Raw genomic sequence first — 144,179 nt, forward strand, 5'->3', positions numbered from 1 at the left:
AGGGATGATGGGAGTTGTAGTCCAGGAACATCTGGAGGGGCGTAGATTCCCCATACCTGGAACAGGGCGACCTGGTATCCAAATCTTGACCCAAATCTCTTTTCTGATGAGAGCAGCTTTTGCATCTCATTTGGAAACCAAGGACCCAGTGTCTGGAGGAAGAATGGGGAGGCACACAATGCCAGATGCTTGAAGTCCAGTGTGAAGTTTCCACAGTCTGTGTTGATTTGGGGAGCCATGGCATCAGCTGGTGTTGGTCCACTGTGCTTCATTAAGTCCAGGGTCAACACAGCCATCTTCCAGATTTTGGAGCACTTCATGCTTCCTTCCGCAGATGAGCTTTATGGGGATGTTGACTTCATTTTCCAGCAGGACTTTGGCACCTGCCCACACTGCCAAAAGTTCCAAAATGCCCATGGGATTACTGTGCTTGATTGGCCAGCAAACTCGCCTGACCTGAACCCCATAGAGAATCTATGGGGCATTGCCAAGAGAAAGATGAGAGACATGAGACCAAGCAATGCAGAAGAGCTGAAGGCTGCTATTGAAGCATCCTGGTCTTCCATAACACCTCAGCAGTGCCACAGGCTGATAGCATCCATGCCATGCCGCATTGAGGCAGTAATTGATGCAAAATGGGCCCAAACCAAGTACTGAGTACATATGCATGTTTCTACTTCTCAGAGGTGCAATATTGCTCTATTTGCAGCCCTTGTTTTACTGATTTCATTTAATATTCTAATTTTCTGAGATTGTTAATTTGGGGTTCAGCTGTACGCCATGATCATCACAATTATAACAAATAAAGGCTTGACATATCTTGCTTTGCATGTCATGAGTCTATCTCATATATTAGTTTTACCTTTTAAGTTGAATTACTGAAATAAATGAACATTTCCACGATAGTCTAATTTTCCAAGTTTCACCTGTAGGTTCATCCTTACCCAGTCACCATAGAAGAGAGCTAAAAGGCTTGCAAACCAATCCACACGTATTTTTGTTGGTTCAGCCTCAAAATTAGACATAAAGAGGTAATGATGGTATCTCAAAATCGCCCTTATCCATTGCACTTGTTCCCTCCACCAGAACATGGAGTTAACTGCTGTGCCCTGTGCTCTTGTAAACCAAACTATTGCAATGTACTTTGATTGGGGTTGACCTTGAAGAGTGCTTGAAAGTACCAGCTGCTGCAGGATTTGGCAGCTCACTGCTAGATGGGCATGGGCTGCCAGACTTATTTAAGATTTATTTTTAAACTGCATTATTTCACTTCTGGACACTCTTCAAGGGGCTGGCTTTGACCTGTAATGTTCTGGGACATGTAAATTGTAGGGAATTTCTCTCCCTGTGCAAACTGTCCTGAAACCAATTTAAATTCACTGAGGAAGCTTTGCTTTGGGTTCATGTTTGCACCATCTCACATCTCTGAAACTTGTCAGTCTTGAGATTTTAACGAGTGAACATTTCAAGACAGGCATTTAGTGACCTGATTTGATGGTTTCCCCCTATTATTATTTCATGGTATTGAAGCCTTCCTCATTTTGTTGCATTTTTAATTTTATGTAATTATAAGCTCAACTGATTTTGTTTTAAGAAGGGCAAGTGGGGTGTGGGGGAGAAAGGAGCAGTGTTTTTTTTGTTTTGTTTTCAGAGGATCTTGCTGTAGTGGATTGGCTTAGACAAGATCACTTACAGGTCATTTTCAACACTCTGATCCCAAGGCATAAATATACCACCCATTTCTTCTTTTTAAATAATGGTGAAAAAGTATTCAAAATTTTCTAAACAATTTATAACTAAGTGTTCTTTATATGAACTTTTAAGCATATGTTGTAGTGGCATTTGCCAGAGAGATGTCGTTTTCCAAGGGCCCCAAGCCTAGTATGCATGGCATTCTGAATTTAATCTACTCGATGACTCATCGACAGTACAGGGCACAGGCAGGAACTCTGCTGCAGTGGAAATGCTCATTTCCTCAATTACTCATAAGTAAAATATGTTGCGAGCACAGCCTAGTAAACATATTAGGAATGTGAAGTTTACTCTGCCAGAATTATTTTAAAGAGGCACTGAACGTTTTATACTGAATGGGAAAAAGGAAAGAGCCAGTTGTTATAGTAAGGATGCACACAGAAGCAGTGTGAGGAACTGATGGAAATGCAGTCTGATGGAGGCTGCTTGCGTGAGGTGCCTCTTGGTGTGCTTTCTAAAATTCTCACCTTGCTCTTGCAACGGCTTCAAGGCAGGGGGAGAAATTCAAGTGGCCATTTTCACAACTGCTAGCAAATAAAAAACAACCCTAAATAATCTTTTTTTAAATATACAGCTTGTATAGACTAATGCATGCTCTCCTACATGACTAAAATTAAAATGGGCCGAACTCTTTGGAAACCCAATTCTGTAATCTGAACACACTGTTAATGGTGCACGTGTAAATATTGTCATCATAAATTCAGTTCACCAGATTTCAATGAGTTTGCATTTTAGTGTGCATTGCTGCAGAAAGTCTGCAGAAAGTTCTGAGAGTCACTGGTTGTAATATTCTCTTTCTGTTAGGCCAGGCATGCCCTGTTTCTAGCCCTTGACTCCTGCAGTGGAGGCCTGTTTTGTTGTCCAAGCCACATCTACTGTTTAATTAGATCAGCACATTTTTATACTTGTCAGCATTTTTTCTTCTGTGGAAGGTGAAACCCTGTACTCCTTCACCTAATGGATCAGCAAAACTGTCAGCTAAAAAGCCAAAATTCCAGAATCCTTTTGTTGACAGTACATGAAGCCGATTGGGAAAATACACACAACATTCTTGTTTATACAAAATGCAGGAACAGTAGCTAGTCAGTCATGTAGATATGAACTGTGTTTTTCCACTTCAAAGCTGTTTTTAAGAGACCTCCTGATTTATTCCATCTGTGGTTCAAGCCCATACAGCAATAACAATAAGAGAGAGAGAGTGGTGAGGGCTGTCCCACACAGGATGAATTTCTTCTCTCATTAATACCTGAAATCAGGAAGTGCTTCAAATGCTCCTGTTACGAGCTGGGCAACAGCAAAGCTTCACTTGAACTTTATGAAATCACACCTACCTCTGAAACTCTGAAAGCACAGGAACCGACTATCTACATCCAGTTTGCTTCAGTGCCCCCTGTATTCAATCCAAAAAATTCATTGTACACAGGAACCTGAATCCTCTACCTTTTGATCATTTTCTCCATACACATCCAGCTCCTACCCACAAATCTTAAAACACTGCACAAGAGATGTACACATACACATATCTGCAAAACTAATGCATGGGTTCAGCTTTAATACTGACAGTGACATCTTTCTGTATCTTGGCATCCCTTTTAAGGCATGTGAATAATCACTATCCATTACAAGTACAAATTTATTTAATCCAAAACAGCAGTTTTCAAGTACACAATATGAAAGAAAGATTCTACACATGAATATTTACAAAGTACTGCAAGCAAATCCTTTGTGTATGTGTGTCATTTTAAAGCCGTAATTAGTTCCCAGAAAGTCTTTTCATATAAGAAATCTTTCATCCACCAAAGTTTTAGATGCCAAATTCTTCTGTCCAACTGTATTACGAATGAACCTAAAAATCTGCAAAGATAAAACCAACTTCAGATGTTATGGCATAAATTGTACAAAATACTCCATGTGTAGCAGCAAATCCTTATTTGACAGGATGTTAAGCTAATGCTAGATGCTCTTTAATCTCATCTAAGGTTACTGTCTTAGATTTGTCAAGTATGATCAATCCAAGTTAAGCACCTCACATAATAAACAGTAACTGGAAAAGGCTGAAAATAAGACTTGTTTGGTCACTCCAACAGTAATCTGAAAGCAAGCTGCTCTTCATAATGAGGGGGCTGTTTACAATTTATTTCCAGACCACTCTTATAAAAAAGAAACCACAAATTTAGTATAACAGAGCTTGTTATCAATTTCAAAACTGTGCTGTCAACTTCAAACATCTTTATTATGGGAAGATCAATTTCAAAACTGTGCTGTCAACTTCAAACATCTTTATTATGGGAAGATCTTCATAATCGTCCAGTTAATGTTACAATAGAGATGTGCGACAAAAACCAACCAACCAACCAACCAACCAACCAGTGTTTCTATGGTTTTATTGTTACTTTGGTGTTCGTCGTCAAGGGAGCCTAGAAGAGATGCATCAAAGTGGGGCTACTCTTTGGCCTGGTCTGAGGCTCCAGCTGGTGCAAAACATTGCGACTAGACTGTTGATGGGGACAGAATATGGTCAGTGCATAATTCCAGTGCTCAAAAGCTTGCACTTGTTGCCCATAAGCTACTGGCTGAGTTCAAAGTTTGTGCATTAATTCACAAGGCCCTGAACAACCTGGGTCCAGAATACCTAATCCCTTATACAGTGGAACCTCTACTCACGACCACAATCCATTCCAGAGGCCCATCCTTACGGCAAAACGGGTCGCTGGGAGAGGCGCCGATGTGCGCATGCACGGGCAGCGATTGCCCGCTCCTGCTCATGTGCAAACGGTGGCAAACCTGCCGGTTACTCCTGGTTTTGCCCTGGTTGCAACTTGGAACGTCTGCAAGTGGAGGTGGTTGAAAGTAGAGGTTCTAGTATATCCATATTTAATCACAGGGGTCTTCAGGGGAGTCACTGTTAGTGGTTCCTCCACAGCTCAGATGCATGGTTCGTATTCAAGAGGAATGGTGTGTTCAGTATTGGTGGCCCAATTTTGTGGAAGTCCCTTCTGGTTGAGGTCAGACAGCCCCCCCCCCATGAACTTCTTAAGGTTTTTGTTTTTAAATTCCAGGAGGCATTTTAATTGAAACCTGATTTTATAGTTTTATTGATTTTTACATTTTCTGTACTGTATTGCTTATACACACCATTTTGAGTTTGTCATAGCTAAACAGTATAAATGAAGGAAAAAAACCCCAGCTTTATGACTGACCATTATGCAGTATGTACTGTATGCCCCAATGGTAGATGATGGCGGCCTCAGCATGATCTCATCACCAGAAATGAAGAGAAACAGCCACCAATCATAGCAAATGCTCCCTTTCATTTGAGTCTGCCTGTAGGCAGTATGCAAGAGGCCTGCCAAGGCTAGAACTGGTTGCAGTGCCAGCACTGAATTGTGTTCTCGTACTGAGATTGGGGCTCAGTTTTATAAACTGTTTTGTCTAGGTCAGGCTAATGGGCCTGATACCCTTTCGAAATTTGTAAACTAACAAGTTTAGGAATCCTAGTTTTGAAAATCCTGGAGGCCATGTGGTAAAGCATTTTAAGAGTTGGTAGGAACTACAGCAGTCGTGCACCTTTGTTGTTTGAACAATGCAGATTTTATTGGAAAGTGGGGCAGTACTAGACAGTTCTGCACTAATTGCCAGTTTGCACTAATTGACGAGCAGAGGGTGATGTTTGCAAAAGCCCAACTGAACTTACAATATCTGCTAGCACAGTACTTGAAGCAAGAAGTGGAATGACAAGATTCTAAAAATATCCTTCCTTGGGAGAGATAAATTAGCCGGGATGATAGGCCTGATACACACATACATTCTATCTGGCATATATTAGTCTTCAATGGGAAAAGTCATTAAATTTTACCATAGACCCTTTCCCTTTCTTTTCCAATGTATTTTGGGTTGGATGCAGGTTTGCAGTGAGTAGAGTTCTGCTGACGTGACATTCCACTGGAGGAAGGGAGGGGGAGAGATGGTTTTTGCTCATTTCTCCTTTCCCCTATATGCCCCTAAAAGCAGCTCTGGAGGGTTGGAAGATCTTTGGGAGCAGCTTGGGAGGTGATGCTAGTGTGTGTGTGTGGGGGGGGAGAACAGTAAAAAAACATCTCTCCTACACTGCTTCCAGTAGAAACTTCCATAGCATTGGAGTCCTGTTTTGTTCCAACATGCAGTGTTTACTCTTAGAAGAATAAGAAGAAGAAGAGTTTGGATTTGATATCCCGCTTTATCACTACCCTAAGGAGTATCAAAGCGGCTAACAATCTTCTTTCCCTTCCTCCCCCACAACAAACACACTGAGGTGAGTGGGGCTGAGAGGCTTCAGAGAGAAAGAGCGAAGTGTGACTAGCCGAAGCTCACCCAGCAGCTGCATGTGGAGGAGCGGAGACGCAAACCTGGTTCACCAGATTACGAGTCCACTGCTCATAACCACTACACCACACTGGCTCTTAGGACTTCAAGTTTGCAGACATGTTTTGCTTTTTTAACAGTGCCTAGCAATCTTAGGAACAAACAAACAAACAATTATCTGTGATGTCTAATAATACATTTTGTAGATAACTGAGAAAACAAACTACTATATGCTATCATTTTAAAAAAACCCAACATTCTCTACTCCATTCCAATAAAGAGGCTTACCTCTTGTTGCAAATACGTCAGGACAGCTGCTAAAACAAAACTTTGGCTGGCCATATCCACGATGGTGAAAAACAGCATGTCAAAGATGAGAAGTGTGGCTTCATTGCCATAATATAGCACATCACTGAAAGAATGTCCTTCATCTGCAAATAAGGAAACAACCTGTTGAAAAACATGTATAATATCTGCATCAAAAAAGCGGTACAATGGGAGAAAAGCTTCTAGAGAATGGATAAAAACAACAAAGGTAAAACAAGTAAACTGAAACAAAAAGTTAGAAAGATAATAGTCTGCAATAGATACAGTTATTTCATTTCTTTACCGTGAAAGCTGTAAAAACTTACTTTTATAAAATGGCTTTGTATTGCATGACATCCCATTGTGCACAGATGTCCATTAAGTGCTTACTGTTTAAAAATCAGAAGCAGATTACCAAGACTCATTCTGAACATTCTTACTGATCTCTCTGAGTATATTTTATTATATAACTTAGAACAACAAAAAAACAACTCCACCTCAGAATCATATGTTTTAAAGATACCAAATCCAGCATAACTAAATCATGAGCTATGCACATAAATTTCAAAATTATAGGACTAAGAATTTAGCAACCAATAAATGCCATCTAAACTTTATGGTGTCATTATCAGCTACTGTTATCTGGTAACCCTTAGTTATCTGGCCAGTGTAACTGTCTCAGGAACTTCTACCAGAACACTGCAGAGATTCAAGACCTTTCTGAAAATCAGTATCTATAAAAATACAGTTTGGAGCATCTGGTTTCCATTGTTTAGATAGACTTTATGGAAGAAAGTATAGTAGTCCAACTACTCTGGACATCAGCTTTAGCTGCAGCAGAACAAGTACTGAAACTAATGGCTAACACTACGACAGGTGAAGCTTCTTTTGTTATGCCTGTCAGGTGCAGTGCTGGAAGGACTACAAAGTTCAAGAAGAAACAGGTTCTGTCTGAACAAACACTGTGGGATAAGACACCGTTGACATCTAAGAGGAAGTTTCAAGTCCTGACATCAAGTTGAGAGAGAAGGCTGGGAATGCTGTGGACATAGTGTATTTTGATCTCAGCCATCTTGATCTTAATCCCAACCAAGGTTCTGACAAAGTCCTCCATTATATTCTTGCAGAAAAGCTGGTAGAATGTGGGCTGAGCGAGGTTACCGTTAGGTGGATTTGTAGCTGGTTGACTGATTGAGCCCAAAGATTGCTTATTAATAGTTCCTCAAAAGTGACAAGTGGGCTGCTGCAGGATTCTGTCCTGGGCCCATTGTTGTTCAATGTCTTTATAAATGACTTGGATGAAGGAATTGAGGGGATGTGCATCAAATTTGCAGAGGACACCAATTGGGACTAGATGAGCCACTGACCAACAGACTCATATATTCTTAGTGAAGCTTTTCTTACATGGATGAATAACAATGTTTTTTCCTATTTCAGATATACCTTCGCTTCTCCTACTATTATGCGATTCATTTATTTGTAGGCAAATTTCATTTCTCCTAGGTACTGGAGAATTTAAACTCCATACTGCTTGATGCATTTCTGGCATGCTCCAGTAGCATTCAAGTGCTTGGTCAAAAAATAAACCACAGAAATTGCTGGGACTCATGTAGGCACAAGCCATTAGGATTCATCTGCTCACCTAACATAAAAATTTAACATCTAGATTGACAATACCATTGTAAAAGATGCTCTTTTCCATTGGTTCCATGAACTCCATTCCAAGGATTTTCTCCAGCAACAATTTGTCCTTTACAATGTAATCCATCTCCTTATGAACCTATAAGTGGAAAACAAAACAAACTTTTCATTATAAAAGCACTTCTAAGAAACAAACAAAGAAAAGCACTATTTTATTTATTTAGGGGTTTATAACCCACCTTTGCATTTCGGAACAAAGAACTAAAGATGGCTAATGTAACAAATTAAAAGCAAACAACAAGAATTTAGCAACTTTAGAAACACAACACACATTGAAAGCAGCAGAATAGAATACAAAAAGAAAAAACATTTCAGGGAGGGAGTAAAAAATAAAAATAAAATAAAAAGGATCAGGCCAAAGACTTTCCAAAAGCAAAGAAACAAAAGTTATCAAAAGGCACTGGAAAATCAACAGAGAGGAAGTAAGGTGATCTTGAATCAACTTGTTATACAAGTGATCAACTTCTGTGGTGTTGACTGGAGGGCAGTGAACCAGCATCTGCACAGCACAATCTCTACTCTACAGGATCACATGTAAACAGAGGCCAAATCACAACCCCTTAATATCAAAAACATTATTCAATCTGTTTATTAAATGTTAATTGTAATACTTACATGATCGATAAATGAGCCTAGAAATTTATTCATGGTATGATATGCTTTAGTACTCTGCTCAAATGTAGTCGCAGATGAATTCAAAAGTCTAACAGGACCCTGTTTCTGGGGAGAAAAAGAAACACAAATGATTTTAAAATGCACACAGGGTCTCATTTGACGTAATGGACGTGTAAAATAGCTGGAAATATCCGACTGCATTCACGCTCAGAGACACTTATGGCTTGCAGCAAAATACTTGATTGAAAGATACCCTTAAGGTTATAGCCCTCTTCAGGTGCTTGATATTTGTGTTAATTTAAAACCCAAGACATACTAGTTCCAGCTGCCATCATGATCAGCCTGCACAAGTTTATGGACAATCTTTGGAAGCAGTGAGCTTCCTGTTCTTCTAGAGGTTTCCCATGTGTTTTGGAATCCTAGAAAATCCAGGCTCTAAAACTCACAAGAGGCCTCTGTGAATTCAGGAGGCTCCCTGCTTCAGAAGATAGCCTTTAACATCATGTAAGAGTGCACAAAATTCTAAACCACTCACTGTACCCAATAATCCACTGCACCAGAAGATGGTCCTAGTAGAAGAAATTCACAGAAACACACTGCTGAAAATACAGGAAGTTCTATCAAAGTCCAGTTGTGATCTCATTTTTTAATGACTGGTGGTATGAATACTTATTGACTGATTTAAAACATTTCTGTACAACGTTTCATCAAAACTGATACCAGGATAGAATATAGATAATAATTTTTAAAAAACCTAAACAAAGGTAAAGGTAAAGGGACCCCTGACCATTAGGTCCAGTCATGGCTGACTCTGGGGTTGCGGCGCTCATCTCACTTTATTGGCTGAGGGCGCCGGCGTACAGCTTCTGGGTCATGTGGCCATCATGACTAAGCCGCTTCTGGCGAACCAGAGCAGCACACGGAAACGCCGTTTACCTTCCTGCCACTTGCACTCTGACGTGCTTTCGAACTGCTAGGTTGGCAGGAGCAGGGACCGAGCAACGGGAGCTCACCCCGTTGCGGGGATTCGAACCGCCAATCTTCTGATTGGCAAGTCCTAGGATCTGTGATTTAACCCACAGCGCCACCCGCGTCCCTATAAAACCTAATACAATATAATAAAACATTCACACTAGAAATAAAAGACAGCAGATACAATTATAACACAGGCTAAGGGGTTGTACAAATTAAAATGCATGGGTAAATAAACTGTACTTCTGAGGACAACACTTAAGACCAGGAACTTAGCAGAAAATGTTAAGACATAGGCAGGCTGGTATGTGAAGAGATGATCCCTAAGGTAGTTGGGGCACAAGCCAAGTAAGGCTTTAAAGGTATGTATCAGCACTTGAACATCATTCTACACCCTGTGTCATAGCTTCAATTTCAGTTTTTGGACATCAAGGTTCTGCCACACGGATACTTAAAGGAGCCAGACACGAAACAATACTCATAGACAAAAGGCATTGCTGTCCTGGGAGGCCACAGTTCACATGCAAGCATTCCACACACAGATGCACAATGTAAACTTCACTCATATCTGTTTTTGTCTGTGTGTGAATGATCCATATGCACAATGGTCAAAAGAATGAAGATGCCCTTGCGGTAAAGGGTATATAAGATTAAGGAAAATAGATGTGGAAGATTCTATGTCTTCTTGGACTAGAATCCATCTGGACAAGGACATTTTAAACACAGAGGACAGCACAGCAAGCCTGCCAATAATATACATACCCTTGTTAATGTTTCATGGATCCTGTCATACTGCTGCCTCATCTTGCTTGAAATGGAAATCTGAAAAGTCTGACCATCTGTGTTTGGTAACAAGCCTCTTTGACTACACAGATTTTCCTAAGGAAATGACATAAAGCAGAATTGCTGGAACAACTTGAACAAGGAATGAACTCAAGAATTTATTATCCATTCCGCTGAACCTGAGCAACACCTGTTTTTACCCTTTTGCACTGACAGTTAAGTTATAATAATAATTAATAATAATTATTAATGCACTGCTGTTCTGCACTAGAAATCCTAATTACAAGCCAGAGAAAAAAGAAAAGAAAAAAGTGAACAAATACAAGCTTTAAAAAATTAGGGCAAGGATACAAAGGACAAATAAGTTGGGTGTGTAAAAGGGTGGTTTCTATTTGTTTCTCTGAAACATCAATACCCCATTCTGGTGTGATGGATTGTTTACGAAAAAAAGAGGAGTTTCAGATGCAGTTGTTGATAAAGCATGGGAGTCAGTTCAAAATTATAAGCAAGAAAAAATATTTGAGGGTGTAAAAAGGATTCTAGAAAATGCAACCGATTTTACTGCTTGACCTACTCTTAAATCTCTCTCACCCCCCCCCCCAAGAGTGGCAACAGTTAAGCACATACTGAAGTACAATGAAATACAAAATAACTAAAGTTCTTGTGCATGGATTCTTGATACATAAGTGAGTTTTGGGATTCCCCTTCCCTAGCTGTTTTACATACCGCTTCCCTCTTTAGGTTCATATTCATCTCTTCCATATTGGTATCTGAATGCCCATGCACAGACCGACCATGAATATAATACCCAAAGCATCTGTGTGACAACAGAAAGACTGAAATCTACAATGTAAGAAAAATAAAATTCAGCATCTTAAAAGATACAGATTCAAATAGTAATATAACTTTACAGCGTTTCTTTTCAATGGATATGAAGATTCTTTGCACAAGAAAGCAAAATTCTGGACAACTATTTTGCAGTTATTTATGAGTTACGTTCCACCATGATGCAGTTAGTGAGATACAATATATTTTGAAACTGGGCATATCTTTCTTCCAGGCATCTATAAACCTGTGTGTGTACATCTGTGAGAAAGAGGATGTGATTGTAGATAGTTCACCCCCCCTTCCCCACTTGACTCGTAGAGTGAGGATGAGAGGTCTGGGTTGATTCTCAAATTACTGTTGAGGGTCCTGAGTCTACTAAACTATATATAGTATTGTCTTCTCCTTGTTACACAAGTGAGCAAGACATCAAACGCTGTTGAGATTTTGGCAAAGAACTGGTGGAATAAAGAGCAGCAACTCTGGTTTATTAATTACTATACTATGCTAACTGTTAGAACAAAACTAACTACATCTTTATAGCATTCTAAAGCATTAACATACTTCACAGAGAAAGGCACTAATTGGAAGCATAAAATGATCAGATACTTACATTGCTCATACAGCACAAGTCAACAAACTGCCTTATCTTATCTTCTATAAATCTTTCATAGAAGACAGAAAAGTATATCACCTGTAACAAATCAGATTTACTAATGAGTTAAGGATGTGCACTTTCAATTTCTCTGCTTTAGGAGCCAGTTTTAAACAGAAACAGTCATAAGAGTATAAGCCACGAGCTCCCTGTTATGCCATTCTGCCTCCTCCAAAGAAGATGGGGGTAATCTCAAATTACTTCAGTCTAGGATGCTGGGCAGTTGTATATGTTTTGTCTGCCCCTATGTTGTTGACCAGGCATAGGCAAACTCGGCCCGCCAGATGTTTTGGGACTACAACTCCCATCATCCCAACTAACAGGGTCAGTGGTCAGGGATGATGGGAACTGTAGTCTCAAAACATTTGGAGGGCAGAGTTTGCCTATGCCTGTTGTTGACTAATGACCTAGAGGTGACTTAGCAATTCTGTTTTTTTGTGTGTTTTTTCCTTTCTTGAGAAATCTGGAAACTGCACTCTCAGTTGAGCATTCCTGCTGCTGCTGCTGCTCGCCTCCTTTGTTTTTATTCTCTTTCAACTATGTGTGAAGACTGCAAGGAGAGGCCCATTCTTTGTTTTGTCTTCAATAATCTTCCCTTATCTGCAGATTCTGTATGAACTATTTCTAATAGCACATGTATTTCAAATTGCAATTAGATATTTTAAACCACTTTTTTCAAGTACCTTTTGAATTTTCCAAAGTTCAAACCCACCAACAGAATTCCAGCGGAAAGTTGATTTTCCACTGTATATTCACAGGTATGTCACACAGCAGGTTTGTCACACAGCAGGTATACACACACGTGTACAAACAAGTTTTGTTAGAGCAGATCACTAACACCAATTGAGGCCTTTTATGCTAATAACTGATGGATGTCAACTTCTACGTTCTTCCCAATGAAAACAGATCTCCAAATAATCACCTCTAAAGAAAAATATAGAAACACACAAATACTTAGTTTGTGCCTTTCCAAGGACATCCAATACAACCAGAATTATAATCTTTTAACAACAACAAAATCAACAAAGGCAAATCTGTGTAACTTGAAGTGAAGACAGTTAAATATATAGTGGTAATGGAAAGGTCTACCTGTATTATGGCAATCACTAGCCAAAGGACAGCAGACACGCCAAATCTCAGAATACGACTCCAGGGAGCTATATAACTTTCTGGGCTCCTTTTAAGACTGGAAGAAGAATCCATTAAGGCCAGATTTGAAAACCCCACAACCTGAAAGCGTAATTTTGAAAATACCAAAAGGTATCTCATTAGTAATCTGCATTAACAAAGATCTTCTAAATTGCTGGACTTACTGTTGTTCTGTTATTTTAGTGTATATCTTTGACCATGAGGTAATATTTTATTGATCTATACTTTTATTCAGATAAAAATAATAATTCTACACATGGTACAGAAAGACTTGCAATGATGATGCAGATGTAGTGGATTATGCTAGATAAAACCGGAAGAGGATTCTATAAAATCAAAATATAACAATTTCATGAGCTGTACTTTCAGCTCCCTTCCAAAGCCAGCTGAGCCATTTTTAGTTAAGACTTAGCAAAAATTAACACTAGAACAGGATAATTTTAGCTCCGGAACTTAAAGATTTGACCATTCCGATGAATGAACATTGATTGTAATTCTGCTTTATGATGTCAAGTATTTAGCTGAGCAGCTTGCTTCACTTCCTGCATCATAAATATCACTTGGCAGCCAAGAATCGAATCTGCAAAGTATTGTTATGGAAAAGCAAGTCTAAAATGAAGGCAATACTAGTAATAGCTCTGCAGGTTGCACAGAAACAGCAATAACAGAGCTCTTGTCCTGTTCACTAATAATATATGCACAAGACAATTAGTCTTCACCTGCCTTCTCATTATGTGTGCAGGAGAAAGCATTTGCTAATCATTTAATTCAGCTAGAACAAGTATTTCAGCTGATGCTGCATGATGAATAGATTATAACTGATGTCTAGTTGCGTCATGCTATTTGTTTTTAAGATACAACTTCTGTGGCTCACATATACACTAAGTACATAGATAACAGAACTAAAACTGAACTATGGGAGCTCATAATAAAAAAAGAAGCAGCACACCAGCACACAATATAACCATTGGGTTGTATCCGACCAAGTTGCCCTGTTAATGCACATACTTCCTACAAATCTGCTTGGGAAAGGCTGGGGAACCCCCAGAACAGTTGAGGGATTGTACAGAAGGAGCAGAGGGGAAGTCCTGTTGTGCAGGCAGAAGTCCCTGCACGAATGGGATGACTTCATTGGTTACATCCCATCAGCTTACCCAACTTCTTTAGAAAGATCAATAATCAAATGAATGATAATGAAATCTGAAAGTCACCTCTAAGAAGAAGAGAATAGCAAGCACTTGGAAGAGAGGATTTATTTTCCTGATGGTTTGAATTTCATTCCACTCATTTGCTATGAAATACGTTCTCCATATGCTGACAGGTGCAGAAATACTTCTTACGCCATTTTCTCCTGTGGAGAAGCATAGTTCAAACTGTAAAGATCTTAAATGTTATTTCTTTATATCCTGCTTTTCCAGCTTAAATAGCTTCCACAAAGCAGTTTGCATCTATTAAAATACATTTTAACACAATATAATAAACAGTAATCTCAAAAAACAAGCTATAATATAAAAAATATAAAATACATTGACAGGAAAACTGAAAACAGAAGAATTAAAAATATCCCAATCCAAATAATGTAAAAGACCAAGAAATAAACCATAAAAAAACTTCAAACCATTATCAGTAATTAAAAGCAGATAGGACTAAAAAGGTATTTAATGCCTGCTTGAAAGCAATTAAAAATAGAAGGCCAAACATATATCCCATGGGAGGGGGACACAATAGTGTGTCTGTGAGCAGGGCTTCTGGAGCCAATCTTAGGGCCCCAGCCAGTTTATATAGGTCGCAAATCATTTAGTGCTTTAAAAGGAAGTCATAAGCACAGGAACATGGCCAGTTATTAGCGGCAGCACAAGGGGTGGTATCCAATGCAAAAGTTCTTTTAGCACAAGGACTTCAGACTCTGCAAGGAAACTCCGCATTTTCTCCATACACCCCCTAAATGTCTTCTGCAGAGGATGCCAGGGGCACACGGGGAGAGGAGGTGGGGGGTGTGTGTTCTGCTGCACAGGTGGAAATCCTTGCGTCAACAGCGCTACTTCGTTAGGTGTTGCCCACATTCAAATAAAACAGTATCTTAACTGACTACAGCTGGGACATATTCCTAATTTCTTGGGGCTGTTCCACACATTCACGTAGAAAAGGGATGGTACACCTGTGGCTATCTGGATATTGCAACTCCCATCATCTCTGGCCACTAACAATGCTGGCAAGGGCTGACAGAAGTTGTAGGAACACATACCTTCAACTGCTTTAAGAACTTTTCCTTTAGGGCGCTCCCAGTCGATGAAAAAGATATCTACCGTAAGTTGGGAAACAAGCAGATGCAAAAACTGCAGTGCCTAAGGAAACCATTTAATGAAACAAAAATAAACCTAAATTAGCATCTAGGACAGGATGACAACTAATTAAAAACAGGAAGTCACCATTCAGAATTGTACAATTTCTGTTGCAATCCAGAAAACCTGGCTGCAGAAATAGGATAAAAACTCAATCCTGATTAATATTTCCACTTCTTATATTCATCAACAGGAGCTAGCTGCATTAGGGTTGGTGGTGGCAACTCAAGATCATGGGTAGTATATTGAAGTGTAGTTTCACTTGAAAAACCTGCTGCTAGTTTGGCAATTTAACTCATCCCTGCTCTGAAACTATTACAAATTTGTAAACAGGGTCAGTTAAAAATTAGGAACGTTTAACTTCCAAAGATTGCTGTGAAAGAACATGTGCTTACACCTGTCCCACTGAAATCTATGGGACTGTCACTGTGCAAATCCTACTCATATGGACATGCAAGTTCCATTGAATTCAATGGGACATAAGAACATTAGAAGACCCCTGCTGGATCAGACCAAAGGCCTCTCTAGTTCAACATACTGATCTCCAAGGGGCTAACCTGATGCCCATAGTTTGTAGCATAGCTGTGGTTGGACAGTGGCAGTTCTCCCTCTGCAAAAACAGACTGGATATTGGGTTGCACCCAATGCTCTTCCTCTACTCTTCATGTGCCCTTAAAACATCTGGAACAGATTTTGAGAGAGCATGGGGTGCTGAAGGGAAGAGGAGAGAAGAGGAGACTTCTATTGCCCAGGTGGAAATCTGCTGCATTAGTGGGACAGCAATGTTGGATACGAAACACTGTACTCCAACTCAAGTTTTATTTCATTTGAAAAAAATATTTTTGTTTAGCTTTAAAACACTGAAAGACAAATGTGCCCTGCCAGTGTCAATAACCCATTATTTCTATATTGCAAGGCAGCAGCTATGGTGGGGGTATGAATGGGAGAGTGTGGCTTGCAACAGTCCTCCAATGTAGTCCATTGTAAATATTACAGTTTGGAGGCAGGGCTGAGTCTGGCTTGGATCTCTAGTCAAAATTCTGCATACAAGTCCCCTCTCAGTTTCTAGCAAAGGCCAGTCTACTTAATTTGCCTGTATCTGCTGTGAGGTCTCTCTCTTTTAAATCTTTTGCTATTGGAAGACAAATCAAGAAGTGATACCTTACCACTGAAACCATTTTTCTTTCTCCAGAAAACAGCAGAACTGGAGCTTGTGCAAAAAAATGCTAAACCTGATACAATTTCTCATTTAGAAGACAAAATTAACCACAGTATCAGATGGGCAATTTAATTATTAGGGCTCTGCACAAGGCTCCCCCTACCCTTGAGATTTAGGTGACCCTACCAGGGCTAACCCGGGAGAGACTCACCCCACCATGGGTCCAGTTCCAACATAGTTTGGGGGGCAAGGCTTATGTTTAATTAGTTTAAAAAACCCTAATAAACCATTCCTCTCCCAACTGACCGGGGGTGGGGTCTGCCGAGAATTCACTTGCAAAAGAGTGCCCTGCGTCAGGAAGTATTGGTACCTCTGCTTAACAGCAAGAGGCTTCTCTGTATCCGACTCATCTGATGCCTGAGTCCCTCTGAACAAGCCAGTTTCTGCTCAGGGCTTAGACAAATCCAGAGCATGGCCCAACTGCTTACCTTAAGAGCAAAAGCACATCCAACGTAAGAAACAAAATTGTCTTCTTGACTTGGTAATGGTAAGAGAACAGAGACATACTGCTGTGCCTGTGGAGTGAAGGGTCTTCATTAAATCCAAGAAGCTGTAACTACATGTATGTTGAATCATATCATACAATTTCTACAACTGAATTTAAAATAGTGGTTGCTTTTGCTGAAGTTACCAGAGCTTGATGAAAATTAGGATTTGGAGCATTTTTTAAAAAACTAGCTCTATTTACTACTGCATGCACATAGAGGAAGAAGTAAAGTATAAAGGACAAATACAGAGAATATTTTACAGGTACAACTTGCCTCAATGGTCTGGTGAGAAAAGCAAAAAGGGAAAACAAAACACACAAACATTTAGATGTCGTATCTAACATTTATATGTGCACAATTGTTTATTCATCTTTAAAGAAACACAATATGATGAAACTTACTTTGAAAAATATAAGCCAATATATCCCCGTTCCCACTGAGATGATGAAGAAAACATTTGCAAGGTCGCCAGAGTAGAAGAGCAAGAACTTCAGAACTGTCTACAACATTAGAATACAAATGTGTTAGGTGCAATGACAGAAAGGTGTCCTAACAGAGACAAACAGAAAAGCTATTCTTATACGGGGTCTCTACACCTGTATCTAGCAGTGATTCAGAAAATGGGGAGGCACCTGACTTGGGAACTGTGTTTAGACAACAGTTACCCACACTTTTTACTGGAGCTTTTGTGCAATGAGCCAATGTGATGCACAGTTATATGCTGCTACACTGGCCATGTGGATTTCATCACCTGCAGTAATCCTTCAGTGAACTGAGTCACACTGGCAACTTGCAGGGACAGGCAGAGGTGCCGCTTCAAAAAAAGTTGTCCAGACGTGTTCTTAGGTAACAGAAGAGCTAACTTAAAGTTGCTGTGCTCTATCAGGGGATAATTAATCTTTAATTGGAAAATGTTGTTAGCTATAGCTGTAAAAAAAAAATCACCTCCTGATATAAAAAAACTCTGTGTAGTCTCTTTTTATAAAGGCAACCATTATCAAATAAAAAGAGCAGCTAAAGAATAATATAATTATTCTTCATTTGTTTTGAATTCCAAGGATGATCTGCAGCCATGACTTCAGAGTTATAAAAACCGTAAGACAAAGAAAGTCAGGATTTTCCCTGTCATCCTGATATGTGTAAGCATCATGAACAAGTACCATGGATCCAGTGCCCAACTATTTATTTCCATAAGCCGCCAATACAGCAGATCTTCATTAGCAGAAGACTCAGCCTTCCCTGACCCACCAGACCTACTTGGTTATCCCTGACTGAACCCTTCTACTATTACTATTATTATTTCAATTTATTGCCTGCACTGCACTCTACAGATCCAGGGCAGATTACAACAATTTAAAATACATTTAAAACAGTTTAGAACAGCTTATACAGTAGTAACGCTTCAGGTTACATATGCTTCAGGTTACACACTCCGCTAACCCCGAAATAGTGCTTCAGGTTAAGAACTTTGCTTCAGGATGAGAACAGAAATCGTGCTCCGGCGGTGTGGCAGCAGCAGGAGGCCCCATTAGCTAAAGTGATGCTTCAGGTTAAGAACAGTTTCAGGTTAAGTATGGACCTCCGGAACGAATTAAGTACTTAACCTGAGGTACCACTGTAATCACAAAAAGACTAGAAGGTAAAAGCTTGAAGGTCAGGTTCAGTGTTTTTGGCTCAGGCTCCCATTTTGTGCTTCTTAGCTTTTCTTTCCTCCTAGCCTACATCTAGCCTGGGAGAGCTCCGGAAGTCAGAGGCAGAGAACAAACTGCATGCAGAATGCCCCAGAATTGATTCCCAGCACTTTCGGGTAAGATTGGGAAAGACTCTGGTCTCAAACCCTGGGAAGCTGATGCCATTTAGAGTAACAATATTGACCAAGAGGGACTGATTTGGCAAAAGGCAGATTTCTGTGGTCCATTACTCCCCACTTGTCAGTCTCTGCTTCCTTAGACTATTTGCAACTTTGGCTTCATTGATCTCTGACTCTCCTTCATACAACTTACTATGATGTGACCATTTTTCTGGCTCACAATCCCGACTTTTCCTGGCAATAAACTGTTTCCTAGTGGGTCTTCTTCCACATTTCACCAAAACCCTCCATGATCATGATCTTGTTCAAACCAGATACTTGGGCCATATAACAGCCATATTCTCCCAACATCTCCCTAGATCTATTTACCCAAGTTAACCCCCAGTATCTACTCTGATGCTTTCCTCAACATGAGGCACAGAAGAAGACCTACGATCAGAAACATATATCCTGCAACAGTTGGTATGGTGTAGTATAGTGGTCAAGTGTGCGTACTACTTAAGTCCTCAGTCATTAACACACTAGGATTTAATTAACCTTTGCCCTCCCCATCCACTATATAGGAATAATAATAATATAATAATAATAATAATGGCCAATTTACAAAAATTGTAAAGATTACTGGGGTTATGTACATGAAGAGCTTTGGATACCTCCAAACTGATATAAAACTGTAAATATTATGTGTAAAAAGTATTGTCTGCTAGGACTCCCAATCGTTCATACCTGTAGGTCAATCATGGGGCTCCCTATACGCCTCTTCCAGCCAGCTGTCTTCAGAAGGGACCACAGAACTGCCAGGCCACCCAAAACACCTAGAGCTATCTGCAGGAAAAGATAAATAAATCAAGAGTTATGGCTCTGCTGCATTTCGTACAGAAATCAGCAAGCATATAGTAAAGGAATTAACATTTGATGAGGAGAGAAAACTTACATCAGTCTGAATGCGAGCTTCCGACTGGTTCATTTCATAGTTGACTGAGAAGGAAACCTGAACAGTGAAACAATTCCATTAACACTCCAATAAATCATTCTATCCTGAATGCCACATTTCATGCTGCATTAAATTACAATACATAAAAAATAAATAAGTAAAACAGAATGTTAAGTTAAGGGTTGCTAATTCAAAGTGTTGAGCACTTTTAAAAGTTTTGGCACAAGAATTTGTTGGCATGAAAGCATGAAAAGAGGGAGAATTACATTAAGAAAAGCTGTGGTTGCATTGACAACAGAAATACTAGTTTTGCATGAAAATTGCCTGCAATTGTATGAAATTATTTTTAACCGAGGAATGAATATAGTGTTGGAAATGCCTGCCAATATCTATGGTCTATATACAGAATTTTATCTGGGATCTGGAAGATACTACAACAGATCACTTATGCCAATACTCAGTAAGTGAACTTTGCAAAATTTGTAGATAGTTTGGTTTGGGAATTATGGAGTTAATTTGCTTCCTAATGCCAACATTGACTGGCAGGTATTCACTTCAGGAGGCATTAAAAGTATGGATTTCAGGCAGTCTGACTTGCAGAGGGAATTAAGACTAAAGTGTACTTTCTTGATGTTTGGTTTGTTTGTGGATTGGGATATAAGAAACAGGGTAGCCTGGAGAGATAGAGAGGTGGCTCCCAGGAAGATCTGAAGAATTTCAAGCTCCCTATCAGAATTTTAGCCAGCAGGAAGCCTTTTAGATAAAATTAGCTAGATGTGTTCATCTTGTTTTAATCATCCTTTTGCTCTTTTGGGATTGATTTGTGTGCTTGCAACCATTCAGAAGATAAATCTTTTACCTAAGAATAACCTCCTTATAAAGTAAGCTTATAAATTAGGTTCATAAAGCCTTGTGGTCTCTGTGTGTCTATGACGCCACGTTACCTAAAGATGATGTCGTCAAGACCCAGGAAAGCTTTGGACTGTTTGGTAGAGGCAGCTACTGGCAGCAGTGAACCAGGGTGCAGCTGGGGACATGCGACACCACTGCTCAAGCCCATCCTGCAATCACTGCTCCTGCAATGAGTAACTGCTGGTTGCAATTATAAGGCTGAGCTTTTATTATTTTTTTGGCAAAGTTAAGTTTCTAAGCTATTTTGGGGGAAATAAAACAAAAAACAAAAATACACAACACTTCTGATATGGGTTGCCATACAACTGGGTTTCCCTGGACATTTCAAGCGGTTTTCGAAAATTCCACCCAGACGCCATTTTTGAAGGATGAATCCCAGCTATGTCCAGGAAATTCCAGATGCAGCCCTATTTAGGAACCAAGACGTAAGAGGAGGAGAGGAGCAGGACCATACACATGAGAATGTAAGTAAAACCTCCTGAATCAGGCCAAATGTAGTCATGCAACCGGTCCTCACAGGCCAATCAGATGCCCATGGGAAGCCCAAATGCAGGCCATGAGCATAACAGCAAGTGGTATTCAGAGACATGTTGCCTCCAACACAGCTACACACATGGGGAAAGCAGAAACTACTACTTGTTCATCAGAACCATTTCTTCCCCTATAAGTTTGAACAAAACTGAAGAATCTTCATAGATGAATTTGCTGCCTTTTGGACAGTCATCAGGCAGGCAGGGTACAAAAAGGAAGGGCTCATTTTTATTTAGTATATTCTGACACTTTTAAAAACATGCCCGATTTTGCTGTTAATTTAAAATGTGAAATCTGTACCGTTATGGCCCTATTATTTTTGCTAGTTCGTAAACAGTGTTCATTATTCGATTCCTTGGCATTATGTACCTCACTATACCATTTTTGATTGATTGATTGATTGATTGATTGAGTTACTGTTGAATGATGCCAGGGAAATTCAAGTAATTGCTGGAGCTACATAGGAACTCACCACCACATTCTCAGCACCGGGATTCTGAACCAGAACATCACTGTACGCAATTGTAATCAGAGGGGGATAAATGGCTCCTCTCTGAGTGCTAGGCACAAGACGAATACTGCAGAAATATACACAACACAATGTTAACAAGGAAATAAAAGGAGATGAGAAATTAGACACTAAACAAAAACCCAGATCTCTGATCAATAAAACTTTATTTTAACAATGGTTATAATAATCAACTGTGATGTGCATACACAAAGTCAAAATTTAAATTAATGTTAATCTGCCTTACTGTAAAAGAACTGTTGATTTTCTGCAATGAACCATATACAGTACAGTGGTACCTCAGGTTACGTACGCTTCAGGATACATATGCTTCAGGTTACAGACTCTACTAACACAGAAATATTACCTCGGGTTAAGAACTTTGCTTCAGGATGAGAACAGAAATCGTGCTCTAGTGGCACGGCAGCAGCAGGAGGCCCCATTAGCTAAAGTGGTGCTTCAGGTTAAGAACAGTTTCAGGTTAAGAATGGACCTCCAGAATGAATTAAGTATTTAACCTGAGGAACCACTGTACACAGAATGGGTTTTTCTTTTAAATTGTCTTCCACTCCCAAAGTGGCAAGATGCCATTAAATTTTAAAAGCACATTAGTTCTGAGCCAACACATGCAGGATTGCATTGTTAGTATGCTAAGTGCCTTGCAAAATTTATTAAATCTTTTCTCACAACAAATAAGGTAAATAATGATAACAAGTAAATTCTAAGTTAATCATGGTAATGTCAAATTTATAATTGGGAAGCTATAGCTGGTAGTATCTTGTCATGTGATCTCACCTTATTGTTATTTCACTAGCAATTCTGATTATTCTTGGCTGGTTTCCTAAGTCATTTTCTTGTCCACTTAAAGTATCCACCAAAAACATTCGACGTGTCAAAAGCCAATTGTTCATATTGCTACCTTTTTTAAAAAATGTAAAATTAAATTTTCAAAGCAAAAAACTTAAATACAGAACAGTAGCAGTGTAATGAAGAAATAATGAAATAAGCTTTTCAAAATATTAGCATGTGAAAATGATAAAAGCTGAAGAAACTAGGGAAAGTAAATTTTCAGAGAAAAATGAACATTTCCTTGTTTTCAGATGCAGGTTTACTATGTCATGCTTGTAATTCAACAGGGATAAGAATGATCTATCAAAATTCTGACTCTCATTTCAAAATCAACAGCCTCTTCATATAAACTACATTTCAAATTCTCCTTGAAGTCAATGAACTTGTTTGGACATAACACTAAACTATGGTGTAGCGTTATGTGAATGAGCCTCAGGATTGTGTGCCTCCCCCCATCCTTCCTCTGCTGAGGCCATGAGAAAATTGGACAAACTGTGGTTAGTTTTAACTATGCTTTGCTGAAACTATCAATTTAAAGCAGTGGTTCATGAAGCTGGCTTCTTTAAAAAAAATAGTTTAGAGTTCACGTGCAACAGTAAATTGCAAATTAACTGAAATCAGAAGTGAAAGCTTATTTTTAGTGCTGCACTGGAAGAGAGAGGAACCTGAGGCTTCTTCATGTAATACTAAAGTTAAGGTTAATGCCACCCAGCAGTCACTCTCTCTTTCGTTAGATCACCACCACCACCCTTTCTTTTGTAACATTATGGGGAGCAACAAAGAATGTTGCTTGGCTCTGGTACCACCAATTGTCAACATGCATTACAATGAACAGCAATCCTCGGGAGAAAAACAGTTTGTGACTTTGCCACATTATGTTCAAACAAGGTGACTGTTTACAAAAGAAGACTTGTGTGATATTACATCACAAATATAATTACAGACACAGTGAAACAATACGTTGACAAAAAACTAGAATTACTGAATGTAACAGAATGTATATCATCTAAACTCACTGAAACTAGAGACTGAATGTTCTTACCTCGGTTCACAAACATTTCATTATACTGAAGATTTAAGTTTAACACTGGCACTGCCCAAAGGTACTGTTGTCCATCTTCTTCATCATAATATTCAAGGAACACATCATAAAATATAGGATTAGAATAATCCTTTAAAATTTTGGAAACCGATATTGTACACTGTAGAAAAAGAGCATAAAGGTAAAATGAACTAGAATAAAATATGTATCTTCACTGTTCCAATAAAATCCCTGAAAAACTCAAAAGCTGCAAATTGGTCCCCTGGAATTCTTAATAAATTCTACCCTTTCACAGAATGAAAAGTATAGACGTGCAATTGCTTTCTAGCGACCGTACAGAGAAATGATTCAATCTGCATCAAAATTTATGTTGCAGAGCAGAGTATCAGACTTGAAAAGTAGCTGCATTTCTCCTCTTGAGAATGCAAGAAGATCACTGCTGGGTTAAACCGATGATTTAACTAGGGCAGTATATTGTTTCCCACAATGGCCAACCAGATTTCCATGAGGTGCCCACAACCTGGGCTTGAGGGTAAATAGCCTTCTGTTGCTTTTATTCCCCAGCAACCAGTATTCACAGAAAAACAGCCTCTGAGCCTGGAGGTATGATATAGCCATCCTAACTAAAAGGTAAAGGTACCCCTGCCCGTACGGGACAGTCTTGACAGACTCTAGGGTTGTGCGCTCATCTCACTCTAGAGGCCGGGAGCCAGCGCTGTCCGCAGACACTTCCGGGTCATGTGGCCAGCGTGACAAAGCTGCTCCGGCGAACCGGCACCAGAGCAGCACATGGAACGCCGTTTACCTTCCCGCTATAAAGCGGTTCCTATTTATCTACTTGCACCCGGGGGTGCTTTTGAACTGCTAGGTTGGCAGGCGCTGGGACCGAGCAACGGTAGCGCACCCCGCCGCGGGGATTCGAACCGCCGACCATGCGATCGGCAAGTCCTAGGCGCTGAGGTTTTACCCACAGCGCCACCCGCGTCCCCTAACTAGTAATCGCTAAAAGCCTAACTAGTAATCCTAACTAGTAATCACTAAAAGCCTTCTTCTCAATGAATTTGCCTAATCCCCTTTTAGAGTCTTCCAGGTTGGGAGCCATCACTATATCTCACAGTAATGCATTTAATACTTTCACTATGGGCTCTGCAAAGTACTTTCTTTTTACCTGACTGGAATTTCCCAACATTCAACTTCAGAGAAAGAGAAAAACTTCTATCTACTTTCTCGACACAGTGCATTCTTTCATGAGCCTTGATCATGTTCCTCCTACCCCTACCTGTACTGTTTTTCATTTAAAGCCCTAGTGCTGGAACTTTTCCTTGCAAGGGAATGGCACCCGCCCCCAATCTTTTTGATTGTCCTTTTCTGCACCTTCTCCAGCTTGCATGAACATACGGTATTTAATATTGTTTTAAATTACTCTTACTTTTTGTTGGTAAGTTGTCCCAAAAATGTAAGCAGCATTCAGTTTAGTTAGCGTATCTGGGCAAAGCTGCAGTTTAAAAAAGATAATAATCAAACATTTTGCATATTTTAGTGCAGTCTTCACATACCTACTACCCCCTCGAAGAAACTCAAAACACAAACTGCTGCATTTATCACTTTCTATTAAAAGGTAAACATAAGCTTTAAAAGAAACAGAATAAATATTGTGACAGTAGCTGGTCCTTTAAAAGCCAACTTTGCTTCTTTCACATTCCACCAAAGCAAATTAAGCTTTCAAACATTTCAGAAATAATCTCTCAGGACAGGCAAGTCAAACTATGCCATATGTAGATGGGAAAAAAGAAATAACCTTAGTCACCTCAACTCCCTTTGCTAACTTAATATGTAAATGATGAATAAAAGCAAACAAGTAGTGTAAAATGTGAACAGAACACTTGCAGAGAATGAAAAAAATGATGATTAATAATCGAAGTGCCCTCTATTCAGTGGCTCTGGGCAGCACATGGGGCTCCAATGCATATTCAAAACTCTGTATGAGCGTGAACTGTCAAAATTCACTTCAATAGCGGAGTCTATGTGCACAAAGTTTCTCTTGACATTGAAGTAACAAGCCAGATCCAGCTTAAGTGGCTCTCTGCATGTTCATTAGAACCATGCACAGCATTGGACTGAGCCATTTCCCCCCTCTTTGCTGACCAACATATTTACAAACTGTGAGGCCATAGAAAAAAGAGATATACTAAATACTAGACACTCTAAAATGATGTGTTCATTCTTTCCCTCATTTGGTTCATGGCTCTAAATTTAATCCATGTATCTTAAATAACAAACACAAGCTTACCTGCAAAACACCACCTTCTAAATACTGCCATTTAAGAAAATTTCCCCCTGCATCATATGAAGCAGCAATAAACTGCAATTTTATATTCTGTCAATGAAGATAAAAGTGCCTTTAAAAACTGATGTTTTATATTATAGACATTTCTTACAGCACACATGAAACAAAACTAAAATATTATTAGCATTTCACTTCCTCTTTTACAATTTTGCGAAAGAAATTTAGATACCAAATGTAAATCTCCTGCTTTACCAGGTAGCTGCATAGCTGCATTATATAATACACACAATACTTGCAAATTTTAAAAGTTAGTTTGTTGTTGTCAAACTATTGTGGGGAACAAAGTCCATATTTTAACAAAAACGTATCAATGAAATGAAAGCTGAATTTTGTATAATAAACTAGACCCCAACATGTTCCTGAAGTGTATAATAAAACTGCTTCAGCAAAACAAATAATATGGAGTCCGTGCTATGTGTTTGGTCTAGAAATTAACAATCCTTTCAGAGTTACATTGCAGTTATATAGTATACAACATATAACCATTGGTTGGTTATTAACCTTTCTGCAAGCCCTGCTTCCTGTTAACTACTAGCTGAGCTGCTGTGCATAAACTCAGTAATAAAGTACTTGAAGAGAATTCAGCTTCTTTGGGTAAAGTAAAAGATCAGTTTGGCTGGGAAGACAGTCAAGGAAATCAAACCTAGCAGGTATGCCAGTGTAACGTAGAATCAAACTCTCCAAAACATTAGAGCTGAAATTATGCACATTTTGGTCGCTTCATGTATATTGCCCCCCCAATCTTTCTGATTTTATGACTGATACTTAAAGTAGTTTATATTGCAAAAGTGCAATCATTTACATGTCTGCTTAGAATTAAGCCTCACTGAACTAAATTGTACTTACTGCCAGATGAATGTAGCACGGGTGGGGAATGTCTCACCCATGAACCAAATTGGGCCCACTAGGCCAGTCATTTGGGGCCATCCATGACCACCTATTACTCACCTGATGCCATGTGCGAGTAGGTAAAGTTGTGGCTGCCAAGGAACAATCAGAAGCATACACATGTGCTTTTTACTGTTGCTTAGCAACTGGACTTGCATTTGCCACTGTTTAAATTTAGTGCTGAATGCTAGCCTCAGTGGAGCAGAACCAATCTCTGTGGGGCTTGCATTTGGCACCAAATGTATATCGTGCCAAATGCAAGTCCTTTTGCTAAGGAATGATCCAGTCATCTAGACCAACGTAGTTAATCACCCCTGAAGTAGAGCAGAGGTGGGGAATATTTTCTAGCCAGAGGCCCAGATCTTTCTTTCTCTGTTTGGTCTGCATGTTACCCACCCCTGGAGTAGAGGACTGCAGCCTCAATTACAAGGAATGCATTAAAATTCTGAGGAAAACTGGCAACCTGTGCAATCCCACCATAACTGAATCACACGAAGAATAAACCTGGACTCAAAGTTTTTTTTATATAAAAAATTGTAACTTACTTTGTTTGTTCCTTTAAAAGTGAAACTAGCAGGAAACTGGGTTGTGTCAAGAACCTGTGATGCTAATCCTGGCTGGTCACCATAGTATAGCCATGGAAGGTTCTGTCTCCTGCAAACAGTTATATGATGTTTGTTACAACTATTAGATACATACATATTCTAGAAATTATCTATCTATCTATCTATCTATCTATCTATGAATAGCAAATGCCACATACCAAAATGATATGGAATGAAGAGTACCAAGTCCAGCAGTATTTGCAAAAACATACTGAAAAAGACCACATGCATCTGTGCTGGCAGAGCTCAAACTATTCATGTTCATCACACACATATTTCCAAGTGTTTGGCAAGATGTAAGGTTGGAGTACAGCTGCAAGGAGATAAGCCAATGACAATTATTACAAGATTGTAAAGATATTTTAAAACTGAAAATATCATCTTAGAATACAATTTCTGGCTCTTTTAAGTTGTTGTTTTTAATGCTTTGAGAAGTTTTAAGTAACTCTGGGAAGAGGCATTCTGCAGCACATTTTACACTTCTACACTGTTTCAATACCTCAAAGCACCAGGGAAAACTGCAACCAGGCTTCAATACACAGATTATCCATGGAATCCCAAAATAATAAACTATGTGTATTAGTAATACTTATCAATAATCCTGTTGAAGGAGAAAAACTTTCAAAGCTTACCCAGCAAGCAGCTGCTGACGCTTGTAGGTTTTTTGAAAACCATGCTGATATCAAGGTGATGCCCTATAAATAAGACCAGAAAGTCAAAATGGTTACAGCAAATTGTTTTGGTTCAAGGTAGAAGAGCAGGCCCTCACCTCATAGAGGCTTGTGCTCTCTTTTTAATGCTACTGTTGTTGTGGGAGGATTGAACGGTCATGGATACCAGAAACTTTATCCTGCTTTTGGAGTAATATGCTGCTAGTGGGCAGTAGGTGCTTCTGTAAATATTTATAGCAGTTGTATTATTTATGTTATTGTATTTATATCTCATTGTTTTCTCCAAAGAGCTCAGTGTTGTAAATGCTTCTCCCCACTGCTTTATTTCTTAGAAAAATAACTGCAGGTACTCACCATGAAGTTGTTACAGTAAGTGCCACACTTTTTAACATCCCCCAACACCCCCCATCCCCCTAGGTGTTGGTACAGCATACCCTTGAGTACCTCCTGAAAAAAAAGCACTGTTTCTTCCCCTCCTCACTTAATCCCACAGTAACCCTGTGTGGTAGGTTAGGCTGAGAGGCAGTGACTGGCCCAATGTCACCCAGTGAGCTTTAGAGAAAATGTGTGCATTTGAACCCTGGTCTTGCAGGTCCTACTCTGACATTCTAACCACTATATCACACTGGCTCTCATATATGTTTTGCAACCACAAAACAGGTATCTGTTAGATAAGGAGCACAATAAAAGGGGGATAAAGAATGAATAAAAAACAATTATTTACTTAATGCAATCAATTATAGTTAGATTAACCAATTTTTGGAATGATATGTAAACACGATTATTTATTTATTTATTTATTTATTTATTATGCATTGCATTGCATATTGCTGTTTTGATATAAATTGTTTTATTGTTCTCCATACTAACATAGTGTGGATACATTTGGCATGCAGTAATGCTTCTGAATATCAGCTGCTGGAAACCACAGGAGGGACAACGCTCTTGTGCACGACTCCTCCATGAGGGTTTAGTTTTATGCTCTTATATCTATGATGTACTTATATTTTAGCATTGATTGATGTATTTCTATTTTTGCTGGATGTGTGTGTGTGTGTACACGCATGCATGTATGTGTGCTCATTTTAAGTGTAAATGTATCACCTTGAATGTCTGCAAACACTCTGTGGCAGCATGCAAACAAAATGATTATTATTATGACTTACTAGCTTTCCAAAGCGTACTGTTGCAGTTCCCTTTGGGGGGTAATTCCCAGTACTCCTGAAGCATAAACCTCCTGTCTGAAAAGATAGTTAAAAAAAAATCAAATTATGTAAATATCTACTTTTAAAGACAGAGGCTTAGAATAGCTTTGTCACAAATGAAAAGAGGCATGAATCCAGTTAGGCGAGCAGAATCCCACTTGCACAATGGGCCTTTTCTGTGTCCTTCCCTTACTGCATTACCGTGACATTGCACCTTTTGAGGGTCAGGGGACCTGGGATGTGATGACAGGGAAGGTAGCTTACATGAGCAAACCTCCCACTGTGGGATATAACTCATACTGCTTCTCCTACATACTGTCCTATTATTTTGTTGGCATCCGTCTCAAGGAACAATGCAGCGCACCTCTGGGGGCAAAGTCAAATCACTGCAGAATCAAAGCGCCCGCTGTAGCTGCAGAGACTGGTAACTCTTAACTGCTGCCTCTTGCATTGTTTTTGCTGCGTTAGCAGCACCGGTGACCTCACCTGGGGTGCACGCCTGAGCAGTGAGGTCCTGGGCTGCCCAGATAACAAGACCCCCGCTTGACCTCGTTTATGAGGTCCAAAGAAAAGCAGAGCAATGCATGTGGCACCAACCTGGCTGCAGGAGTTGCAAGAAGGAGGCATACAAGACACCATCCAACTGTCTTAGGGACTCCACTCCAGATTTGTGTAGGGGTTATTTCCTTAGCCTTTCCTTCTCCCAAAGATGTCCTATTATACTTACTAAAATATTGGGCTCAGAACAGCTACATGACTTGTTTACACTGATGAATGTTGGTTCACATCTTATACACCTAAAAAGATAAAAATAGAATGTGAAGGCATTTCTTGAAGGCATTTCATACCTTATAGTTTAGTAATCCTTTATAATGTAATAACATCACATAGGCAACACCAGAGAACAGACTTGCCGCATTTGTGAAAAGCAGACTGTACCATTTGTTCTATCAGGTGCACATATCTAACAGTTCAGCGTATCCAACTCAGATATGCTTGTGAGAGATAAGTAGAGTTATGGAAGACAAAAATGCTGCAAAAAATGATATCACAGTGTCTTGTTCCTCCCATAATATCTTATGAAACTCACTATGTGATGTAATATGATCACACTATGGATTTTCTCATGCTAGCTTCATAAGCATTGGAGGCTGCTGCTGGGTAAACTAGCAGAATGATGTATTGATTTCCCTCAGTGAGTTTCACCTGATGCTACAGATGAGATGTGGCATAGATGTGGGAATGCTATTTTTGCCTGATACCTAGCATTTTCTGTAATGTCTTGTTCTCCTCATAGAAATATCTTCAAGTGGCAGCTATAGGTTTACACATATTTTTCAGCACTGAAAAAGTAGCAAAAACATACTGAGGTTTTTTCAATGATGCACATGTTTAGGAGGATGTTGAGTTGAACTTTCTCTTCCACCTATACAGAAAAACTACTGCCCTTATATTCCAGAATCAGCTTCCTTTTGCATGCTATCAGTAATTTCTTGAAAATGGATCTTTTTGGACATATCACTGCCAGCTTCCTAAACTACAATATAGAAAGCTAGGAACAAGTGTTGGGTTTGAGCCTCCTTGCTTCAGTTTTCCATTGGTTTCCTCTAGTGCTCCAGATCTGGTATCTTCAAGCCAGTTCCCCATTATTGGGACTTTCCCCCCTCTCCTCCCACTGTGCCCTCTGAAATTGGCTGGTTGGGGGTCCCTCAAGAGAACCCCTGAAATAGTGTATAGGTAAAATGCTTGTGCAGCTAGAACATTTGTCATAGCACAACACTGAATTCTATCAGTTCACTAACCAAGTTTAAATCCTTTTTAGAAACCTGACATAAAACTGAGGTTCCCCATTTCAGCTGTAATGCTTGAAAGCATTGGTCTTCAACCAATGAGTAAGAACCCACTACTGGATTGCAACCCAGCCTAAAGTGGGTAACACCAGCAGGGAAATATATGGTTAAAAAACTAAGAAGCTGCTTGTGTTAAAGGCGGGTCCTAAATCTAAAAATATTGCAGGAAACGGCTATAAGGAGACAAAGACTGGAGCACCAAAGCCAACATATGTTAGAAAGAGGAAGAAGGGCAAACCACACAGACCTGACATTTAGTTAAACTATGACTTATAAAGCTGAAAATGTATCTGATCTGATTCCATTTTTCTTTTAAACATGGGAGCGCTTCAGAAAGTTTGAAATTGTAGGTTGTCTGCAATGCTGTTCAGCTCACAGAGCAGCGTTCTACTTGCACAACAGAACTTCCTCCTCCTCTCCCCTGCAGCCCCCTTCAACGTCTGCTCCAAAAGGGCTGGTGGCCTCTGTGAAATGGATTTTGTGGTGCATGGGGAGATGAGGGTAAGACTGCACGCATGGAATGTTACTTGGGTAATATTGCATACAACCAGCCTTTTTTTCCCCTGGAGGGACGCAGGGGTACGCATTCCCCTAAACATTTTGTGAATTTAAGTTTGGCCTCATTGAGGGGCAGTATTTCAATATGAGTAGGAAAATGAGAGTACCCCTAAACATTTTTTTAGAAAAAAAGCACTGCATACAACCGTATTCCTGCAACTTTTTGCAAATTTGTATCAACTGCACTTCCAGTTTTGTATATTTGTGCATGAATAAAAGAATAAATCAACAACCCCTTCTCCCAAAGCAAGTCTTCAACAAAAAGAATACTTACATGTTATTTAATGCATTTGAAGTAGCAAATGACTTCCCTTTCCCATCACATTGAACACATAATGCATCTGCCAACAGTGCACCATTGGTGTCTCTTTCCACTAAGTAAAAAGAGAATATGAACACATCTAGTAAAATGGCATATAGGTTCATATAATATCTATATGTGAATAACCATGTACAAATGCAATGTTTCAGAAAAAAAGTTAGAACATTCAGTTGCCTAATGCACACGCCACAAATTTAAAACTTTACTGTGATCCAAAGGGCTTTTCAGTGTTCTGCACATACGCTGGGGCCTTCTAGGACTGCTCTTCCTTCCATAGGCTCTGGCGGATACTGAAAAATTATTCCAAAATGTTTTGGAACTCTCTGGAGTGAAACTCCATGTGACATAAGGGATTGATGCAACCAGCTACTTGGAAGTGCTTTTTACACATGGATGGGTCTCTTAATGCTATAGAAACCTGTCAAAATGACCCACAGGCGGGGGAGAGGTCAGGATCTAGCCTACTGACTGGATCCTGTTCCTTACTCCTGAATTAAAGCATCTAAGGTAGCAGGGAAAGACCTTAACTCAAGTCTTGTAAAGCTAGTCAGAGGAGACAATGCCAAGTTAGACAGACAAATCATCTGACAATATAAAGCAAGTTAATAAGTTTATATGTTCGTTTTTTGTCTCTGTTATTATCATTCTGTCTTATTGACCTCTTGATTTTAGTTAAGAAGCCCATAGTAGAATAGCTGCAAAAACTACCTTCCTCAAATGCAGCATAGTATTTGATATTGGGTGGGTGAAAAGACTAATATATTTTTATTACTTTCTTAAGACAGAAATCAAACATATAGTATTGTATCCAATCTTTTCATCCCATGAATAGAAGGACCCTTTCTGAGGCTGTGTATGCATCATACATTTTAAGCATATGACTTTCCGCATCCTGAATCTTGAGAACTATAGTTTGTTAAGGGTGCTGAGAACTGTAACTTGGTGATGGGTAAACTACAGTTCCCATGATTCTTTTGGGGACATAATGTACTTTAAATGTATGGTGTGCAGCTCTCTTAAGTGCGGAACTCTCTTTCCACGAATTGAAGCTCTTTCCATTCATGGACTTAAAATATTAGGTACAACCCACAAAAATATTCAGTACTGCTTCCTCTGCTGGAGAAATCAAATATTTTAACACAATGAACAACTTCATAGAATTCTTACCCAAGATCTCATTAACAGGGCATTTACATTTTCCTTCACTAGTTAAGCCTTTAGGACAAGTAATGCAGTCCCATCCATCTTGGGTAACTCCACTCTAAGAAAACACATATTAAAATATTTTAAATCTCATTGCATTATAACTATATAGTACATCTATACATTGTTTGCATTAAAAACCGTTTAGATTTTATTGCAAGTATAACATTACCATGCTTTCTGGACATTTTTCACAAGTTATAGAAGATCCACCATTATCAGAAACTAACTTGAATCCTGGTAGACAAGTGCATGATGTACCTGAAACAAACACAATAACTTGTTATTTCAGTTGCTACAAACTGAAATCCAATTTGCTCCATCAAGGTTACCTCTCTGAAATATATCCTAAAAGCCCCCATCTCCACTGGCACTTCTGTGTGGTTTGATGGCTAGTAATGGACTCTGCTTGGGGAAACTTGGATTCAAATCCTATTGTCAGCTGTGAAACTTACTGACTGACCCTGGACCTGACACACTTTCAACCTAACCATGCACACTGACAATGCTATATAAATAACAATATACCAGGGAGCGACAGAAGCAGCCATATCTTACAGCAAGGTGTCATATCAGGGTCTACTGGTAGATCACTTGGGGTTTTTTTGTACTCCCAATAGTTTTACAATAGCAACAACAAAATTACTCTCCCCCCATCCTAATTGGACTGATGAAGTGAAGAAAGATTGGAGTCATGATGCGTGGATTTTTCTGTCAAAGGATCGCAAAATCAGCCGTGATTCTCAAAACAAATTCTTGAGCTCAGAGTTCTTTAGCTCTTGCGAAGATGGCAGGAAAGGCCCTCCTTACGTATCCAAAACCAAGACCAAATAGGCATTCATGAAAAAGCTTTCTCTGCAGAGAGGCATCACTTCTCTAAAATGCTTTATCAACTGTCCTGGAATAAATCCCATTACTTCACACGTTGAAGAAAACCCCATAGACCCACTTCATACACAGTTGCCTTCTGTTGTAACTACATAAGATGTTTGGGTATTTTGGGGGTTGGACCCTTGCGGTTTATTTCACTTGGCCTTTAACGATTTCTTCGTTGTACTTGCATTTGAACTGAAACATTAGAGGGAGGGAGACATAGGGCAATACGCAACGTTAGCCATACCCGCAGCAGCAGGCCCATTCAAATCAATGGGAACGCCATGGATTTCAATGGGTCGGCTGACGTACTCGGGAATATGACTGAAGTGGGGATAAATGAGGCTTTGATACAAGCGGGGGAAGGAGCCGTCCCGAGGCGCTGGCTCCTCGCCAGGCGGCCCTTCCTAGGGATTTCGCCTGTAAGTCGCGCTCGCCGCGCTCGCCCAGCTCGCCTCACCCCGAGAGCTTTTCCTCTGCAGGGCCCCGCACTGCCCGCAACTCAGGCTGGCGATGTCAAAGTACTGCGTCCCACCGCAGCCCTGGGGCCGGTGCAGCGGGAGGAAGAAGCCCTGGCCTCCCGACAGTTCCGCGCCGAACGGGAGCAAGAAGAAGGCCGCGCAAACCCAACGCCTCGCCGTCGCCATGGCTACCGAGGCCTCGGCCGCGGCTGCCTGCCTCAGCGGCGCAGCCAATAGGCTCTCGCGTCTCGGAGCGGCCGCTACGGGACGCCAGGCAGACCAAAAATATCAGAGTGCGCAAATCATAACCATTCCCCAGTAGGTGCCCTGAATTCAACGGGGTTTGCTCCCAAGGTACAGTAACTGTGGTTAGGATTACAATAGCCTTAGTTGACCGTATATTCGGATCTGTCTAAAATTTTCTCGACAAATATAAAGGGGGGAAATTGGCCTTTAGCAAGTCAGGTTTTTTTCTGTTTTGCGGTCACTCTTAAAGGTAAAGGGACCCCTGACCATTAGGTCCAGTCATGGCCGACTCTGGGGTTGCGGCGCTCATCTCGCTTTACTGGCCAAGGGAGCCAGCGTACAGCTTCCAGGTCATGTGGCCAGCATGACTAAGCCGCTTCTGGCGAACCAGAGCAGCGCACAAAAACGCCGTTTACATTCCCACTGGAGCAGTACCTATTTATCTACTTGCACTGGTGTGCTTTCAAACTGCTAGGTGAGCAGGAGCAACGAGACCGAGCAACGGGAGCTCACCCCGTTGCGGGGATTCCAACCGCCAGTCTTCTGATCGGCAAACCCTAGGCTCTGTGGTTTAACCCACAGCGCCACCCGCGTCCCTTACATGGTCACTCTTACATCAAGTCAATAAACGGTTTTTCTATGGGGAAAGACTAAGTATGTCTACGCAGAAGAAATCTGTCCCAAATTCAGTAGGTTCCCCCCCCCTCGGTTAAAGCGTAGGGTTGCAAATTCCAAATCAAGGAAGATGGGTGTTTCGTTCATACCAGGGAATAAGTGCATTTATTTGGTAGTGAAGTTGCTTTGAGATTACTGTGTAGGTGCCACATAAAGCAGATTAATTATAAGACTGCTGTTAGGAGCTACTGCCAATGGTGATGATAGAACCAATTTTTTTTTGGACAAACACTAAGAAACCGGAATAGCCAACCCCAACTCCTATTTTCCATTCGATTTCAGACAGGAAAAACTGCGCGAAGTTTTTATCTTAGGTACAGTTAAACGAAAATTGGCAGGAGACAAAAAGGGCACACAGATTGATTTCTGAACTAGAGGTGGAAATGAAGACACGTAAAAAATCAGCTGCTGTATTTCCACACTCGAATTCCTTTTCATCGAAACAACACTGTGCGCAAGAACTTGGATTTCCCCACTTACTTCTTCTGCGCATGTGCCATACTAACAGGAAGAGATACGACAAGGCAAAATGATTGGTGAACCCTCGAGTTTCCCGTACAACAACAGACGCATGCGTACTGGTTGCCGGGCGTTTTCCGGGGGACTCTTTGTGCGCGTGCGCAGCAGAACCATTTCCGCCCCCTCCCTGCGCACGTCCTGGCGGTTCTCTGAGGGAGACGGAGACGAGGGCGGCTGCCATTTTGTCCCTTGCAGTTGGGCCTCTCCCTCTGTGAGGCAGAGCGAGGGGAGAGTAGCGCTGTTGCTGCTGGAGGCGAGCGAGTACCGCGCGTGTTTCAGCTGGTGTAGCCGGGCGGGCCGCGACGAGGCGCGCTTGCGGACGTGGCGAGGCCGTACGGAAGAGGCCGCGCCGTTGGGTCTGGCGAGTTTTCCCGCAGTAGCAAAAGCAAAGCGCTTGCGCTGTTTCCTTCTCTCCGTTGAGGGAAGTCGCGGAGCCTGGGCGCTCTCCGGGTCCATTCGCCCCACACGGGCCTGGTTAGTAGCGCTAAAGGGTGGTCGTGTGTGTGTATATGTGTGTACACGCGTGTTTGTTGGCACGCGGGTAAGCTGCCTGGCTGTTCTCGGTAGTGAGTCTCTTAAGCTGCAGAAACACCTCCTGCCCCGTACTGTGCTTCTCTCCCTTGTGGTAAAAGGGGCCGAGCGATACCCCGGTGGGTGATAACTTCAAGGTATTCAATGGTGCGCGGGCAGCCGGTGACGGGGCGAGCCTGGTGGCTGCTTGTAGGGGGAGGCCGCGCCCATGTCTTCCCCACTCCGGCGTAGTAGATGCGGTGACAAAATAATGCTGCCTTCAAACGAACACAGTTCTTTTTGTGGACGGAAATCATTCCGGCGTGGGGACCAATTACAGCTCTGACTTAGGAGTGGCTGATCCGGTTGGTGATTCCAGTTCATGCACGGTGACGGTCATCATGGCTTTTGGTTTTTCTTTTTTGTCCTCCTAGCCACAGAATTTATTGTTCTCCCACGCGTACTCGGATGGTTGGTTAATAGCAATCCCTTGGAACCCACTGGACCTTTCTGCCGCTGGCATCCCTGGGAGTGCATTGGAATGTACATGAACTGGTATGGGAGAACCACGGAGGACCAAGGAGATGCCGACCGCATTCACAGCTTGTTTTAACAAATGGTTATTGATGGCTGCCCAAGAAATGTTCTGTGGTGGTGTGATTTCTCCTAGCCAGCGTTTACGTGGAGAAAAAGGAAGAATGCTAGTTGCCTTCTCTGCACTTCACATACTCTGTACAAAGTATATTTTTGCTCTGTCAGGATATCCCTGAGTTCTATTGTGCTCCAATCCCTGGGAAGGAATAGCCTAGACACTACAGTACTCCAGTAACATCATTATCATGAACAGTTAAGGATAGGAGTTAGAAGTGCCTGTTTTAGTAGGAATCTGTATTCTTGTTTTGTATTAGCTTCTTTCTCAGCAAGGACTGCATAGGAGTAAAGTACACTTACAGGTTTTTTTAATTGGAATAACTATTTTGTGGATATACAAAACACTTTGCAACTTCTCCATTTTCCCTAGTTGTTTTTTGATCTAAATTCTATTTACTCATCTAAATCTTTATATGCCTTGTCCACACCTGATAACCAAGAGTTGCTACAGTAAATTGTTAATATTTGTTTTTCATTTTTTGTTATTGTTGGGGGATGGGGCTCTAGAAGTAAAAGCTTGCCTTGCGATGAAGACTTGTCTACTTGCTTTGGAGGTCTCTGCTGGGACTGAAAAAGAATTTATAGTTGTCTTTTTTAAAAAAACCGCCAAAACATGGTGGATTTTATCCATGGTGTTGGTGTAAGATCTTGAGTTACCTAGGAGTATTTAGAACAGTTTTAGCTGGTTTTCTAGCATTGTTAGAGTGCTATTACACTGATGCCCTGCTTGCAAGGACATCTGGTTGGCCTCTGTGAGAACAGGATGCTGGACTAGATGGGCCACTGGCCTGATTCAGTAGGCTATTCTTATGTTCTTGTTCTTGCTTCCCAACAATAACAACATATAAGAAGAATGTTTGGTATTAGCCTTTTGAGTAATGAGATGTTATTAATCCCTATTGATTAGAATACTGCCATTGATTTCAGTATGATATTGATAGTGCTTTTAGAGAACTATTCAGACTTCTCAAAAAGCCCTTGTTAGAAACTTCCAGATTGGTGGTCTATGATCTTTGTAGAGGTGGTGAAAGAAAGTAGGTCTTTTCTATGTACTTTACTGAAATCAAGTTTAAAGTAAATAAGATTTCATAGTTTGCTTTGTTGGTCGTGTGGATCAGTTATAGATGAATTGGGTTCTTGCACCGTTCCTATATATGCTAGAGGATATTCTATTTTGACATTGTGGTTGTGATAATCCGGACATTTATTTTTGAGTAGGTTTCATTGAACTCAGTTGGACCTCCGGTTAATCCTGCATAGGATTGGGCTACCCAGTTTCTGTTGCTTCATATTTATGTATTTTATGGAATTTGTGAAAAGATTGGCTTGGAAAGCGCCATGAAAATGTTTTATGAATGTAGTCAGTATATTTGAGTGCCTTAACTTTCGTGATGTTTTAGTGCTCTAAAGAGATATCATAGAATATATTGTATTCTGGATTTGTGGTTGAATGACAAGCATTCATGGTGAAATTGGAATGGGCATGAGCAATATATTTTCCTGAATTTGCTTAATTTTTGGATTTTTCTTCCAATATGGTCATCTTTACAACAACAAATTAAACTACAGGCGAACACCTTGCCACCCTCTTCTGAAAAGAATTTAAGAACAACTGCCGACTCCTATTTTTGTGTGGGACTTCAGTTTTCTATAACTACAGGCAGTGAAATGTTTGGGTTCTTCCACCCAGCTGTCTGTGGATCTTTTGAAGACTGATTTCAAACTATTTTCTTCACTTGTTGCAATCTGTTTTAAATGGATACACTGGCATAAACGTTGTTCACTTGAGATTGGTTATTTTTGATTTTTGTGCCTCTCTGGACTGGGAAATAATTTTAACACAAGAATACCAACCTTGATTTCTTACTAATGTTGACCATGATTATGAATATACCACAGTAACACAGCATAGTATGTAAACCTGCTTCTTGACCATTAATAATGTTTCATTTTCTTTCCACAGTTAAATTGATTTCACAGACTTTATCAGGTCTTCTAAAGGGAAAAAAAAGGTAAGCTTCAAAGCTTAATGCTTCTTTAGTCTGAGATGATGGTTTTTTCTCCCAGGCTTGTGACTGGAAAAGATGTGCAATTCAATATCCTGATCATGGGGCAAGGATGACTGAAATTTGATTCATTATGAGGTGGGCTGTTCTACTTATAGAACATAAATGTCTGAAAATCTAAGATTTCTGTGTAAGTTGCTAGAGAGTTGTGAGACATTTTTGATCACAGATCTTTCTTGGCTTTTGCTGTTGGATGGTAAGAACATGGGACCACAGTTGTCTAGAATATATTCTGTGAAAGGTTTGCTACGTCTTATTATAGATTGTTAGAAGAGTGATGTTTGATGTTGTTGCTTTTAAAATGGGGAATTCTGGTGGAACAGTGCGGAATTTCAGATTGAGTAGTGTATAAACTTTCAAATTAAAATAGGTTTGTTATTCCAGATGAAGGAATTCTTTTTTATTTTATAGCACTTAACTTTCCCAGTGTACTAAAGGCTTGCTATCACATATACCTTTTTGTCCACAGGTGATTATTGCTGTATTGCTGTGGGCTGAGCTCAGAATGGCGGTAGTCATCCGTTTACAGGGGCTTCCTGTTGTTGCGGGTTCTGCAGATATTCGCCGCTTCTTCTCAGGATTGAATATTCCTGATGGAGGTGTACATATCATTGGAGGAGAAAAGGGGGAAGCTTTCATTATATTTGCAACAGATGAAGATGCACGACAAGCAATGAGCTATTCTGGAGGATTTATCAAGGATTCACGTATAGAGTTCTTTCTTAGCAGCAAGACAGAAATGCAGACTATAATAGAAATTAGTAGGAGAAGACGGGCAGGTTCCATTAACTCAGGCGCATCTGGAATTGGCAATTTTTCAAATTTAGTTGCAGCCATTAATAAAGGAATGCATCAATCTAGCTTTAGTTCCATGGATCCGTTGGGGAATGAGTTCCGTTCAAATGGATCTCGAAACAGTGATACAGATATGTTGGATCCAAACTATAATCAGCCTAAGAAAGAGCCATTTCCAAGTGTGTACCTATTTATACGTGGTATGCCTTATTCTGCAACAGAAGATGATGTACGCAATTTCTTCTCTGGATTGCAAGTGGAGGGAATAGCCATGAGAAAAATTAATGGTAAAAATAATGGAGACGCCGTGGTAAAATTTGCTACATTAAGCGATGCCACTGAAGGGCTTCAACGTGATCGAGAGTATATGGGTTCAAGATTTATTATCGTCCGAACCTCTGGTAAAGGAACGTGGATTAAGTTTGGTGGAAAGATTGGCAGTCCTGACAATACCAAACATTTCAGTCATCATTTGAATAAGGAAACATTTTCTTCAAGCAGAGAGCATCCACAAAGAGAGCCAGATTATTTGTCCTCAAGAAAACGCACCTGTTCAAGGTCTCCAGAGAGGGTTATGGCACGCACTCGTTCAAGGTCTCCTGCAGGGAGGATTACATCACGTACCCATTCAAGGTCTCCTGTGGGGAGGGGTTTGTCACGTGCCCATTCCAGGTCTCCAGGGAGGGTTAAGGCACACCATCGGTCAAGGTCACCACGGAGGGTAAGGACACGCACCCGGTCAAGGTCACCACGGAGGGTAAGGACACACACCCGGTCAAGGTCACCACCACGGAGGGTTATGGCACGCACCCGGTCAAGGTCACCACCACGGAGGGTTGTGGCACGCACCCGGTCAAGGTCTCCACAACAGAGGTTTACGACACAGTCTCGTTCTCAACACAGAGAATATTATATACTCATTAAAAATCTCCAACCTACTATTGAGAAGAAAGATTTGATAAAGTTCTTTGGGCATCCAGGTGTGACTGCCAGTCCTATTCTATTTTTGAAGCCAGAAGGTGATGCAAAGACGAAAGATGCAATTCTGCTGTGTGACACATTGAAGGTGTATGAGTTTGTATTGACCTTTCACAAGGATAAACTGCTTGGCCAGCCGATTTTCATCTTTCCCATTTCAAAAGAAAAGCTGCTGTTCTTAACTGGATCTTCTGAAGCAAAAATACCACCAGAAAGACAGCACCATGCAAATGAAAGAAGTGATAGAGATGAATATTCTGGCTTGAAGACCTGCGTATATGTCAGAAACTTTCCATTTGATGTGACAAATGTTGAAGTACAGAAGTTCTTTGCAGGATTTAATATTGATAACAGTGACATTTATTTGCTTTACGATGACAAAGGAATCGGACTTGGGGAAGCATTGGTCAACTTCAGAACTGAAGAACAAGCCCGCAAAGCTGAAAGCTTAAATCGCCGGCGGTTTTTGGGAACAGAGGTACTCCTAAGATGCATTTCTGAGGAACAAATGCAAGAGTTTGGTATTAATATTTCATCAACATCAAATGAAAAGATACAGGATAATCTCCATACATATGAAAGAAGTGAAGAAAGAAGTTTTTACCCAAGTGGTTCACAAGGATCCTCTTTGCATGGGAACTTAAAGCACCTGTCTAATTATAGACACCCGTCTGATGATTTTATCGGCTCATCTGATCTTTTTAGAGGGCCTCCTGGTGACGGCATTCCTGGTAGTTTTCAAGAAGGGCATTTTAGGCCTGACTATAATTCTAGTCATGCCTCAGATCGTGTCACATTGATTAAATTAAAGAATTTACCGTTTCAAGCTTCACCTAATGAAATTCTGGATTTCTTCCACGGTTATAAAATCATACCAGAATCTCTTTCTATTCTGCGCAATGAATATGGAATGTCTTCTGGTGAAGCTATTCTTGCCATGATGAATTATAATGAGGCAGTGGCTGCTATTAATGAATTAAATGACAGGCCAATTGGCAACCGCAAAGTTAGTTTAACTTTTGGCTAGATGCGAAAATGCCTAGGAGGCAAAGTGAAGATGTTTGCAGTATTAATAGAATAAAACTAGGTTTGTGTTTTTGTTATTTGGAAAGTGATGACAAAACATCCATCTATTTGTAAATAGTTAATTGCTTTAAAATGAAAGCTGTTTGATGCAGTGCAGTTGCATCTGTTAGAAAGCATAGGTTGTTAGTTACTCCTGAATATAAATAATAAGTTGAATGCAAGTTTTGGATTCTTGTCTGTAACATTCAATGGCATATTGATTTTTTTTTATTAATTTCAGCTTAGCATTTCTTTTAAAATAAATGTAACTAAATGAAATATGTGGATGGTTAATTTGTATATTGCTTTTTTACACCCATTAGCGTATGACAGCCCTATTAAGAACCAGTCTTGTAGTTTGGCAGTGTCTTCCTCTATAAATTGTACAAATCACAGGCTATACAGGAAATATATTGGTACTACTAGAAGATAGTTGAAACTCTTGAAGTTCTAGGGCTGTTGGTTAAACAACCCAAGATGCATATTTTCATGTCCACTTGGCTTACCAAATTTTTGAATAATGGTACAGTGGTACCTCGGGTTACATACGCTTCAGGTTGCAGATGTTTCAGGTTGCAGACTCCGCTAACCCAGAAATATTACCTCGGGTTAAGAACTTTGCTTCAGGATGAGAACAGAAATCTCGCAGCAGCGGCAGCGGGAGGCCCCATTAGCTAAAGTGGTGCTTCAGGTTAAGAACGGACCTCCGGAACGAATTAAGTTCTTAAGCCGAGGTACCACTGTAATTGGGTGTCCTCATACTACTGATTTACAGAGTTTTTTTTTAAAAAAAATCCAGGGAAGAACAAACGGTCTGTTGAATGAAAAGGCTGCTTGGATGAATATGTAAAAGCAAGAGTTTAAAGGGAAGTTGTATTATCCCCAAACTTCAACTCTCATGATGTTGGTATCAGCGAGCTTCCTGATTGATCTTTTTGAAAAAAGGAAATGTGGCCATTTTCTATTCCATATCTCTCTGCACAACACTTTTGTTTGGGTCTTCTTCAAACTGCAGTCTTTTGTGATATTTAGTGCAGACTACTTTCAACTGCACACCTACAATGAAAATTGAGGAAGCACTACTAGATGGAGTTTTTCAAGGTTATAATGCATTTTCAATATTAAAATTCAGGGGTCATCAATCTTGACATTTGCAAAGGATTTTGTGTGTGTCTCCAGGCAAGTGTCCCCCAGAGTCTTAGCTTTCATTTTCAGAAAAAAGCAGGTCTCTAGCCCTCCCAGAAAGGAAGTTATGTGGCAGAATGTACAGTACCTTCTAAATTACCTTGAGGTAATTTTAGTATTACCTCAAGGTAATTTACCTCTTGTTTTAATATTTAAACATTTTATGTTTTAAAGTATGGTTGTGAATTTTCCTTGATTTCCTCATTTTATATTTTTGTAAACCACTTTGAGATTTGTTTTTTAATCAAGCAGTGTATAAATTTTATGAAATAAATAAGTGATTTCTGTGAGATGAGAGTGAGTGTGGTGTGGCCAGCTGGTATAGTTTTCTTGGTATTGAGCTGTGCTCCCTGTTATTAGACAGCAACAGCTTCAGTGTATATTCAGTATTGTGATCTTCACAATCAGGACCAGCAGGGCATAGCTGACTTCTTGTGGTAAGCCTAAGGTTGATGAGGTTTCTAGTCTAATTTTGTGTTATGCCATGTCCCCAATGGCAGCCATTTTGTGACTGGTTCCCACAGCACACTCTCAAAATTCAAAACGTGCTCACTGGTACGAAAAGCTTGGCAAACCTCTGGCAAATTGCTATTGCGATGGTTTATTCCTCTCCTTGGATATTTGCCAATTTCAGCACCATTTGTGATGTTGTATTGACTAGCTGGTAGCAAATCCCCATTTACTTTGTAAAACCGGCTGGACTCTTAAGTCCTATCAGCCTCAGCCTGTATGGCTAAAGTTCAGGGTTGGTTGTAGTTCAACATCATCTAGAAGGCCAGATTTCCCTTCTTTGCTTTTTTATATTGCATGCCATTGTTTTGGTTTGTTTTTCTTTAGACAACCATTTTCTTCAGACAACCCATCTTATTTCACATTGAAGCCACCATGGGGATGGATGCTTGAAAAACTGGTGAATTGTCCATCACATACAAATTTTGACAGTATTCAGCATTTGGGGGCCAGAGGACACCTTTAAATTTTTACCTAGTAAGAGATTTTTTAAAAACTGTAGTCTAACACACAAACTATTAAAGTATATTGGTTCTGGCTATGTTAATCTAAATTCCCCTTGGGCTATCAGGAACAGTACCCCCAGAATGCCTAGGTGTAACACTGGGCTGCTCCTAATGGAACAGGTATAATCTATAATCTCATAGTTCTAACATGCAGATTCCAATTTCATGCATGTATTAGGTTTGATTACATTACATCTAAGAAAGCAGCGTTTGGAAGTTTGAACTATGAGAGTGTTAGCCTTTCCATCAGGTCAAGGACAATTTGGAGCAGAAGCCTTACTCTTGGGATCCAACTGACCCCTGCAGTGCTTTGTAGATGTGTGTGTGTGTGTGTGTATAAGTAAAACCTGGAAAAGAATGGAACCTAATTAATTTTACTTACCCATTCAGTAAGTGCAAAATAGACTTGATAACTTTACTTAGTGTGGGGTTTTTGTTTTAAATTGAAAGGGGTAGGGGGAAGATAGATCAAGACAACTGAACACATTAACTGTTGAGGATGGAGTATAAATTGCTTTGTTTGTTCAAAAAATATTTCTAATGGTTGTTAAGGGTGTACAGCAACCCCAGTGGCTTTGGAGGGTTAACAATTGTCCCTATGCTCCACTGTAGTACACTACATAACCATAGTACGCTATGAATGAGTGAGGTGAGTATTGCTGCTTGGCTGTCCTGAGTATGACTAAGATGGTTGTAATGTTCACTATGGTTCCTTTACAGGCGAGTTTTACATTTGGCACCTTCAGAAAAGTCTTCCAGCTTTACCCTCTTAATCGTATCATTCCAAGTCCATCTCTGTTCTGCAGGCCATGGTTAAGAATTACTGACAGAGGAAAAATGCTGTTTTGTGAAAAATACAAGTATTTATTTATTGTAATTATTCCCAGTGGCTTAGATAATGCCATAATATAGTTGTATTTAAAGTCAATGACAGAACTGAAATTCATGCAGAAAGACTAGACTTTATAATACTGATAATAAAAAATTAATGTAGAAATGCTGCTATGAAGAAAAATCGGCAGATGTGGGGAAATTTTGGCCTTTGAGACATTGCTGAACTGCAGTTCCCACCAGCCCTAGCAGGCATAGCCAGTAGAAGCAACATTTGGAAGGCCGAGGTTCCTCACATCTGAAATAAAAAGGAAATAAATCACCCCAAATATCAGCTGTCTTGCATTTTGTATCCCTATAGGAATTACAAGGAAAATAAAATTAAATGTAAATTAGAAGTTCTGTAATACTGAAGGCACTTTCACAAAGAATACTTAAGCAGCTTAACTGCTGCATTGATGCAGATTTTATGCCATCATCTGCATTGATGCAGCTATAAGAAAGTTAAAGATTGAGGGGCAGGATGTTAGGAAAGATCTCAAGTAAGAATAGGCACATAAGCCTGTATGCTAGCCACCCAATTTAACACTCCATGAATATGGTAAGTCGAAGAATGAAAATTTTGGAATGTTTTGTGACACCTTTATGAGAACACTAGATTATAAAGTGAACTGAACAAGGCAGTGCTGTCTATTTTTACCAGCTGCTTAATTTGCTTCCATGCTTCGGCATACATTGGGAAACGGAAGATTAACTTGGTTGCTAGGGATTGGGGCTATTTTTTCTATAAAGGTAGTTTATGAAAAGTCAAAATGTATTCTGAAATAGAATCTCAGAATTGAAAGGAACCCTGAGGATCATCTAGTCCAACCCCCGGCAGTACAGGAATATGCAGCTTTCCCATATGGGGATAGAACCTGCAACTTCGGCATTATGAGTACCATGCTCTAACTAATTGAGCTATCCAGGTCTTCCATTATTATGGAACTCTGAATCCCTTGAAACACAACTAAACTCACTGACATAGCTTTAATATTGCTGAATCTACTTTTAGCGGACCATTAAATTTTATACCATTAAAAAATCATAATTGTCAGATAACAGTGATCAGTTCTTTCTTTACTGTAGTTTAAATGAATAGTCTTAATTGTGTCCATCACCGAGCAGCAACACAATGAAAAATAACAATTTGCAGGGGAAACGCTTTCTAGTCTCAAAGGTGCTCTCTTCCTTGGTGGTTTTAATGCTAATCTTCATATTCATCCTCATTGTCATACTCTTCATCTTCCTCCTCCTTTTTCAATGGATTTCTGGAAATCTGCTACACAGAATATGACAAATCAGAATTTTAAAAGAAGCATTAGCCTTAAATGAAGTCAATCTGCATTTAAAAATATATTCAGTATCTTGTTTTTAAAAAAAATAGTTTTGTATACAGTATGGGTGTATGCTTGCCAGGTGATCATATAAGGCTCAAACAGGATCCAGTAGGTGTGGAGTAATATGCAGGTGAGCTTTCCTGTAAAAGTCTAACCGAAGGCAGGCCAACTTTCATACCAAATGGACAGCAAGAGTAATTTGATATAGACCCTGCAGGCCGCACACTGCCTTAGCACACGTGTGGGGTGGGAGCGAGCTTCATATTTGACTTCCCCGTCAGCTTCCATGCTGTTTTCCCAAAGCCAGGTAAGCGAGACACTGGCCTTTGGGAAGGTGGAGTGAGAGGTGGGTGGATGGTGTCAAAAGTTGCTGGTCTAAACAGCTCCTCCCTTGGCTGCCCTGCTTTGTTGCAGTACCATAGACCTTTGGTTGAACAAATGTCAGCACCAGGAATTGCTTGTATAGTGAATAAAAGTAGCAGTGACAAAAGTTCAGGAGGGAGGAGGGAAGGAAGGAAGGTCTTCCTACTCTGAGGAGAAAGGGCCAGAGAAGATGTTGATGGAAATCAGAAAGTGAGGAAATGTAATTCATTAATGTAATAATATTTCATGGAATGTAGCTAAGGAAAGCATTCAAGCTTTCGAACCAACCTGAACTATTCCAGGACAAGATTTGGATGAAGCAGTCCTCTGGAGGGGAGACTCTGAATTTGCACGGACAATATCCAAACGAGACTGATGTTCTGTTTGATAAAGTGAACTCCGAAACATCTGTTAAATAAATGTTGGTGTTCAGAATACACAGGAGACCAGGGGTTTTCAAATCTACCTGCTGTGAACCTTTTCTTTATCAGTTTGTTACCCAAGGAAACACACTGTGCATGTCTGGCCCACAGCCTCAGCACCTTGCAAATGGTTCTGAAGTGTGTTGAGTGTACATAGTTCATATGGGACACTGGCCAGTTCTGTTAAGCTTCACAGTTTGTCCAATTATAAAGCTCCTCAAGAACTAGGTAAGGTGCAGCACGGGTGCCTAGAGCAAGAAAATCTTTCTGCCCTTGGCAAAATACTGATTGTGGCGGCAGCAATGTTTATTTATTTTTTAAAAAGATTCAGCATGTGGGAGGCAGTGGATGGTGCCTAGTGCTCTAATGGGGATGCAGATTACTCCTCGGTCATCCAATCATTTGATGAGCAAAGGGGGTAATAAGCCCCTCTCCTCACCTCATCTGCATGAACTGGTGGCTGTGTGTATGTGCAAGAGGGTGACGGGGCCAAACTCACATGCAGCTTCCAGAGGGTTTGCCAAGGATGACTGCAGCTTGGAGCCAAAAAATGGTTAGCTTGCCCTGCTATATAGAGCTCACAGGATTTTTCTAGCGTACATTCCAACTAGAAAACAGGTGTGCTACTGCCTTGTGGCCAACAGATACTGGCATAAATTCTAGTAGTTCTACTTGCTGGAGTGGATGTCTGAGGCAAGGTTGCGGGGATAAAATACAGCTAAATGTTGTTTGCCTCTACGGCTCCAAACCTGTCTTCTTTTCTTCTTCTTTTTTGAACTATTCCTTACCATGAAGTGAAATGGTAGCCTAAGGGAGAACAGACCAAGCCTTGCAGCTGATCACTACAGGGGCTGGCATGTGAGATTTCCCTTAAGAAATCTTTAGTAATATTCCCATCTTAATAAGTTAAGATCTAAAATTGCTCTTAAATCTTGTCACTAGCCCAGGCTTCATTTTGTTCATTATGGCTGAACACACTGTTAAGGATTTTCAGTTATCTGAAGTTCACTGAAGCGTTGCCAATGGCACAAGGACTAGATATTTTATTTTTTTTAATGAAAGTTATACACTGCTTGATTGTAAAAAAACCTCAAAGCGATTTACAAAAGATAAAATCGTGAAATCAAGAAAAAATTACCCTACTTTAAAACATAAACACCCTGTGGAACACCCTCCATTCAGATGTGAAGGAAATAAGTAGTTATCCTATTTTTAAAAGACATCTGAAGGCTGTTCAGGGAAGTTTTTAATATTTAACGCTGTATTGTTTTTAATACTTGATTGGGAGCCGCCCAGAGTGGCTGGGGAAACTCAGCCAGATGGGCGGGGTATAATTAATTAATTATTATTATTATTATTATTAAAAGTTAAAATAATAAAACATTTAAAAAAATTAAGCCTCTGGTCAAGCTTGTCTAAACAGGAATATTTTTATCAGGCGCTGAAAAGAGTACAGTGAAGGCGCTTGCTTCTCAATAGGCAGGGCGTTCCAAAGTGTGGGTGCTGCCACACTATGTGCCAATTCCACTGATCTAAGGGGTCAAATGGGTGCATATTGGGTAAGGTGCTCGTATTTAAACTGGTCCAAATATATGCCTCAATAACATTAAATATTGTGTAAATTGTGTAGGGAAAACAAAAACCAACAACCCTGCACAGCAGCAGTACATTAGAAGTTCCTCATGTTTCTTACCTCTAGGTCTTCATTCTCATCAATATTTTGTATAGTTTGGTAGGCAGCAGTGTAAATTTCTAAGGCTTTCCCATGGAATAGCATTTCAATTGTTACAAATTCTGAAAAGATATTCTAAAAACAAATGAAGGGAGAAAGTGTTACAGTAACTGCTCTGTGTTTATAATAAAGGCAGACTAACTGGGCTGTCACTGTATGAAGACTGGTAGCTTGATAAACTCTATATAAAAAGAATATAGATCATTACATAGCAGCCCTTACTGGCAGTTTCTCATAGGCTGAGGCTTTTCTTGTATTGGCCTATATGAGGTCAATGAAGCCCCAGCTCACTTCTGCATACAGCCAAGTACTTGGTCTTTCTCTAGATACTTTTACCTCCACCCCTTGCCATTCTGCCTAGAAGCCTGTTTTAACATTGCCCACCTGAACCTAACTGCACTTTCTCTTCTTCAGGGAGCTGCTGCATAGTAAGAATTACTTTCCTGTTTAATCACCCACAAAGTTACTTGTTCCTTACAATTAATAGACAGCATGTTAACGCTAAGAACCTGACCAAATTTTTAACTAAACGAGAAGTCCACTGCTCTGGCACCTCAATTTTTTAAGTGCACAAGACTGAAACAGCTTTACCTATTCTTATAACAAGTAGAAACTAGCTGTGAGTGGGCTGTGATACTACATTGCAACATATATTATCTAAAAATCCTCAATTACAGTTTTTACACTTTCCTTTAGCATTCTAGTACAAGCTGACACCTCATTTTACCCACCAACTGGGGCAAACTGGTACCCCACTGTGAATTCCAGCAGCTGCTCGAAATATTTCTTAAATTTAAAATTAGCCAATATGAACTACTTCATAGTTCTCCACAGTTAAGGAGTCAGTTGTCCTGTGATGTTTCATTATCATTTCCATTTCTGAAACTAAACCATCAGAGGTCTCAATTTATCCCTATTGAAATGAATGGGAAAGTAAATCTGCCAAAGGCCTAAGCTAAACGAGTCCATTCTATCCCCAGCAATGTCTCAAAATTAGGTAGTTGAAAAAAGTTAGCTTTTGCTTTTACTGTAATTCCATTTTTTGTAAGTATACCACTTCAAGAGCAGTGGAGTGGATTTTCTGTTTAGTTTATTTTGTCTGTACATTCCTCCGTGTGCAAGCACACACAGAACCCTTAAAAAGCACCACAGCTGTCTATTGAACCCTGGAGTAAATTTTACCCAAGGGAGTTAATTCTGCTTCAGATTGGCATTATCTTGACACAGGAGTAAATACTCTTATAAGTGAAAACTTTCAACACTAGTTGCTTATTTGTAATGGGTTGTCTTCAACATTGTGCAAGCAAACTTGTGGAACGGGATTTACCCTTCTCTTTCCCCCCCCTGCAGCCCCCAAACCTGCTCCTGAGGATATGCTAGATTCCTTCTGTTTTATACTAAGACCAAACATTTAATCTAGGCATTTTTGGGCTTCTTTTTTGTACTGCTTTCTTCTCTAGTGCTTCCTGATAGCACAAGGAGGATTGTCTACTTGGTGGTTTATAGCTTTGCTCCAGTTGCGTCACAAAAGAAATACATTTTTTTTAAGGGAACAACATGGGGTCCAATGTACCCCAATAGTTTTTGTGCTTTATTGATATACCAATGAAAACTTTAAAAGGAGATATAAAGTAAATTTTATTATGTGAAACTGAAGTCATTTTGAAATTATAATTGTATTTATTTCTAGCTAGGACAAGGGGACCTGTTGGTCCCCAATAGCTTGTTAAAATAAATGGTGAAGGAATATCAAATAGACGATCTAAATGGCTCTTTCCCTGAGCCATTTTTTAGGTTGTTGATTTATAGTAGAGTATATACACACACACCTTTATATCTCTTATTTTTTGTTTTTCAAAGTTGTCAATGGTTTCTTCCAAGTACCGACTTGTCCGCGTGGCATCCAGTGAAGCTCTTTGTAATTCACTTTCAGCCTTTAAATATAAATGATAAATAGATGTTATTCCTATGATTTTGAACAGACACTATTAATTAGAATGCCTTGGAAATATGAACCACTCTAGTGGTAAGCTCTCAGAACGAAGCTATTAATCTGTGTACCACTGTACCATTTCATAAGAAGAGCTCCCTTGGATCAGACCAAAGCCCATCTAGTCCAGTCTCCTGTTCTCTCAGTGACCAACCAATTGCCCATTGAAAGCCTGCAAAGAGGATATGAGCACGACAGCACTCTTTGTACTTGGGCTCCCTAGCAACGTATTCAGAGAAATATTACCTCTGATACTGGACATCACAGCTAGCCTTATCCTCCATGAATTTGTGTAAACCCCTTGTAAAGCTGGCTGGGTTGGTGGTGTTACAACAGCTTGTGATAGCAAATGCCATGGTTTAACTATGCGCTGTACGAAGAAATTCTTCCCCTTGTTTGTCCTTAATCTTCCTCCATTCAGCTTTATTGGATGACCCTGGGTTCTAGTACTGAGAGGAGAAAACCATCTCCATCTTCTTTTTCCACATCATCATCATCATCATATCTATTTATATACCTCATGCATGACTGTATACACATTGGTCATGCCAATTCACTGCCTTAATTTTCTTCATTCTAAAGACGCACATTTGCAACCTTTCCTCATAGGGAGTTATTTCAGCCCAATGACTATTTGGCTTAGCTTTTCTGAACTTTTAAGGCTCTAAAATACCCTATTTGAGAGGAGGTGATCAGAACTGTATACATGATCCCCAAGTGCAATTGCACCATATATTTGTTTAATGTCATTCTGATATTAGCAGTTTTTTTCCCCCAAACCCTTTCCTAATGATCCTTAACAGGAAAGTTGCCCTTTTCACAGTTCTGAGTTATCGAAGATCTCTTTATTGGTCAGTAACTGCCAGTTCAGACCTCCAAAGCAGATAATGCATCACAGCTATCATTTCCACTGTTTGGAAAATAACTGGTCTTATGGTTCACATGCAAAAATGCTAATACCAATAAAGGTTTTTTTTAAAAAATTGCTTTAAGATGATCATAAACTCTGGGTGGAATACAATTTGGGGTTACTGTGCTGATGGAAGACATCCAACAATTGGAACAGTTTGAAATAATTTCTCTTCACAGCCCCTGCAAATCTCCAGAGGCTTGGAGTCTGAAAGAGATTTTGTGGGACAAAAGGGAGAGGAGGAATCTCCAGAAATCGATTCCCTCCCCTTCTGGTGGAAGTATTTCATCAGTGGAATAACAACAACTGAAGTCTGCCCTCTATGTAAGGCAATAGTGTGGGAAATGCTGTAGCGATCAAAGTAATGGTAAAGGTTTCTGTTGAGTGAATGAACAACTTTAAAAAGCACCTAACCAAGTCAGAACTGAATTTCAGGGCACTTTGCCCAGGTACTGTCTCAAAGACCTTTGCTACACTACTGTCTCCTGCACCAGAAAGGAAGTCAAAGTCTCTTATAATTGAATTTCTAGCATTTTTGCCTTTCTCTAATAATTTTTTTGAAGCCAAAACAAGCTGAGCACCACATGCATGTATTTTTTTAATAGAATAATGTAATAAACATTACATTATACTTCTTCATCTACTTTTTCAAGCTGCTGTTTTACCAGAAAAGAACATGATTTGTCAAACTCAGAGCCTTGGAGCAGCTGATGACATCTGGTGTTTATTGGCTTCACCATAATGATTGTAAAAAAGATACAGTAACTTGTACAGCTGGGATGCTGATATACAAATAACTGATGAAACATAATTGACAATAGTAGAATTTAATCTGATATTTCATCCAAAAAAGAAGACCTACCTGTGACTGAAGTTTGCAGTAAATGAAATATTTTAAGTTATGGAAAGTGCTAACACACTCGTATTCTACAGACATAAAAGCATATCTATATACAAATAACTCAGTTGGCACCCAGTGTGTCTTAGGCATTCAAATGAATTTCTGATGGATTTAAAAAAAGAAAATCTAGAACCTATAACAAAACAGAGAGCTAAGAAAGAGGATTATTTTCCTCTCAGGAGCTTCATTGGTAGACAATTCCTTTTTAATAATGTTATCTGCTGATGTTGCTATCAATCAGCCAGAATACTTTAGGGCAGAGGTTTGCAACCTTTTTGAGTCCACGGCTCCCTTAACCAACTACATTCTTTCTGCGGCTCCCCTATGGGGCCCAGGAGCCAAGTTATGTCACCCCTTGCCTGCAGAGCTGGCAGCCTCTCACCCTTTTTCAAACACCCTCCCTTGCGGGGTGTTCCCTCAGCCTCCTCTCCTCTCCCCTCTTATTGAAAGCCCTCCGGGCAGTCAGTGCTGCCCCCCCCCCCCGGTCTCTAAACTGCACTCCCTTGCCACAAAGACAGCTGCCTCCTCACACTGCCTCACAGGGGCTGGGAAAAGGATGTCCCCAATCTTAGTGGCCCAATGGAGACTGGTCAAAGGTGAACATGAGGCCAGCACCTTACCTTAGGAGGCAGCAGTGGATGCTGCTAGGCCTGCATGGCAGAAGGGCTCCTCTTCAGCACCGGTCACTCAGCTCCCAGGCAGGCCATGCACACAGCAAGCACAAGAAAGGCCAGTACCAGCCTGCCCAGTCTTCCACTTGTCTGTCCATTCCCAACAGCAAGGACTGACGGACTGGCTGGCTCAGCTCCCTAGCTTACTCCAAGGCTGCCTCAGCTCCTGGCAACCAGTACCCCTGGCCAGCCCCAGAGACACTATTCACTTGGGGAGCTTGTAGCCAGGGCCACTGCAACAAACAGCTGTGCAAGCCTTTAGGAAGCAGACATGTGAGAGGGCATCAGAAGGAGGAGGGAAGGAAAGAGGGACAGAGGACAGTGTGGCCTGCTGGACCCCTGACCATCATTCAAGGCACACTGGTTGAAAATCACTGCTTTAGGGACATACTAGGTGGAAGAAATTCCACTGGAGAGGCATATCTCACACACATAAATTTTGCAACAGTCGCCTAGTAAAGCATATATTTGAAAACTGCTGAACACTTGTTTGCAAAGGATACAATAATGTGCCGGTCTGATGGATTTCGTTGACGCGTCTTTTCAAGCTGAGAGAGCTGTTTCGCTTCTCGATTCTTTGCTGATAAAGTTGCTTTGAGATCCTCCTGAAATCATATATATGGACACACTCAAAGTCTAAAGATTTTTACAGAAAAGATTTCTGTTCATTTAAGTTCCTGATAACTAGCCTTCAAGGCAAAGCAGTTTTACTACACCAACCATTCATTTTGTGCAATACCAGGTCTTGGAAGTTAAGACTACTAATTGAGACGGGATTATGAACTGGAAACTGCTTTTAATGACAGGGCTGGTGCTGTGCTTTTATTGAAATTATCTGTATGCTACTTGATTACATATATAGTTTTGATTCTATTAATGCTGGTTTTTAAATCATTTCCCCCGTTTTTAGCTTTTCCTATTTTATCTATAAGCTGTCTTGTGCCCCTGTTGGGTAGTAAAGCAGGATACAAATGAATATATAATAAAAATAATCAGAGATGGGATTTTCTAAAGAAAAGGTTCTCTAATCTTCAAGAAATGCTGTGGGTATCCATGTAATCCTAGGATTAATACAAGACAATCTTAATCAGATATCACATGACAAAGTTCAATATACACAGAATATATGCAATTGCCAAATAAAAGATAATAAAGTAAAAGAAAACAAGAAAAAAAACTTGATTCTTCTTATAACAGGCAACAAAAGGTTGAAAACAGAACTCCCATTTCCCCCCCATTCTTAATGGCATAAAATATCATCTTAAATGCATGGGAGGCAATCCTAAACAGGTGGTAATTTCCCACTTTCAGGCCTATAGCTTTTCAATATTTCCTATGGATACACTTCTAATGAGGGATTTGTGTGCTCTTTCCCATGTCTCCATGGTTTCTTCCTGAAATTGCTGCAGCCAATTAGAAAAAGAGATACAAAGCAAAAAACTGATTTGTACGATCTCTCTTGTTCCCTAATTTATCTGCTTTTTCTTGCTCTTTGATTTGTCTGATCTCATTCCCCCTCCCTCTCTCCATGGTTTCTGCCCAAAAATGGGAACTGCTGAGTAGCAAACCCCCAAATACGAGTAAGGAAGTCAGCTGCTGTTCAGATAAGTGAATCTGCCAAGCATATAGCAAGGTTTGGGCATAAGTGTGGATAAGTGAATTTTGGTATAAAGAGCATGCAGATAGCGGGGCCTGTGTGTATTCTGAATTTCAGTCTCATAAGCGCAAGAGCTGCCTCTGTAGTGCTGCATTTTGAATAGGATTCTGAAACTGCATTAGTTCAGAATGTGGTTGCTAGATTACTAACTGATTCACATCATTCTTGTGCTGTCCTAAAAGCATGACATGAGGTCAACAGAACAGCCTTTTCCTGCTGTGGTTTCCAATCAATATTAAGAGGCATACTGTGTTTGATCCTTCGGGTAGCATAGCCACTGACAACCATATCCTCCATGAAGCTGTCTAATTCTACTTCACTGGATGACCTTAGGTTCTAGTGTTATGTTCAGGTATGTAAAGTTTAATTATTGATATGACATTTTCTTGCTGAATTTACCAACAATTGATTACTGAAATACTAATTTATGAGATCAGAAGCATCAGTTGAACTTGCTTAGTTATTTACCTTCCTTGAAAAGAAAATAAACATGCAATGGAAAACAAAATCCATCACCTACTCTCTTAAGTTTTATGATGGTCCCATAACATTTCAGAGGTTCAACAACTTTTGCTTCAAGTCTTTCTACCTGTAAAGAGGAGAAATGAGGTATTATTTTAACTTTTTGTTAAAGTTTTGAGGAAATTCAAACACACAACTAAGGAAGAGGAAAAACATACTACAGTTTTTGTTTTAGTAGCTCACAAATTACACCTGCATTTTTACTTTAAAATACAGTGGATTAATTATCTGCCTTTTAGCTGAAATAATAAATTGAAATACAAATGACATCTCTCAAAACATTCACTACAGTTGTCTTTTCGAAATATTGAAGAAAATAAGCATAGTAGGAAAGAAAACATTTAATACTGTCCCCCTCATTCTTATTTACAGTAATAAAGCAGGACCCAAGTAAACATAGGTAAATAAATGTGTCATTACTTTCAGTACCATCTGGTAAAATTTGCCCCCATCATCTGAAGATTTAGTTATTCAATTTGATTAAAGTTTCTAAACGAGTTTCTTTCAAACACGGGGTATTTCTGCAAGAAAAGGTTTGCTGGATGATATGTAGGGGGGGGGGCAGAAAATGGCATGGCGATTTGTGTAACTATAAAACATGACCATTTTGAGAAATGCAAGACAGCAAGGATGTCTCCATCCACCTTCATAGACTAGCTGCAATTTGGATCTTCTACCACAGTGGCTATTATGTGAAATCCTGATGTGACACATGCTATCTGAACGCTTGTCTCTTCTTTTTGTGTTTAATAAACACAATAATAATAGATCTGAAGCCAATAAGGCAGGCACTTTTGTTGCTCTTTTGCTTAGGAGTGTTTTAAGCACGTTATAATTTACAATGATCAAAAATAAAACAGGAAGAAACGGCTGCCATGAGAGTAGCATTGGATCTATGCAAGATACTAACATTTATTATTTTGATTACTGGAAACATTTCCAAGTCATGTCAGCTTTGCAATCTGCCTTTGCCTTTCCAAGCCTAAGAACCCAACTAGCAACTGTATCATTCTTTAAGGGGAAAATGTGCAGGGTGTGCACTCATCTCAACAGTGTTGAACACAGGTCAGAGTTCAGAAAAGAGCACATAAGAACAGAATAATCATTTTAAAATGGCAAGATGGAAGAGCAGTGTTGTAACTGGGGGAGGAAGTGGCAACGGGAAAAAGAGGAGCAGTATCAGCTTAGTATGCAGAACCTGTTTTTGACCCTACACCTGACAATGCCTTTTTTTCAAAAGTTTTTTACCATCCCGGCAGGAGTTTATTTTATTAAAAATACTTATATACCACAAGTCATGAAAATAGATTCAAGGTGGTCACGAGTACATTGCAGCTACAGTTTAAAAAATGGCCACGGTCATTTGCAAGAGGTAGTACTGCTGCTAATTCCCCAGTACTTATATTGTTAGCTGATCAGTGGATTCTGTGGTTTCCTTGGGCTGCATCAGAGCAAGAAAAGATGCATTGAATCCCCCTGAAATCAATGTGAAAAAGTTAAGACTAACTTGTCTCATAGGACCTTAGCACAACTAACATGCTCTGGATCCAACCTCTTATTCTTAAGTGCATAAAGTCATAAGTGCAAATAAAAGTAATAGCTTATAATTTAAAATACAAACTTTCCACCATGAAGTGCATTGTATACCTCTGCGTGGCGATAATCTTGAAGTTTGGAAAACTCATTTGCAAAGTTTTTCAATCCATTCCTTAAACTTGGTGTTTCTGTAGCTGCATAAGCATGAATCTCATTTACTAGAAGATCTGCTTTGTCTCGCAGTCTGGCAGTTTTTCGTACATATGCTGCAAATATTTGGCACAATTCACCAAAGTGTTTTTCCACTTTTGACACAGATTCTCGTACTTGACGAGTCTGGTTGTCCCTAGACAAAGAAGTTAAAGCATTATGGTCAGGCAACATTGACAACAGCCTAAACAACTCTGGTAATGCAACAACAATTATTTTGATCTCAGTTCATGTGAAGAGAAGAAAAAACAATCCGCTCTATTGGTAAGTGTTTGGGGTGAATATAATTGATTCATAGAATTCTAGAGTTGGAAGTGACCATAAGGGTCATCTAGTTCAGCTGCCTGCAATGAAGGAATCTTTTTCCCAAACGTGGGGCTCATAACTGAGCTATTGCTGCTGTTACTCTTCTGTAGCTTTCTCAAGTACGCTGCCCCCTCCTTCAAGTTTGAACAGCATATAGGAATATAAGTGTTCCAAGGTTCTCCAGCTCCTGTGATCCCCCAAATGCCACATCTGATTATCTGCTGGAAATAATAAAAACATTCCTGGGAGCTCAGTGATGAACAATATATTTAGGGCAAGTCTTCAGTTACCTGTATGAACATGCCCAAGTATTACAGGGTTCAAAAACCTTAATGCCAGCAAGAGCTGTTACGCGGGTGAATACTAGGGGCAGTTTTCTCAGCAGTGGCCCCACACCTTTGGAACTGGCCTCCCCGCATCCCACCAAGTGGTGTATGCCCTTTTCAATGCTGGCTATTAATATATAAAAACACATTTATTCAAGTCTGCATTTGCTAAACCATGCTGCTGCTGGTGTGCGCATGTACTTTGCAAATGTATCTTCAGGCGGTACCAGGGCTGTGTGCCCTGAAAGATGGGTTAAAAACCTTTCCATGGGCGTAGCCAGGATTTTTTTTTGGGGGGGGGGCACACAGCCAAGTTAGTTAAATACAGTATTTCTATTGTTTTACTTGATGGGGAGGGGGAGCTGCCCCCCTGCGCCCCCTTGGCTACAGGCACAAAACTTTCAAATACATATTAGAGCTGCATTGCAAAAACGGTATAGCTCATTTTCTAAAACCCAGAAGGATTACATATTCCTTAGTATCTAAAACGTGTGTGTGGAATGGAGAAAAGAATGAGTCATTACATCTCCCGAGGGCGATTTCGAAGCAGGCGCAACGACTGCGAAGTTGAGGTGGGGTGGGTGCTTCTAGCGACGGGGCGCCTGAGACTGGGGCCGGGCTTCGTTACTCCTCCAAGCTTTCCATTGCGCTCGGATTTGCGCAAGGAAAACTTGCTGCGGGGCTTTGAATCTAGCTCCTCGGCCCCTTAGGCTCAGCGGGACCTCCCAAATATGCGCTCCCAAGGATTTCAGCGCCGAGCTCTAAAATACGCGTAGGGTTCCTGAGCGCGTGCAGAGTGCCTTTCCCCCCCGCGGCCGGGCCACACCAGACGATGAAGACAAGGGGCTGGGCTACTTGCTTGTTAGGACACAAACCCGGGGACCCATTGTATGGGTGTGGTGGGGGGGATCCCCGAGTCAGTCAAACCTACCCCCTCCCCGAAACCCCCAATTAGGGGGAGGGCGCGGCCATCGCGCGTCCCCCCGTCCACCCCAAGGCGAGCATCCTTGTTCGCTGCGCCTCCCCCCACCGACCCCGGTCAGCGAAGATCCCTCGCTTTGCGGCCAACAGCCAAGGCGGAGGGGAGCTTGTCCCTCTGTCTCTCCGCAGAGCCGTTACCTGGCGTCCAGCCCGCGGCCCAGCATCAACATGGCGGCGGCGGCGGCAGGAGCCGCAGCGACGACAACAGCGGCGGTTAGCGGAAGGAGCCCCGGGCGCGCGCGCTCGCTCGCGGCTTCCAGCAGGTTCCCTTGGAAACCGAGGACCGCCCACCCACCCAGCCGGCTGCGCGGCCTAGCCTCGCCCACCCGAAAAAGCCGGCCTGAGGGGAGAGAGGCGGCCCAAGGAGCTCGCCTCCCTTTCGCTCCTCGGGAGGGCAGGGCTCGCGTCTCTTCCCTTCAGAGTCAGTCCGGGGGAAGTGACCGCCGTTATTTTAAAACGGAGCCCTTTCCGGGCAGTACTTTTAGAGCAGGGGGCGTGGGGAGAGCGTTTCAAGATGATGCTGGACTCCAACTCCCATCAGCCCCGGATAAGGTGGCGAGATGTGAGGAATGATGGGAGTTGTAGTCCCAACAGCGCCTGGAGACCACAGACCTCAGTGAACCCTCTGCCTCACTTAGCCTTCATTCCTCGTTCATAGAGTCATAGAATTGTAGAGTTAAAAGGGGCCCTGAGGATCATCTAGTCCAACCCCCTGCAATACAGCTGCCCCATACAGGGAACAAACCTGCAACATTGGCATTGTCAGCACCACGCGCTGCATAACCAATTGAGCTGTCCTGAACGCAGTTGTTTATTTATTTGTGACTTTATGTCGCCCATGGCAATCCAAAGTGACCTGCAAACCCTCCACAGCCAGCTACATGAGCCCCTCACCTCACACAAGACAGACAAGAGGACGAATGAAGGAGGGAAGGGGGCTTTTTGCAATCTCTGCAGCAACTGCTGTGTCTTTGGATAGTGCAGAGCCATCCTCAATTATTTTGCCACCTGGAGCGAGAAGACTGGTGACCCAGAGAGTGGAGGTCACTGTGGCTGTAGGGCTCTTCCTCCTCTCATTTTTTCATCTGGGCTGGTGTAGTGCAGGCATAGGCAAACTGCCCTCCAGATGTTTTGAGACTACAATTCACATCATCCCTGACCACTGGTCCTGTTAGCTAGGGATGAAGGGAGTTGTAGTCCCAAAACATCTGGAGGGCCGAGTTTGCGAATGCCTGGTGTAGTGTTTCAGGCACCCCCAAACTTGCCCCTCCAGAAGTTTTGGGACTACAATTCCCATCATCCCTGATCACTGGTCCTGTTAGCTAGAGAAGATGGGAGTTGTAGTCCCAAAACATCTGGAGGGCCAAGTTTGGGCATGCCTGGAACTTTAGATGGTCTTTGAGTGGCTAGAGAGAGTGATAGCAGCGCAAGACAACTAGTGGTGGTGCGAACAGTTTCTTACTGCTATAGCCACTGATTCCTCTCACTTGCTCACCCTGCCCTTCTCCCCATCCTAATGGCGTGACAGACAGAAGGGGGGGGGGGTAAACAGAGCAGAAACCACCGTATTTTCCAATGTGATCTTATTTCTGTTACCTATTTTTATTTTAACAAAATTCATATACACTGCTTGATTGGGAGAAAAATCTCTAAGCGGCTTAGCTATGCAGTAGAACCTCAGTGTTAATCAGCACAAAGCTGATCTGAACTTCAAGAAAAGAACATGGTGCAGTCTTCATTGGACTCTGAAACTTCAGAATTCAAGTGTGTCTTCACATAAGCAGAAAGCCCCTTCATGCAAAATACTTCCAACACTTGAATCCTTCTCACTCTTTTGATCGTTTTTCATGTGCAGTGACTTTCAGGGGGACCCTAGAAAGGCTTTAAAAGGAGATAAGACCACGCAGGAGATGGTTATTTGCCCATAATAGCTGAATGGGACCTTCTTATTCAGAGGTGATGTGTTGCTGAATACTATTTGTTGGAGAGCAACAGCAGGAGAAGACTATTGCCTTCATCCCTTACTGTGGACTTTCTTAGAGCATCTGGTTGGGCACTGTGAGGAAACAGGACGCAGAAGTAGATGGACCTTTGGTCTGTGGCAACAAGCTTCTTATGCTGTTAGGGAGGCAGTAAGAGAATTGACCCCCTTCATGGATTACTGCCTTGTCATGGCGAAGGGGCTTGAATAACTCAGAGAAGCTATGAGCTATGCTGTGCAGGGCCACCCAAGATGGACAAGTCATAGCCGAGAGTTTAGACTAAATGTGATCCACCTGGAGAAGGAACTGGCAAACCACTCCAGTATTTTGCCAAGAAAACTCCATGGACATAAAAAAGGACAAGCTTTGAGAAGAAAGTGAGAGTTTCCAAGGCATGCTCTGGTTCATGGGGTCACAGAGAGTTGAACACGACTAAGACGACTAAACAGCAACAACAAGAGAATTGACAGATATAAGGATTTCAAAGCAAACTAATGCTTGTTTTGTTAGTGAAGTTCAGTCTATGGAGGCTGCCATTTTTTTTGGAGCAGTAGTGGAAGAGGGAACATTTAACCTTTCCCCTCACAATCCTTTCCCGATCAGAAGTGCCCTCTCCCTATTTGCTCTGCGTCTCCCTTCCCGTGGGAGAAACAGAGGTCTTGATTGGGAGAATAACCCTTCTGCACCACTGCTCCAAAGAAACAGTTTGCTTCCCAAAGCTGCTTTTCAGAAAACATTGGGAGGTACAGTCATCACAAATCTCCCAAAGAATATGTACTTTGTTTCTTAGTGTCCTTGAACTGAAATTTGGACAGGCACACCTGCTACCAAACACAGGACGCAGTTTGCAACATAGTACTACAAATGTTGCATTTTGAGCATTTGTGGCAGCATTCAAACCTTGAATGGTGGCAAACATGCATGTCCAACTCACATGGGTTGGGAGCCACCATACACAGGGTTTGCAATCTCTTTTCCTGCTGTTCCAGATTCCCAGTGCTTGTATGAATAGGGCTACTGTGGGCCCTACAGTAACAGAACTCTCTTCCTCTAAAAACCTGGCAAAAGTTGAACCTGAACATTTCCTTGAAGTCTTGGAAGGCAGTTTTGTTTGGATTAGTTGCTTATTGCTGTGGATAAGCAAACAGTAGGTGGTTTTTAATTTGGTAGAATTTGCATTTTTACAGTATGGCTTTCTTTACAATAACTTTAATTTGTTTTATGATGTTTTTAATAATCTTGATTGCTTGGGGCTGAGTGAGCATAAAATCTACACGGGGGAAGAAATGAGCAGAAATCACGGTAAGAGAAATTACATCACTTTCTGCCCGCTCTAAACTCAAATGGGAATCAGACCCAAGAGTTTTCAGTGCCTAGTCCCAAGCCCAGATGGCAAGTGCTTTGCTCACAAATTCTTGAGATATTGCTTTTAATTTCCTGACCCGAGTATTTTCTTTTTCAAAAATGCATATTAGCTTTAAAAATATAGTCTTAATTTTATTTTTAATTATCAGAATAAATCATTTCAGTATCTAAAATTGTAGAGATGAAAATGTTCGCTTTTAGCAAGTGACTCAGTTTGAAAGTTGTGAATAAATTGGAACCATTAAATGATAACTCACATTTTAGGTAGGGGTGTGTGTGTGTGTGTGTGTGTGTATTCATTCCAGGTATTCTGTACAGGAATTCCATTTTGCTATCATTCATGGTTACTGTTATTTCACCTGCCTTCTGAAAAGGCAAGGCTTCACATCAAGATTTTCATCAGTGAGTCCTTGCTTAAGATGACAGGCTGCATGTGAAGGTGGTGTTTCCCCTTCGCATTAATACTCCAGCACAGTCAGCATTGGTATTTGCTGTCTTTATTTCATATACAGTGGTTCCTCGGGTTACAGACGCTTCAGGTTTACAGATACTTCAGGTTACAGACTCCGCTAACACAGAAATAGTACCTCGGGTTAAGAACCTTGCTTCAGGATGAGAACAGAAATTGCACGGCGACGGGGTGGCAGCAGCAGGAGGCCCTATTAGCTAAAGTGGTGCTTCAGGTTAAGAACAGTTTCAGGTTAAGAAAGGACCTCCAGAACAAATTATGGTAAGTCCTTAACCCGAGGTACCACTGTATACAAAAAACAGCTACAGTTCAGAATTACGTCTCCAAGCCTGTTGAGTCAGATTCGGGGAGTGGCTTCCTACGATTCCCGCGCCAACGAAGTAGGCATGGGAATCACACGAGATGTCTTTGATCCTTACATTTCATTTCCCTCCTTGTCTGTGCTGATTTGAAAGCCCCCTCCCTTCCTGAGTCTGAGCTTCCTTCCCAAGCCTCTGGGTGGTTGCAGGGCTCTTCAACATCCCCGAGCCCCTGTTCCGCCTCTTCTGTCCATTGCTCCTCCGAATCCTTCTTGACACTGCATAATTGCATCCTATAAAATCTGGGACATTTGAGAGGTTTGCAGTAGCAGATGAACTTGCTACTATTGTTTATTAGGTAAGGCCAAGGGACAAAACCTGATGGTTTTATTTTGGAGACCTTTCAAAACTTGAGTGGTTGAAACTGGTCATTCTCTGTAGCAATAATTGGCATGCATTGAGTTGAGATGTACCAATCCATAGTTTATTAACAATACTTTTGAGTTTGCACTATTACCACAACACACCCCTGCCCGTCCTGGAAAAGCCATGCCTACTGAATCCAAAAATGGCATTTGTCTTCTTTGGCAGTTGTATCGCAAAGACATATTGTGATTGGCCAAAAGTTTCAAGCCTCCCTTTCCTAAAATATGAGTTGCCACAGGTGGAGGAAGAATGCTGGAAGACAGTGGTAATGTTGCATGGTAGCATTGCATATTTTCATATAAAGGTAAAGGGACCCCTGACCATTAGGTCCAGTCGTGCCGGACTCTGGGGTTGCAGTGCTCATCTCTCTTTATTGGCCGAGGGAGCCGGCGTACAGTTTCCGGGTCATGTGGCCAGCAGGACTAAGCCGCTTCTGGAGAACCAGAGCAGCCACACGGAAGCACCGTTTACCTTCCCGCTGGAGCGGTACCTATTTATCTACTTGCACTTTGTGCTTTCAAACTGCTAGGTTGGCAGGAGCAGGGACCGAGCAATGGGAGCTCACCCCGTCGCGGGGATTCAAACCGCCAGTCTTCTGATCGGCAAGTCCTAGGCTCTGTGGTTTAACCCACAGCGCCACCCGCATCTCACATTTCATATATGAGACTTAAATTATGCTGAAACTTCCCTTGCGCTATATGGGAAGGGGAACCTGTGACTCTCTAGATGTTCTTAGACTGTAAGTTCCATCAGCCTCAACCAGCCTGATCAGTGATAAGGGATAATGGGAGGTGTAGTCCAAGAGCAATTGGAAAAAAATTGAGGGTGGGCATTGTAATTCAAATGAGCTTTCTGGGCAGTGTAGGTTTTCCTTTCACTTACCCGCTCTGAAATGTACAAATTCACAAGGATGGCCACTAATCTCAGTCTTACCCCTGTATGTGCAAGATGAGAATGGTAACTCTGGTCCACCTTGACTATAAGGTGCCCTAAGGATTGCTGACATAATATATGAGCAGCAGTTTTGAACATCTGAAATGTGCTACACAAATGCTAGCTCTTAATTTCATATCAACGTTTTAAATCACAGGAACAGTACCAAAGTCAAAGAGCAACAGGAGAAGCTTTTATTTCCACAAAATGTAGACAGTTGGCAGGCTAGGGCATATTATGCTACAATATTTGACACAGTACCAGATAAGCAATTAAATAACAATTTCAATTTTGTTTAACAGTGTTCTAGCCGATGGGTCTCCATGGCAGGAAAATATTATTGATTGGACCATTTTGGTCATAGTAAACAGAGTTGTCTTGAAGGTGATGGATTTACCCTGGTCAGTCAATAAATAATATATCTTTTCACAGTCTGGTCTATTATCTAGACTGTTATTATCTAGATCTATTATTGCTCTAGTCTTTTACATCAATGTTGGGCAGATAGGATATTTTGGGAATTGGCTTTTTTATATTAGAACCTCAAACTTTATCACCAAGGTTCAATTTCAAATCTAGGTGAAAAGATTATTGTCAGGCCATGAAGCAATGTTATTTATTTTTTCTAGATGTAGTGAATTCTTTTTTAACCCTCAGATCAAATCTGAGGCCGTGTACACATTTTACCTTTCCAGCACATTCAAAGCACATTCTTTCCCCCAAATAATTCTGTGTACCATAGTTTGTTAAGGGTTGCCACGTACTGTGAGTGCCCAGAATTATTTGAGGGAAAGAATGGGCTTTAAAGGCATGGTATGCATGCAGCCTGCTTTTCAAGTATGTACATAGAATCATAGAACTGTAGAGTTGGAACAAAACCTTTAGAAACAGCAGGAGTTGTGTAGCTGTGCATGTATGTAGAAACTTGTCCCACAATCTATCCTCTTGTTCACTTGTAAGGAAAACTGCAGTTTTATCAAGTTTTAGAAGCTCAAGTAGGCTCATCTGTCTGTATTTTTTGGTTTGTGCATGTGAATATCCTTTGTGCATGAGTGTATAGAAATGGTTATCCTGCATTCCCATCAAATTTTCTGGGTGATTCAGCCAGGCATTTCTTACATTCTTCCTCCATCAGAGGTTAGGGATCTGTGGCTCTCCAGACACTGGTCTCCAACAATGACATCTGCCCCAGCTAGCATGGCCAATGCTGAAAAATGATGACCTGCTGCTTCCATTTCATATCCAAGATGCATCAATAGAAGTATGTTAGTTTACATGGAAACTTTTGAAAATACAGTTCCTATTCTTAGCATGCTCTCACGATTTATACTCCTTAAAAATGTGTGTTAATTTAAGGGGTGAAATTGTTCAACATCAACTTTCTGTTGAATTAACTGATAGCAGTTGTCACTAGATGGTGCTGTTGGATAAGATCTTCCAACAGCTCCTTATTAGCTGAGCAAATAGCCAGCATTGTTTGTCCAAAGTTGAAGAGAGTGCTGGGTGGGAGGTCTTGGGAAAAGTCTGAGAGCTTGTCTTGGCTCCTGATCAGAGTAAACTTTGAGCAGCATTTGCACACAAGTATTGCTGCCGAGCTGAGTTTCCTGAAAGAAGACTGCCTGCATGCTCTTTGTTATACTCTTCTGAGTTGTGACTCTTGTCTTTTTATTTCATTTATTTGTGATTGCATTTATATCCCAACTTTCCACCAAGGAGTTCAAGCTGGCAAATTTAGCTCTTCTTCTCCCCATGGTGGAGTGAGTCTTTGAACCCTGGTTTTCTGGGTCCTCGTCCAACACTCTAACCAGGTGTATCTGTTACATCTGCAATATGTGTGCCACTCTCAACACCACAATGGTACCGTATTTTTTGCTCTATAGGACACACTTTTTCCCTCCTAAAAAGCAAGGGGAAATGTGTGTGCGTCTTATGGAGTGAATGCAGGGGGGAGGCAGGCGGGGAAAGCCCCCAAGAGCCGCACACAAGCTCCGTGCGGCTCTTGCGGGCTTTTCCCCAGGTCGGAGAAGGGACTGACTGGCCGCATCAGTCCCTTTTCCCACCTCGTAGAAAAGCCCACAGGAGCCACGCACCCTTTAAAGAGCACGCGGCTTCTGCGGGAGGTGGGGGAATTCCCCCACCTCGTAGAAAAGCCAGTAGACGCAGCGCAGCCCCTTTAAAGAGCGCGCTGCTCTTGGGGGCTTTTCCCCGAGGAGGGACAAGGGACTGACTGGCTGCGTCAGTCGCTTCTCCCTCCTCGTAGAAAAGCCCGCAGGAACCGTGCGCTCCTTAAAGGGTGCGCAGCTCCTGTGGGCTTTTGCGGGAGATGGGGGAATTCCCCCACTTCCCGCAAAAGCAGGGAGAAGGTCTGGGAGAAGGGGAATCATCCCCCCCCCCGTGATTTCCCCCTCTGAAAACTAGGTGCGCCCTATGGTCAGGTGCGCCCTATGGAGCGAAAAATATGGTATCTTCTGTTAAGTGGAAGAGCTGCAAGACCTAGAAAGTACCATGTTTCCCCATATAAACCTGCCCAGACCGCAACATTATTGCCTGAAGCCCTTCTTTTTGTGCCATCTCCAGGAAGGTCTGAAGGGTGGTGATGAAAGAACAGGCCTTTCCTGCAGTAGTCTCCATCTATGGAGTGTTCTCACCAGGAGGTCCGCATGGTCTCAACTCTGTCACCTATTTGGCACTAATGGCAAAGATGTCCTCATCCCCATCGCTGAGTATTTGAGCTTCACCAATGACTGGATGATTTTATTCTATGTTTTTAATATATCTATGTATTTTTATTTTTGTACATACTCTCACTGTAAACCACTGCAAGGTTTTTGTAGTGTGAACTGATATATACACTTAATAAACCAAGTATAAACCTAACCTAGAACACCTGCTACTAGTGCAGAACATAAAATAGAAGTCCCATGGTCTTGGATGTGATATCTGTAATGTCGGGTGTCCCCCTCTATCTGACCTTTGCCTCATTTTCTGTTAGTATAAAATGTCAATATGAGAAATGATCCTGAGTCAATAAGACCATTAGTGGAAACACCCTTCTGTGAATATATAGAACACAGGGCCTTGCAGATTGATTAGCAGTGTAGCTGGAACAAACTGTATGGAACATCTGCAAAGGTGAGTCAATGCAGACAAAACCCATCCAACTCTTCAATTCTTTTATTCCAGCCCACATGCTTGTTTTTCCCCATTTCTTTCATTCTCTTAATGAATGCAACAGTGCAAAATGAATGCAAGGTTAGCCATAAATGGCAACATTATGATCTGCCAACGAAGCCAGTCGGACTCACAATTCATATTTACAAAGGGTGAATATATTGCTGTGCTAGTTCACTTTCAAAACCCTTCCTATTGTGCTATTGGCATTACAAGCAGATATGCCAGGACAAATATTCAGAACACAGAAACCAGGCTGCAGTCCCAGAAACAGTTACATACACACACATCCCTTTGAAACCAGTGGATATTGTCTATCAGTATACAGAATTGCATCCTTTAGGACAGGTATCTTAAAAATTTTCAGGACCCACTTAACCCAAACATTTGGGGACCCATATACTGTATTTTGCTGTGTATAAGACACCCCCATGTATAAGATGACCCCTATTTTTTGATCCCCAAATTAGGAAATAAATCATTGCAACATTCCGTGTATAAGACGACTCCCAATTTTAAACTTTAAAAATCTGGGGGAAAATATAGTCTTATACATGGAAAAATACAGTAATAATCTTTTACCATCTTAGGGACTCCTTAGAGTTTGCTCCTTAGCCTTGTTTTCTCCTGAAGATGCCCCACAAGGTAGTGAAGGTTTAGGATCAGAGTTTACCATCTAATATTCCTGTGGAATACTCAGTCAACAGAGATTCAACAGCAACCTTCTGTTTCAACTATTCAAACACCTACTGAAAACTTTTCTATAAACCCAGGCCTATGCAAGGAATTAAGAATACATCTTTCTACAATAGTTAGTTGGTGTCTGTTTAGAAATATGATTTTTTTACTAAATGGTTGAATGTATTTTTGTTGTAAGCTACTTTGATTTTTTTAATGAAATAGTGGCATATAAATATTTTTGATAAATGTTGCATGTTGAGATAACAATGGAGCGTGCTTCTGGGCATGAAGTCAAATCGCTCCTTAGTTGTTGTTGCAGCATAGTCGTTTAGTCGCGTCCGACTCTTCGTGACCCCATGGACCAGAGCACGCCAGGCACTTCTGTCTTCTACTGCCTCCCGCGGTTTGGTCAAACTCATGCTGGTAGCTTCAATAACACTATCCAATCATCTCGTCCTCTGTCGTCTCCTTCTCCTTGTGCCCTCCATCTTTCCCAACATCAGGGTCTTTTCCAGGGATTCTTCTCTTCTCATGAGGTGGCCAAAGTATTGGAGCCTCAGCTTCACGATCTGTCCTTCCAATGAGCACTCAGGGCTGATTTCCTTAAGAATGGATAGGTCTGATCTTCTTGCAGTCCATGGGACTCTCAAGAGTCTCCTCCAGCACCATAATTCAAAAGCATCAATTCTTTGGCGACCAGCCTTCTTTATGGTCCAGCTTTCACTTCCATACATCACTACTGGGAAAACCATAGCTTTTACTATACGGACCCTTGCTGGCATTGAAATGACCTCTCCAGGACACGCCTGAGCAGTGTGTATGGAGGTCCTGGGCTGTCCAGATGTCGAGGTCCTCATCTTGGACTGATGTCGTCCAAAGGAAAACAGCAGTATGTTTGACACCCGCTTGGCTGCAGGAGTTGCTGGAAGGAGGCGTACAAGGCACCATCCAACCATCTTAGGGACTCCTTAGAGTTTACTCCTTAGCATTGTCTTCTCCTGAAGATGTCCTGCAATGTAGTGGAGGTTTAGGATCAGAGTTTACTATCTTCTAGATGGGCTACCTTCCCAGATTGACGAGCCCCATCTGCCCCTCACTTCCCTCTACAGCAAGTGTAGAGATCACCTTCTTCACCATTGGACCCACTATTGGTCTCATCCACTCAATCCACTGGAGCCTGTCATTGCATGCAGGAGAAGTCCGTAATTCACCAAGGGTTTGAGACCCATCAGTGACCCTCACCTGGTTTAGCTGGCCAGTCAAAGCTGTTCCCAGGATGTGGCTGCTGTCACATGCTGACAGCTTCTAGGAGCCACAGGTGAGAGCTGAGTGCAGGGTGGGGACCAAAGGTGGACAAACTATCCAGGAGTATGACGTGCCCCCCCACCAGAGGTACTGCCCCTCCCCTAACACTCCATGCACCCCTATACGTATATATATATTTGCATGGTAGTAGTGGCTTTGTTGCGACCCACTGCAGCCAGTTAGTGGGACCTAACCCACCATTTGAAGACCAGTGCTTTAGCTCACTTAACCTCAGCACTGCAAATTTCACCTAAACCCAATAATCACAATTCAACACAATGTTGAAATGCACTGAAGCCTAATTCAAAATTTTTTTTTTTTTGCCTAAGCATGCCTTTTTCCTCCGTGACCAACTTGTTAAAGATGTCCTGTTGATGTAGGATGTGTTCATCAATCAACTTCTAGAGGGCAGCAGAAGACTGCATTTCAGCAGTATAAACACTGCCTATGCATAACTGTAAGTGTGGAGGTTCCTATCCTATCCACCCAAGTACAGTAAATCAATGCATGATGTAAGGAACTCTACCATTTCCTTCCATAAGAAAAGGGCTAGTTTCTCCCCCCTCCCCCAATTAATTCACTCTTCCCTCTCTTTAAAAAATGACCAAGTGCTCAATTGGACTTCTTTTATCAATCTTATTGTTTCTTAAATTGAGTGAAATGGACTATGCATATAAATCTTATACTTCCGTTTACTGTATGAGTAATGAGGGCTCAGTTGATTTGCTGGGGGGGGGAACCCATAGAATTCATTTAGAATACATGCAAAAATAGCTTCCCCTCTCTCTTTCGTTACACGCAGTAGAATGCAAATAGTTTCTGTCTACACATTAAAGACCATCAGGGGCAAAGGGCAGGGGGAGTGTCCATCAGATTTTAAAAAACTGCTTGTCCTGAGTCAGTGTCATCCTGGAAATCAAATGCTATTTGACTGAAAACGAGAAGCCCACTTTGATTTTATAAAAAAGATGGTTGTGTGGAGAGAAAGGGCTTTGAAGCCTAGAGACTGTCTGCTTTTCTTCCCCTTTCCCCCCAAACACAAGATTTTCTTCTACCAGGTCTGACCCAGCAATACTATCAAATGCCAATCTAAATTCATAGGTAACTGTCTATATGATGACAACTCTAATAAATAGCTGAAGAGCTCTTGAGTTTTGTGCTTGCTATGCGGAGGGTGGGAGTGGGGGCAAGTTCCCTATCACAGCCATACCTGCAGACATGCAGTCCCACAGAAACTCTTCCTGTTAAGGGTCAAACTAAATGTGACATTAATTGCATTACTGCAATCAGCATGCACTTTTTTTCTTCTTACGTAAATAGCATCCTGGGAAGCCTTGTAACCATTAATGACATTTATCTTTCTTTGACCCTTGTTTTAAATGCTAAAGCTTTGTACAGTGGTGCCTCGCAAGATGAAATTAATTCGTTCTGCGAGTTTTTTCGTCTTGTGAATTTTTTCGTCTTGCGAAGCACCACTGTGTATTGACGGTTTCCCATAGGAATGCATTGGCGGTTTTTTAAAAAAGGCGCAAGACGTTTTCTTCTTGCGAAGCAAGCCCATAGGGAAATCCGTCTTGCGAAGCAACTCAGAAAATGAAAAACTCTTTCGTTCTGCGAGTTTTTCGTCTTGCGAGGTACCACTGTACTTTTTCTGGCTGAGGGACAGTGGGATTTTAAAAAAAGAATCGCAGATGAATGTAGAAGTGGAACAGAATGGTATTGTGGACAGGGGGAGAGATTGCGTTTGGTGCAGATTTTAACATGAACCTATCCAATTTGCTCTTCCTGAAACAATATGCAAACTGAAACACAACTGTACTTTGAAATTTGGCCTTCTCTGAATCTGTTGATGCAATTCTCCATCCCAAAATATGTGAGCACGGATGCATTTATTAGGGGAAAGTGTGCACAAGAATGCATATACTGGTGAAAACACACAAATGCATTGTATCTGAGGAAACTGCTTGCAGAAATGTGTAGAAATGTGCAGAAATCATCCATCCCTAATTGAGAATGAACACATGTGAAAGCAGCAACGAAAGAGACTGCTCCGACCACCCCTCCTTGCTCTTAGTCCAGAGAAGAAGCCAAATTAACCTTCCCAGTACTGTAGGGGGAACACGGCCTCATTTATTTAAGCAAAGTTCATGTGCGTGGCCACCATTCACCCCTATGATCCTACAAACAACATTTGCAAACATCTCAAAGAGCACACAGCAGGCTTTGATGCTAATTGGAATAAAAGATGAAATTCTACAAGCTCTGGTGGTTCTTGGACTCGTGTGACTGTGGGGGATGATCCGCATCAAAGGACTTGCCGAAATGAAGTTTAGCTTGGGTTGACAAAGAAAAGGCAAGATATATATGTAAAGCCAGGAAAACAAAGTGGCATGGAATGGCAAGCACAACATAACACACAGATGTGACGCTGATACACAGTAAATTGCAGAAGCATGAAAGTAAATTAAATTGTGCGTTCCTGTCCCTATCTTAGTCCCGGTTTGATTGGTGTAGCTTGCCATAGAAAGCTTCCTTGTTCATCCAGATTTGTAATTTCTCTGCGAAAAAGTATGTCTTTGGGGCCTGTAAGAAGCCAGAATGAAAGAACAGCTCTGCTGCATCTAAATATTGTGATGAGCATTGCTGCACTGCTTAGTGGCTTCTTGGGCACTAACGCTGAATGCTAATTAATAGGCAATCAAGGTTAAGTTGCAATTCAGGTCACGCTTGCTTGCCAGGGAGTTGAGTCCGGTCTTTGTACCTGGGAGGGTGCGTGCCAAGAAAGGGCACACTAGAAAGCTCTCCTTTTATATTACTGGAGCTATGAGCTGCAGAAGAGAAAGAATATATGCAGTATATGTGCAGTATGTGGCACATTTCCCCCCTTGTGGCTGATAGCAACTCAGGTGGGGATAATCTGCATGTGTTAACTGTTTCCTGCCACGGCTCTGGTCCACACCCCCCAGTTGATTTTAGGGAAGTTAATGACACTAGGGGAGCCAATCACAACTCTCCAGCATCACATGAAGTTTTGCCTTAACTGTAATTGGTTCCCAGACTGATCTGGGAAGGTAGCTCATCTAAGAGAAAGAAAACTCTGAGGTTTACTCCGCACTACAGAGCCAGGGGGCAGCTGGGAACCCTTGGAGGGTTAAGCCAGCCAACGGGCTCTGCCAGGAACTAGCTGTTTTTTTGTTTGAGTTTATAACTTTATTCTAACAAGCCTCCTGCCCTGGGCCTCAGACCAAGCTCTGCATGGACCTGCTTGTGACTATACACATTTGTGAGAAAGGTTTTGGAAGTAAATCCTGAGGAAAAACCCATACTCGCTGCCTTGAGGGACATCTTCGGGAGAAGAAAAGGCCAAGGAGGAAACCCTACAAAAATCTGGAGTGGAGGCCCTGTAGCAGGAAACCCCCCCCCCCCATCATTCAGTTTGTACAAACTTCATACACACTCACACACTACATACGCTACACTTCTGTTATAAATTCATAGAAAATCAACCATACATCAGATTTGCACTGTTCCACTTTATTTTTACTCCATGAGGGAAAGACTACAAAATGGGGAAGGTTTGATACAGGGCGCCATAATCCCTTCACCATCCCAGCACATCCACAGGAGCCCTGCCCAGTTGATATGCCAACCCTGATGATCCCAGACAGAGGACAATCAGGATCACAAAGAACTTGCATATTGGCGTGGATTCGGCAGAGGACAGTGATCGGATCTTCCCTCAGGGGGCAGGAAACTGCGACTACCTTTTGTCTTCGGAGAATGACTCATGGGGAGGGGAAAGGGGGAACCAGCCAGGTGACAGGACACTCAGGTTACCACCACAACTCCTCCCTCAACCCCTCCTTTCTGTAATATATGCATGATGTTTCTGGGGGTGGGCTTGACCTAGAGGAGGGGAATTTCAAAAGTTTTTATAAGGTCTTGCACACCATTTTCTGTGTCTTTTCCTCTCTCCTGCAAGTGAGAGGAACACCCTGCTGCAACAGTTCAATAAAGGCCAAGCCTACAGGCTGCTGATTTGCTCCAATTTACTCTGGTTGGTGTCTTTACTTTTTGTCCAAGGGAGCCCTCGGATTTTTCTGGTAACAGCCCTAAGACGGATGGCATTTTCTATGCCTCCTTCCAGCAACTGCTGCAGCCCACCCAGTGCCAAATGTATTGCTCTGCTTTCCTTTGGACCCCATCAGGGCAGCCCAGGACCTCCATGCATCAACACAGCGCGGGAGGCAGCAGTTATGAGTTATCAGTCTCTGCAGCCAAAGCAGGCACTGTGATTCTCCGGTGGTTTGTTCCGGCAGCCTCCACAATAGGCTACAGGTGTTTAGCCCTGTGGCGCATGGAAGGTGGTGATGGAAATGTACTGAAGAGGCTGGAGCTGCTGAGCATGCCTCTTATGTCAGAACAAGTGATCCTAATCACATTAAATGATTAGAATCTGCACAGGGCTATAACTTTTGCAAACATGGTAAATATTTGCAGCAGGTCTGCTGATTGTTTGCTAGGGAGGATCTCTCTTTTATTTTCTTTTTGTATGAGCATAATCTCTCTTGAGTTTGTGACTGATTTCATCACTGACCCTCGTTTAAAGGCATGCAAATTTGTCACCCAACAGAAATTATTATTATTTCAATCTTATTTAATTTTTAAAAAAAATAATCCAATTTATTATGGACTGCAATAATGATCATTTACATTTTAGACAACTGGGAAAAAGTTCAATTTAAGTGCTTAGCAAGTATGTTAATATTATTTGTCCTACCACCAACATTTTTGTATCGGAGCTGACATGAGAAATTATGCTCTCACATTTAAAATGCATCGCTACAATTTGCCATAAATTATCAAAAATAATTTATGTCAACACCTTTGTGTTATTTAATAACTTGAAGATTTAGATGGTCCTAAAATGGCCGCACAACCAGTCCGGTGGTGGGAGGCGTTTGCGGCCCGGTGTGCTGTTTCCCTGTCCTCCTGAAGCCACGCTGTCCTGCAAACCTTTGCTCCGCTCTCCTGGCCGTTGTGGAGGCTGCTGGGTTCCCACCAAACCCGGGGGGGGGGGGGGGGGAACAGGACGGGACTCCCTGGGCACAAAAAATCATTTTTGCCTTAATCCTATTTCCACTGAGTTCATTTCCTTTTTGCCAAGGCTTTGCTTTATTCAACTGTTGCAGTTTTCAGCCTCCATGAGACTGACATGAAAGCTGTCATTTTGGGTTTGAAATAATTATGCGAACAAACATTCAGTTCCATATCATTTGGCATAAGAAATAATGAAATGGGAAGGGGTGGGGGGAAATTGACAGAAAGTTCCATAACACTCATTTTGGACCCTGTCTTTGGCTGTGCTGTTGCACGGAGTGTATGATGTGTTGCCTAAGGCAAACTATCTCCTTGTTAAGAAATCCACAAGCTACGTTAAGCTACCAGCTGATCTTCTTAAAGAACCAAACCTAATTTCGAAGGCGGTGACATTTCTGCTGGTGTTTAGAATGAGCAGACTGATTTAACAAAGAAAATGTGCTTAAAAACCAAAAACTAAGGAGTTCATAGCGGGAAGGATTTCATAGCAGGGATACAAAATGCATTCAAGCCTTTAAAATTAGTTTTTTTTTGGGGGGGATGAGTACACAATTGATTGCAACTTGCAAATGAATTGATGGCATGAGGAGAGGCAGCAGAGGAAGGTGATAATGATCACTTGACTAACTTTTCTAATAATCCTACTGGGGAAGATATTGCATTAATGCTGTCCAGCTGTGAGCAGGGAAGCAAAGGTTATGGAGCGTCTTCTCTCTTCGAAATCTCAGAAAAATAGAAGAGAAGAGAGATGGGGTGTAAAGTTTATGAAAATTCTAGTTCTAAGAATTAACAAACAAGGGTGAATGAGGTGTGATCCCACTTCTCAGTTAACCATGGGGGGCTGCAAATATTAAGCTTTGTTTTCCAGAGCACCCCAACTGCAGAATTTTTCAAGAGTTGCAAACTCATCAATGTTGGCCCTCAAAACTCAGCACCTAAAGCCTCTCCTCCTTACAGAGGGGAGGAGTTGTGAGCGGGAGCCATTTCCTGCATTGGCAGGGGGCGTTTCGGCCCCTACCCAGCTATCCCGGCTGCTGCGCCACGCCCCCAGGCAGCTAACCAATCAGGTTGAGGCTGGGGGCGGGGTTTAGCCACTCAAACGCGGCCGTGGCAGCGCTTCCTGTTCATTCTGTTGTTGGTTTTTGTCGGATCATGGCATGACCACCGGTGACATCAGGGGGAGCTTTCGGTTGTATTTCCATCAACAGGCTCCTCCCACTGGTGGTTAACCATTGATAGACTCACCCCTCCCTGAGGGGGTGGAGTCACGCTCTGTTGTTTTATCCAATGCCTAAGCCAATACCTCTCACATGCTGTAATCAATAAAGTTGTGGCCTTTTTTAGTTCATTAACCTAATATACTGTGTCCATGTGTCTTTCTTATTCTCAAGCGGGTGGCGGGTCCTTGAATCACAACTGCAAATGAGGTGGAGAAACATTCCAACATATTCAGGAACATTTGCTATCTGGATAGGCATCACCACCAGTCACTACTGCACACTGGGATGGAGAGGCCCAGGGGCAAGGCATCAGTGTGGTGCAACTTCCGGCTATAGAACTGGAATGTATGTAGCCATGACTCAGCCAGAGGGAGGTCAGGTAAGTGATGCAGCCCTGCCGTGCTGTCCATCACTGCATGCAAGGCCAAATTTTATGTGAATAATGTAATCTCTAGTTTGGCTCCTAACAGGAGGTGCAAAGGGACGCGGGTGGCGCTGTGGTCTAAACCACAGAGCCTAGGATTTGTCAGTCAGAAGGTTAGTGGTTCGAATTTTGCAAGAGGGAGGCCGAAAGGCCCCACAGGCTGGGGATTTATCCTTGCCCTGGACGTGGGGCCAAGCACTGCTATTGGTCAGTTGGTCCTATGCCCAGGGGGATGCTCTCTGGTTCCTGCCGCCATCGGTCAATTTGGCAGCAGAAGGACGATCCGGCCTGCAATAGGCCAGTTCACAGAGGAGGCCTGGGACCTGCTGCACTCTTCACTTGTGATTCTCAGGAACTGGTATTCAGAGGTATACTGCCTCAGACAATGGAAGCAGCCAAACAAACATTTATTGAACTGGTATATATTTTACAAGCTATTTGGTAAGTCCGCCTATCCTTAAACAAAACAAAGGTGTTGCATATTCACCTGTATTCTTATTTCCTTTGCAGATTTGAATCTCCCTGTCTCAAAGCTGAAAGAAGTCACTGGAGCAACAGCAGAAAAAAACACACAAATTGATTCCTTGTATTATCTTGTGCAAATCAACATAGAGGAGATGTATCTCCCCCTCATTTAATTCTGTTTTCTTTCTAAAGGTCAGCTTTTGAAATGAATGTGAATTCTTTCTCATCTGACTATAATTATTTAAGGCTTAACAACAAATCTATTCTTACAATCTCTTTTGTCTTGGGTTTGAATTGCTTGCTGTTAAATGAATTGCTTATCAGGTTTCTTTTTTCTTATTCTGCAAATCATATGTGCACTGCTGTCAGACTCCTGTCTATTAATTGGTGGAACTGAGATCTGAATGCAGATGGTAAACCTATTAATAAATGATGGTTGGGGAAATACTTATTGATTCATACAGGAAAAATTATATATACAAACTTCTGCGTCGTTTTGGATAATGTGGGATTTTAATCCTTCATTGATTTTTCTTTATTTGCAAATTAAGCTTAAAATACGTATGCTGTAATAGAAAAAAAAATTGCCCTGGGTTGCAGTTGCTCAGTTTTGAGGAATAAAACATACCAACAATGTTCTCATTAAGGCGGCAAATTAAACAATAGTGAGATCGAGCATGTTTTGACTTTTGCACAGATATAGATCCAATTTGTTTATTACATTTAGGCTGCAAACTCACCACAGACTTAAAGTTTCCCTTGAAACCAAGGATTGCAGTTTGTTAAAGGTGTTGAGAATTGTAGCTCTATGAAAGGTAAACTGCAGTTCCCAGGATTCTCTCTCTCCCTCCGTCTGTGTGTATGAGAGAGAGCATCCTTTAAATGTGTTTTCAATATATGCTTTGTACACAGCCTTATACCCCTTATGTTCCGTCCATTGACCTCAAGAAGGCATACAGGCTACTTTCCCCACTCTCAGTTTTAACCACCACAGGTATTCTGTGAGGTATGTTCAGCTGAGGGATGATGACTGCTCCAGGATTGCCAGATCAGTTTTATATTTGAGTGGAAATTTGAACCCTGACCTCCTCAGTCCTTATCTGACTCTCTGACCACTCTGCCACCATGAAACATAAACATATTGGGTTGTATCCAACTAAGTTGTCCCACTAATGCAAGGACTTCGGCCTGTGCAGTGGGACTCCCTCTCTCTGTATAACCCCCACCCTAAGTCTGATAGGGAGGGTTGAGGGGAAACCCAAAAAAGATGTTTCTGGAGAGGGGTGCGCTTGTGAGTTGAAGGTGCTCTGTATGTGTGCTATTTTAATAGTAAAATAATTACACAGTAGACATATGGGAAACCTTTCAGGCAGTCTAGCAGTTTTCCTCTGGTTTCTGGCTCTGATACTTTGAGTTAGAAACAAAATGGTAGCTGTAGCAACTGAATGTGCGTAAGGGTTTAAGACTCCTCTTGGTCAGTCTTTTGTACGGTTGGAATATTCCCCCTATCATCTTGCTCTAGCCGCTCCTCAGTGTGGGTTTCTGTGACATGATACAAACTCAAGAAATAATTGGTCACAATGCAAAACTATAGTTACTTAGGGTATTAGAATCAATACCATTTGGCAAGTCATGGTTTGTGAGTGACCAGCAAGCAGGAACTGATATTATGGTTTGAAGTTGCTTGATATTACAAACCAAACCGTTGTTTTTGGGACCTTAAAGGCCACTTTTGGGGATAGCATCAAGGGGAAGTGGGAAACCATGGTTTGTCTGTATGCCTAAAACACAAATCATGGTTTGGTATCCACAGTTGGTTCAAAGCACAATTTTGTGTTGCATCTAAGCCACCAGTTTTTAATAGGTTACATTTCAGTGGGATCTGCCCAGCTATAGGTGCCATCCTACACTGTGGAGACATAAAACATAAGATTTGTTCTGGTGAGGTACAGTTCTCTTTCAAAGAAGATTAGCTTTTCAAATGAGATTAGCGGTTTTAAGCCTGATCTCTGCCTGCAAAGTAAAGATATCATTTCTGAAGCTACATGCCTTCTGCATGAGGAATTTACACAGAATTCTCATGTTAGAAATGAAGAAGCCCTGGAAGCCGTACATGCTGAAAATAGAAATCACTGTGACCCCCCCCTCAGTAAACCTGCCCCCCAGAATGCTTTTTTGTTTTGTTTAGATTGAGCCTTATCACTCTTGAAAGTGAGCTCTGTCACTGCTAGAGACCTGGACCGATAAGGCCGCAGAGACTCTTGTGCTAAAAAAGAAATAAAGAAATCAGCACAAGAAATCTGCAGAAGGGAGATAGGCCAGGCCAGAAAGCAGATACCAGCTGCTCCTGACAGAACCATCAACAGCCTGAGAGAGAGAGAGAGGCCCCTCTCTCTTTCCCTCTCTGGGCCTACTTACACCTGCTTACTCTGTCTCCAGTGCAAGCCAAGCATACCCTCCAACATTCCTCTGATGAAAATGGGAACGTCCTATTCCATAATCATATTATTAAAAATAATTTTACTATTTATAACCTGCCCGTCTGACTGGGTTGCCCCAGCCACTCTGGGCGGCTTCCAACATATATGAAAGCCTAATAAAACATTAAGCATTAAAAAACGCTTCCCTATACATGGCTGCCTTTAGATGGCTTGGGGACTGGATAACTCCATACCCTCCAACATTTCTCTGATGAAATTAGGGAAGTCCTAAGGAAAAGTGGGACATTCCGGGACCAAAACAGAAACCGGGACAGCTTCTATAAAACCGGGACTATCCCTGGAAATTAGGGACACTTGCAGGGTCTGCAACTGCTGATTTGGGAAGCAGTATATACACAAGGTTCTTATGAAATGCTGCATTTTGCTGCATTTCCCCCCATCTTTGATCTGAACTGAGAAAAAGAACAACCTGTGTTTTAAGCCCGTAATGTGTACAAAGTCTGCAATGCGTACAAAGTCAAAATGTCTTGAGGGAAGGCAGAAGGAAGGGAGACCAGGCCAGGGGAACATGTGCCATCAACTGGCCAATGGGAAGCAATGCTGGGCTCCTCCTACCCTTGTTCCCAATGTACAGTAGATGTTTATTCCCACCCCCCTTGTTCCTGATGTAGATCTTCAATCACCCCTTCTTCTCTGGAAGAAAAACAAATTTATGCACTTCTATCATGTTGCCTCTTACTTGCCTTTTCTCTAAATTACGAATCCCCAAATGTTGTCACCTTTCCTCACAGGGGAGTCGTTCCACCATTTCAAGTTCTCGGTGAAATCAGATGAACAGTAGTTACAAACCAGTAGCCATACATTGTGGGAGGGATTCAAGTTTAGGTTTGCAAAGTTAAGTGAGTTCAAGTGCTCTGCTGTCCTAGCACAACAAATCAACTTTTATAAAAAAGAATTGGTCTTTTTGCAGCTAGGGAAGTGATGGAGAAATGCATTGAAAAATGTGTAATAAACAAATCACTAATGGGAAGATGTATAAGGATCTTGCAATTAAGACCAAGTATAATCTAACCTTTGCATAATCTTTGTGTGAGCAAACCATGCTGAATAAACAGGTCTTTTTGAATAGCCCTTTGTTGCAAACTCTCCATGGACCCCTCCTTTGATACTGTGTCTTATTTAGGTGTCATAATTCTGTTGTGACTTTATCAGAGTCTCGAGTCCAAAAGAAAGGGAAATTTGTTTGGAAGACCATTACATAACTGAGTGTGGTTGGGGTATGCGAATGGGTAAAGCAGCTGGGATCTGTGACGGAACCTTTGTGATCCTGCTGTGATCATCCTCTCCTATATGGAATTTTATAATTGGAATTGTAGGAAAAACATAAATTAAAATGATGACAAATGATTTACCTCGCCTTTTATGTTGTTGCTTCCTGGAGTTTTATATCATGGCTGTGCAAAAGCTCTATTTACCAAACAGTGGGTAGCCTGTGCCCATTAAAGTAATAATCCTATGTACTTTATTTTTTTTTGTTTAAAAATTAATTTTCCCTCATGAAATTGGAGACCTTGCATAGTAACAATATGACCTTTTAAAATTAACTCACTTTTTCTTGCGTCTTTGTTTGTTTGTTCTTTGAGTTTGCACTTTGGAATTCTAAGGAATAAGTAATCCTAATCTTGAATCCTGTTGATGAAAACTATATTATGGAAATGTCTGAATCACTTACTGTGATACGTAGATCAAAGATTGGGCAAAGTGCTATGAATAGCGAATGCTGGAAATTACTTTAAACCTGTCACAGGCCAGCTGGCAAACAGAATGGCCCGAATCTGTGACTGTGAGGCATAACTGAAATTTTGAAAAGTTGTACTAGAGAAACCCGTTTTGGCTGAGACCAACGTTCCTCCCTCATCCCCAGGGAAAATGTACTTTACCACTGTGGGACTGGAGCAGTTTAATAGGAGATAGATAAATAGATGAAATGATAAAACATTATCTAAGATTAATCAAAGGATCATTAGGCAAGTATCTCAACACCGAAGAAGTACTTTTACATTAAATTTTATTGCTTTAATTTTTTAAAAAAGATTATACCATCCAGGTACAAAGGTGATTGGCTGTTTTCTCTCCATAATTACTAAATAGGTCCATTGGACATTACGTTTGCAGACTCTTGAATTTCAGCCAAAACTGGGTTTTATAATTCTTTAATGTCTACAGTGCAGCTGGATAATGTTAAGTTTACACATGCCCAGAGTCTAATGCATTTATCTGTTCCAAAATTGATTCTCATTTTTGCCATTACTCTTATTGGACTGTGTTAAATAATAAACAGCCAGGTGTCAGCAATCTGAACAATGATGCCTCTGCTAAATCTTCTGTGGATGAAGGTGCACCTGCCAGACATATTTCCAAGAAGACACAATAATTTATTCTGGTTAAATTGCTTCTGCACAAGACTAATTAGATGCATAAAGAAAAGGAAGCTGGAATCCTTGGTGCCTGATGCAGTTCTTGGATCTGGCCTTCCAGGTAGGGATTTGTAACTGCACAAAAGCTCTTGTTGCTTTCAGCAGAGCTGTTTAAGCTCCAGGCACCACAATGGTGCCAGTTTCAGTATTACTGGTAAACTTGACTTTAAATGAGGGGTGGGAAATCTGTGGCCCCCAGCTCCTATTGGTCACAGCCAGTGTGATCAATGGTTAGGGATGATGGGAGTTGGAGTCCAACAACATTTGGAGGGCCGCAGGTTCCTGGTTTAAATAGTATTTTTTATTTGGAATTAAGTGCCCAGTCCTCACACACAAGGGTCTCTTCTTCTTCTTTGGCGATGACTCGTAGCTGAGTAAGATTGTCTTCCATGAACACGGTTTTAACAGTGAGTCTGTAAGTGACTGTGGAGGCCAAGTCTGGATTCACACGTCCTTCCACAGTGGGGACATAGGTTTCCAGGCAGGAATTGATCACGGTGAGAGTTTGCCAAATGTGCCTTCCTTTTAGCACGTGTCTCCCTTTTGTACTGAGTTTGAGCATCTTCAAAGCCCATGACATCTTTGGTAAAGGCTGTTCTCCAATTGGAGTGCTCATATGCCCGTGTTTCCTGGTTGTCGGTGTTTATACTACATTTTTTAAGATTTGCCTTGAGACAGTCTTTAAACCTCTTTTGTTGACTACCAGTATTATGCTTTCCATTTTTAAGTTCGGAATAGAGTAGTTGCTTTGGAAGACAATAATCAGGCATCCGCACAACATGACCAATCCAAAGAAGTTGATGTTGAAGAATCATTGCTTCAACACTGGTGATCTTTGCTTCTTCCAGTACACTGGCATTAGTTTGCCTGTCTTCCCCAAGTGATGTGTATAATTCTTCAGAGACACCGTTGATGGAATCTTTCAAGGAGTTGGAGATGGTGTTTGTAAGTGGTCCATGTTTCACAAGCATATAGTATGTTTGGTAGTACAATAGCTTTGTACACAAGCATTTTGGTTTCCCTGCGAATGTCCCACTCCTCATGTCCCGCTCTACATGAGCTGAGGCACTGCCTTGACAGTGCTTAGGTGCTATGCGGCACCACACTCAATGTGACTCTGTGGTCAAATTCAAAATTGCCCCTTTCTCATCTGCTCTTACAGCATACATACTATATGGTAGAAAACTGGTCTCAGACTCTACTACCATGGCAAGTGCCCATGACTTACATTTCCAGTATATGAAATACTGATGATCCGCTTAATGAGCCATTGATGAACATTGTGAACAACTGAGCCATGGCAATGCTACAGAGAGAGCTCCTTTGCCTGTAATTTCATATCAGTTTCTTAGGAATGTTCCTCTGGAATGGAAGGCTGAATCTAAGATGCACTGAAAGTAAAAAGGTCATTGCCTTGAGTCCTGTGTGTATATCCCTATAAATGTATGAAATCTTGAGAGTTTCAAGTTAAGTGGGCTTAAGAGACTTCTCCATTACAAGTTAATGCTTTCTGTCATAATTGTAGCCTAGAGACTGGACTTTTCCAGAAAGACCCTAGGCTGGAATGGCAGAAACATTAATAGTGACTGCAACAGGATGGAGGGAAGTGCCCTGGCTTGAGATGTTTTGGGCTAGAAGAAAGGATCAAGATGGTTGAAGTTGAGGAACAGCATAGCCCAAGGTCTTACATGCTTTAGAAGCAGGAAGGGGGTCTTCAGACCCACTGCCTAAGGCAATCTGGGATCGCTTCCCTATGCGTCTCAGAAACGTCCTTTGCCCCTTCCAAGCAGGGAAGTGAAATCATGGCCCAGCAGTCAGAAGGAATAAGAGTGGAACTACACGGGATAGGGAGTCTGCCAGAGGCATATGTTTGAATCCTTTCTTATGGGCACAATTGATTGGAAAATAATAATGCTTCCTTCCTTGGCCTCCTCTGCTTGCCTCTGTGCTGAAAAGGACATAGATGAAAGGTGACAGAGGAAGGCACAAACAATATGAGAAGCCTCAGACTAGTCCTTAAACAATATGGAAATGAATGGAAGATAACGGCATTGAAATCCCGAGGCAGTCACAAACTGTGGACTTAGCAAAGTACAGAGGTTGCCTATGCATTTTAACATACCAGAAATCCTTGGCTGGTTTCCAGAGTATGGTAGTAGTCACCAAGGACATTTTTATGATCGACATAGTGTTATCCTACACTGTTAAAGCCATCAAATTGTGGTAGGAGTTTCCATAGTTTTAAATCTGGCAAGTTTTAACTCTGGCAAGTGGCATAAAGCAAAATAAGCAACTATCGCCCATGTTGTTGTTTTACTTCCTGGTTGGTTGTCATGGAAACATTAGCAAAGGCCTACTTGCCAAGGGATGAAAGGGGAGGCCTGTAATCACATTTCTGAGTTTCAGAGCAACAGGCGGGTCTGTTGAACCTCCCTCGTGTTCTCTGAAGAATTCTGTTGGGAGTGCAATCCTATGCATGCTTACCTAGAAGACGGGCCCCATTGAATGTCATAGGACTTACTCTGGAGTAGACCAGCATAGGACTGCAGTGTTGGATGCTTAGCTGGCCAAGGTTGCTGTGTTTTGACAGCGGCAGGCCAGGACTTGTCTCCAGAGATCAATAAAGCTAATTTGACAAATCTGCCTTTAATAAACAATCCAGGATATGGCGAACGGGCAAAGTTTCAGAAGAATGGGCTGGAAGAGCACTGTCAGTTTGGCTTTCAGCCATTGTGAGAAAGGAAGGGTTGTGTGTGTGTGTGTGTGTGTGTGTGTGTGAGAGAGAGAGAGAGAGAGAGACATGTCCTTCCAGCTTTCTTCCCCCGCCATATGTATCAGCATTTGACCTACCTGTGACCTCAGTTCCACGTGCTTCAGCCCCCTCACCCCACCCCAAAGCCAAATGAAGCGATAACTGTAGCTGGTCAATAATCCCGGATTTAACTGGCCCATGAGACACCAGCATTTGTGTCCTGTGGGTGATATCTAAATTAGATGGCAGTCAGGTATGTGTACACTGGCGCGGTCATTAGAGTGGGCAGATGTGCACAGCTAATGGCTTACCGAGAGGATTGCTACAGGGGGAATTCCTTGAGAAGCTGCAGCAAAAGTCGCACTTACAGTCAGAAAAGGTCCTTTTTTCCTCTCCAAAGCATCATTTAACTGCAACGAAACACATGGTTGAATAAACAAAAACAAAACAGAAACCTTGCACCACAGGGTTCGTTTTAGGTGTGGTTTTTAATCTTTATATGTGCCTCTTGGGTTGTAAGGTCATCCGAAAACTAGTGGGGCGTTTTTCCTCTCCCTTTCTTCTACACCAGCAAATACCGAGGACTTAAACCACGAGATTTGGAGAATACTGTGGGGTCCAATTCACGGCTGCACTCACACTTTACACATGTAAGCAGAAATGCCCACAATCTCATTAGACCACTGAAAACTCGCCACAGTTACAAAGGAAACTAAATGCGCTGCTGACCTGCGTGCCAGTATCTATGCAAATCTGAAGCAGAAGCTGAGATTTATATATGCTTTACATACCCCCGAGGAAATACCTATTTTATAGCACTGATGGAGCAGATGTAGTTTTCTCTGTGAAATGTGAGTGGAATCTAATCAGGGTCGATGGTGGTAGGGGAGAGAGAAGTGCTCTATGTATTCAAAACAAGCAAATGCCTACGCCACCCCTTAAACCTGCTGGCACATCGGAATGGATAGAAATGCCATCTCTGAACTAATTAGGCGCTTTATTGTATACCACGGCTATACATTTGCATGCGTGCCTTAGCAGAATCTTATTCCCTTCCAGCTGCACTGAAGAGACAAAAATAAATCTTACATTTTGATGGTATAATTGACAGCATGACAAAGTTTCCAGCATGAGACGGCACAGTCCCTTTGGAAATATTTGAAAATGGAGGTCCGGTAATTTCTTCCCCCCTCCCCAAAAAACAATTCTATTTTACAGCTATGCAAGTTTTAAAAAAAGGGGTGGGGAAAAACAAGCGCTCAAGATGGCTTGGGGGGGGGGGAAACCCCATCCCTAATAGAGCCAGTTACAGCAATCAACAGTCTGCTATTGCTGAGATACATCTGTGCGTTTTGCAATTGGAAAGTGATTATTATGCTTCAGACACTGAACTGATGGACTTCTGTTTTATTGTCGTGCCATCAAAAATCCTCCATACCTGGCGCGGTTAACATCTGAGCAATCCTAAACACTCTAAAATTAGATGTATATTCAGAAGGTGTTTGAATAGCTCCTGGAGCACAGGCAGGGGCAATTATGTACAGATCCATGAATAAAACATCTTTTTGAGGGCATAAACAGAGCAGAGGCATCGGTGGAAAAGAATAGAACATATGCAACGATGAATCAAGAAGGAAATTTGTCCTTAATTTACATCCCACACAGGATCACTGTACTTGGAAAGAAGCAGAATTATTCACAGCAACACCCAGCGAAATGCATACAAAGTTACAGTGCAGAGATTTTAATCCATAGATTTCAATGCCACCTGCAAATGGGAGCAGGGAAGAATGGCAAACTACCACTGATTCTTCAACGAATGGATCCAAGGAGACAGATGGCCGAGAGGTTATGCTGACAATCAGTTCAAAGAGCACCACAATGGTCAGGGCCAGCTTAGGATTGGAAGGTCCTGGGCAAAGTGCCTTCTAATAAGCCACCACTTAAATTAATGGGTCCCAGTTGGAACAGTACTCCAAGATTGGCTGGGAGCCACCATTTTAACTCCTCACAACACACAAAATTGCTCAGTCTATCTATCATCTATCTATCTATCTATCTATCTATCATCTATCTATCATCTATCTATCATCTATCTATCTATCTATCTATCTATCTATCTATCATCTATCATCTATCTATCATCTATCTATCATCTATCTATCTATCATCTATCTATATCTATCATCTATCTATATCTATCTATCTATCTATCTATCTATCTATCTATCATCTATCATCTATCATCTATCATCTATCATCTATCATCTATCATCTATCTATCTATCTATCTATCTATCATCTATCTATCATCTATCTATCTATCATCTATCTATCTATCTATCATCTATCTATCTATCTATCTATCTATCATCTATCATCTATCTATCTATCTATCTATCTATCTATCTATCATCTATCTATCATCTATCTATCTATCATCTATCTATCATCTATCTATCATCTATCTTTCTATCTATCTATCTATCTATCATCTATCTATCTATCTATCTATCTATCTATCTATCATCTATCTATCTATCTATCTATCTATCATCTATCATCTATCTATCTATGCAGTAGTGTCACTCCAGAGCATTGTGGGAAATTGAAAGGCTGGCATACCCAGCTGCCCAGTGTGGAGGGCCTGGTGAAGGTGCTAGGTTGCCAGGTTCTGATGCTGAGACTGACTTTGGCATTTTAGTCCCCCCTCATTCTGCTTTGTCTATCAGTGGTTTTCAACCTGTGGGTCTCCAGATGTTGTTGGACTACAACTCCCATCATCGCAGAGCTCTGGCCTTGCTAGCTAGGGGTGATGGGAGTTGTAGTTCAACAACATCTGGGACCCACAGGTTGAGAAATGCTTATGAGTTTCCTAAGAGTATCTTTCTCTTTGCAGGCTGAGAACTAGTGTCACAACATGGTACAAAACTTGAGAGGAAATGTCACCCTTTATTATTGGAGGAAGAGCCATAGCTTAGTGATAGTGGATTTTCTTTTCATGTAGTGAGTCTGTGGTTCGATCCCCAGCAACCCCACACAGGAGACGCTTGTACAGTGGTGGAGCTTCATGCTCCGGCACCGGGGTGGTGGTGAGCAGGTGGGGGTGGGGCTGGTGCGTGTCCCGGGGGTGGGGCGTGCCGCCTGCAGGGACGTGGCGCGTGTCCTGGGGGCATGACGCGACGCCTGCAGGGGCGTAGCACCCAGCACGGGGGGGGGGAGAGCTGCGATGGCACCCCACTGGGATCATGCTGCCGGGGCGGTGCGCTCCCCCCACACTTCTCTTCCTCTGCCAGTGCCCTTGTATGAAACCTTGGAATTTCACTGCCAGTCAGCACAGACAAAACCCTGGGCTGATGATCTTACGTAGAATAAGGCATATTCCTATTGGAGAGTACAGAATAAACACTACAACTCTTTCACTGAGATATTAGACTCAGTCTCAGAGTATTAATTAGAAGAATATACAGAAAAAGGCATTTTAAACAAAACCACTGAATTTAAGGTAAAGGTAAAGGTAAATGTACCCCTGCCCGTACGGGCCAGTCTTGACAGACTCTAGGGTTGTGCGCCCATCTCACTTAAGAGGCCGGGGGCCAGCGCTGTCCGGAGACACTTCCGGGTCACGTGGCCAGCGTGACGAAGCTGCTCTGGCAAGCCAGCACCAGCACAGCACACGGAAACGCCGTTTACCTTCCCGCTATAAAGCGGTACCTATTTATCTACTTGCACTTAAGAGTGCTTTCAAACTGCTAGGTGGGCAGGAGCTGGGACCGAACGACGGGAGCTCACCCCGCCAAGGGGATTCGAACCGCTGACCATACGATCGGCAAGTCCTAGGTGCTGAGGTTTTACCCACAGCGCCACCCGCGTCCCATCTGTTACTGAAGTTACAAAGTAACAAATAATAATAATAATAATAATAATAATAATAATTCCAATGCATAACCAATGAGACAATTCTATAAACAATAACTTCATAATTATGAAACATATTGAGCACTATTCTTAGTTATTCAGCCCATGACAAAAAGAAAGTATGCTATAGCAAAATTGCCTTGCTGCACAACTGAAGTGTGGACTTCTCTTGCGACTGACCTCCAGATCTGTGCCTCATTTCTTGCAGAACAGAGGTGGGAGTAGCACCCTGGATAGCTCCATGAATAGCTGAAACACAAGCTCAACTGATGATGCTTCATCCTCAAGCAAACTCAGGCTGAGCCTTAAATAGAGCTGCAATGCTTTCCTGGTAGCCAGCTCCACTTGCATTACACAAAGCGTCTTCAGTTAAAGGGACCTAGCCTGATTTAACAGTCGTTTATCCTGACAGCGCAGGGGAGAGTATGTTCTACTGGGACTTCTGGGCTTGAGGCCTTAGAATCAGAAGACAGCAACATAATATCCTCAGGCCAGAGAGGTGCATGTCAAAGGGCACCTCTTGTGCTGGAGTTTCTAGAGTTGGGGGATGTGAATGTCTGGGACTGGTTCTGAGGGTGATTCTCTCTCACCTTCTGATGTTCTTCCTTGGTCCATGGCCTTATCCTTTAAATATGGGTGATGGTGGAACATGCAATTTTGTCAAGGTCATGGTAAGAATGAAGTTTGTCTGCCTACCATGATTTGTTGGTCCCTGGTTGTATGGGTATTGAGGTAAAGGTAAAGGACCCCTGGATGGTTAAGTCAACGATGGGGTTGCGGCACTCATCTCACTTTCAGGCTGAGGGAGCCAGCATTTGTCCACAGACAGCTTTCCGGGTCATGTGGCCAGCATGACTAAACCGATTCTGGTGCAATGGGACACTGTGATGGAAGCCAGAGCACATGGAAACGCCATTTACCTTCCTGCCGGAGCGGTACCTATTTATCTACTTGCACTGGCATGCTTTCGAACTGCTAGGTTGGCAGGAACTGGGACAGAGCAATGGGAGCTCACCCCGCCGCGGGGATTCGAACTGCTGACCTTCCAATTGGCAAGCCCAAGAGGCTCAGAGGTTTAGACCACAGCGCCACCGCATCCTACACTGGGCACACTGCTGCCACAGTTCCAACTCCACTTTCCATATGTTCTACATGCTCCATAGATGGTCACCTGAACAGGCTTACAGTTTGGTAAACATTGCAGCAGTGTGCAGAAATAAAGAGCCTGGTAAGACTGCTGGCTGAAAGAATAAAAGAAAGTTAAAGTTAACAAAGCCATTCTGAGCACAAGCTCACATATGCCCATTACGGAGTCATGAGATCAAGAGAACAAAGGAGTCCTAACACAAGGGCGAAGAAAGAAAGACTGGAGAAGAAGGAGGAAGGAAGGAACACAATCTACATGATAACAGGTAGTTACTAAAGAAGGAACCAACAGGAGGAAGAAAAGGTTGCTTTTTTTGTCTGTTGCTAACCACTGATTCAAGAAACCGACTACAAGTCACTACAAGGATGAACAGCTATCTTTAAATCAGGGGTGCCCAATTTTTTTTCAAAGAGGGCCAGATTTGATGAAGTGAATGTGCATGAGGGCCGACCAAAGTTGTTGAGCTTTTTTTAGGATTAAAGTTTTAAAGTTGCTGAGCTTTTTAGGATTTTACCCAGGACGTACTGCCACAGGGGCCAGATTAAATCAACTAGATTAGGGCCCCGAAACTAACTTTGGACATGCCTGCTTTAAATGGATAAAACTATTGTTTGTTATTTCTTGAGCAATCTCTCTGTCTGTCTTTTTTAATCCCCCCGGTAACTTTCTAAATAACAAATGTATTTCTCTTTGTTTACAAGCACTGAAAAATCCCTCAAAATTTGAACTTTTAATACTGAGTCATAGCAGTAGCATGGGCCCTTCTCTTTCACATAACTTTCCCAAGAATTTGGGAACTTTTCAAAGGAATCAAGCACATTCTTCAACATTTTGCTAGAGGCTGTATAGAATATCAGTGCAGGCATCTGAGATGAAGGCTGCACATTCATGGCTTAGACTCCTCTGTTCTTCTTCCTGTACTCCTACTGAAAAAACACAACAGAACTGAGGCACCAACCTCCTCTTTATTTTCCATATAACTAATCTCACTGCAAGGTACACTAGCTTTGTACACTAAAAAATAATAATACTGAGTGCTGATAATCTCTCTGCGTATAGTGTTGCAAATGTTGCTCTGGAACAGAGCAGCAGAGGAAGAAATCAGCTTCATCCATAGAAATGTGTTCTTGAGTATAATTTATACTTGATTGGACAGAACATTTATTTAAAAACTTGGAATCGATAAAGTCAGATCTGTATCTCTTGTTTGGAGAAACTTCTTAAAGTCTACTTGGAAAATGTTGGCTCTTTAAAAAAGGAACTAGAGACATGAAAATCTTCTAATCTTTGCATTCACAAGGCTGGCTGACTTAGCCATGTGTGTGTGTGTGTGAAGGAACCTTCCATCAAACAATATTCTGTCAAAAGTTCTTGTTTGGTAACATAGCTGCTAGGCAAGGAAATAAAAACCCTCATCAGTGTTCAGACTGCAATGCTTATTTCAGGGTGGGTTCCAAGCCATAAAATTACAAACAACACATCAGTAATCAAATCAACACTCCTCTTAAAAGCTAAAATTCGGGTTACATAAGCACATTAAATACAATTGCAGTTTACATCCCACAAACAAGTAAGTGAATGTTGTTGTTGTTTAGTCGTTTAGTCGTGTCCGACTCCTCGTGACCCCATGGACCAGAGCACACCAGGCACTTCTGTCTTCCACTGCCTCCCACAGTTTGGTCAAACTCATGCTGGTAGCTTTGAGAACACTGTCCAACTTTGTCCTCTGTCGTCCCCTTCTCCTTGTGCCCTCCATCTTTCCCAACATCAGGATCTTTTCCAGGGAGTCTTCTCTTCTCATGAGGTAGCCAAAGTATTGGAGCCTCAGCTTCACAATTTGTCCTTCCAGTGAGCACTCAGGGCTGATTTCCTTAAGAATTTGATCTTCTTGCAGTCCATGGGACTCTCAAGAGTCTCCTCCAGCACCATAATTCAAAAGCATCAATTCTCCGGAGATCAGCCTTCTTTATGGTCCAGTTCTCACTTCCATACATCACTACTGGGAAAACCATAGCTTTTACTATACGGACCTTTGTTGGCAAGGTGATGTCTCTACTTTTTAAGATGCTGTCTAGGTTTGTCATTGCTTTTCTCCCAAGAAGTAGGCGTCTTTTAATTTTGTGGCTGCTGTCACCATCTGCAGTGATCATGGAGCCCAAGAAAGTAAAATCTCTCACTGCCTCCATTTCTTCCCCTTCTATTTGCCAGGAGGTGATGGACCAGTGGCCATGATCTTCGTTTTTTTGATGTTGAGCTTCAGACCATATTAAGTGAATTAAGATTAAGTGAATAGCCAGGTTTTAAGTTGTCATAAGAATGAGACCAGTGATGGAGCCAATGAGCAGAGGGCATTCCACAGTCAGGATGAGATAGCCCAGAAGGCCTCCCCCCATGTCTCCACATAATATACAACTCCTACAGATGGAACATAGAAGAAAGCAGCCCTCCAAATGATTTGAATAGGCAGGCCAGAGACTAAAGTGTGAAGTGCCTACTGAAGTATTGGGGGCCCAAGCCATTGTAGCTTTAAACATAATTACAAGCGCCTAGAAATTGGACCAGAAATGTTTAACAGCCCATGGCCAGCTCTTCAGATAGAGGATGCATTCAATTAGGTGCTTGTCCTCTGTAAAGTAGGGCACTGGACCACCCATAAAGGACAGCTAGTGTTTTGTAAGGGATAGTGTGTCAGACTTGGCATGGGGGACCTGCATTCAATTTCCGGCTTGGCTATGACCTTGGGCCAGTCATTATATATCAGTCTAGCGAAGATAAAAATGGGAGCAGCCCCATATACTGCCCTGATCTCCTAGGAGGAAAAGCAAGATAAATACGTCATAAATAAGCACATTATTACTGAGAACATCTCAAGCGCTAGCCATGTCAGTCTGCTGCAGCAAAAACAACAAAAGAGGTTGTTTTGGCACCTTAAAACTGATTTATTGTAGCCTAAGCTTTTGTGGTCCAGAGGCCACTTCATCATATTTTCTGACAGTCCCCTGGGCCAGGATCCAAAAGCTCTAGCACTGAGTATGTTAAAAAAAAAGAGAGAAAAAGATACCCATTGCCAACTGAGTTCCTCTTAAAGGGTGATAATAACTTATGCTTCACTCATTAGCCCTTACATTGTAACATTTTTCAATTTCTACAAAGCTCGGATAGCAATCTACTGATGAAAGGCATTATGTTCTTTAACAATCTCTCAAACCACTCTGTCCTCCATTTGCAAAAGATTTTCAGTAAAACATTATTTGCCTAAATAATATAAAAAAAGGAATGAAGTAGAATTACACTGTCATTTGAAGTTTCATTACAATGCTATTTTCTTGAGCAGCATTGATTGACCCAATGACGGCTTTGTCTAATTTCTGCAGAGTTGTTATTAGAGCAATTTATTAAAATTGCATGCATTGATTGGAGCCACAAATGATTTCTTGCTAATTATGCAGATGATGTACGAAGCTCATTTCAAATTCCTTTTTGAACTTCAGTGAACAAAAAATGTCAAAACTAACATATGGTTGTACTGTCAAAGGCAGAAGTAGGCTACATGCTAGTGACATGCCTTTGGCCTGCCAAAAGGAAATTTAAACACACACACACACACACACACACACACACACACCACCTTCCACTTCATGGGTTCCTTGAATCGTTTTATCATAATGTCTTGGGTATGTTTATGCAAGTTGGTTGCCTTCATAAATTCTGTCCTGTTGGAATGGAGATTTGCCTTAGGAAAACAGAGAGAATCAGGGAAAGAATCAGAAAACTTCAGGTTTTACCAACCGTGATTTCATATTATTATGTGTAAAGAAAGTAGATTCAAATATTTTTGAAGAGCAAAGAATGAGAGTGGAACCATATGTTATGACATAGAGATGTCTCCTCCGAACAGCAACCCCTAATAGCTTAAATTTATTGATTAAAACAACTTGATCTACTAAAAAGGTACAGATTAACAAAAGACAGAATTTAATTTAAAAAAATGTCATAGCTAAAATACAGTTATAAATACTGCAGATGAGAAACACTATCTTAAAACAGGAGCACTAAAACTATTTTTTCAGTACTGCTACAGAACTGATCTTTGTCTCCAGTAGATGTGAGATGGTTAAAGTTTACAACATTCAGTTGCTGGACAACTGTTGGTTCAACTCATTAGTTCTGGGACCTGTAATCATATAAATTTTGTATGAAATGAAAGATGTGTCTAGTGTTTTGGTTGGTGATGCCACGAAAGACACCAATGACTTAATATTTAGCCAACCTCTGTATATTTTTCTTACCTCTAGTTTGTTGGGACGGTAACTGAGGGCAGGGAATAATAGGTCACAGAGGGGGGAAATCCAGCATAGTATTTCCCCTCATCATCACTAAATATCTCACCCAGACTGGCAAAATGGTTCATGTGTAGAAGGTGGATGGAGGCACATGCTTGTTTGCTCATTCACAGATGTGTGGAGCATTATATGGATGCTGATTCTAATTCTCTACACTGAATAACACAAAGTCTTAGGCGGCAACCTTATATGCGCTTACCTGGGAATATGTCTCATTGAACTCCACCAGCTTGGATTAAAATTCCAGTTCAGCCACACACTCAAACATTATAGGGAAGCTAAACGTGTCAAATTTCATAAGAAGATCTCAGTCACGGTTGGAAATCACATTATATTTATTTATTTGTACCCTGAACCTTCAACCTGGTAGTGTTCTCAGGACAGCTTGTACTAAAATATGAATATAGAAACTACAATATAACAGAAACTAAATATCCGTAACTTAAAACAAAGACAAAACACAGTAGTTCAAATTCAAGATGTGTAACTAGAATAACACTCCTTCCAAGTAAGAAGAATGGGAAAAGTAAGAAGGTGTTCACCTGGCACCAAAATGAGATCAGAATAGGTATCAGTTGGCCTTCCTGTGAAAAGGCTATTATGCTCATGTTTTGCTTATGCCCTGGTTATCCAATTTGAAAACAGAATGCTGGCCTAGATGGGGTTTTTGCAGACCCCTTTTTGTTATGAGAGATTCCAAAGGCAGAGTGCCACCATCAAGAAAGCTCTCTTTCTTCAACCACCATTGCATGCTCTTTCATGGCACCATCAGCCAAAGCACCAGACCGATCTTTGAACTCATACTTCCCACTCACAGCTCTAACGTGTTGAACCAACCACTACGCCAGAGGCACTCACACAAGAGCTTCAGATGATGACCTCAGTGAATGAACATACATATGGAAGAAGCTGGTTCAACAGACATCTGGGTCCCAAGCCATGCAGAGTTTTTAAACGCAAACACTTTGAACTGAGCTCGGAAATGGACCAAGAGCTCAATCTTCACTATGGAAGCCCAGATTTGTATGCCGGCTGGTTCTAGGGCAGGAAGGTTTTCCATTCTACCTTGCATTTGTGACATGCATTTGTTTGTATGTGTCAGGGGTTCAGGAGCAGAGTCACAGGAGAGGGAGGAAGTGGAGAGCGAGGGGGAGGAGTCCGAAGGAAATGTCAGCGAGGACAGCAGTCCGAGGTCTCTGAGTCTCTCCAGTGACTCGGAAGATTCACAGAAAGGGGCCCCCATAGTCAGGGCAAGGGGAGTGCCCAGGGGGACACCTCGGGAAGAAGGGACCAGAGGGGACTCAGAGAGTAGCAGCTGGAAATCCGGACCAGCGTCCCCCCCAGAGCACAGTAGGGGGGAGGAGTCCCAGGCATCGGGATCAGGGGGCGCGCGGGCAGCGGGAGAACGTGAGGCAGGAGGGATCACACCCTCGTCAGGGAGCGAGGAAACGGTCATCAGGAAAGTTAAACGCGCGCGCGCGCCAAGTTCAAATGTACAGGAGGGCGGCAAGGTGGGCAGCCCGGGTAGGGAGCCAGGTCCTAAAGCCCGCCGAAGAGAGGGGGAGGAGTCAGAGGGGTCAACGTCTGCCTCAGAAGAGTCCAGGAGGGAGGAGACCCCAGGGGGTAGTAGGACCCAGAGGAAGAGAGAGAGAAGGAAGAGGTGGAGTAAGATTAGAGTCTTAAACTGGTGTGCAGGGGGCGGAGACTCAGACGGAGCTTCGCCGGTCTAGAGTACAGATGTAGAGCTGGGACGCTGAGGCTTGGAAATGGAAACTATTCTTCAATAAAGACTTTGATACGTTACTACCGGCTAGCGTTGGTCCTTGGTGAGCTGGGACCCGGAGCCAGCTCTGACAGTATGCCACTGCAGTTCAGCTTCCACCAAAAACTACATTATTTATCTAGTTGTCCTGTGTGGCAAAAATTATGTGACGCACAAAATTAATTATGTAAATTATGTTGTCATTAGTTTATTCCACCTCATTCATTTCAGTGCAAAGGAAACACCATGCAAATGGGGGGGGGGGGCACAATCAATTGTTTGCAGACTGAAAGCAACAGCAAATACCAATATAGGTAGTTGGATAGATTTCCGTTCCATTCAAAGGACAAATAAGTGAACATTGACCATTTCTGCTCCCATTTCCAGTGGAATTCGCTACTCTTCCTACTCTAGGGCCTAGAATTGTTCTAATGACTGTTGCAGCTCATCTGTGATGCAACAAAAGGAGAATGTGCCCCTGGAACCCAGGCAGAGAGAATTCCTTTTTGCTCATCACATAAAGTGATGAAAATGGTTCCATGTTCCAGAGTAGAATTCTGTCACTGAAAACAGGCTTTGAGGTAAAAGCCCAGTAAATCTTTACTCTAAGGAACCACTGACCACAGTTCCTCACATGTAAGTGAAGCAGGAATAATGAGAATGAGAATAAGAATATCAGTAAGAATATCGATAACAATAATCCCCCACCTCTGAGGATTTTACCAGACATAAGACAGAAAGACATAAAAGAAACACATGATGGAAATGATCAAGAATTTTACAATGAAAGTTGGCACTCCCAGAATTGCGTATGTTCTCCTTTGTGTCTGAGGTACTAGAGTGACGCTCTAAATTACCAAGTCCAATGAATTCCTAAAATAAGAAGATGCAATTCAGAAAAACACACACACACACACAAGGAGACGATGTACCTAAAGTGGCAGGAGCTCTTGCAGAGTCACACATTCCTGGCTCTCATTAAGCTTCTTCCTATGTCCTTTTGTAAATCTGGCAGAACTACAGAAAGGTGTGAAGGGGTTAATCGCTTGGTTTTGCTTAAAAATTCCAAACCACGATGAAAACATTTTAGCACCTAAGAGCAGAGATTGTGGGTGAAGAAGGAAGAAGAAAAAAAAGCCGAAGATACATGATTTATCACTCCCCTCACAAATAAAATTTATTCATTGCATCCACCAGCCATCACACAGATGGTCAGAAAATTGGCTTTGTGTAGAGATGTGGATTCAGGCATGAATATTAATATGAGACAGATGTAAACGCATATTAATATGCACTTGCTTTGCATGGACTGACATTACAATATTTTCATTAAAGAAACCGCATTTGAAATGGAAAGTGAGGGTCACCTTTTTATAAAACATAAAATGGTATGGCACAATGTATTTACCATCTCCTGAAATGGCAACAGAAAACAAACAAAAGACAAAGTAGCTGCCACAATTTAGTGAAGGCTGCACAAAAACGGATAGAACAGAAAGCTCTTGATTTGTACTTAAATTCTATTTCGTGTTTTTATAATAATTACTGCTCAAGGAATGTGTTCTGTATAGAATCTATGCAGAGTCTGTTTCTTAAGCAGTAAGGAACACAATAGAGCTCATACATAGGAACGTCACTTGAATACGCATCACCTATACCTGAACTTGTACAACCCTCTAAGATGGTAGAGGGTCATCAGATTTCACTGTGTGTGTGTATTTGTGTGTGCGCGCACACACATGCACAGAAATTAAACAGCGAGGAGGAGCAAGATTCAGGAATGTCCAAGGCCCACTCTTGAATGCTTTCATGGTTGAATTAGAAAACAAACCATTACATTTGAAAAGTATTATTGTGGCTCTTATCCCTTACATATCATTACAGCAGTGTGAGCGGCATAGCAGTGGCGTGACTTTGTTATACTAAGGAGGGCAATCCCAGGGCCCCTTTTCAGCCGGAATTCACCAGGACTCAGTTCCAGCACCTCTCAGGTGGGCGCTGTTGCCATTATAAGAGAATAAGGGAGGTGATTGTGCTAAGTTCTGGCACCCTTTTTTCCTAGAAAAATAGCACTGGGCCATCCGAAGCCCGGGTGAGTAAGTTAGGATGTGGCAAGTCTCTAGCTCTGGCTCAAGTCCCTAACTCTGGCCAGTGTGGTTAAGAGTGGTGGACTCGTAATCTGGTGAACTGGGTTCGCGTCTCCGCTCCTCCACATGCAGCTGCTGGGTGACCTTGGGCTAGTCACACTTCTCTGAAGTCTCTCAGCCTCACTCACCTCACAGAATGTTTGTTGTGGGGGAGGAAGGGAAAGGAGATTGTTTGCTGCTTTGAGACTCCTTTGGGAAGTGATAAAGTGTGATATCAAATCCAAACTCCTCTTCTTCTTCCGGCTCAGCTGAAGATACACTGGCACAACTTGTGCATCTTGGCTCAGCTTGGGGCTCAGTCAGTGAGCAGAAGTCTCAGCAGAAGTCCCACAACAGAAGTGTTTGGGGGATGGTAACTGAATGCTCCATGACTTACCTGTCAGCGCTCACTAGCAGAGTGCTATTGAATCACTATTACAGGGGATGATTTCTTCACTCCTTAATGTTCTGTTGAGTGGTGGACCAAAGCACTTGTTTACATTAAATTGCATTTGCCATTTTACTGCCCATTCGCTTAGTTTGGAGAGGTCCTTTCGGAGCTCTTCACAATCCTATTTGTGTTCTAACAACCCTGAACAATTTAGTGTCATCAGCAAATTTCCTCTGTTCTCCCTTGTGTCATCTTCTAGAGCGAGGGCTTGACGTCATGTGTTAATTGTGCCACTTGCAATCCTGGTGTTGGTTTTTCTTATTTACTACAGGTGTGAAGGGGTTTTTTTGTGGGGGGAGGGGTGGGATTTGCAGCATGCAGAGAGAGAAGATTTAATCCTTTCCTTCCTCACTGCAACCATAATGGAATATTACAATTCAGTTTAGGCAGGGAAAGCATCTGTTAACAGGGAGAATGTAATATACCTGAAGTTTAGCAGTGACCTGGATACAGACACAAAGGCTGAATGGTGCCTATGGAGGAAGCTCATGGCCCAAGCACCACCACTGAAAAAAGACCCCTGATCTCAAGATGCCAGAAACCTTTGGAGATGACAGAGACTCCTGAGCTGAAGATTCTATAGCCTGGGTTAGAAACTGTAGCTCCCAAGCCCAGCAAGGAACCAGCATAGTTGCCTCCAAAGGACTCACATGCCACAGAGCAGAGCATCGGTGCAGGGAGTATAGTTCCTAGAGAGACAATGGAGCGCTGTGCTGTAAACCAGAGGCCTGCCCTTTAAGGCCTTCCACTTTTCAAGGAGTGGATGGGATCTGAAAGAGGTTCTGGATGCGAAGCGATAAAAGGCACAGCGAGTTGTTCACTAGAAGCTCTTCTTTGTGCTACCGTTCCACCTTGCCCCATGGGACCCAAACAGAATGGCGTGGTTGGGTATTTTTGTGGAAATCGCAGTGGAGAAAACGAAGGGTCAAATTGCCCCTTCTCAAATGCTGTCATTCTGATAAACATCCTCCCTGCAAATGTTGTGGACATTTGCCCAAGTCATAAGGACATAAGAAGAGTTAGGATGGATCAGACCAATAAAGGCCCACTGAGTCTAGCATTCTGTTCTCACAACGGCCAACCAGATGCTTACGGGAACCCCTCAAGGAAGACATGAGGTTAAAAGTGTTCTCCTAATTGTGATTCCCAGCATTCCCCAGTATTCAGAGACATGGTGTCAAAAACTCACTGCCTACAGAAAAGAAAGGAAAGCATATCATCAGGGTCTATTGATATGTAAATGCTAAATGAGCCTCTTGCAATCATGTTTCAGTGGCAGACAATCCCAGTCTCAGTCCCCAGGATCTTCAGTTAAAAGGCTCAGGTAAGCAGGTGATGTGACAGACTGCCTAAGACTGTGGAGAGCCTCTGCCAAAATGGACAATATTAGCTGGGCTAGATCAACCCCGTCTGTGGTTTCCCCACATGCCTTAAATGCATGTTCTGGTTGTGGCCAGACTGTGTTCCACCGGGAGGGAAGGAGTTAAATGAGAAAGATTAGGATAGTAAAATGGGGAGCAGTGATAGCTAGAGTTTCTTTTTTGATTTAAATCCTGCCTTTCTCCAACAAAACCAAGGCAACTCACAACAACATATTTAAAAATGCAGTTAATACAATATTTCTTAAAGAATACACATGGGCAGTGCACTTCATCAGCCATATCCATTAAAACAAGCGTCACAGTTTTAATTATATTACAGAATCCCATTATGGTACTGTTATGTATTCAGTGGTCTGTGTTTGCCTGAGCTTGAGTCTGGACTAAGGAGTCTGAGTCCCTGTGTTCTGATTTGATACATGATATCCAATCACAAAACATTTCAGGATTTGGGCCTCTGCCATTGGCCCTTAAACTCTGAGTCAGCATTCGCAGCTTGTGAGTTTAGACAGCCAATCACGCTGGGAGTGGGAGTGGCCCAGGCCTTCAGAAATGTATATAAGCAGTTATTTTGCCCCTGTTGTCAGGTTCCGTTAGTTCAATAAAGGTTCTTGCTGTTATCACTGTGTCTTGCCTCGTGGGAACCTACCTACACTTCAGACACTTTCTGAATGTATAATACATTCCTTAATCACTCACTGAGGCAAAGGCCATGGCTTTGATAGTGAACATGTTCATTCTTACACGCAAAGATGAGCCATTCCCTTTCATGAGGGGAGCTTCCAGTGTCCAGAGCAGAAACCATGCATATGAAGAGAATTCCCTTCTCATACTGGACCATGTGAATGAGTCATTTGTTAATTCATTAGCCATCTTTTATATGTCTCTCAAGGCGATTGGCAAACACACCCCAACAACCAGCTGAACCAGTTAAAAACAGAACCTTCTGAAGATAGGATTAAAAACAATGCAAAATGGATTCCTTACCACCCAGCTGGAAAAGCTTGTTGAAACGAAAATGTCTTCAATAATTTCTAGGAGGGTGCCTGGCAGTTAGTGAGCAACACCCCTCTGAGGAAAAGGGCGCATAATTTGGGACTTCTTAGTGTGTCCATTTGGTGTCATGGTGATGGTGGTGGCACTTGCCCGTCCTCTGACAGGAAATACTCTGGGGGGGGGGGGGAATGACAAAAAAGGGGGTGTCGAGAAGAGTCAGTTGGCGGGAGAGTGAGAAATGTCCCTATCTGAGGACTGTTGGAGGGTATGCTTTACTAGAAGGACAAATGGTCTAATTTGGTAATAAGGCAGCTTCTTGTGGCTGTCCTGCCACTTAGCTTCACATGTTCAAAAGCAAGCAGGTTGGTAGAGATAGGTTCATGACTGTGTATCTGAAATGGACAGGGCATTGAAATCCATGCCTTATTGTGTGTGGTACACACCCACCCACCCAACCCCCTTTACCAGGACTGACTTCAGCCCTGATTTTGGCAGGTGAACATGACTTGCATCCATTTCCTTGAGAACAGCTAACTTCCCTTGACCAAGTCCCATCGAATCTAAGGAACACTGACTAGCAGTACAGCTTGACTTAAAACAGCAGATTAAATATTTTTTAAAAATACTTTTTTCCCTACTCCATTGATTATTAGATCCGATAAATATTTCAATGTTTACCACCCTCTCTGTTAGTTAGTTATTAAATAAATTAGTTGCTTTATTTTGCAAAAGTAATTCAAAGTTACTTGCAACAGTGAACAAACCCATATACATTTCGTTCTTGGCATCTGTCTGTCTTCGGCCAGCCATAAAACAAAACAAATAAAAATCTAAAAGTCAAATATATATTTAAATGGCAGGGTTAAAATATCCCACCCACCCAAGAGATCACAGATAAGAAAAAGTCCACGGCCAGACAGAAAAGAAATGTGCCTAAATATGTATATATTTCTGGATCTTTCGGTTTCATCAAAAGAGTTTATAATGAATTTATTTTTATTTATTTTTTTAGAGAGAGAGATTTCTCATATACACACATCAGTGAAGAATTTATGATCTGGGTATTCTATTTTGTATAACTTCCCCTTTGATCAAATAAAGAAAAGCTGTTTGCCATTAATTCCGCACAGTAAAATGCTTACCTGCACACAAGAGCAGCTTCTGCAATATTTATGGCTATGGAAAATATGTCAGCTTCAGTCATGTAAGAATTCAGGGGAATAGGATGTTGACACAAATTCCAGTGCCTACCAGCTAATAAAAAACAACAACTGCTCTAAAATTGCTTCCTGAATAACTCCAGGCTTACCCAAAGCGCTCCCAATACACTAACAATGTTTAAATATGGAACAAGGCTCTTTTGCAAATCATCATTGGCGGGGAAAGAGTGAGGAACAGAATTGCTCCACATAGTCACGGGCAGTAAGCATCTGTCTGTCTTAATTATACTTTACATTTGACGTTCACCATTCAGCCAGGATTCACACCCTTGTAGTCTCTCCATGAGTGAGTAGATGCAGAAGAAAAGGACTACATGGAAATAATACATCTCAAAACAGCACGAATTACAAACAGCATCCTAAGAAATACTTGCTCTAACCCAACCTAGCATTCAGAACTCCCTGGGGAATATCTGCTCGAAACTGTATCTGAATTTGAGTCAGAGAGTTGAATTCAATCTTGCATTGAAATGCTGATTATTATTACTGTCATTTTGTTCAGCCATACAGTGTGCGCCCTTAAGGCACCAAACCGCATAGCAATGTTGCTATTTCTTTCTTTTATGTATTAACACAATTACAGAAACAAACAACACAGGATAGATCAATATTGCAGAAATTTATAAGCACAGATATTAAACAGGAGGAAAATATATTTTCAGATGAGTCCACAGATTTGTTGATGAGGTAAAATGGCGATCATGTGGGGTTTTGTTTTTCATTCAGACAGCAGAGCTCATAAGAAGGTGGTTACAGTATCAGTTTTATGCGGATGAACTGATACGAAACTGGCACAGAAGAACTTATATAACTGCCTTATAGTGAGCTTTCAATATATCGGTCGCATCCACAGCATGCATTGAAAGCACATGGCTTCCTCCAAAGCAGCATGGGAATTGTAGTTTCTGCAGGGTGCTGGGAATTGTAGCTCAGGGGCAAACTACAATCTTAAACTCAGTTCACATTTCTGCAGCAAATTTGTGAATTTTAGTTAAAACAATTCATCAGCATTTTAGGGCAAATATCCCCTAATAAATGTTTTGTATGTATGCAGTTTTGACTAACATACACATTTTTGCAAGCAATCCCCCCAATTTGACACATTTTTATATGTTATTTTCACTGTTATTTGCATCTATGTGCAGACTTTACACTATCAGAGGCATTTTTGTACACACTACTTGGTTGGAGAACTGCATTGCAAAGTTCTGAGATTTGTGAATTTCGAAGGATGGCTGTGTTTTGGTTCACATATAGTTGCAGAAAGTGTGAATTAGGTGAGATCAGATTCCCCCCCCTCCATCCCTAATGACAAAATGTTATAAATGTGCTTGAGGTTTGTGATGTGGCTGGGGCTGAAGAGAGAAAGAAGCATGGGTCTAACAGAGATGCCCCTATAACAAAAGAATTTTTAAAACAAATAAAATAAATTAAAACACTCCAACTATAAAATACCCCCCAATGCAGTGTGATCCAGTATGTTTTACATGCTGAACCTAGGCAGCTAGAATTATCACTGCATTCAATAAAGTTCAATGGAGGTGCATCCCAGGAAATTATGTATAGGATTCCGATCATGTTGTTTCTAATACATTGGGCATTTATCTATGTACTGCTGCTCTGTGGATTGTGTCTACATATAATAATAGATCGACACAACCGCTTGCATTTTTTGGACTGTCCTTGCAGGAGTGGCTATGAGAATTGCCACAATGAACTCCTTCCCTTCAAAATTTAATTTACAATTACAACTCTAGTCTGTACCCTTGTTTTGTGATCACTTCCTTGTGGGATCCTGGTTGTTTAGTGAAGTTTGGTCACTGTATAAGATAAAATATAGTTGTTATCATCTTCTGCAATGCTAATGAAATAGCAAAATTAGTCCTAGCAGAAGGAAAATGCAAACCGGCCACAATAAAATGGGTGTGAGGAGAACAGAATCAAGCCTGAGGTTGCCTAAGATCTAGAGATACTGGGTTTAGAAATGAAATTAAAAAACAAGTTACTGCAAAATGTGGGGTTTATAAAGAGTTTGCATTATGGTGAACGGCAGGTGAATCTTAAACATATCTTTGGCTATTGGAGAATTTCAGGGGAAGGGTGATAGGTGAAAGGAGCTTTCCCATGGCATTTAACAGACAATATTCTGGATTCCCTCGTTTTTCCATGCTCTTTGCACAGACTCATTTTCAAGATTAATACATGCTCTTGATGGCAAGGGCCTGTGCTCTTCCATAATTAAGTTACCCTAATAAAACAGCTACGATTGGTAACTTGAAGGAACCCAAGTGAATGAACCACTTCTCTGAATCTGCATGACAATATTGAAAATTAAACCCAGTTAATAGAAAAAAATGCTAAATCAATTGCCATAAAATTTAATGGGTTTATAGCAGCCTTAACTCAGTAGGACTGAATTATCATGTTAATTTAATTTCCATTTCTAAATGAACCAGAAGGCACAATAAAGGTCAATTAACCAACTACCTTCTCTGTCTTTTTTTTCTTTTACTGCCAGTTTTAAATCACAGGAAGCCCCAAAGCTCTTCTAAGAAACTCATTAGTTTTCTCTTAGAGAGTCAACAAAAACTAGCTCTGAACCATGTGCTGAGAATCATTCCAGCCATTGCATCACAATGCTGCAGCTATGTAGGATTTAGTGCATATCTGCACATCTGCACAATGCTTCCTTCGGGGCTCTGATACGCTGTCTCCTCAAAGTCCACATGCATCAGTTGGCTACACTTTGCTGATGGGAGCAATTGCAAGAACTAGACCAGGCTGCCCAGCCTTCAGTACTGGCTTTCCACTTTTAATATACCTGTGAGGAGGGTAGGTTGGTGTATTGACCCTGGGGAAAAGGGAAATACCTTTTCTTAGGGGCACTATTTCTGGTTGTACCTGCAGCATCCAACATAAGGACATTAGAAGCGGCCTAGAAAAGACCCATCTCATCCTGTTTTCCACAGTGGTAAACCAGATGCCTATGGCAAGCCCACAAGCAGGACATGAGTCTCCCAGTGTTAGGGCTGCTATATGTCTGAGTTTTCCTGGACATATCTGTGATTCGCCCATTGGAAATAGCGTCCAGGCAGAATTTGGGGCCGGGGAGGGGGGTAGCTCAACAACTTTACATGAAAATGCTCAATTTTTGTGTCCGGATTTTCGCTTTTTGAAATATGGCAAACCCTACCCAGTGTTGTCTTCAGTAACTAATTCAGCAGTAAAGGTAAAGGATCCCTGGACAGTTAAGTCCAGTCAAAGGCTGGGGTTGCGGCGCTCATCTCACTTTCAGGCCAAGGGAGCCGGCGTTTGTCCAGTATACCTGAAGGAGCGTCTCCACTCCCATCGTTCTACCCGGACACTGAGGTCCAATGCTGAGGGCCTTCTGGTGGTTCCCTCACTGCGAGAAGCCAAGTTACAGGGAACCAGGCAGAGGGCCTTCTTGGTAGTGGCACCCGCCCCGTGGAACGCCCTCCCACCAGATGTCAAAGAGAAAAACAACTACCAGACTTTTCTTAGAAGACATCTGAAGGCAGCCCTGTTTAGGGAAGCTTCTAATATTTAATAGACTATTGTATTTTAATATTCTGTCGAAAGCCGCCCAGAGTGGCTGGGAAAACCCAGTCAGATGGGCGGGGTATAAATAAATAATAATAATAATAATAATAATAATTACTACTACTACTACTACTACTACTACTACTACTATTATTATTATCCACAGCTTTCCAGGTCATGTGGCCAGCATGACTAAACTGCTTCTGGCACAACGGGACACCATGACGGAAACCAGAGCCCACGGAAACACTGTTTACCTTCCCGCCACAGCGGTACCTATTTATCTACTTGCACTGGTGGGCTTTCAAACTGCTAGGTTGGTAGGAGCTGGGACAGAGCAACAGGAGCTCAGTGGTTTAGACCACAGCGCCACCCGCATCCAGCCCTAATCTAGTAGTATGGCAGTTACAGTGTTGTACTAGCACTGGGACTTTCCACTTGGCCATGAATCTCTCTGGGTGACCTTGGGTTGGTAACCAACTCTAAACCTCTCAGAGGTTTTGTGAGGATAACGTGGTGGTGATGGGAGGCCACACACACCAGCTTGAGTTAACTGGAGCAAAGGTGGAATATAAATCTAACCAATAAACAAACCAAGCACTGCCTCTGAACATGGCTAGGATCCTGCAGTGTGGACATGCTATTAAAGTAATGCCTGCATATGTTTATCGTGAATTATTCACTGCCTTATTCTTGTTGTTTCATATAGTGGCCAACCAGGTACTTCTGGTAGCCACTCCCCCACAAAGAGCAGCAGGCAATAGCTCTGCTCCATTTTTGCTCCCCAGAAGAAAGTATTCACTAGCATTCTGTGCTAGGAGGAAGCCAGCATATGAGTATTTGCTACCTCATATCTTCCTTAATCAGGTGGGAAAGTCTTATAGGGCCCCAGTATTCATTGGCAAGAGACACAGGTGGTGCTGTGGTTTAAACCACTGTGCCGCTTGGACTTGCTGATCAAACGGTTGGCAGTTCAAGGCCCCGCAACAGGGTGAACTCTCATCGTTCTGTCCCAGCTCCTGCCTACCTAGCAATTTGAAAGCACACAGTGCAAGTAGATAAATAGGTACCACTCCAGCGGGAAGGTAAATGGTGTTTTTGTGCCCTATTCATTGGCATGCTTTAGCAGCATGGAATCTTGCCATGGCAAATGCATGGTTTTTATGCTTTTGTGGCAAATGTGAATAATTCCTTAATGCTTACAAGCTTTTTCTCTCATTTTCCTACTCATATTGAAACACTGCCCCTCAATGAGGCCAAACTTAGATTCAAAAAATGTTTAGGGGAATGTGTACCCCTGCGTCCCTCCATAAAAAAGCACTGCTTACAAAAAAGCAATAAGAGTTAGGCTACAATCCTATACAGTTACCTAGGAATGAGTCCCATTAAGGAGACGAATACAGAACTGTAGTGCAAGTTTATATATATCCTCAACCCAAGCACTGCATCAAAATGTTCCCAATTCTTAAAGCAATATGTGCAAATCACAATGATGCAACTCTCCGCAATTTGTACAATTGATTCCGGATAGTATTTGGTGTTATAGAATTAAGGGTGACATTTCAGCGTAACTTTCTAGAACATTCAAAACACATCTGATGCTCACCTGCCTTTGCTTGTTTACTTCTCGCAAGAAGCTCCAGGTTTTATTATGTTTCTGAGACAAGTGCAAAGTAATGTATGTGTGGCTGTGTGTTCATTTTCATTTACGTCTGTCAGGAAAACTGGAGAAAGATGTTTCTCATTACCCAGCAGGGAACATCTGCCCGTTTTTCAGACTACAGCTTTCTTCAAGTACAGTATTTAATATTATATTTATGCATCCAAAAACACACACCAAAAAAAGGTTTACAAGGAGGGAACTAAAATGTTACAACTGTTGCCGAAAACTGTAAACAAAAATGTGTACCTAATGAAGGAATATGCCAAAGTGATGCTTCTTGGCTTGCAGTCAGGACATGTGCCAGGTAAATAGATTATTCCCTCTTTGGCAACACTGCTGAGATATTGCACCAGAGGCAGGAGCGTTTACTTCACTGTATGGGCTGGGAACTGAAGATTCCAGGGCCAAATCTGGGTTTCTGACAGTAGTGCAGTTAGACCCTGGGCAGAATGGTTTTACCTACTCCCTTTTAAGTGACAATATGTTTTACTTCACTAGTATTCCAAGGCAGAGTAATGAGCATTACTCCAACTATAAGGGGCTTAGACAAATTCATAGAGGACAAGGCTACGAATGGCTACCAGCTACCATGCACTACCTCCAGCATCAGAGTTGATAAACCTTGGAATACCAATTGCTAGGGAGCACAAGTGGACAGAGTGCTGTTACTCTCATGTCCGGCTGACAAACTTCCCATGAGTTGGACACTATGAGACCCGAATTCTGGGCTAGATGGAACTTTGGCTCCCTGAGGAAGGCAGGTTGCAATCCACACGTTTGCCAACTCAAAGGCAAGAGAGGTATGCAAACCTAAAGGAAAAGCTAATAGACATGTCAAGGGTCTTTGGGGAATGGGGTGTGGTCTGTCTTTACTGTGTGAGAATGATTGTGCCATGATTCACAAAGGATGGCCTTCACTGCAATAGCTATTGTTTCTTTTCCATTCCCAACTATCTGAATGCCCAACAAACAAAACCCAGTATTCCTTCCTTCCTTCCTTCCTTCCTTCCTTCCTTCCTTCCTTCCTTCCTTCCTTCCTTCCTTATGTATTAACCACATTTCTATATAAGCCATGTAACACTAGTGATTTCATTGGTTCAGAAAGCAATAAATACATAAATAAATGATCTGGATGAATAGAATTGTCTTCACCTGTCATAAAAAGACCACAAAGATGGTGCCAGGTGAACATGTCTGGGAAGGTTATTCCACAACTGGAGTGCCGCTACTGAAAAGGCACTCTCTCCAGTGCCTACAGACCTCATATGGTGGGACCAGTAAAGAGGATTTTATAGTTTGGGCACATACATATTGGGGAAACCTTTATGGCTAGGCTGATGGGAATCAGAATCCAGTAACATCCAGATGTTCATAGTTTCCCCATCCCTGCTTTAAAAATTAAAACCAGCACTTGGGTGTGGGAGCTATAGGTATGCAGTTGACAAATCGCAGACATAATGATGAAAGCAGTAAGAAGGGAAAACGCAGGTCTGTTTCACATATTTGAGAAAGGTGAATCCACTTGAAGTTTGTTTTTGGGAGATTCTGGCATGATGAGGATTACATGTCACAATGATTGCATTCTGTTCATAGCACTCCTGTGCCATTTTTGGGCCTCGTTTCCATTCCTGCCTGGAATCCATCTGAACAGGGGCAATGGCACTTACTTTCTGTACAACACAGGGTATGCCGCTGGAACTAAACAGCTGTGAAATTAGGGGTAGCTGTGGTAGGAGCCTCCTTAGTAAATCTTCCCAAAGTAGCATGAACTTCAGACTCACACATATGTTGGAATGCTTATAACATAAACTCACCGAACTATAAAACATACTTGAGGGTGATTCTACAGTGTAAATAATGAGTCTTGTATATGTTCTTTGTTCAAGAGGAATATATCGTTTTCACATTCTTACTTCCCCGAGTGGTAAGGCAGACATTTACAGACTACAGATCCATCTGGAGGAAAGATCACTGGAGATTTAAGCTACCATAATAATTGTTCATTTACAGAAGAACAACTTAACATTCATTACACGAGTTTAGATATAAGCACACAGCAGAACGTGCCAGTTCCACTGCTGCATCAGCACCTGAAAATCCCCAAAGATGATTATCTGAGGACACCTCTATGCAGGTGCTTCAAAGTGTACATTGGTGTGAAGACGCCTGAATACTAGTACCCAATTTGATAAGAGCTGAGGCTATAACAAAACTCTGCTCCCTGTACTCTTATTTTGTTAATATGCCTCTTTAGACTGTTTTCAGCCCCAGCAATTCAAACGAAATGCTGATGGCAGTCAACACTGACCGAGTATCCGTGTTATCACCATGCTTTTTAAAAGCCAGTGTCAGAAGGCATTGAGGGATAAGAAACCTCTGTGCTGGTGAAAAACAGATGGGTTGTAATGTCATAATATACTTTTGTTCAGGGAGGCAAAGCAGTTCACCCATCTCCTACACAGACATCTAGAAGAGGAACACAAATAGATGCCTTTTTTTTTGGACTTAATGGCCCCTTTTTAAAATTTCTCAGCTGGGGGTTGTGCTTACATTTTTATAGTCACTTGTCCTTTTCAACTCAGAGCAGCACAGCTTTTGTTGGAAAAACAAAAGAAAGTGAGCTGTAGCTTTTGGTTGAAAAGATTATTAATAATTGTCCGGGTGAAGTGACTCTCACAGTCTGCATGCACTGCCTCTTGTAGCTTTTGTCAAGAAGCTTTCTGCATCACTCCAATTTGGGATTGGGGCACAATCAGATTTATACAGTTGTTTCTTCTTTGTGTCCTGTATAAGCCTCAAGAGTCTGATTCGGCTGGTTTATGCGCTTTAGAAGGCTGTGTGTTGACAAGAGCACAGAGAACTGCTTGGTTCTACGTAAGCTTTCAGAGTCAGAATTCTTTACTGCGTATCAAGAAGAACGATAGACACAGAGGTGAAAGGTTTATGGCACTGGAGCGCCATACCTGCTCTGCTGCCCACATGAAGCTCTTGCACAACTGGGTTTCCAACAATCACATTATGCAACTGTTTTTAAAATGGTAAATACCAGAAGCCGAGGGCCAGATTAGGATTAGGATGGCAACATGCAATACCCCACCTGTTATTTACCATCTAAATTTAAAACAAACATGGATAAAACTAAAAGTTTAACAATGATGTAATTTGTGTCTTTCTTACACAGTGCATCCTGTTACACACTTACACTTACCCCACTGAGTGAACATTAAATAAAGAGATGAGAAAAACTTCATCTGTTGCACTCTACTTGCAATGCAGCTGTTAAAGACAAAGTTTGCCACCTGTATACCACTGTATATATACAGTGGTACCTCGGGTTACATAGGCTTCAGGTTACGGACGCTTCAGGTTACAGACTTGCTAACCCAGAAATAGTGCTTCGGGTTAAGAACTTTGCTTCAGGATGAGAACAGAAATCGTGCTCCGGAGGCGTGGCGGCAGCGGGAGGCCCCGTTAGCTAAAGTGGTGCTTCAGGTTAAGAACAATTTCAGGTTAAGAACTGACCTCCGGAATGAATTAAGTACTTAACCCAAGGTACCACTGTACACAATATACAGCATAGAATAATGCTAATTGGATAAGCCCGACATTGATAGAATATTGTAACACTAATTGGATAACCTCCAACTTGGCCATTGGAGCTCTTTGAGAGAGGGGTGAGATATGTGATAAATAAACAATTCACTAGAAAGTATTTAAAGGTAGATTGTACAGATAATTATAATTTGCCCAACTCATTCTAATTCTGTTCCTTGAATCTTCTAAACTCCAGATTTAGAACTCCAGATTTAGTCGAGGCTCCATGATTGTAGAGGCAACATGGTTGTCCTTTGTTCACTTATTTCCAAGACTGCCTTCTGATTGTGGCCTCATAAGCAACCCCTCTCTAAATTCTACCATCTTGCCATATGCAGTCAGTGCAAAATACTCTATCACAACCAGCTTTGATGTAGTGCTTGAATAACCGGTTCATGAATATTTGGCTACCCAGAAGGCAGGCCAAACTTCTCAGATCTATTTGTGATTAAGAATTATTTGGTCAGCCATATCCCATAGCTGCTGAAAGTCTCTGTAGGCGCTTCAGAGCATTATACTCAGCACTTAATGCCAGTCTCATGGCATCATGATGAAAGCAGGAGTAATAAAAATGTGCTTATTCCTGTCAAAATTAATCTGTTAATTGGAAAGTTTGTGGTGAGCTGTTCTGTAGTTTGTATCTGTGGAGGAAACAGGCTCTCTGTTTGGAGGGAAATGGAGCTGTTTTCCTTAAGCAGCGAGTTGCCTATTGTGTAGGTAATTACAAGGCCTACGCTTACCTGGCAATGAGGTAGTATATATCTAAATACCTGAAGTGAAGGAGAAAAAACAGAAATGAAAGCCGGGGCCCCATCTGCCAAGCAGTAATGACTGTGCTATTTGAAGACAGAAAGGTTTGTCTGAAGCAGCTGGTTTCTCTCCAAGTGACCTTTTAGCATTTCTGCTTTTGCCGTCTGACAGATGTGTCAACTCAATAATTTCAAAAGCCCCTGAGTAAATAACCAATTGTGAGCAAGGATGACCCAAAGCGATGACAAAATGGGTGTGCGCAGCACATTACGGAGCATAATACCTACTGAAAGAACCGGGAACATTATCGAAAGGAGAAAAAACATTTTACTCTTATTTTTGAGTAAATGGGTTTTTCTGCCTGCAGATCAGTTCTCTTCGGGGAGGGGGGAGGGCGGAAAGAAAAGGAGAATTGCGGAGTGAATGGAATGGCATTGTGATGCGTTTGCCCTTGGAAGACTTCTATTAGCTGGTTGCGGGACTCAGGTGGTGTGTCAGAGCACAAAATGGAGTCCTGCTCCCTCACTCAGCTCACAGCTGGGGGAGATCTACCGAGGCCTACACTAATTGGCTTGGTGAATGACTGGGGAGCCTCGGAGAGGTGATTGCAATCAAGCCACGTCTGATAGAGTTTAAAGTCTTCTAGGGAGTTTTCTCCTACTGAGTTCTCGCCACAGATCTGAAGCCTAACAAAGGCAAAAGCTGCTGCTTGGAGGATTATTTTAAAACCCTGGGCACTTGGAGAATGCAATGGCCAAACCTGCTATGTATTAAATAACTGCCATTCATATCATAACATTTTCTCCCGTGCTTTCAGAGAACCCTCCAGGAAAAGTAACGTTCACTCTGTTTAGTCCCATTTAGCTTTAACTATGCGCTTTTAACTGGTTTTGCACAAGTGTGTGAAAGGCGCTCCACACCTCGGTATCAATTGTCATAGGAGCTTGGTGGCCCTTACTGACAGAGAGAGGCATCATTTCCTCAGTCATTGAAAGAGACAGTCAGGGCTCACCCATTTGTCCCATGCCTAAAAAGCAAGGTCTGGGTGGTTTCCCACCTGCCTTGTGCTTTCTAGGCAAGGATTTAAGAGGTTTTCATTTGCCCCACAACTTTCCCCTGGAAAAGGGTAGGTCTTCCAGACCTCTGGAACAGATATTTGTGGGGCGAGGGATCTGTTGAGTGAAAGGAAGCTGAGATCTGAGAGACCCTATTCTGTGAGAGAAACTGCACCCAAGGAAGTCCCCCCCCAACCCTTGATGTTTCTTTAAATTATTACTTAAAAGATTTACAGCCTGCCTTTCACTAGTATCTATACTGGGGTGGTGTACAATCATTAACCCCCCCCCCAGTAGAACAAAAATTCAGTTCTTGTGAGCATCAGTAAACAAAAGAATGAAAAACAGCTAAACAGAGGTGAAGGCTAAAACAATAGCTCATTAAAAGTCTTAATAGCCTGAGTAAGCAGGTATGTCTTTTCTAAACACCAGAATGACAGCAATGTCAGCATTTGATGTACCTGTTAAGCTGCTTTGGGGCCCTAATTGGGTTGAAAGGTGGTATAAATGTTTCACACAAACAAACAAATAAACCAAGCGACCGATAACTGACGTTAAGAGAATGATGGCTGCAAAACCAGTAGCACCTACACTAGGTTCACCAGGTTTTCTCTAAAATGGCTAATATAAATCAGGAATGTACACAGCCTATCTTGAATCCTAGATGTTTTGCAATGTGAAGAGGTAACATTATCATCCATCATTAAATCCACTAAGTGTCAAAACTTATCACCTTGACACTTTAATGATCCTTAAGCTGCCCTTGTGAAAGCCTGGTGCCATGACAACCACTCAAAACACAAGGCCCTGGTACTGCTGAACTTCTCTTAATAAATCAGGCATAATTGGCATCTATGCATTATAATAAATTAAAAGTTATTCAACTGGAATGATTTTATATTGTACAATATTAAGTCATTAAATTGGCTGTCCTAATCTCTCCTTTGTGGTAGAATTCCTTGCGTGGTGTGGTGGTGGTTATTTTTAACATGGAGGATTTTATCTAACCTTGCACTTAAAAATGAAGATCATTAATGGTGGTGAGGAGGGAAAGGGCAGAAAATGTACTGAATTAATGTAGAATCTGTCACCTGCTGACACCTGGGCTCAATTCCTGGCTTAGTTTAGTCCCTCTCCTCTCCCTCCAGAGCCATGAGGTACTAATAAGAAGTCGACTAATTAAATTAAGATGCTAAAATTAATTTTTCATCTCAAAACCAGGAGGGAACAATCAAGCTGGCTTGTTAACCCTTTCTTTTCCCCGCACATATACTGCAGGGGACGGTTGTGTGCAAAAGGTGTAGATCCACATAGGTCATGAAGAAGCGACTAGAACATCATTGATTACGCTCTTTGCTTTCCTCTGCTATTTAGTAATAAATGAAACTTGCTAAGACACCCAACAGGAAATAGAATAATAGAATCCTAGAACTGTACAGTTGGAAGGGGCCATGAGGGTAATCTAGTTCAACCTCCTGTGACGCAGGAATCTTTTGGTCCACTGTGGGGCTCAAACCCATGACCCTGAGATCAAGAGCCTCGTGCTTTACCAACTGAGCTATTGTAAATGTTAAAAAAGCCCCCCCCCAAGGCAGAAAAGAAGTCACATAGTCCAACAAAAATAGCAGCTGAAACCACAAGAAGCAGCAAAGATGCCCTTAACCTGGGAATAAAAAAAACAATAAAAAACAAACAAAACAAAACAAAAAAACATTAAAAATAACTCTGGGCGGCTCCCAATCAAATGTTAAAAACAGTACAGCATTAAATATTAAAAACTTCCCTGAACAGGGCTGCCTTCAGATGTCTTTTAAAGATAGGATAGCTGCTTATTTCCTTGCCATCTGAAGGGAGGGTGTTCCACAGGGTGGGCGCCACTACCGAGAAGGCCCTCTGTCTGGCTCCCTGTGAAGGAATACACAGTCAAAAAGCTATTAAAGAAGGCACCACTTCTTTACTGAAGGCATTTCAGTGATAAGGGGTCATAGCTGAGAAGGCCTTTTCTCTTGTAGCCCCTCACCATATCTCAGCTGGATATGCAGAGAAGGACCTCTCTCAGGGATTTCAATGCATGGGCACATACATACATACATACATACACACACACACACATACATACATACAAGCAGGCAGCTAACACAGCTACAGTCATATCTCATGTTACGTCCACTTCATGTGACGTTCTTTCAGGTTACGTCCCGTGGTGACCTGGAAGTACTGGAAAGGGTTACTTCCGGGTTTCGCCACTCGCGCATGTGCAGACGTGCAAAATGACGTCATGCATATGTGCAGAAGTGGCAAATTGCAGCCTGCGCATGCACAGATGTGCTGCTGTGGGTTGCGTTCCTTTCATGTTGCGAATGGGCCTCCGGAATGGAATGGTTCGCAACCAGAGGTACTACTGTATTCTACAACAACAACTTTATGGATCAGTGCCTTATGTTTCCAACAATGGCTGGCCAACCCTGACTGGCTGGTAGTGTTATGGACAAAAATCCAATGTTGGGGTGACCTTGGGCCAATAATCATTTGTCCTTTTACACATCTCTATCACATGCCCTCATAGACACCTTTCTTTAAATAGAGGTCTTGCACCTGCTAAAAAAGACTAGGATGACGTAAACGCAGGGTGGAGCCTTCCTGTTTATTTACAAATTTTAGAAGCAACCCACTGTTCAAAAACATGGTGGCAGTGTACCAAAAAAGAAATTAAAAATAAAATAAAATACAAAGTTATAACAATAAAATACATTAAACCCACCTCTAAGACCGCCATGAACAATACCACTCAACAGCCTGGTTGAATAAAGAAGTCTTCTGGTGGGAGGCTGGGTGTATTCCAGAGGGTGGGTCCTACCACACTAAAAGCTCTGATTCTTGATTTGCCGGTGTGGAAGGGGTGGGGGAATAGGAAGATCAAGGCATAATTGCAGCATCTAACTCTTACTTCACTACACGCTGCAAAACAAGTAGCTACAGTTGGTTTTCAGCATGACAGACTTTATTCATCAGAAGCTAACAAGATTGTTTGAGTTCAATTGGATCTAACGGTGTGTTGAGCTTTGGTGACAGAAATGCATAACTCCTAGCTGTGACTGTAGAGCCAGTGGCAGATCTGTGGAATAACCTGTCTCCCATTGTGCTGAATTGCCACTATCACTTTTTAGCCCATGAAAGGATTGTGCTACTCTGTGTATGAAAAATGCATTCTTGAACCACTCTGAATTAGTTTTTAATGTACTGTGACCTCAGATTGCCCCAGGATATTAATGCTAAATGATTACTTCTGAATGCTTTTTGAATAGCTGCAAAGAGCAATTAAACGTGCCATACATCACACATGACACAGTTAAATGCCTCTTCTGGTCAAGGAACCTAAACAATTCTTTCAAATGATGGTAATTCCATAGTACTGGAGAGAGAAAAAAGAGCACTTGTTACCATAAAAAAGACATAAATGGGAGTAGGTGATAACCTTTGCCTGAGGTTGATCAAAGAGAAATGAATTTTTTATGGATATCTAAAAGGAAGATGATTTCTGATCACTGCAAAACCAGTGTCCCATTACAGTACGCTCTCTTCATTGTCTGAGGCAAGGAGAATAATGGAGATAAATCTCATCACTGAGTGGCATATTTCCAATTTTATTTTGGTGCGGGAAATAAAAGGTTGAGTATGAGCTATGAAATAAGTACAGAGTGTAGCTAATATTAATAACTGGGTTGCGTCAAATTGCAATATGGCAGGATATCTGATAAATCTTGCATAAATAGTCAGGGGCTGTATCCGGACTTAGTTGGAGTAGAGCCACTGAAATCCGTGGGACTTGGCTAACTTAAGTCCCATTGATTTTAATTGGACTCTAAGCATTACTGAGTCCAGACACAGTCCTGTTTATTTAATCACACAAAGTTAGAAGAGTACAAAAATTTGAGCTCTTATAGCTTGTGCAGAGCTGGTATATGGTTTAAAATATAGCTGGCTGGGAGAAATGCTAAAAAATAAAAATAAAAATACTAATACAGTGGTACCTCTGGTTACGTACTTAATTCGTTCTGGAGGTCCGTTCTTAACCTGAAATTGTTCTTAACCTGAAGCACCACTTTAGCTAATGGGGCTTTTGCTGCTGCCGCTGCCCAATTTCTGTTCTCATCCTGAAGCAAAGTTCTTAACCCGAGGTACTATTTCTGGGTTAGTGGAGTCTGTAACCTGAAGCGTATGTAACCCGAGGTACCACTGTACAACTCACAACTCTTGACTTGCAGCTGAATCACTGGAACACAAGAATCTGCCTTTTATTAAGTCAGCCCATTGGCCCATCTATCTCCCTATTGTCTACACTGACTGGCAGCAACACTCCAGGGTTTCAGACTGGGGTCTCTTCCACCCCTACCTGGAGATGCTGGGGATTGAACCTGGGACCTTTTGCATGCAAAGCATGTGCTCTACCACTGAGCTATGGCCCTTCCCCATCATGTAGTGCAACATTACCTGGAGGGCCAGAGAGTCCCAATGCCTGCTAGACAAAAGGAAAAAGGTAAAGGTAAAGGACCCCTGACACTTAAGTCCAGTCGTGAATGACTCTGGAGTTACGGCGCTCATCTCGCTTTACTGGCCAAGGGAGCCGGCATTTGTCCGCAGATAGTTTTCCTGTGTCATGTGGCCAGCATGACTAAACCGCTCCTGGTACAATGGAACACCGAAACCAGAGCAGTGCACGGAAAGCCATTTACCTTCCCACCGGAGTGGTACCTATTTATCTATTTGTACTTTTGGGCGTGCTTTTGAACTGCTAGGTTGGCAGGAGCAGGGACCGAGCAATGGAAGCTCACCCCGTCGCGGGGATTCGAACCGCCAACCTTCTGATCAGCAAACCGAAGAGGCTCAGTGGTTTAGACCACAGTGCCACCCGCGTCCCTAGATGAAAAGAAGTCCTTTGCAACTTGGGACTAATGTCTGGATCTGAACTTGGCTATCTACTAGGTTTCATGCTCCTTCTGACTGTTGCATGCAAAGCAGCGCTCTAGCTCTGAATCTCTGATGTAGTTCACTGCTGCAGATAAGTGCCATTGAGTGAGGGAAAAGGTTTCATTGGTAGATGGGAAAAGCAGCCATTTGACATTTAAGTCATTAAGCCTGGTCTGTACTTTTGAACAGGGAAGGGTGAGCAATAATGGTCCCATTCACGCCTCAGGTCACACCCGTGGAATACATGAAGATGAGAGCGTGGGGTGTGTGAGTGGCACTGACCCTGTTATATCTACCCCAACCTCCAAGCGTTCAGTGGAAGGTGTGAATGGGGCAGCACACACATCCAGTTGTATCCAGATGGGCTCTGTCTGCACAGTTCGGATCACAGGGTTCCATATTGTGTGGAAGAGCCTATGGGCATACAAGCATTTTTCAGGTGTCGCTTGGTTGAAGGGGGAAACTGTAGTGAAAGGCACTGTTGGGTTATGCATTTAGCTCCATTCCCAAAACCATGCAGTTCTATTCATTCTCACTGTGTTGGGGCATAACCTCTGATGGTGCTCTGTGCATGGTGGCTTCACCTGTGATCAGGGTTCTCAATGCACAAGGAAGTTATGTCCCAAACAAAGCAGCAGTAAAGGTGGGGGCGGGAGGAACAATGGAATTGTTCCTTTCACCATGCCCGACCCTTCCACAGGAGCAATGCCAGAAGAATGCTACAGAAAGCCATGTACTCACCTCCCATTGATTGTTAAGAGGTTGGGTATCTGTGGCCATACAGTGGTACCTCAGGTTACATACGCTTCAGATTACAGACACTTCAGGTTACAGACTCTGCTAACCCAGAAATAGTACCTCAGACAAGGTAAAGAAAAGAGGAGTGGTGATTTATGCTAAGGAGAGCCTGATACCTAAATTTTTATTCAAAGATGAATATGGAAGAATTCTGGCAATTGAAATCCAGACCCAAGGAGAAAAAATATTGATACTAGGAATTTATGCTCCAAACGACGGGAAATCAGAATTTTTCAAGAAGCTGCATGAGACGCTGCTGGACTATCTGGACTATGCTAACATCATAATGATGGGAGACATGAATGGAGTGGTGTCTACACATATGGATAAGTCTTATAACCAAAATCTAACATCAGACGGCAGACTGCCTAAAACTTTTTTTGAAATGACTGACAATCTGGATTTGATTGATATATGGAGGACAAAGAACCCCCTAGGTAAAGAAGGAACTTTCTTCTCTGAGGCCCACCTGTCCTGGTCAAGGATCGACCAAATCTGGACCTCCAGGGGGCTGGCACCCAAGACTAAAAAGGTGGAAATCTGCCCAAAAACATGCTCCGACCACAACGCTCTGAAATTAGATCTCAGACTTACTCAAACCGGTTCCTTCAGATGGAGAATGAATGACACTCTTTTAAGAGATCAAGAGATTGTGAAAAAGGCCCAAAAAACATTAAAGGACTATTTTGAGATAAATTTGAATACTACAGTAGAAAAAAGAACCATCTGGGACGCAAGCAAAGCTGTCATGAGGGGGTTTCTGATACAACAGAATACAATTAAGAAGAAGCTCTGGAATGGAAAGAAAGATAAAATACTGGAGAAAATACATCAAGGAGAGAAAAAATTGAGAACTAAACCAAAGTCAAAGGATCTGTTGAGAGAAATTAAATTCCATCAAGCAGAATATTCAAAATTGATTAATCAGGAGATTGAATGGAAAATAAAACAGATGAAGCAAAGATCCTTTGAATCAGCAAATAAATGTGGAAAGCTGCTAGCTTGGCAGCTGAAAAAAAGACAAAAGTTGAACACAGTTACAAATCTAGAGATTGAAGGAAGAACGGTGCAGAAACCAGAGGAAATTAGGAAGTGCTTCCACAGATATTTTAAAGAACTTTATGTACAGGGGCCTCAGAAAGAATCAGAGATAGATCATTTTTTAAAGACAAATGGACTATCAAAAATAACTCAAGATAAAAGATCAATCTTGAACTCTACAATAACCACCCAGGAAATTGAAAGTGCCATTCAGAATATGCAACTAGGCAAATCTCCAGGCCCGGATGGGCTTACCTCCAAATACTACAAGACTTTGAAAGACTATTTAACACAACCCTTGTTGGAGGTATGCAACCAGATCATGGATGGGAAGAGGGCACCAGAAACGTGGAAAGAAGCGTTCATCACATTGATACCTAAGATAGAATCTGAAAAGACTCAACTCAAGAACTACCGCCCCATCTCACTCCTGAATGTGGATTACAAAATATTTGCAGACATTTTGGCAAGTAGACTTAAAAAAGTTTTAATTGAAGTAATTCACAAAGACCAAGCAGGCTTTCTCCCTGGTAGACATTTATATGAGAATACCAGAAACATCATCGATATTTTGGAACTTTTACAAACTGACAGGAACACAAGGGCGGTGTTAATTTTTGTTGATGCGGAGAAAGCATTTGACAATATATCTTGGATGTTCATGAAGAAAAACTTGGAAGGGATGGGAGTGGGGCGGGGGTTTGAAAATGGGTTACGAGCAATTTATTCAGAGCAAAAGGCCAAATTAATAGTGAACAATGTGGTGACGGAGGAGTTCAAAATTGAAAAAGGGACACGACAAGGGTGCCCTCTATCCCCTCTTTTATTCATTTCAGTCCTGGAGGTGCTATTGAACATGATAAGGGAGGACCGGCTGGTACAAGGGATAGAGGTCGGAGTGAAACAATATAAACTTAAAGCTTTTGCAGATGACCTAGTTTTGACATTGCAGGAGCCAGAATCCAGTACAAAAAGAGTTCTTGAACTTATATCTGAGTTTGGTCAGGTGGCGGGGTTTAAGTTGAACAAACAAAAAACCAAGGTTTTGACCAAGAATTTGACACTTACAGAAACAGAGGGGTTTCAGAGAGAAACAGAATTAAATGTGGTAAAGAAAGTGAAATACCTAGGGATCTATTTGTCTTCCAAAAATTTGAATTTATTTAAGGACAATTATGAAAAATGCTGGTTGGAAGTAAAGAAGGATTTAGAAATTTGGTCAAGATTGAAACTTTCCTTGTTGGGAAGGATTGCAGCAATTAAAATGAATGTATTGCCGAAAATGTTATTCTTGTTTCAAACCCTACAGATCGTGGACAGAGAGGAATGTTTTGGAAAATGGCAGAAGGATATATCTAAGTTTGTCTGGCAGGGCAAAAAGCCCCGAATAAAGTATAAAATATTAACGGATTCAAAAGAAAGAGGGGGGTTTGCCCTGCCGGATTTGAGGTTGTACTATGAAGCTGCAGCCTTCTGCTGGCTGAAAGATTGGTTTTTGCTAGAAAACACCGACGTCCTAGATCTGGAAGGTTTTGATAATGCATTTGGTTGGCATGCATATCTATGGTATGACAAGGTTAAAGTTCACAAATTGTTTAAAAGCCATATTGTCAGAAAAGCGATTTTTGCAGTCTGGATGAAATATAAAGACTTATTAGAGAGTAAAACACCGAGGTGGCTATCACCGGTGGAGGCCAAAGCTCGAAAAAGACCCAATATGGAGGCCTATTGGCCGAAATATTGGGAATTAATTGAAAAAATTGGAGACGGTTGGAAGTTGCAGAGCCAGGACAAATTAAAAAACAAGGTGCGAGATTGGTTACATTATGCTCAAATTCAAGAGGTTTTTAAAATGGATAAAAAGGTTGGTTTCCAGGAGGGGAAATCGAAACTAGAGACAGAATTGTTAGAACCAAAGACCAAGAATTTATCTAGAATGTATAACTTGCTGCTTATGTGGAACACACAGGATGAGACAGTTAAATCTGCTATGATAAAATGGGCACAGGATGTTGGACATAATATTATGTTTGAAGACTGGGAAAGGTTATGGAACACCGGAATGAAATTCACGGCATCTAGTGCCTTGAAGGAAAACATTATGAAAATGATATACCGGTGGTACATGACCCCAGTCAGGTTAGCCAAGATGCATCACCTGTCTGACAACAAATGTTGGAAGTGTAAGGAAGCAGAGGGGACTTTCTTCCATCTCTGGTGGACCTGCCCAAAAGTGAAGGCCTTCTGGGAAATGATTTATAATGAATTGAAAAAGGTATTTAGGTATACCTTTCCTAAGAAACCAGAGGCCTTCCTGTTGGGCATGGTGGACCAGAAAATGTCAAAGAAAGATAGAACTTTGTTTATGTACGCTAGCACAGCAGCAAGAATACTCATTGCAAAGAGTTGGAAGACACAAGATTTGCCCACGCTGGAGGACTGGCAGACGCAGTTGATGGACTACATGGAGATAGCTGAACTGACCGGCAGAATCCGAGATTTGGATAAAGAAACAATTGAGGAGGACTGGGGAAAATTTAAAGATTATCTGAAAAAATATTATAAGCTGTATGAATCCTAAGAAAGTGCATGATTAGGAAACGATAAGCTTCTGCGAATATGATTAAGTAAATGGTAAAATTAGTGACAAAAGAGAAAAGGAGACAATTTAAATTGAATATGTTATGTTTATTTTAAAGGTATTGAAATTGAGATATAATATATTGTATTTGGATACATAACATTCGAAAGTTACAACAAGGTATGAAATAAGGTAACAAAATGCTGACATTGTTAATGCAAAGAACGCAGAATCGGAAGGGGTGGGGAAGTCCAAGTTTTATTTTGTTTTTGTTGTTAAAAAAGAGAAAATTTGTTTCTTGTAACTACTTTATTTGTTTATAAACCTATAAAATTATGGAAAGAAACGCAATAAAAAAATTTATAAAAAAAAAAAAGAAATAGTACCTCGGGTTAAGAACTTTGCTTCAGGATGAGAACAGAAATCGTGTGGTGGCAGAGCGGCAGCAGCAGCGGGAGGCTCATTAGCTAAAGTGGTGCTTCAGGTTAAGAACAGTTTCAGGTTAAGAACGGACCTCTGGAACGAATTAAGTACCTAACCAGAGGTACCACTGTATCTAGTTATTATAATGGTTTATGCACTGGGTGAGACTTGCTACTTAAAACATGTGCCTGCAGAAGGGAACCTATAATCTCCCAAAGGGGAGAATATTCGGAGGGAATCCTTGAAAGCACTCTACTTTTCTCAGGAAAATGGCTGTTCTGAGTCTTCACTTTTGTTCCTCCCTTTTAACTGCTTTCTCGAGCCCCAGTAGCAGGGGCAGACGTTGGTCTTTCAGATTTCGGCCTTACGCGAGCCCCAAATTTGCGCTCCCCCCACCTCTCACCTTCCATCCTGTGCACGCACTATGTCATAGTTGTGACACCCTGTGGCACTCCTCTTGGATTGGTGCCCAGTGCAGGGGAACCAGTTGTGCTACCCTAAATCCACATCTGCCAGTAGTTACATCTTCAAATAGTGTGTGGACTATTTGGAGAGTGGAGCCATAGACTCGTAAGCTGGTGAACCGGGTTCGATTCCCTGCTCCTCCACATGCAGCTGCTGGGTGACCTTGGGCCAGTAACACTTCTTTGAAGTCTCTCAGCCCCACTCACCTCACAGAGTGTTTGTTGTGGGGGAGGAAGGGAAAGGAGAAAGTTAGCTGCTTTGAGACTCCTTCGGGTAGTGATAAAGCGGGATATCAAATCCAAACTCCTCCTCCTCCTCCTCCTCCTGGTCTCCCTATATTGAACAGAAGGTTGGAATACAGGTTAGACATGTACAATTTCTACTCACCTTGGCAGCTTTCACATGATCAGGAAGCCTGCATGTTCCTCATCATCCTTTCGCAGCAACACATTTAGCCTCCAGCATTTCTTTTTGAAGGTGTGAACAGGGTCACAGCCACAAAGCATTAGCTTTTTAAACACTATTCTCAACCTCCAACTCATAATTTTTAAGGCTGATATCGGTCTCATAGTCTCTCACACTATCACTTTTCTCTTTCAAATGACTAACTTTTGAAAAAAAAATATCTTTCAAGCCACTATAACTTTATTATTTTTTTATTATGATGATTATAAGACGGTGGTCGAACCGAACCCATAATTCTCAAGTCCCTGATGGAGACTTACATAATGGAAGGTACAATGAATGAATGTTGTTAATTTGAAATGTGAAATTATAAATCAATTACAGCGATGGCAAAAGCCCTCTGTGACATGCCACAATTTACTTTCAGTGGCATTTAAACCTATTGCGCATGCTGAACAATCTGTAATAAATTATGATTTTTTCCCTTGCTCCTGAAATGAAGCTATAATGATGGTAGTTGAATTCTTGTACTGGGAAATAAGGTGGCATTTAATTCCTTGAGAACAAATGACAGTCACAAAAGAACAGTTAATTATTCTCAGCTGCAAGAGAGAGAGAGCAGGAAAGAGCACTCAGCTGAGATTTGTGTGTGGTGTCTATTCTTAACTAATCTTTAACTAAGGCTGAGCTGCAAGGGAAATTTTCTTGGAGTCCATATGATCAAGTGCTACAAGTTTTACACTTTTCCTGCAAACTCCAGAATACCTTCCTAGTAGCAGCACAAATGAAGAAACGTGACTGAGGGCAGATCTGCACTATGCATTTGAAGCACACTCAGCTTACATTTAAATCACATGTCTTCCCCCACAGAATACAGTGGATGCTCAGGTTGTGAACGTGATCCATGTGGGAGGCACGTTCGCAACCCACAGCGCTGCATCTGTGCACGCATGGGTTGTGATTTGACACTTTTGTGCATGCGCGACTTCTGGGGTTTGGCGCGTCCGTAACCCGAAAAAACACAACCTGAAGCATCTGTAACCCGAGGTATGACTGTAATGGGAACTGTAAAGCTGTAATACCCAGCAACCTCAACAAACTACAGTTCCCAGGATTATTTTGGGGAAGCCACGTGTTTCAAATGTGCATTGAGTGTGCTTTAAATGGATCTACCCTCAGTGTTCAGGGTTCCAGCTTATGGGGACAGTCTAGGTACATCTGGCAGGCTGCCTCAATGCAGACACCCCCCCCCATGCATGAAGAACATTGGGGGAGAGGCTGGCATGAAGCATGACAACAAAAGCAGGCTGAACATATGCAACCACACTTCCGCCTATGAATATTGTCATGTTTCTAGCGCTTCTGCTGCATACTAGGAGGGAGAGGAGGAGGCAGCAGAGAGGCCAGTGCAGTGCAAACACACTGGGGGAGCTAATTCAGTATACCCGCCAGGGTGTTTGCTCCACCCCAACCTTACTGCCACTTTGCCTTTCTGCCTTTAAATTATAGTATGCAGCAGTGCCATGGGCAACTGGAGGTTAGGAAAACAGTGTGCTCACTATTAGAGAGCCAGTGTGGTGTAGTGGTTAAGAGTGGAGGACTCGTAATCTGGTGAACCAGGTTCGCACCCCCACTCCTCCACACGCAGCTGCTGGGTGACCTTGGGCCAGTCACACTTCTCTGAAGTCTCTCAGCCCCACTCACCTCACAGAGTGTTTGTTGTGGGGGAGGAAAGGAAAGGAAAGGATATTATTAGCTGCTTTGAGACTCCTTAGGGTAGTGATAAAGCGGGATATCAAATTCAAACTCTCTTCTTCTCCTCCTCCTCCTCCTCCTCCTCCTCCTCCTCCTTCTTCTTCTTCTTCTTCTTCGCTTCACCCCCAGTAAACCAGTTGAGAATCCCTCCCCCCTGGAGAATTTTGGTGAAATGGTTCCACCTCCCCCCCATCTTTCTGTCCACAAATAGGGCAGAGAATTTCAATACGTCATTGGTGCTGATTTCTAATGAAGACAAATTTAAACTTTCCAAATGGTATCAACAAAAGATGCCCTTGTAGCCCATGGCACTGAGGGGGAAACTTCTGCACATGCTCCATTGAAGTGAATGGGGTTTGCTCTTGTGCATCTTCCGTACCTCACCGTGGAGCCTGTGCTCCTTGCGCTTCCTTCCTTTGCCTACAGGTAAGATGCCCACATTATTTATCATGCTGTCATTTTGTCACTGCATTGAGCTGAATCTCTGGACGTAGTGACATAATGAAGCCATGCTAGATCTGTGCAGGAACTAGGAAAGTAACTCATTTTATTTCAGTTTGGATAGCAAACCTGAGATTTATTAATGTAATGTAAAATGTTAACTGGCAGGTAAAAGTAATCCTCTTAATGAACATGATTAAAAGAACAGTTGGAATACAGAAATTGCAGTGTGTGCAACATTGAGGGAATTAATAGACCTTAAAATATTCAAAGAATCAATTAAAAAAAGCCTCTTCAGGGTTTAAAGTGAGCATAAATATATTCAACTTGAAATAAGTGACAGAAAATTAAAACACACACCTTTGTTAGGGGGACATTTAAAATACCTTTTGGGGACACTATACATTCAGAAATGTTAACACATGTTAGAGATGAAAGAAGGTTTTGAGGAAAACATGACAATACAATTTCAAAGTAAAGGGTAGGATTCAACTGTGTTTCACTTAGTGTAAACCCATTGAAATTAATGGCCCTAACCTAGTCATGCTCATTAATTCAATGGGTCTAGTCTGAGTGAACTTAGTTGAATACCATGGAAGGTTTTTTAATTTAATGTTTACCTCAAAAACAGAATTGGACAATATTGTCTTATGGCCCCTAGCAGGGACCAGGAGGAAAAAGGGAACCTCTGAGACAAAATCCCATGCCACTATCCAGTTCAGGAAACCTCCAGAATTGGGGAACCTTATGTACCCTACCTTGATGGCAACAAGCACAATGTTTGCAGATGGTAACAGCAGTCATGAAATTAAAAGACACCTGCTTCTTGGGAGAAAAGCAATGACAAACATAGACAGCATCTTAAAAAACAGAGACATCACCTTGCTAACAAAGGTCTGTATAGTTAAGGCTATGATTTCCCAGCAGTGATGTATGGAAGTGAAAGCTGGACCATACAGAAGGCTGATTGCTGAAGAATTGATGCTTTTGAATTATGGTGCTGGAGGAGACTCTTGAGAGTCCCATGGACCGCAAGAAGATCAAACCTGTCCATTCTTAAGGAAATCAGCCCTGAGTGCTCACTGGAAGGACAGATCCTGAAGCTGAGGCTCTAATACCTTGGCCACCTCATGAGAAGAAAAGACTCCCTGGAAAAGACCCTGATGTTGGGAAAGATTGAGGGCACAAGGAGAAGGGGACGGCAGAGGACGAGATGGTTGGACAGTGTTCTCGAAGCTACCAACATGAGTTTGACCAGACTGCGGCAGGCAGTGCCTGGCATGCTCTGGTCCATGGGGTCATGAAGAGTTGGACATGACTGAACGACTAAACAAAACAACAAAAATGTAAAAATGTGTTTGATTGACGCAGACCAAATTCTGCATAGAAAATTAGAATCGTAGAATTGTAGATCAGGAGTGGCTCAATAATTATGAATTCTCATAGTACCATTGCTGCAGTGCCAGGAAGGTGGTTTTTTATTTTAAATGATGTTTTAGAACACTTGCTATTCAGGAAGTATCCGGTGTGCAGCTGTGTGTCTGTCCAGGGTGCTGAAATGGCAAGTTCCTTATTTGCTGAGTTTGAACTCAAACGGCAATGCTATGCATGCTTTCTTGGAAGTAAACCCCATTAAACATAGTGGTAGGTGATGCCAAGTAAACATGTATAGATAGGATTGTGATATAAGATCTAGGTCAGATAGGATCACACAAGTTAAAATATTTTATCCCCCAGATATGTATACAAGGCTGCTGTTATTATTGTTAAAATATATACATTTATTTAATAAATTTGTATACTGTTTTCCTAGAAAAAAATCTCTCCAAGGCAATTTACATCCATACTGAAAATCATATGAAACACCATAAAATTCTCAAAATAATATTTCAAAACATTACTAAATACAAAGAGGACCAACCCTAATCTAGCATAACACAACAAAAATACTAGTTCTGTAAATCAGATTTGTTGATAAAGGCTACATAAAGGGGGAGGTATTTAAGGACCATTAAAAAACACATTGCAGAATTGTGGGGACTTTCTTTATGGCGAAGAATCTCAGCTGAGCTTCAGAAGCAGATCTTAACAAATAGGCATTTCAACATGAATGCTGAGGCTGTCTGCAAAACACCAATCCCAAGCAGTAGGGTTGAATACAGATTTTAGTATATGTAATGGGGCTGTTGGAGGCTGACATCCTTACTGCTGAATGGGATGGGTTTTGGCACAGGAAGCTGAGGGGAAAGATGGCAGGATCCCCCCGATGACTAGATGGGTCAATTTCCAAGAGCAAAGCCAGAGGTGGTTTTAGGGTAATGCGACCGGTGTAGTCTCATTGGATGACAAGCTGTAGGGAGGGCCATGACAATGCTGTAGAATGGAGTGCAAGAGTTGCTGGATTTTAGAGTTGCAGAGGGCACCACTGAAATTTGAGAGCCACTGGCAGATCATTCGCCAGCCCTTTATGGATACTTAACTGTGGATCAAACCCAGCATCCAATGATTTGGAATGTAGTGATGACACCTGTCTTTTTCTTGTCCCGGAGGAGCAATCATGGTGACTGCCTGCATTGATCAGAATGAAGAAGCCAGAACGAAAGTGATTCCAAATATGTTTCCCAAGTGTTAGCAAAGGCTGGGCAATGGGGTATCCCATCGTTGATTTGGTTAGTGCAGGCTTCCTCAACCTTGGCCCTCCAGATGTTTTTGGCCTACAACTCCCATGATACCTAGCTAGCAGGACCAGTGGCCAGGGATGATGGGAACTGTAGTCTCAAAACATCTGGAGAGCCGAGGTTGAGGAAGCCTGGGTTAGTGCTTCCCTATCTGAACATATTCTCAAATGGGAAGTACTGCTGGGGCCTCACATAGACATAGTAGTGGTGTCTGGTGGCTTCAGAAGTTATTGCAATATGCTTCACATGTGTCCATCCTCAAAGAACATCCTGATGTTTCAGCTAGTACAGAATGCAGTGTACTGCTTCTTAATAAGGGAAGAGTGGTAGAAACAAATCTAACCTGTATTCAGTAACTGCACTGGTGCTCTGTTATCTTGCAGGTGTTGTTTGATCTGCAAGGCCTAAGGCACTTAAGCATATTTTATTGAGTGCCCCTTCCTTGCCTACCAAAATAAGCAGAGAATGTGCCACTTATCAATCCATAGTGTTCAATTTGTTAGTGCACCCATGGGGGATTATTTATGGTAGCAGCAATATTTTAGGACTCTCTGTCAAAGGAGGCCCATCAGAATTTTCCAAAAAGGTTTTTAATAACTTTTGTTGTCCGGTGCAAATTTTAGAACCATTAAGTAACTGAATCACTGGTGTGTAAAAAAATTCCCACCCTTTTTGTAAAATTATGCGCAGATCATTTAAAAGAATAAGGTGGAGTACGTTGACTGCTACATTTAGGGAGCGGGGAATGAGTCTGTCAGCTTTGTTACAGGGAAGGAAATTTTCAAAATTCTCAAAGCCAAAGAGGGTTTTATACAGATTCACATACACATACCCTTTGTATCCCTTTGTTCATAACATTGAGCTGCATAAAGTTTAGCCAAAGAGCACTTAAGTGATTATTCTGATTGATGGTATGATTGTGAGGACACTCCCGGCCCATTAAATGGGAGTAAAGAACCTAGATTGATATGGGCTTCTGAAACACACCCATAAATATTAATAGGAAGAAAGTTAAAAGAAGAAGTCTGTACTGAGCCTTGCTTACCTTTTATAATGTGATTAAAACAGTCCAAGAGTTAACTAATCTGCATTGAGACATCATGGACACCTTTTCCTAAACCATGATGTAAAAAATCTGTTAGCTGCTGTGAGAAAATACATAGCAAAGTTTTTTTTTTTAATACCAGAATAAAAGTGTGTGATCTCTAAAATGCATTCACCCCCCACAACCAATTTATTTGTTCTTGTTCCTTATCTTTTCACATGTGCTACACTTTCCTCAGTATAGCAATTTAAGAAGTGAAATACATCAGCTTTGATTATATTTCCATTAGAAACCTGGTTAAAGTGCAGCTATAATTGCACTGAAGAAATTAAAGAGACCTATACTACCTTAGCTAACTAGATTTTTCATTACCTTTTGAAATAAGAAGGGGACACTTTAACCGCTATGCAGCCCTTGATTGCCACAAGGGGAGTTTACTGAGGGTAAAGCCAGCCGCTGGAGGATTCCGCGGCTTCCCCCTCTGAATGCAAATGAAACATATTGAGCACTACAAGGAAAAAAATTAATAATAAAAATTGAATATAAAAGCTATAAAGTTCAGATTACATTTGTTCCCCAGTGCACAGCAGTTCCGCATGCTTTCAATGTTTAATGTCAGCTAGACTTATTACTGTATATTTTGTTTTGAGCGTTCTGCACGCCACCTCCTCTTTTTGAAAAAGAAAAAAAAGGGAGAAGGAGAAATTGGAGACGGATCAAGGAAGGCAAAGAGAAATAGAGAATGGAGAGGAGAGATCCGATCCAGGTAGCAAGTGGTACATGTATGGAGCAGGCTTCCACATAACCATAGCTGGATGGGAAACTCTGCATCCGGAGGGATGCTGAATGAGCGGTCCACCCCGATACATCTGGGCTGAGGATGTGTATGTGGTGACCTGTGAGGAAACCAGCACGAGTTCTGAGCAACCCAGTTCTTCTTGTCAGTTTGCATTTCTTAGTGCACAAAGTATTGGATCCGATGTGAAGAGATCTTTCCTATCCTAATTAATTCAAGAGGGTTCTGGAAGCGTCTCTGTGTGACAGAAACAAGCAGAAGGTTCATGATGGTGTGGGTTATTCCTTCCGAGAAGCTGAGTACAGCTGGCCTAAACTGGGCCTCTTATCTCTTTCTGTCAAGGTCATGTTGACTATAAAAGTAGGGCTAGAAGGAGCCTGGGTTTCGCTTTCACTTTCTATCTCTTTTCCTTCTGGTGTAGTGTTCTGTACATAGTATGCTTAGTGTTGAGGTTTAGACTTACTATAAGTTACTGTAAGTTTAGTCTGCTGCAACTGGATTTCTTATGGACAGTGCCAATCCTGAATGTATTGGATTTGTGACTATTATGCTCATTTGCCTTCAGTAGCAGTAAAGCTCTGCTGGATGAAATACAATTGCCTCTGGTCTATTTTTGGGGGAATCCTGCAATGTGTTTAAGTTTTTACTCTGCTAACTATACATTGGAATCCGCTCTGGATCAATATTGAGTAGAATATAATGACATTTCTATCCTCATCAAGGGTTGGGAACCACAGGCACAGGAGCCAAATGCAACCCTCTGGGCAGTAGAGGACTTTGGGCTCTCAAATTTCAGCAGTGCCCTGTTACACCAGCCATGCCACCCTAAAACTGGCCTCTCTATCTGGTTCTTGGGCCTCTCCCCAGGTCATACCCCTGCCCAGGCTCCAACCTCTGTTAAAAGGCTACTTCCATCAATGGCTCTTCTCCATGTCTTATTTGACTGTTTTCACCTGGCTCAAAGAATGGGTCTTTGAATGATGAGACTGCCTCTTCCTTGTCTGGCTGGAGAGATGGGTTTGTATGCATTGAAACCTCTGACATTTGCAAAGGCTGGAAAGTAGCTTACTGTACAAAGGTAACAGTCACCACCAAGCTGTTAATAAACAAGCATAGGGGTGTGCTGTAAGCATAATTGTAAAAATTCTGCATTTCTGATACACCTCATTCTTTCCAGAAGACAAGGAACAGATGCCAGCAAGAAACGTATATCCTTGTGGGAGGTTCAAATACCAAAGGAAATCAGAGGATAAGTCACTGTAACTGATCAATAAGTTACAAGTTCATTTGCTGGGCATTTGTAAGTATGCCGTCCTCTTTTGAAAAGGTCCATGTAAGATCTTCTTATCTGCACATCAACATGGATGCTGATCTGTGAAATTGTGCAGAATTCCTCAACAGGGCTGCAATGCTCCTCACTCTGGTCAAGAAACGCAAGCCAAGCCTGAAGGAGCATTTGCTGACAGTCATCAATGGTGTATTTCATAGCATTGACTTCAGAACCATCACGCACTTCATTCCTCTACCACGAGAAATATCTCCCCATGACAGACACCAAGCCAGTTAAGCACAGCTTCTGAATCCTGCCGCATACAGGCTTTCTATCAAGCTGCAAAGGACTTTTCTCCCGAAGCAGTAAAACACAGCACCAAAGCTCAAAGAGCACCAGGCAGAGAGCGAGGGAAACCGTGTCATATTGTGAAGCCACTTTTCTGGGGGGAAACAAAATCCTTTGAAGCATTTCCAGCCAACTCCTTGGAGAGGCAAACATATTTTCTGAGGCATGATTCTAGGTTAAAGAACGATGTCCCACACTTGTTTACAAAGCAGCACAACAGCTGTTGCGAGCCACTTGGCCCCCCTTTGGACAGACGAGATGCATTTGGATCCATTGCACTGAGCCGTGGAGGAGCCATCGAGCAATTTCTCAGCAGAGATCGGCAAGAGGCGGCGCTGAAAGCATCCCCAGTCTCGGGTAATGACATGAGGCACGTTTCTGTTCTGCTTCCTTTGTTTCTCCAAATCATCATTATTAATCATTGGGCAGAGGACTTTACAGAGAACGCAAACGGTTTATTATCCTAGGCCCAATGTTTATGTTCTTGGAGTGGTGTGGGAGCCACTTCCACGTGGCCTGGCCTAGTGATTGACTGAAACGTTTTGAGGAAATTGAGAGCTAATTCCACTCGTTAGCTAACTGCAAATGTCCTTTAAAATTACAACGGCTCCCATGGAACTTGGCCAGGCATTTTTAAAATGCTCTTGGTGTCATGCTCCTGTTTCAAAACAGAACGACAGTGGCTCTTACTTGAGAGTAAGGAGAAGTTCCTTATTCAGACTAGTAAGGGTACAGGCTCAGTAGCAAGCACTGGGTCCAGAAGTTGTGATTGCAAGGTGCATGAGCAAGAGATGTACCAATGGAAGCAACCAAGATGTCCCCAAAGTCCCATATGTGCTGACTCAGTCGCATCAGTCTGCAGAATTTGCCCTTCTGCAAGCACCACACACTGTCTGTTCTCTTTGTAAGGAGTCTTTTCTTTAGTATGGCAGTGCCTGTGCTTTCAAATTCCTTGTCTATTGACATTAGGCAAGCACCACCACTGTACTCCTTGAGACGTCTGCTTTGGCAGGCCTATCCAAACACATAATTTGGTGACATCTCTTCTTGATGTGCTTCAGATGTTGTCGTGTGTTTAATTTTTTTCCAGCAGTTTTTAAGGGAGGAATTCAACGTCACACTGTTTTGAACGTTCCATCAGTGTAAGCGTTTCAGCTTCCCAGGTGGTGCAACCTCCCACTTCCTCCCGCTGCATGATGTCCTGCAGGTTCTCCCATCCCCACAAGTCAATTTCAGGGGCCACAGATATACTTCTCTGCAAAAGACAGAGAGGACAAAGCCTTGTTGCTCAAGCAGAACTCCTTGCGTTGTGTGGCTTTCCTTGACGGGGCTCATCTGATGAATCCCACCCTAAATGTTTTAAATATTATTTTATTTTTAAGTGTATTCCATTACCAAAGTGTAATAAAAGTACTTTGGGAGAAAAAAAGGGTGGGATGCAAATAAAACAAACAAGCAAACCAACAAATATGCTGTATTGTTTTTAATATTCAGTTGGAAGCCGCCCAGAGTGGCTGGGGAAACCCAGCCAGATGGGCAGGGTATAAATAATAAATTATTATTATTAAAAATAAGTCCAGAACGTTGGTTCTGGGTTATGAAACAAGGCCTTTAACTCACTCGCTTCAAGGCTGTGGGAATGATCTAGCCCCTCCGAGTTGTATGTTTCCCCCTCCTTAATGGTTTGCAGTAGAGATCCAAAAAGATTTTTTTTTAAGCTAAAAAAAGGCTGACATTTTCTTTTTCATTTTGTTTTTCTTGGAGATTCCAACTATTAATTTTATCTGTTTTGATACCTCTTGTAAGCAATCTTAATTCACAGAAAGGCAGCTACTTAAAAAACCCCCCAAACCCCACATAAAAACAAAATACCCATCTGAACCCAACTGTTCACTTGCGCTGAGCTTTGCTGAACTGGCACCATCTGGGCCCACCCGTTTTTACATGGCTAATTCCTTACAGCTGGACCAGAGTTTTTGTGATTGTATTAAAAAAGCACATCCATACAATTGTACTTGTAATGTGCCAAAAGGAGGAGATAACCAAAAGATTCCTGTATAGCAGGGGGCCTGGACTAGATGACATGCAATTCTATGATTCTATAACCATAAACCTGCAATACACATTTAAGCTCATCTGCCAACTTTTGCCACTGGTCCTGTCCACCACTGGTATGCGGTCCAGAAAATATTGTGGTCCTTGGGTTGAAAACGTTTCCTCCAACAAAATTTCTTCTTCACTCATGAAGACCATTATGAATGAACTTTAGTACTTGTGTTCCTCAAAAGGGTTTATAATTCTTAGTAACGTAAGAGGGGTCTTATGGATCAGGTCCAAAGCTCATCTAATCCAACATCCTGTTTTCACAGGGGGCCAACCAGATACCTTAGTTGCAGTTCTGTGTCCACTTGGACTCAATGGAACTTATCCTGAATTAGGATTGTGCTGTTGCTTATTTTTCATTTCTCACAACACCCCTTTGAAGAAGGCCATGAGCACCTTGGTTTTTATGGACAGGGAGTTGAACGAACAGATAGGTAGGTGAATTCAGGTATTCCAGCCACCAGGATTATTACAGTAGCCCCGTTAAAAAGCAAACAATAGCAGAAATATCAGTAACATTAAAATGTCCCGTCCTTTTATGCTCCGCACTGTGATGCATTGCAAACAGGGCCTCTTTCATCACTTTCCCCTAACAACATCCCCCTTTGAAACAAAGCAAACTCAGATGAATTGCAGTAATAAATTTCCTTCTGGGAGAGCTGCTTCTGACACCGATCTCTGTCTCTCAGTCAAAGAGACTGACAGCAGGGCCTTTGGAGCCTACAAATCAAGTGTGGCCAATTATTCTTAGTCTGGTGCAATGTCACTTCCCTTGCCTTCCTCCTTATCAGAAAGTGGTCATTGCCCAATTATTCATTACCCATGGCATGTGACATGCCAGCATGATATCTTGACATTACCCTATGGTTGCTATTTCCTCCCCCTCCCCATGTGATGTTCCTCCTAAGACTACCACAGTCTGGTGCATCTCAACAACATCATTCTCACAAACAATGTAGGAGGCGGTAACCCTATGTAAGATGGGAACATATATAACGGAGTGCTCCTTCATGCCAGAAAATGAAAGAATAGCCCTGCACATAGGAAATGAGATGTCAGAAAGAAGATCAGGATTCTCCCTCTGCCCACCATGGGGGAACAGTCTATCTCAGGAGCCATCACCCTGCTATAAGGTTCCGTGGTTCTAAGTAATACTGTGTAGACACCAGGCATGCCAACTCTATGGGGCCAAGGTGTCTTTGCCCCCCCCCCCAATATTTGTGTGTGTGTGTGTGGGGGGGGCTCCCACAGTGTTGAGGGTGCAGAGGAGGCCAATTGTGGTGTGTCTTCAATGGCTGGCTCCTCCTGAGCACAAGAGAGGAGGAGCCGCTGGGCACTGAAGCCACACAGTGCTGGGTTCCATGCTCTGCCTCTTCACAATGATGTGATGCCTCACACGTCCCATGCACATGACATCACACTCTTCTACAATTTCAGCTATGAGGGAAAATCCTGGGAACTGTAATTGGTTAAAGGTGCTGGCTTCACAGAGCTACAATTCCCAGCACCCTTAATGAGATTCTCCAGGACTGTTAAAGAGTGCTTTAAATGTATGGTGTGGATGTGACTGGAGTTGCGCCAAACAACTGTTATCTCACACTTTCCAGGGGGTTTTCTCATCACTTAAGGTAAAGGTAAAGGGACCCCTGACCATTAGGTCCAGTTGTGTCCGACTCTGGGCTTGCGGCGCTCATCTCGCTTTATTGGCTGAGGGAGCCAGCTTACAGCTCCCTCAGTCATGTGGCCAGCATGACTAAGCCACTTCTGGCGAACCAGAGCAGCGCACGGAAATGCTGTTTACCTTCCCGCCGGAGTGGTACCTATTTATCTACTTGCACTTTGACGTGCTTTCGAACTGCTAGGTTGGCAGGAGCAGGGACCAAGCAATGGGAGCTCACCCTGTTGCGGGGATTCGAACCGCCGACCTTCTGATCAGCAAGACGCTACCTGCGTCCTTCTCGTTACTTACCTTATTGCAAAGATTCCATTTTTTAAAAATGAAGTGGGTATATTGTGCAAGAGTGCCAAATCAACTTCAATTGCATGACCCAATTTTGCTGAGATGTAACTGAATCCTCCCTGAAAATAGCAACACTCCGGAAGAGCGCTGTGCTCAGGTGTTTGAAGAGTGCTAGCATATTCTTGATCGGCCTTCTGATCCCCAGGCTAAACATACCCTGATCTGTTGGTGAGGAGCGGGGCAGTCCCCATGTTATGGAAGAGGACCTCTGCTTCTCTCCAAACACTTTATTATACTCCCCGTGTGTAGCGTTTTATCACACGTCCCTAAAACCACCACAGAAATCTTCCCAGCAGGCAGTTCTAGTGTTTGGCAACATTAATCTTCTTTACAATGCCAGGAGTGGGACCATAAATGATTTATTGCAATTACCTGTTCTGGTAAAGCGGAGCTCAGGTGAGGCAGCCGTAGTTGTAGTTAAGGGGATGGATTCTATCTCAGAACAACCAGGGAGAGAGGAAAAAATATATTGGGTTGCCTTTGTGTACCTGCCTTCCTATATTGCCTCTGACATTATTCAATTAAACAGAAGGGGAAGCGTGCCTTTTAAAAGACAATGACTTACTGACACCATCAAGAAGCACTCGGGTATTCTCATTTATCCTCCAAATGCCACAAATTCAGAATCCAAGCCTGAAATGTACAATCTTTGTGGTTTTATCTTAATGACTCACCATATATATACATGGTGTTATATATAAAGAGCAACTTGCATTGGCTGCAAACCTGAAACAGACTGTATATTTCCCCATTCACCTGTCATTAGTTGTTTGTTTGTGCCTTGAAAAGCTTGTATGGACAAAAGTCCATTAATTCCCCCCCTTTTAGAGGGGACGGGTTGAGATCTTGTCACATACCGAGACTTGGAGGCCTACTAAGAGCCTGCAAGTCTTTGAGTGACCACAGGGGGCATGTTCCCATGTTGACCAACTCCAAGAAGGATGGTGTGTATGTATTCAATCCTGTTATAGTGAGCTTTGAAGAATAGTGAGATGTACTGTTGCTTTCTAGGCCTTTTCAAAGTCAATGTGAGGTCAGTCCAAGAAGAGCCCTCACCCTTCTCAGGCTCCAGAGTGGGGCAGGTGTGGAAAAAGTGGATGAACCTAATATTGGGGGTAACCAGTGAAGCTGAATGTTGGATGATTCAGGACAGGCAAAAGAAAGCAATTCTTTACATAGCACATAATTAAACTTCAGAATTTGTTCCCATAACAGGCAGGGACAATGTCAGTTTGCGTTTCTTAGTACAGAAAGAATTGATCTGATGTGCTCTGCTTCATTCAAGAGGATTCTGGAAGCTTCAAGAAGCTTCTCTGTGTGAAAGAAGATTCATGATGTTTGGGTTACTCCTTTAGAGCAGGCATGGCCAAACTTGGCCCTCCAGATGTTTTGGGACTACAATTCCCATCACCCCTGACCACTGGTCCTGTTAGCTAGGGATGATGGGAGTTGTAGTCCCAAAACATGGAGGGCCCAGTTTGGCCATGCCTGATTTAGAGAAACAGAGTATAGCTGGACAGTGCCAATCCTGAATGTATTGGATTTGTGACCATTATGCTCATTTGCCTTCAGTAGCAGTAAAGCTCTGCTGGATGAAATACAATTGCCTCTGGTCTATTTTTTGGGAATGCTGCAATGTGTTCTAAGTTTTTCCTCCGCATGACAGATGAACACCAACTTGGATAGCTTTAAAAGAGGGTTAGACAAGACTATCAATGGCTGTGTCAGAATGGCTATGTTTTGTTTTCAGTGTTGGTGGCAGTAAAGGTAAGGTAAAGGACCCCTGGACAGTTCAGTCAAAGGTGACTATGGGGTGCGGTGCTCATTTCTCTTGTCAGAAGCTGGGACAGAACAATGGGAGCTCACCCCGTCATGTGGATTTGAACTGCTGACCTTTCAATTGCCAAGCCCAAGAGGCTCCGTGGTTTAGACCACTGAGCCATCCTCATCCCGTTGGAGACAGTATGCTTCTGCATACCAGCAGCTGGGAATTGCTAGTGGGGAGTGTCCCACACTCTGGTCCTGCTTACTCTCAGTGCAGATCACCGCACTTAGTCATGCATTTTCTAGGCCGACTGGAATGATGTTAAGTACGCACCATTGGGCTAGGTAGGTAATGGCATTAACACCTGCAGATATTTTAAAATGTCAATGGCTTTTAAAAAAAACAACTCCTCAAGAGCAAGGCAAGCAAATCTAGGCATGTGAAAGAAAGAAGCTGTGTGAAAAGGCATTGTGTGGAAGATGAAACCAGACTCACATTTTATTGGTCCCATGGAATAGAAATGCTAGGCTAACTTGTTAGCTATAAGTTTTGACTTTAAACATGACACGAGGAGAAACCAATTATATTTAGTGATCACAGCATGGTGAAATGGAATCTGCAGCGGGGAGAGAACAGCTCAAGTGCCCTTCCATTTGCTCCGTTTTAGAGATTGTGGTCAGTATTTTTGTGCGCATTCATAATTTTTCTCCCAGTCTGGGCAATGATAATAAATGTAATTACAGATTGGGCAGAATTGACTGTAGCTGTCCAAGCCCGGTGAAATTAACATAACAGCTAATGTAATGAATATGTCAATTAATTCTTCATTGTAACAGCCTGTGTCTGTTGGTAACATTAAAGCTTGATAAATGAATACGGTTGTTGAAATTAATTGTTGCACATGTAATTTAGTGATGATAGCAATGTAGGCCAAAAATGCTCTCTTTTTTTGCCCTGGGGTCAATCCACTTACTTCATTCGATTAAGTTTGAGTATACTCTGGCATAGGCCAGAAGCCTTTGTCTCTTCTTAGAATCATTCCACACAGTGCAATTCTGTGCATGTTTACTCAGAGTAGGGATGTTTGAATAATTTGATCTTTGGGGATTCCTTTATAGCAGGGATAAGGAATCTATGATGTTGCTGGAAACCAAGTCCCAACAACCTGCACCTTTGGACTAATGTGTAATCTGTATCCACTGGATTTCACTATTCTTTGAATGCTGTGACACAGTTCCAAACAGTTTAAGTATCAAGACATGCATTTAAATACATATTTTGAGGGGATTTTTTTAAAGCTGCAGACTAATGTGGAGTGGAAGGAATTATGAGTAAAAGCGCACAAAAGTGACAAAGACTTGAAATGGATTCATCCATCCCTAATCCAGAAGCAAGTCACTGACTTCAGTGGGATTTACTTCCTTGTAAGCATCCATAGGACTGGACCTCAGACTCAGATGAAACTGAAACCCAGAAGTGTTTATAAATTCTCCTCTGTGAAATGTGCCAGTGAGTCAAAAGTGGGTTCTGTTCTTCTGTATTATTAATTTGTATGTTTGTCCCCATCTGGAAGTACTAAGCTCTGTATCTGATTTCAAGAGTCTCAAAGACAGGATGTGTTTGACAAATTAGAAGCCAATAATTTGCGTGTAAATTAAGATGAATGAAGGCAAACTTTAACAAATTAAAAAACGTACAATAATATCATTATATTCTGTAATGAAATCATTGTGCTGCATAAAGTAAACCAGAGATGATTATATACAGAGTGAACCCCCCACCCCACCCCCACCAAACTAGATGCAACAACAATTAAAAGTCTCTAATTGGGTTAACTGTATACTCAACAATGCTTTGTTCTAATGGGGTGGTGCCAGTAACACAAGAAGAGCAGAAGAAAGAACCTTCTCTTCTGACATTCCCTCTCCAACAGTGGCTAGTTAGATGCCACAGGAAAGCTTACAAGTAGGACATGAGGTGGGTGACCCAACCAGTCCTGTATCCTGTCTCCAATCAGGTGCCAATGAGAAGCCTGCAATAGCCCTCTCCCAGTTTACCCCCAGTTTTTTGTATTCTGAGGTATTCTGCCTCTGAGGCTGAATATGGAGATTCTATTTAGTAATCCTAACTGCTTAAGACCACGTTCACACCATGCATTTAAAGGCCTTATGATACGACCACAAACAGTCATGGCTTCTCCCCAAGAATTCTGGGAAGTGTAGTTTGTTAAGAGTGCTGAGAATGGTTAGGAGACCCTATTCCTCTCCCCGAGAGAAAATTCTCAGAACAGTACAACAACAACAACTTATTATTACTTATACCCTGCCCATCTGAAGTACATTAGAAGATTCCATGGAACAAATACATGTATAAAACCACAACCGAAACAAAAAGTATGAAGAACAACAACTTGTCCACTAAATAAAATAATTTGTCAACAAGCATAGAAAGTGTTCTGTTGTTGTCATTCTCATTACTGGAGGTAGGCCCACCACTTTGCTATTTGGGATGCTGCTGCCCTAGGGAGACTATGAGATTTATTAATATTCATTGTGTCAATGAACATCAACAGCTTTCTCTTGGTGGCAACTATTATATTTCTACCTGGATTTTTCATATTTCATGGCATATTTTACCAAGGTCGTTCTCTTTCTTAGGCAGACACCACCACCATGATGATTATTATTATTTTAAAAAATTCTCTAATTCACTCCCAGTGGACTTTCCACTGCCCATATAACAGGGTTGAAAAAGCATAGAAATCTGTATAGAACTGTATAAATCTGTGCAAAACTGATTTGGATTTACATGCTTCGCAGTGTTAGCAGTACAATCCTATGCATTTTTTACTCTCAAATTAGTCTCACTGTTCTCAACGGAGCTCACTTCCAGGGGAGGGAACACAGGAAGGCAGGCTAGCTCGAGACAGTGTTGGATGGCGATGCTCTTAAGAGAACGCAACATCATGTGGGGTAGTGATGATCTGAAATTAAGATCCTCACTCCCCTACAATCTTTCCCTTTCCCACACATATCCAGCCATTCCACTTGAGATGCTGCCCAGACCTTGGATAGAAAGCCCACTTTTTGTTTTTCTCCTGTACCCCCAGCGGTGGTCAGTTTCACACACCCCTAGGTATGCCTCTGACAAGATACTGACTGTCTTTTGGAATTGTGTTAAGTCGTGGCAGTTAATCATAAGAACATCTTGCTATATGGCAATAAATTGAATCTGTATTGTCCACGCTCTCCTATTCCGTAATCAACTCTATGTAAAGAAGATGAGATGAGGCATAAATCCAAAAAGGTCACATTGGGGTCTATCATCACGTGGGCAAAAGACGCGAAGAAACTTTGATTCGACATGGGCAAGCTAGTGCAAATCAATGGTTCTATTCTAGATTCGGAAATCCCTCCAGTGAAAGTCCTGCGTCTTGGACAGTATTACTAAGAGATGGGGCGGAGCCAAAGCTAGCCATATGGTGAATGCCATAACCAGGGCAGACCTGTCAGGGCCAGGCATGCGGGGAAGGCAGGCGAAAGGAAATTGTCCTGAAAGGACAACATGCATCCCGCCATGAAAAAATGAGGACAGAGGGCTGTGGGCAATGCATTGTCCAGTGACTGACACTTGTGCTGATCGGAGACAACAGTGAGAACTGAGCCATGTCTCTGCAAACTTGATTATGGCGGATGGGACCCCTTCAATGGGGTCTTAGGGAAACCTTGCCACAATGCAAAACGTTCACATCTAATATGCTTGATCAAAATGTGGCCTTATTGTTGTGAGCAGATGACTAATATCTCTACAAGGGGGAAATGGCTGTATAAGCATCCATGCAAGAATCAGTATCTCTCAATATGATAGGAAGAACTCTCCATCGCCCCCAACACACACCAGTAAGGCAGTAACGTAGCTCAAATGTAAGAGATCTCAGGTGCAAAGCATGTGTTCCTTCCCACCCCGTCTCCGACAAAATCCATCCTTTGCAAGAAGCTCAGAAATAAATTTATCAATGTGGAGATGTTTGACAATGATGAACGCAATTGCTCTCTGCAGCCAGTGCTTGCAGTTGATGCTGTCTTTCACACTGTTGAAACTGTAATATGCAGAGAAGCCAAATGGATGGTTCAAATTACGCTCCACTGCAGAAAATAGGAATATGAAACATGTAGAAACAAGTTATTGGGCCATCTAGCTCAGGCTCCCCAGTCTGGTTCTTTTGAGAGGTTTTGGACTATGTCACATCCATCTGGACCAGCACAGCTGTAGCTCAATGGCAGAACACAGGCTCGGGGTGCAGGAATTTTCAGGTTAAATTTCTAGGTAGGTCAGGGAAATAGTTTGCAACTCTGGAGAGCTGTTGCTGGCCTCCAGTGGTTGATGGACTCCAGTTCCCATCAGCCCCAGACAACATGGCCAATGGTCACCAATGACCAATGAGCTATCATTTCTGTTGGGTTCAGTTCTGGAACCCCCTCCAGCTTAACTGTATGGCTTTCATCATATACTGAGACAGCCAGCCAGGTCGTGTATCTATAGTTGTAACCACTGGGAGGAGTGTGGAGAGAAAAAATGTCATGGTGCGTCTGCATCAGCACAACCAGACACCTTCATCTGCCCCAGCTGCAACAAAACATGTCTGTCCTGTATCAGTCTCTACAGCTACAACAGGCGTTGTAATTCTCCCGCGGTTTGACTTCACCCCTGAAGGCGCACTCCTCCATTGTCCTGCTTGCATGTCTGTTCCTGACTTCACCCGACTCCCTGCCCTGCACCCAGCTTCAGCTACTACAGACTGCCTCCACGTTGTGCCTTTGACCACGGACCGGACTTGGACCTCGCCTCTCAGGTAATCCACGGGACCAACACACTTTATAATTTGATCTCTTTTATAATGGGATATTCTATGAGAGCCAGTGTGGCATAGTAGTTAGAGTTCAGCCTAAGATATGGGAGATCAGGGTTCAATACCCCACACAGTGACTTACTCGGTGACTGTGGGACAGTCATTGGCTCTCGGCCTAACCTACTTCACAGGGTTGTTGTGTGGATTAAATGAGGAAGCCAAGAACCATGTACACCACCTTGAGCTCCTTCAAGATAAAGGTGGGAAATGAATGCAATAAAAACGTAAATAATTGTTGCAATCTGCTGTGAGACCTTATGCTGAAGGGCGAGTCAGAAACATCACAACAAAATAAATTAATTCCTCAAGGTGTAATTTACCAATTGTGGAATGAAAGGAGAGCAATCAAGTAGCATCTCCCCAACATTTAACAATGCATGTGATGTCCATGTCCAAATGCTGGAACACTGTGGGTTTGACTTGGAATATTTAGGAAAGAAAGCAGAGCTGTGGATCTGAGCTGGCCAGCCAAGGAATGGTATTAGATGACAGGCCTCCTTTCCTTTTCTTTGAGCCAGCCTAAGTGGTGAGAATGATTGTGTGTTGTTGAGAGCAGATTTATATAAAGGCACACACATCTCTTAGCTGCCTCGTCGTCTGTTCATTCCATATTGCTAAGTGAAAGACATTACGAGAGAAATTCACTCAGATGAAAATAGCATTTCGTGAATGGCGGAGTGGGGAGACGGCGGAAAGCTATTCTGCAGACTTCAAAGCAGATAAAAGTATTTGGAAAAGTTTTATCTTTATTTTATAAGCATATCCAGAAGATTGGATAAAATGGAAACAGTGGTCAGAGGACATTCTGGTTTAATGCTTTTTTTTCTGCTTAGTGTACATACATAAAAGGAAAACACAAAGCAAAAGTGAAAGACTTCCACACTTTGCTAGAGTTTATGGTTAAAAACTTGATTCCCATGGAGTCATTTCTGGCATCCATATAAATCTCATTTGATTTCTTTACAGTGGTCCATTACTATGGCTTTTAAAAATAATTATAATCTCTGGCCCTCCTTTTATTTTTAGATTGTTGACATCAGTACCTAAAATGAATTGTGAACTTTCCTGGGGGTTTGGAGTTGTATGGCATTCAGAACCTGACCTAAAGACCACAGTCCTAGATAGTAACTTGGGAGTAAGCTCCACTGTAGATAGTGGGACTTGGGACACAATCCTAGGCATGTTTACTCAGACATAAGACCCACTGCTTACTCTCTAGTACAGTGGTACCTCGGGTTACAAACACTTCAGGTTACAGACTCCGCTAAAGTAGTACCTCGGGTTAAGAACTTTACCTCAGGATGAGAACAGAAATCACGCAGCAGCAGCAGGAGGCCCCATTAGCTAAAGCGGATCTCCAGAACGAATTAAGTTCATAACCAGAGGTACCACTGTAAATGTATTTAGAATTCCAGCCTTACTGCTCAATAAACATGTAAAAGTTTGTCTTGTAAGTCTCTCCCAAAGAGGTTTGAGGGGGGTAACAATTAAGTTTGTTAGTCTGGATTCTGGAGGAGCGTGTGATACTGGACCCCAGCATTCTGAACTGGTAGTAAAGAGACCACCTTGATTCCTGTGTTCTGGTAATGACTGAGTACTGTATATTGTATGATTTGATTTAATTGCCCTTATGCTCCCCATACCTTGCACTATGGTCAGAAGCTCATTATTGTTTTATTGTACCAGGAGCTCAGACTCATTTTGGATTCATCTTTGTCATTGGAAGCCCAAGT

The 144,179-nt window shown here is 41.8% G+C and overlaps 3 protein-coding genes and 1 long non-coding RNA gene across 12 annotated transcripts; 1 reads left to right on the plus strand and 3 right to left on the minus strand.

Moving 5' to 3' along the window:
- Window positions 1–3,371: 3,371 nt before the first annotated feature.
- Window positions 3,372–36,338, minus strand: TMEM67 (transmembrane protein 67; the record flags this gene model as incomplete). 4 transcript variants are annotated; one of them, XR_014513875.1, is made up of 28 exons in its annotated part: window positions 3,372–3,606; window positions 6,382–6,543; window positions 8,077–8,179; window positions 8,716–8,820; window positions 10,450–10,566; window positions 11,197–11,313; window positions 11,909–11,989; window positions 13,040–13,180; window positions 14,311–14,450; window positions 15,345–15,444; window positions 17,089–17,175; window positions 17,550–17,648; window positions 19,685–19,783; window positions 19,893–19,949; window positions 21,808–21,913; window positions 22,639–22,762; window positions 23,735–23,894; window positions 25,164–25,229; window positions 26,025–26,111; window positions 27,515–27,623; window positions 27,733–27,887; window positions 28,207–28,269; window positions 29,412–29,486; window positions 30,178–30,247; window positions 32,133–32,232; window positions 33,348–33,441; window positions 33,556–33,644; window positions 36,119–36,338. XR_014513875.1 is itself a non-coding variant. In XM_083450999.1 (28 exons), the coding sequence occupies 28 exons, from the start codon at window positions 36,336–36,338 to the stop codon at window positions 3,526–3,528; spliced, it is 2,988 nt and encodes a 995-aa protein (XP_083307125.1). In that variant the 3' UTR covers window positions 3,372–3,525. The 4 variants fall into 4 exon arrangements, 2 of the variants coding, with proteins under 2 accessions (XP_083307125.1, XP_083307126.1); XR_014513876.1 differs by lacking the exon at window positions 36,119–36,338 and adding an exon at window positions 34,717–34,931; XM_083450999.1 differs by having other exon boundaries at window positions 6,382–6,524.
- RBM12B (RNA binding motif protein 12B) lies at window positions 36,287–81,798 on the plus strand. 5 transcript variants are annotated; one of them, XM_083451051.1, is made up of 4 exons: window positions 36,287–36,631; window positions 39,282–39,330; window positions 39,854–40,812; window positions 40,852–43,697. In XM_083451051.1, exons 3-4 carry the CDS (start codon window positions 39,890–39,892, stop codon window positions 42,182–42,184), a joined length of 2,256 nt encoding a protein of 751 aa, XP_083307177.1. In that variant the 5' UTR covers window positions 36,287–36,631; window positions 39,282–39,330; window positions 39,854–39,889; the 3' UTR covers window positions 42,185–43,697. The 5 variants fall into 5 exon arrangements, 2 of the variants coding, with proteins under 2 accessions (XP_083307177.1, XP_083307176.1); XM_083451050.1 differs by having other exon boundaries at window positions 36,493–36,631; window positions 39,854–42,501; XR_014513883.1 differs by lacking the exons at window positions 36,287–36,631; window positions 39,854–40,812; window positions 40,852–43,697 and adding exons at window positions 76,283–76,490; window positions 77,046–80,848 and having other exon boundaries at window positions 36,677–39,330.
- Window positions 46,356–59,439, minus strand: CIBAR1 (CBY1 interacting BAR domain containing 1). The gene is made up of 8 exons (XM_083451493.1): window positions 59,299–59,439; window positions 57,449–57,683; window positions 55,800–55,868; window positions 54,126–54,227; window positions 50,980–51,084; window positions 49,112–49,225; window positions 47,285–47,404; window positions 46,356–46,575 (listed from the first exon to the last, which is right to left on the minus strand). The coding sequence occupies exons 1-8, from the start codon at window positions 59,328–59,330 to the stop codon at window positions 46,501–46,503; spliced, it is 852 nt and encodes a 283-aa protein (XP_083307619.1). The 5' UTR covers window positions 59,331–59,439; the 3' UTR covers window positions 46,356–46,500.
- An 8,652-nt stretch (window positions 81,799–90,450) lies between the features above and the next one.
- Window positions 90,451–101,126, minus strand: LOC310682561. 2 transcript variants are annotated; one of them, XR_014513995.1, is made up of 4 exons: window positions 100,784–101,126; window positions 94,278–94,356; window positions 93,364–93,468; window positions 90,451–90,658 (listed from the first exon to the last, which is right to left on the minus strand). It is a non-coding gene; the product is annotated as an uncharacterized lncRNA (long non-coding RNA). The 2 variants fall into 2 exon arrangements; XR_014513996.1 differs by lacking the exon at window positions 100,784–101,126 and adding an exon at window positions 94,976–95,086.
- Between the last annotated feature and the right edge of the window lie 43,053 nt (window positions 101,127–144,179).

This window comes from Podarcis tiliguerta, assembly GCF_965153285.1.
Source record: "Podarcis tiliguerta genome assembly, chromosome: 7".
NCBI lineage: Eukaryota > Metazoa > Chordata > Lepidosauria > Squamata > Lacertidae > Podarcis > Podarcis tiliguerta.

What these genes read in the sequence shown, in the direction of transcription:
- RBM12B (XM_083451050.1), top strand. Translation starts at nt 39,890, where the DNA reads ATGGCGGTAGTCATCCGTTTACAGGGGCTTCCTGTTGTTGCGGGTTCT.
- CIBAR1 (XM_083451493.1), bottom strand. Translation starts at nt 59,330, where the DNA reads ATGTTGATGCTGGGCCGCGGGCTGGACGCCAG. An exon ending in AAAAAATAAGAGATATAAAG is followed by an intron (nt 49,226 to 50,979) that starts GTGTGTGTGTAT and finishes ATTTGTTTTTAG; the next exon opens with AATATCTTTTCAGAATTTGT. An exon ending in CTTGTCCTGGAATAGTTCAG is followed by an intron (nt 46,576 to 47,284) that starts GTTGGTTCGAAA and finishes TATTCTGTGTAG; the next exon opens with CAGATTTCCAGAAATCCATT.